This window comes from Cebus imitator, unplaced genomic scaffold (genome assembly GCF_001604975.1).
Source record: "Cebus imitator isolate Cc_AM_T3 unplaced genomic scaffold, Cebus_imitator-1.0 Scaffold84, whole genome shotgun sequence".
Taxonomy (NCBI): domain Eukaryota; kingdom Metazoa; phylum Chordata; class Mammalia; order Primates; family Cebidae; genus Cebus; species Cebus imitator.
This window is the reverse complement of record NW_016107399.1, coordinates 4660870-4786255: the sequence shown is the minus strand read 5'-3', so window position 1 is coordinate 4786255 and position 125386 is coordinate 4660870. Positions and strand designations below refer to the sequence as shown.

The window sequence follows — 125386 nt, the reverse complement described above, 5'->3', positions numbered from 1 at the left end:
AAAAAAAAAAAAAAAAAAAAAAAAAAAAAAAAAAGAGTTTTATAAACAGCCATTAGACATAAACTACCTGCCTTTATGTTGGAAAAATTTTTTTAGATAACTGTTGATTTCAAAATTAAAATGAAACCTCCCCAGGCATAGCCTGAGTCTTCCTCCTCTTTAAACTACTACTGGTTAGTATTTGAGTTAACCTCGGATGTTTATTCAAAGTTCCAGTGGCAGTAAAGTTGACTTCTCCTAAGAGTTGATATCTGTGGACCCCGATCCCCCCTAGTGGGAGTGGGACATCAACTTTTTAGGTAATTCAAGAAGTAGCTCCTGCATTGGCAGTCACTTTCACTGACTTTAGTATTATTACTTGCTCTTGGTGTTACCTTAAACAGTTCCTTCACGAGAATGTCTTCAACATTGTGGTTTCCTGATCAACTGCAGCTTAACTTTATAATAAAACACGCTTCAACCCTCCCTTCCTGCTGCTTCTGCCCTTGCCCCAAACCAAGAGTAGTGAAAACTATGCTATGTAATAACTACAGAATTTCTCTCTCAACCTCTTGGTCTCTTCTTTCACTTTGGATATACTAACTCAGGCCATGAAATCACTCACAATTCCCATTGCAAAGCTTTTATCTTGTTTCTATTAAAAACTTAATATTGTATCCACTTCTCTGCTACCAGATGCCTCAATTTTATTCTTTTGTAGCCTGTTTTAGTTTTTTGTTTGTTGAGACTAACCTCACACATTTGATTTTTTTAAATAATTATGCATTTGAGGTGAACAAGGAATAGCTTTAGATTGCAGTTGCCTCAGAAAGCTTATTTAATGTTTGATAGGGCAAACATTTCTTCTCTTTTTTTATTGACAGGTACAGTCACATGCACATGTGATACAGCATAGCAAGAATAGCTTAAAATTGCTTATAATAGTCACTAACATTTACTCAGCACTTACTCCATCTCTAGCACTCTGCTAAGCATTTGACATACATTCTCTTATTGGATTCTTCATTGTGTTACTGACAAAACTAAGAATTTGGGGAGGTTAAAGCACTTGTCCAGGGTTACACAGCTAACAAATGATTGATTAGGGATTTGAATCCAACTGATCTGACTCCAGTAGCCACCTACTTAACCACTCATGAGAGAGTGTGCTTGCAGGACTATGTATATGGGCAAAACTTGTCCAGCTAAGTCTCAAGGGCAGAGGAGAGAGATCTCTCCTAAAGGAAAGTCTTGGTAGGAAGGAGTTATAATACACCGGAAGTGTAACAGTTCATTGAAACTTCATGATTTATCTGAAAATTTGTGATGATTTTGCATTCTGCTTCATATTTATATTGCATTAATATAAAAGAAATATTTGGCTCTATTAAAAGACAAAAAAGACATAAATATTTATGAACCAGATGACAAACATTGTAAGGATGTCAGTTTTCCCCAAATTAGTCTACTATTCAATGCAATTCCAGTTAAAATTTCCATAGAGTTTTTGGAAGAAACTTTCTAATCAAATTTTTAAATTTATATGGCACAAAAATATTCACAGACAGCTAAAACAAGCTGGGAAAAGAAAAACCAAGAGTAAAGATTTGCCCTATCAAATACAGATATTGATCAACTTACCACCTATGCAACTTACGACCATTTGACTTTACAACCACAAATGCTAGCCATGACTGCTCCGCGTCTGGCAGCGCAAATGTTGTCCAGCTGGGCGTACGACAGTGCGGACCAGCTTCCGGCGGCACTACCATCTCCGCGTGCACCATTTCAACTGTACATATAGCCTACTCAACTTACGACCAAATCGTGTTACAACCGGTCCGCAGTCCCAACCGTGGTCGTAAGTCGAGCACTAGCTGTATTAAGACATAAGATAGAGCTGTGCTAATAAAAAACACAGTAGTGCTAATTTAGAGATTAACAACCAGAACAACAGAAAGCTCAGAATCATGTTTATAAATTATGCATATATATATACACACATACATATGTGTGTATGTATGTACGTATATAAACTATGATCAGATGAGAATAAGGTATATCATTCAGAATGTGTTGTTGGAAACTTTTGCTTATTTTACAGAGAAAAATAAAATAAGATTCCTACCTCACACCACATACAAAAATAGGCTTCTGATAAATTAAATGCAAGAGGAAGGAAAGAAGGGAAGGAGGAAGGGGGGAAGAAGAAAAGAAGGAGGAAAGGAGGGGAAAAGGGGAAAGAAGGAAGGAGGGAAGAAAGGAAGGAAGGTAGGAAGGAAGAAAAGAAGGAAGGAGGAAAGGAGGGGAAAGAAGGAACACATAGGAGAATATCTTTATTACACCTGGATGAGGGAAAGATTCCATAACTATATTCCCAAAATTTAACTCACAAAAAAAAATTTGATATGTTTTCCTATTTCAAAATTACAGATAAACACAGAGCTGCTGTCTGTCTCTTTGCCCTATTCATTTTCTTTATAGTGTTTATCGTGTTATGATACTGACTAGTTTACTCATTTGATTTGGGGTCTTGTGCTCATTTGAGATATGCTTCAGGAAGGCAGGTACTTTGCCTATTGTGTTTACCACTGTAGACACAGCCCCAGAACTATGTCTGGCATAATATGTGGGCAATAAATGGGTCCTTCATACATTGTCTTAAGGATTTTTAAAATATTCCTGAATTGTATAGATCCCATTGCTATCTGGGATTCCATTTTTTCTTTTTTTTACCATTTTGCAGGTTCTACTAAAACTTCCTCTAATACAAGTCCTAAAGGGTATCTACAAGACTGCTTCTTAGAGAAATTTCATTTTCTACCATGCCTAAAACTCTGATTTAATCCCTGTAGGCAACAGTAGGACTATTTTGACAATGTCTTTTGAATGCATCATGTAGGGTTGATCCATCTAGAGATAATACCTTTAGGATATAACTGAAACCAAAGAATTGAGAATAGAAGAAAGCATATTTCAGCATAACCCTATAAATTATTTTCTCCCATTGCAATTGTCCAGAAAGGAAACAGGTTGACTTGAGAATCAGTAAATTATGCGTCACTGAATGTGTTTGGACAGAGTCTGCAGGACCACTTACCAGAAAAGGAGAGAAAAGATGAGAAGAAATGCTCTTTAAGGTTCCTTCCATCCTCAAGCTCTAAGATCCTTAGCCAGTTTCTTCTTATACCCACTCCTCTCCACAATATTCTTCCCTTCCCCCACCAGGAATATTGAAGCAGCACAATGCCAAAGACAGCAATAAACACTATAAATAATCATTACTCTCAACACTTGATGAGTGACACCAAAAATTAAAAGGATGCCTGCACAGTAAAGCAAGCACCCTGCAGGGTATTTATTTTTGGCTCTGGAATACAAAGACACATAGTCAGAGCCATACATTCATCTTTCATTCTTAGTGCCCCATGCCCACCCGCACTGAGGGTGATGCTCACATGAACATCATGCAAATACTGCATGGTGTGGGCTGAAATTCAGACAGAGGTATCAGCACAGATTGTGCAGCTGCCATCTTTTGAAATTCCATGGAGATGCTTGGTCATGCACAACCGAACACATCAAGAGGTTTGCTCTAGTTTCACTCTATCTATAAGAGGGGTCCTACCCCATTTTGTTTTTTTTAAAAAAATAGGGATCCATGAAAGTGGCCTTGGAAGTAGAAGGCGAAAGTTCTGAGTGTGGGTACTGGATGCTCAGGAGTTGCATTCCCATACTGATAGCACCTAGAGAACTTGTGGGAAGCTGAGGCTGCATCTAGGGCCTCTCCATCTGGCAGGAGTCCCCCAACCCCATCCCTCTACTCCACACCTCCCACCCAGCCTCCCAATCCTAGCCCGAGAGCTCATTGCCAGGAATCCCCAAGAGGGCCTTAGGACCCTTTGATAGACAATACCACTCATCTCCCCACCCTGCCTTCTACCTTTCCACCCTAGCCAGTTCTCTGGCTTACACTATAGATCCTAGTGATGCTTACACTATAGAGCTCTCTGGCACTATGAGCATTTGCACATCCTTTGCCTTGTTTCATCCTTCCAAGAGCCTTGTAAGGGAAAACAGCAGGTCTGATTATGTCAATTTTATTCATGAAGAGACTGAGATGCAGACAGGATAAAGTGACTTACCTAAGTCATCCAACCATGTGGCAAAGCCAGGACATGAGGTAGGCCATCAGAACCCTCATCTCTTGCATTCACCTCCAAAATAGATCTCTCATCAGGTTGCCAGACAATGATGCCATTCGTATCAGACAGAGCAACTGTAAAAAGAATGGTCATCTATGACCCATTAGCTCTGGAAAGAAGGGCAGCATGGCAGAACTCTCTGAAATATGAAGAAGTAAGAACACGCTCCCACCAGAGAGCAATTCCCACCAGAACAGCTGTCCTTGAGATGTGTCACCTTCACATGTAAGCACACTGCCACCTGGGGAAATAACACACAACAGGTGCAGAGTGATACTGAGATGATTACTTTATCCCCCTCTGCTTTCCCTAGATTACAGGGTAGTGATTATATCAAAAGAGAAAGTCATTTTTCTCAATCTTTGCTGGTGGATTACATGTGAAAGCATAATCACAGCAACCACAGTTCCTGCACCTAACTCAGAAGTGGGTCAGGATACAGAGACATCTGAGAGAAGAAAGGGTGACTACTTAAAAGGAGCTCCTTAGAGGCAGCACAGGTGAAAGATGCCCTGGCCCAATATTAGGAGGCTTTACAAGGAAAAGATAAGACTAGCCATCCAGTTTTAGTGGCAGAGCCTCAGACTCCTGTGTTTGAATTAGGAAGCTGTCTTGATATCACTTGACTTGTATCGATGGCCTGAGGTCTGCACTATTCTGCCACTAATTAGCTGTGTAGTGATCAATATAGTAAAATCAAAAGGACACTGGATTAGGAGTTAGGAGGCCTGGGTGACTGTGACCCCTGGAAAAGTTGCTTCTCCTCTCTGGGCACTGATTTTTTCACCTATGAAGTAAGAAAGTTAAACACAATGATCTCCAACTTTCCATTAAGTTCTGAAATTCAAAGTCATTTTCTACACATGGAAAATTAGATGGCTAAGCATGTTTTCCAAAAAAAATTTTCAGTCCTAACATTTTAATGTTTCATAAATATATTTTCTGAGTCATTTCTTTCTTGGAATAAACATATGGTCCCTAGTATTTCAAATGATACCTCTGCAGTAAACACAAGCTCTGTGGATTGTACTGAATTAGGAAATTGTTGTGGTCAGTAAGATTACCCGCTAAATTATATACCATCATCATGCAAATTATAAAAAATCATCCCTTCTGGCCAGACAGCTTGGAAAAGTGCGTCTCTCTGTGCAGAAGGAGTCTCATAGAGGGCTAAAAGAGCAGTACTTAGGCTGAATTTCAGCTTCCTCCTCCTCAGCTGAATATCCTTATACAATGTAAAAGCTGCTCAACTAAACAGAGCAGCCCTAATGGAGTCGAAAATACTGAAGGCTTTTGTTTCAAGCCACACTCAAACTTTCTGAGAAAAATGCAGAAAAGTTAGAGCTGGCAGCATTCCATGCTCTCTGAGCTGGGCATAGACTGTGCTGAGGATTGAAGGGTTTCATGGTTGCAATGCTTATTTTACTATTGATGCCCTAAAGGATGAAGATAGCACCATCAATCATCATTCTGGCAAAAAGAGAAATCAGAATGCAATCTCCAACGGTCCACGATTAAAATATTAATCTGATTAACTTACAGAGAAAACAAATTATACACTAAACTTCCTTTCAAATAGATTTTAAGCTCCTTGGAAGAGTGGTTTCTTGTTCACTTTTATACCTCCAGAATAGACTACAGTGCCAGGCATGAACTAGGTGCTCAATAAACAATTACTGACTGAACTCACCATATGAAGTTGATTGATTCAAATGCCCCAAGAATGGATATTTGTGTCACACAAATAAAGCATGATGAAGTTAAAGTAGAATTAGGAAAAGCCAACCTAGAGCACCAGTTTTCAATCTTTGGATTGAGATGTTTGGATCCTGGGGGCAGATCCCTCATTGCTTGGTGCTGTCTTCATGATAGCGAATTCTGGTGAGATCTCGTTGTTTAAACATGTGTGGCATGTCCCCCCATAAGCGCTCTCTCTCTCTCTCTCTCTCTCTCTCTTTCGGTCTCTCTCTCTGCCACGTTATGTGCCTGCTCCCCCTTTGCCTTCTGCCATGATTGGAAGCTTCCTGAGGCCATGCTAGAAGTAGATGCCACTGTGCTTTCTGAACAGCTTGCCAATTAGATCTCTTTTCTTATAAATTTCCCAGCCCCAGGCATTTCTTTATAGCACTGCAAGAATAACCTAATACAGACATCAACTAGTGTTTATTGTTTTTATAAAAAATCTGTTACCTATGAGATTTTTTGTTATTTTCTAAGAAATTTTTCTTTTCTTTCTAGTAGCTTTTAGGAATTTTCCCTCTGTCTTGATGTTTTCCAGTTCTACTACAATATGTCTGGGTGTAGAAATTTTTTAATTCATTCTGCTTGCAGCTGAATGCATTTCTTCAATCTGAAAACTCATCTCTCACCAGTTTTGTTAAATTCTCAGCCATCACTCATATTTCTTCTCCTTTATTGCATCTGGTCTCTCTGTCTGGAGCTCCTAGTAGAAATAATATGTTGAACCTTCTCATTCTATCCTCCATCTTTCTTAACCTCTCTTCTATATTTTCCACATTTTCTTCTGTATTCTGTATTCTATCTAATTTCTTCAGAGCTAAACTCCTATTTGCTCATTTTCTTTTCAGAAGTGTCTAGTTAACGTTTAAACTGTCTGTTGAGGTTTCTTTAAATTATTATTTTCAATATGTTTGTTTAGATTTATTTTATTATTTCTTTTCCTTCCTAATGATTTATATCCATTTATTTATTTATTTATTTTGAGATGGAGTCTTTCTCTGCCATCCAGGCTGGGGTGCATTGGTGCAATCTTAGCTCACTGCAACATCTTCCTCCCAGGCTCAAGAGATTCGTCTGCTTCGGCCTCCTGAGTAGTTGGGACTACGGGGCATACTGTCATGCCCAGCTAATTTTTTTTGTATTTTTAGTAGAGACATGGTGTCACCATGTTAGCCAGGCTGGTCTCGGACTCCTGACTTCAGGTGATAATGCCGGCCTCATTCTCCCAAAGTGCTGGGATTACAGGCATGAGCCACCATGCCCAGCCCGTTCATTTTAATGTTTTAACTATTGCTATTTTTAAAATAACTCCCTGGAAACTTCTCTATTTTCTGTATTTCGTTGCGTTTTGTTTTTCTCATTTGCTGTGTTTTTCGTCTCTTTCTCTCTCTCTGTTTCTCTCTCCCTATTGGTAATGAGGTTCCATCTATCCTTTGCAATTAAGTGAACCTTCTGACAAGTGCTTTCTTCTGAAGGAGCACCCTCTCTTGCTGTCTGTGGTGAAGAGGTCCTCATGGGACAGTGTTGCATTGGCCTTTGCTGGTATCCCACTAGTTTCACTATTTTTTTATTTGTGGAGATTCTTTGTTGTTGTTACTGTTGGTTTCCTTGCTTAGATTTTCAGCACCATACAGGTAATATAAATTAGGGCCATATGCCTTCTCCCAACAGAGGTTTAATATTCTGATTTTTCTTACATCACTCTTTTTTAATGCACTTCCCAAAATACGTGACCCACTGTCATGCTTGCTCTTGACTGCCAGACAGATATTTTCCAGTCTGTTTCATGGATGGGGCATTTGCTATACATGGCCTTGTGCAAGGAAGTCATTTTCAACTTCTCACTTTATAGAAGGATGAGAACTCCTGCTGTCTCTCCACCAAGAAAATCACAGCCCCCACCCCACTTGTAAGTCCCCACCCTGCTTCTCTGTGCGCTGTGCCCTATTCAGCTCCAACTCCTGCTCACTGTTCAGTCTTCAAGTTCACTCTCAGTTCTAGCACCTCCAGATTTCCTTTCTCTGATTTTGAATCCAGAAATTAATTACTTCACATTATATGGTATTATCTTATATTTTACTCAGCACTTCCATGTGCTCGGAATGGAGGGTATCTTATACATCAGTTTAATCTGCTGTATTGACTGGAAATGATTATTTATACATATATTAAATGTGTAGATAATTGGTTTTATAGGTGCATTAAATTTATTTAATATGATAAATACTAAATTCAAATTTATTTGATATGATAAATATTAAATAAATTTAGTGCACATATGAAACCAATGATCATTGGTTCTTAAATTTAATGTATATATAAATCCTTAAGGATCATTAAGTATAAGGATTAAAATTTATTCTTATTATTTTTAAATGATCTTATAAAATGGATAGAATTAATAATGTTGTCCCATGTCTACAAAATAACTGTGAATATTGCCATGCTGTGTCTTTCGATTGGGGCATTTAGCCCATTTACATTTAAGGCATATTGTTATGTGTGAATTTGATCCTGCCATTTTGATGCTAGCTGGTTGTTTTGATCATTAGTTGATGCAGTTTCTTCATAGTGTCACCACTGGTCTTTACAATTTGGTATGTTTTTGCAGTGGCTGGTACTGGTTGTTCCTTTCCATGTTTAGTGCTTCCCTCAGGAGCTCTTGTAAGGCAGGCCTGATGGTGACGAAATATCTCAGCAGTTGCTTGTCCGTAAAGGATTTTATTTCTCCTTCACTTATGAAGCTTAGTTTGGCTGGATATGAAATTCTGGGTTGAAAGTTCTTTTCTTTAAGGATGTTGAATATTGGCCCCCACTCTCTTCTGGCTTGTAGGTTTTCTGTCAAGAGATCCGCTGTGAGTCTGATGGGCTTCCCTTGTGGGTAACCTGACCTTTCTCTCTGGCTGCCTGTAGCATTTTTTCCTTCATTTCAACCCTGGTGAATCTGACAATTATGTGCCTTGGGGTTGCTCTTCTTGAGGAATATCTTTGTGGTGTTCTCCGTATTTCCTGGACTTGAATATTGGCCCGCCTTGCTAGGTTAGGGGAGTTCTCCTGGATGATATCCTGGAAGAGTGTTTTCCAAGTTGGTTCCATTCTCCTCATCGCTTTAAGGTACACCGATCAAATGTAGATTAGGTCTTTTCACATAATCCCATATTTCTTGGAGGATTTGTTCATTTCTTTTCACTCTTTTTGCTTTATTGCACAGAGTGGACTTCAATCTCTGATATCCTTTCTTCCACTTGATCAATTCAGCTATTGAAACTTGTGCGTGCTTCATGAAGTTCTTGTGCTATTTTTCAGCTCCATGTTCTTCTCTGCGCTGGTTATTCTAGTTAGCATTTCATCTAACCTTTTTTCAAAATTCTTAGTTTCCTTGCATTTAGTTAGAACATGCTGCTTTAGCTCAGAGAAGTTTATTACCTACCTCCTGAAGCCTACTTCTGTCAATTCATCAAACTCATTCTCCATCCAGTTTTGTTCCCTTGCTGGTGAGGAGTTGTGATCCCTTGGAGGAGATGAGGCATTCTGGTTTTTGGCAATTTCAGCCTTTTTGTGCTGGTTTCTTCCCATCTTCATGGATTTATCTACCTTTGGTCTTTGAAGTTGGTAACTTTTGGATGGGGTCTCTGAGTGGATGTCCTTTCTGTTGATGTTGAAGCCATTTATTTCTGTTTGTTAATTTTCCTTCTACCAGTCAGGCCCCTCTGCTGCAGGTCTTCTGGAGTTTGCTGGAGGTCCACTCCAGACCCTGCTTGCCTGGGAATCACCTGTGGGGCCTGCAGAACAGCAAAGATTGCTGTCTGTTCCTCCTGCTGGTAGCTTCGACCAGATGGCAGCCAGAGCTTTCCTGTATGAGGTATCTCCCAGTCAGGATACACAGGGATCAGGGAGCCACTTGAGGAAGCAGTCTGTCCCTTATCAGAGCTCAAGCACAGTGCTGGGAGATCTGTTGCTCCATTCAGAGAGCTGCCAGGCAGGGACATTTAAGTCTGTTGAAGCAGAACCCACAACCACCCGTTTTCCCAGGTGCTCTGTCCCAGGAAGATGGGGGCTTTATTTGTAAGTCCTGATGGGCTGCTGCCTTTTCTCAGAGCTTATGATGTGGGTCTTCTCTCTGATTATCAGATTAGAGTTACCTGCTCTTTTAAGTTATTAACTGATAAGGTTCTTTTCATACTTTGTTTCTTGTGAAATCTCTTCAGAATCTAAGAACTTAAAGATCCAGACTCAGAGTATTTTTTAGTTCCAAACATGTTCTTGATGTTAGAGTTAGCTTATGACATATGTAAAATGTGATTCAATTTATATGATATGTAAAATTAAATTTGCATATAGGCTTCTCTCATAAGTAGAGAGTACCTTGATTTGTTGAAGGCTACTGACTCTGGTTTTAAGGGACTGGACCTTGGCTTGCATACAGATTCACTGCTACACACATACTTACAAGGTTTTCTGTGATCAATAAGTTCCTTGAGTCCTGGAGTCTGAAGGGATGAAACACCCAGTGTTTGTCTAGCACATATAAGCACTGACAGTACCAACTGGTCCACAATTTCAGTGCAACAGTTAGCAAGCAAAAGGAGTTGGCAGAGAAGGTAGACAAGCCTAATCAAGCTGTTGTGAAGTAGCTAAACTGTATTCTACAGGACAAGAGGCTTTGCAGTTCTTTATGATAACCACATCACTTTCCTCCTGCAACCTTGTGGTCATAAGGGACTCCTCTTTCCCTCTGACTTCCAGGTTTAGGTTAAAGCCTCAAATTCCACAGCCCTTGTAAAGCCAGAACTCTCCCCATAGTTTCTGCAAATTCCTAGAGACCCTTACTTTCTTGTCACAGTTTCTGCCTCCATCTACTACCTCTAAACCTACTATTTCTGTTTCAACTCCACATCAGTGCTGACAAGACACACTCAGTTCCTCGGATTTCTGCAAAAACAAAGTGATTCCCATCAAGAACTTGGAAAATCAGTAACTTTTCTGATTTTCAGGGAAGCAGGGGATGAAGGGATGGTGTTGCATCATGTAGCCCACGGTCTTCCATCAAGTCACTCCTGGTCTCTTTTTCTCTCTTGGCACCCCTCCCTTTCAAAGAAAAATGCATTCTACTCTTTATCTCACCCTTACAAGTTAGAAGAGCAAACGTCATTGCTTGCACATGCCCTGGAGTCTCACAACTCAAACTCAATCCACTTATCAAAGTATTTCTTCCAAACAAATAAATATAGTCTTGTCTCTAAAAGGAATCAGTCCAAATATTTTTCTTCACCTCATTGTATCCATAATTGGGATCAATACTGGGACAGAGTCTAAGTGCACATTGGAAGAGTTCTCAATGGAGAATGAAGAACTCAACCACATGCACTCAGCTTCATGTAAATTTGCTTTAACTTCCATCTACTTTCCCTTTTCAGGTATTAGCATGAAAGAGAAAACAAAAAAAAAAGGGGGGAGATTTTTCCATGTCATTTGGTATGGCAAATTAGGAAGCAGAATATTTTGTGAAGGAACATGTTTCTTGTAGGTAAATATGCTGGACTTGAGCAATGTGGTTTTCAGCCCTCCTGCACACGAAGCGAGGAGGCATCCTGCATCATTCGTCCAGCCCCCTTAAATAAAAGCTCTGCCCATAGAAAGCCCTAAAAAGTCACAGAAGAGAATGAGGGGGAGGCAGGAAAGAAGTAGTGACATTTGCAAGGGGCCTAGAGGCTGGGACAACTATAGATTATAATAGAAGAGTTGGGTGGGGTGAGAGGAAAACCCACCACAGTGATGGTAGAGTATTATTGTTCTTTTCCCCCCATGATGACATATACTAATATACACAAGTACCCTTTCACTTGGTAACACCCACAACTGCCTGCAAAGAAAACCACAATCTTTCTCTGCAGCTCCCAACTGCCTACTGAAGGACGATCTCAACAGTGAGTAAAGAGTAGGAGGAGCTGTGACCTGTGCCCCGTGCTCATGTGAGGCATGTGAAGGGGAGGAGCTGCATGGGAGGGTAGGTGCAGGAGGGCAGGGGGCACCTGCAAGGTCTCACACATGTGAGGCTAATTTCTGTCTCTAAAGGCTCATCCTGTACTTTTTCCAAGGATATTCATGTCTCCCAGCCTCAAGGCTTCATGTGTAATCACCAAGCCTATTTTGTCCAAGAAGCAGAGAATAAAAGTGAGCAGCCACAGGAAGTTGCGCCTTTAAAGTGTATTCCTGCACCTACACTTTCAGTCTGAAGGTTCTGAATTCATTTCACAGGTCAGCTCAGATATTACATGTACTGAGATAATGAGCTGATGAGAAAACTAAAGCCTGAAGAGTAAGCAGAATGATTTAAAAGGAAGGGAAATTCCCTAATCCCAGAAATTACTGAAGATCATTTTCTTTTTCTCTAGTACATTTTCCATTCATTATGTCTTCCATGATTTTCAAAACAACTCTGTAAGATAAAGAGTCCTTGAAAAAAGGGAGAGGTGGTCCATTCACTTTTGGCTGTATGGCCAGTGACAGATTAAAATACTTTTCTACTTAAAAATAAAGTGTCAAGAGTATACAATTCTACCAAGTTAGATGGAGAGTGGAGAAGGACAGGTCATACCCTAAAGGATAGAGATTAACACTTGGTTTAAAGGCAGGTAATTAAGACAGTGTGCTCTTAGGAAGGAATAGGCAAAATGACCCAGGGAGCAGAAAAAGAGTGTGGACACACACCCACATAATCTGTAACTGACCAAGCATTGTAGATCAGTGGAGAAACAACAGACAATTAAATAAGTGCTTCTGGATCTACTGTGCAACCACATAGAGGGAAATGCAACCACATAGAGGGAAATGAAATATTGCACAGCAATAAATACTTAAATGTGGGGAAAAAATAAAAGACTTGTAGAAAAAAAAAAATAGAAGATTTTTATGACTAAGAACAAACACACAAAAACTGAAACCCCAAAGAAAAAGATTGATAAATTTAATGACATTCAAATTAACAACTTCTGTTTATGTAAAGATGTATAAAAAGGGAAAATATAAGACACTATTAGAAAGGAATATTTGCTACACATACAAAAACAAGATTTATATCCAGAAAAATATACTTCCTACAATTAGTATAAAAAGAAGACCAAAAAATGTTGGAAATGGGCAAAACCTATGAACAGGTGTTTTATAGAAGAGGAAACACAAAGAAGCCATAAATTAAATGAAAACATGCTCAACCTTAACATCATTAGTAGTTAGGAGAAAATTAAAACTGAATGAAATGCCAAGTCTCTCCTTCCAGATTACTAAAAATAAGAAAGTAAAACCATAACAAGTGTTGACAAATATGTGGAGGAAGAGAATTCTCATTTCCTGCTTCTAGGTTTATAAATTTGTATAAACACTCTGGAAAGCAGTTTGGCAAATCCTTGGAAACCTAAACATGCACATACCCAGTAACTCAGAATTAGTCTCCCACGTTTATACCTAGAGAAACTCTTGAACATGTGTTCTAGGATAGTTCAAGAATGCTCATAATGAACACAAATTATTTATATAATATTCATAATAAAAAAGAAAAATAATACATTTTTCACTTCCATCAAAGGGAGAGCAAATTTTTGTAACTAGTGTTATTATCTGCAAATGTTTTTCTTAATAACAATAAAACTAATACCAATGCCTTTTCATAGCTGTATGTGATCTGTATTCAAATAGGCCTATTAAAGGCTAAACTCTTTTCACATGAATCATCACAATGACCCTGAATGAGGACTGAGAACTGTTGGATTATAAATAGAAAAAATGAGACCCAACCAGTAAAATTTGGTCATAAGTTTAAGAAGAATTAGAAGTAGCTATGAGGAAAAAAAAAAAATCAAGACCCCAAACTTTCTTGGAATGAAAGTAGAGATTTCCACTGATGACAGTGGTAATTTTATCATCAGTGAAGACTGACATGCATTTAACCACACATAAGAATTATTTCCTTCTGGTTTTTAAAAACTCCTTCCTTAAGCCAAAAAGGTATAAGTGGATGGCACAACATGAATGTGTATATGTTGTTTTACTCCTACACTGGATGGATACATGAGTTGCTCTTTAAGAGCAGTGTGTCCTGAAGAATAGGTAAATCTTCCACCAAGATGAAAACTTTTCTAGTAGGAAGGCTTTAGCAGCACCAAGTGAGAAAAATACAGAATTAGACATATCCAGGTTGATTCTTCACCTCTCTAAGTCTTAACATTTTTCCATAAATGAAATGGAGCTAAGAGAGGAAGGGGATAGAAGTGCCTAGAATATGCCATGCACAGTACCAGGCACATGGTAGGGATTCAGCAGAACCTAGCTCTCTTCTGTCAGGCTCTTATGCCCACTTGTGACTGGCCCATTCCACTCACTGAATGGGAGTCTGGCCCATCCAACATCTGACCATGCCCACAATTCTGAACCCAGATGTGAGCCCACCCAAAAAGGATGTAGCAAAAAGTCATGAGGCTTAATAAGCTTCAGGCTTTTTCTTGCATAAGCCCATTTAATGGGCCAAGTGTTTTTGCTGAGAGTTGTAGAATATTCTATGTGGAGATGGGAAGGCAGATTACAAGTAGAAAGAATTTCTAGAGAAGACCCATGGTAAATTCCCTGAAAAACTGCCTCAGAGGAAAGAGGCCCCCATAATCTGTTGTGATTTATTTTCTCATTCTACATAGATATTTACTTTCACATATTTTTAAAAGAATATTCATAGAAGCCTTTGTAATAGCAAACATTGAATATAACCTATATGTCCATCAAAAGTAGAATAGACTAATACATTGTGGTACATCCACGCAATGGAATATCGTGCAATAATGAAAAATAGACTCTAGTCGCACAGATGGATTTTCACAAACTTCAATTAATATTGGAAGAAATGTACATCCACGAAATATATCCAGTATAATTCCACTCACATAAAGCTCAAAATATGCAAAATATCAACAGTATATTGTGTAGAAATATATATGTAAGTAATAACACTATAAATCAAAAGAGTGATTAACACAAAATTCAGAAAAGTGGTTATCTCAGGGGTGAAGAATAGTAAGACTGGGGAGACAGACACAGAGCATTTTACTTGCTGTAATCTCTTTGCTAACCTACGTGGTTTTGCTATTCTTTAAATTGTACTCTTATTGTTAAAGGTTTTTTTTAATGATCAATAACAAAGATGAGACTCTACAATTCATAAGCTAGTTCCCAAGCTGGCCAACAACAGCACGATGCTGCCTATTCTCACTGTTACTCTGTCAAATTCTTCTCACCCCAAAATATAAATTTTTAATGGATGACCCTTTTAAACTTGGGTCCCAGCTTAGACGGATATTAAAAGCAGGTGGGAAATGAGCACATGCATATTCATGATATCTTTATCTGAGATTCTCACGAGTTTAGTCTCCAGATTTCCATCACAAGAGTCAGATGGCAAATAAGAATAGGAGCAGAAATTTTTATTTTGACTCCATGGATCTAACAGTTAATCTGAGTTTTGACTTTCAGATTTTTCAAATAGTTGACCTATGTCAAGTTTGGTCAACCCTTTCTCTACAATAAATTAAAACCTCAAAAAACACTTTAATCACTCTCACAAATATTGAGAAACTATTATCTCTAATAATTGAAAAAAGGATGTTATCACCCTCTTTGCACAAAGAAGAGAAGTTTAATGATACATTAAAATAAAGCCTCACAAAATAAGGTTAATAATAGTTGCATGTATACTCTGTAGTACCCAGAGGTCTACTGAATTAAATATTATGTTAACAACCCCCATTCATAATATAAAGGCAAACCAGTGTTATCAACTAGTAACCCACCCCAACAAGCTTGTTTTAATGGGTAAATATAATATTGATACCAAGAATTTTGAACCTGTGTTTTCTTAGATCATGGATTACCAGCTCAGCCAGCTGACTTCCAAATGCACAGTGTCAGCCTTAATAGATTCAGGAGAGAATGTGTGGGCCTATCAAAATCTTTATCACGCTTGTAAAAACTCAAAGAAAACATCTTACCTCAGTGAATTTAGAATGCTATAACTTTTGAAATATATAAGGAGTTTTTTTTCTGATAGTAAAACAAAAAATATGCATGAGGAAAATTTTGGAAAAGGTAGAAAAAAATAGACTATTTAAATTTCCCATAGTTCTACCATCTAGAAATTACCACTATTCATGTTTTGGAGCATTTTCTTCCATGGTTTTTCTTCCCAAGAACACATTCATATGTTTACATATTTGAGACTCTACAGTTGGTTACCTCTTTTCATATTTTTCTGTTAGCATCATATCATAAATACTTTCTAATGCCATTAAGTGTTATTTATTGATCATTCTTATGGTTATATAATATTCTCCATATAGGTATTATGTAATTTAAATAAAAATTTTTCTGTTTGAGGACATTTTGGTTGTCACCTTTTTATATCAAAAAGAACTTTCACTTGTTCCAGTGATAAATGCACTTTACTACAATGCAATATCAATGCAGCAAAATTGCACTTGTACCCTATGAATATATACAAATAAAATAAATAAATAAGTGTGCCAAATTATTCTTGAAATAGCTGGAAAACAAAAAGTCTTTGTAGTTTTTTTTTTCTTTTTTTTTTGTATTTTATGTGCATCTCTCATGCTACACAATGGATACCAACTTTTGGACATCAGGAAATTTTTGAAAAATGTGCCATTGATCTCATTTTGTAAGGCTAGAAATCTATTTGTACATTCTTTCATTTAACAAATATTTATCATGTGCCTATTACATGCCATGAACTGTTTTAGGTGCTAGGGATAAAGCCTAAAACAAAATAGATAAAGTTCCTGTCTTCGTGAGTTTATCTTATAGCAGAAGAAACAGAAAGAATATGTCAATGGGGTGTTAATTATAGCAGAGAAAAATAAAGTGGGAGAAGGGGGAACAGAGAGTGTTTGTGAGGAGGTTATGGTAGTAGTGGTTTTATTGCACATAAACAGGGCTGTCCGGAAAGGTGACAAGCTGAAACTTTAACAGAGACATGATGACGTGAGACATAGGGAAACCCAGAAGAGAATTTCAGAAGAGGGAACAGAAAATGCAAAGACACTGAGGTGAAACAGGAACATTCCTGGTGTGCTTGAAGAAGAAAGAGGCCGGTATGGCTAGAGTTGAGAAGGTGAGGAGTATTGGGCAGAGAGGTGGATGACCAGGCCAGGTCAGGGAGAGCCTCAAGAATCATCCTGGCTGTTGTGTAACCAACGGACTCTAGGTAGAGGGAGGGGCAAGGTGGAGGCAGAAAGACCAATAAGCAGGTGATCAAACAAAGTAGGTAAAATATGACAGTAGCCTGGAGTACAGGGATATTGGAGACGATGAAGAAATATAATGCTATTGTGGATATATTTTGAATTTAAAGATGTCATATTTGCTGATGAATTATATGGGGGTGTGAGAGAAAGAGAGGGGGCAAGGATGGTTCCAGGCCTTGGGCCCAAGGAAGTAAAACAAAGGAGTTGTCCTTTACTGAGCTATAAGTGACCATATAATAATATATTGCTTAAATCAGAACATTTTTCAGAGTAAAGAAAGAAGCTCTTGATGATTAAAACATGACAGGACCACATGCGTAAGCCAGAAATGATCTGAATAGCGTAAAACAAATCGCCACCCTACTCATCGTGACCTTGACAAAAGCAGGCTGGATTTCTGTTTTGTTTTAGTTTTTGAGTGACGAAAGAAAAAGAAACTTAAAAAAAACAGGTGGGGGGGGGAAGAAACTTGACTGTAATGTGTTCAAGGGAAAAGGTGAGAAAAGGAAGTGGAGACAGTTCATAAAGATAACCCTTTTGAGGAGTTCAGCTTATGGCTCAAAAGGGGGCTAGAGAAATGGGCTAATAGATCAAGGAACATGTACATTTAAGATAGATTTAATTCTAGATGGGAGAACATTGTGCATTTACATGCCGATTGGAAAATCCAGGGGTGGGAGAGACACCGGAGGGCAGAAACAAAGCTGGAGTGATACTTTTGACTGGGCAAGTAGACATGGGGTCCTGGGCCGTGGAGGAAGGCTTGGCTTGGGTAGGAACAGAGATGTTTCATTCATCGGAGGAAAAGCAGATTGAGAGTCATGGGGACAGAAGCATGTGGAAGTTCTCTTCTGATTGTTTGTATTCTCTTGATGACTCTAGGAGGCCAAATCAAAGATCCAGCCAAATAGAAGGCAGACTTCTTTAACACAGGCTCAGAACAAGACAAGCTGAGTCCTTGTTTCCACTCTGACTTTTTTGACTCCTTTGGGACAAGTGCTCACATCTCCCCATAACACCAAGAGAGTCACTGGTAATGAGGTTCTCTGACCATCACGCCAGGGACGCAGGGGTGGCAGGGAGGGGACTCCCCACCGCAGTCCCTCCCATCAGGGCATAGTGGAGCAGTGGGAGGCATTGGGGTAGAATGTGCAGCGGCCACTGAAGAAGACAAACTTTGTGGAAAAGGGATCATTTATCTGCCACGAAAAAAGAAGAAACAAGAGGTATCCTTGATGAGGCAAGAGGGGGATGGGCAAAGTGCTCTAGAGGGAGACTTCTTTATTCAAAAGAGAATTCTCCAGCACGCTGTGCCATTATGCCCTGGAGATTCTGAGTGAGACACAGGCCCTTGCCTTCAGGAGACCACGGGCAATGAGGGAAATAGAAAGCAAGGAAACAGTACATTGTTTGACGTTTTTGTTTGTTTGATTGATTTGTAAATCGGTAGGATTTGGTTACATGATGTGCTAGGAGGAGGACTTTATAAGCAAAGGAAGCACCTGGACAAACGTCAGGTTTCTGAGGCGAACAAATCTGTATGCAGCCCTCCCTAGCATCAGGGAGTGGGCTCCACGGCACCCCTCTCTCCCCGTACATTACAGACATCAGATTGGCCTCCTCGCTGCACACGCTGCGGTCAGTCCCTCTCTAAACTCTCATATGCACGACAGGAAGTGGCAGTTTCCCCCAAGTACACTTCTTAGTGACTTTGAAGTCCCTTAGCATTCGGCAGCACTTTTATTTTTAGCGTCAGTAAGTGCAGCACCCGCTGCTTGCAACAGCTATCACAAAATGCATCTGTTCCTGGCTGAGGCCAGATCCACCTCAGCAGTCCAGCCTGTCGAAGCCAGCACTCCACCTTGGGCTAAGTGGACACTGCTGGCATGCAAAACGTCATGGGCTTTCGATGGCACCTCAAAGCCCGAGGCAGCACGTGAACTTTGGAGCCCTTATCCAACACCTTAACTCCTGTGTCAGTGATCTTTAATTTCTTCCTTGACATTTAACCTTTCATGGCACTTGCCCTCCCTTCCTTTCTCCCTTCCAGGTACTAAGACCCCTGAAGCTTTTGGACATAAGAGATGACTGCTAAATGATGCTGAAACATCAAAGGGCCTGTGTGTACATTAGTAAAATGCCGGTCCATCAGGTGACATCAGCAAACAGCAGGGGAGCCCTTGGATGGATCATTGGAAACTTAATCCCAGAAATCTGCCACTCTGCCAGTGGAGAAGCTGACAGGAGGCAATTTTTAACAGAAGTAACAACCAGAAGACAGATTGAACCTGAGGATAAGTGACGTGACGTTTAGCAGGTGTCTACGATACAGTGGGAGGATTTCTCACACTTTTCCAAATTTCTTAAACTACACCCGAGAAGTTCCCTGAAAACAAACAGTGCCACAGTTTCCCATGGCAGGTATAGAAGCCGAGTCTTATCAAAAACTTGCTGACCTAATAGGCCATTTCCATTTCTTAGTAATGTCTCTGATGTTCAACCACATTAAAACTTTCCATGGCCTGTCCTGAGTTCTGGACCCATGGGGTAGTTAAGAGAGTGGACAGTCTACCTGGGTTCACATCTTGGATCTACCATTTGCTGGCTTTGTAACTCTCGGCAAATGTCCTCACCTCTCTGTGCCTCCCTTTCCTCATCTGTAAAGTGGAGTGAAAGCAGAATGTCATCCACACAGGGGTTGAAGGGTCACACGAGGTAACGTGTATGCCCTGGGCTTGGTGCTGGGGCAGCACAGAATACATGTTCAGCAATATGATTATTGCTAATATGTACAAAGGTTTATTTCACTTATCTACCTCACACTCAGTGTGCTCAAAACTCACCTTGGGTTTGCCGTTAGCCCCAATAAATTCACAGCTTAGTAAGTTGGCTTTACTTGGAATTATGTTTAAGTATTCTCTCATGAAATTAAAAACCTTTAAGTTAATAGAGTTCCTGATATCAGCTGAATGATGAGACAGAGTTATTATTAGGAAGGAGAGCCTTTGACCAGGTCCTTAAAATTACACTGAGTCTAATGTAGTAGCGAAGAGCTGCCCTTTCAACTCCAAGTCACGGAACATAGACACCAGTTCCAACTCTGCTGCTAGCGTCTCACTGTGATGCTTTCCCTGGGTCCCAGCAATAGCTTCCAAAACTATTTTTAAATACTTGAGAAAACCATAACTAAGAGCTCAGGTTTGGGATCACCTAAGACACAAGATTAAATCCTAGATTTCCTGTAGCACAGCAAATTTAAATTTCCTAATCTCCTAAGGCTCACTTTCCTTGGCTGGAGACAATACCAGAATCCATTTCATAGGATGCTATAGGGATGCTATGAAGTAGACATGATCAAAGACCTGCTTCCAGCTAATCTCCCTAACTGCCTTGTAGACAGGGCAACTGCATCTCTCTGGGTCTGTTTCTGCATCTATAAAATAAAGGACTTGGATTCACTGATTTAAATTTCCTCTAGCCTTAATAAGCTTGATGCCATGATTACCAGATCCTAGAATATTCAACATCTGTGATTTTACTAATATTGTTCCCTCCTTCTTGAATGCTTTCTTTCCAATCCTTTCATCGATTTCTGATTGTCAATATTCTCTCACAGTATAAGACAAAAAAAGAATTCTCAATCTTCAAGATCTGTCTCAAAAGGAATGAGAAATCGGTGTACTAGGAAAAAACTTGACACCACCACTCCAGGCAAATCTCAGACCACCTCCGATCCTTGATTTCCCCTCTGTGAAAAGAAATAATACTGTCCACCCTTCATTCCCCACAGTCAAATTGTAAGGACTGATGGATCATTTCATTCATTGTCTTTGCAACTGGTCATTATAAACAGGGCATTACTAGTTCCCATTTTCTCCGTGAGCCCCTTTGCTCCTCTCCTATGGCTGATTCTGTGCTGTGCCTTGTGTCGTTGACTGCATGACTCTACCACAGCCCTGCAAGCCACGCGGTGAGGAGGGTCTGTCACCAACTCCTCGTGCCACCTCCTCGAAGCAGTCACCTCAGAGCTGGCACACAGCTGGTGCTCAGTGAACATTTATTTCATGTATTCATTCATTCATTCAACAAAAAGTTATTAAACCATGCTGGGTTTTGAAGTACCATGATGCATGAGACACACACTTCCTGCATTTGTGGAACATAATGGTCTAGAGGAGTGAAAGACATTAAACAGATGAATGTAGAATTCACACAGCAACAAGTGCTAAGAAGGAAAATCACAGCTGTAAATAGTGTGGATACGTCTGTGATACTTAATTTAATGTGAGAGGTCAGGGAAAGTCCCTTGAAGAAGTAACAGTAAAGCTGGAATCTAAATAATCATATGACTGTGTTCATCAGAACTAAAGTCTAGGGCAAAAGTCAATATATTTAACTCTACCCCTGGAGGGAGCTCCAGGTCAGATGAGTATATTCAGTTGGTTACTTCAGTCAATCCCGCACGTGCGGTTCCTCCATAATCTCACCGTGCATCAGACACTTCAACAAATAATAACAGGTTAAAATGTGCTCCTCACCCAGCTCACACCACATCATCCAGCCCAGCTTCCTCCTCTCTTCCCACCACCCAGCACCACTGAAAAGAGATGGAAAGTCACCTTCCTGCCCAGCAAATCACCTCTTACCCCCAGATAACACTCCTCCTTCTGTTCTGCCAGCCCAGACCTCTGACCTTCCAATTCCTCAGACTCAGCCCCAGCCCCCACACTTCACACATCACCTTCTTGACAGTGAGTTTGGACCTTCAACCAGTCTACTTTTTAGCCACCCACAACACGCCTCAGTCCCATTCTCAACCCTATGCAGACGCCTCATGAGAGAACTGATCTTTCATTCCATTGCAGTGGTTTCTCCCTCTGGGCTCTTTCGGGGGATGTGTATTTCCAGAGCACCCCTACCCCAGTTCCGTTTCATTACAGACTGTGGAAATGTGTCTCTTTCTCCCTCAGCAGGATGGAAGGCGGAAGTGGGAACCAGGACTTAGCAGGCCACATGAGGTCACACAGCAGGCCCTGCCATCCAGCCCAGCTCTCTCATAAACTCTGCAGAGACCACACAGCTCTCTGATGTTTGAGCGGCTCTGAAAGGAGTTGAGGTATTTACCTTTATTCTGACCATAATGACACCCAAGATGTGGACTTTCCCCTGTTGGTGACTCAACTCCACTACACACTGTTTGTGGGGACATTGGGCTATTTTAAGCATTCAAGTCAGCTTGTTCTGGGTTCTGAGCAATGTAAAATGAATGAGATTGTCCTTCAAAGATCAAATAAAAGGTTGGGGCTAAGCATCATTTAGCAGAAATAGCATTTAAATTATACTCACCCAAGACATTATGTCCCTGATTAGATCAGATATAAAGTAGGAATGAAAATAGCATGAAAACTTCAATATTAGGCAGAATATAATGATTTACAGCAACTAATATGTGGTCACAAAAATGTAACGGATTCTCAACAGGTTTCTACTAATTGGTGACTTAAAAGGAAGTTTCCATGGAAAACAATACCATGCAGGAGCACTTCTCTGAGGAAGAGAGATCGAGGAAAATGGCAATTGTCTGACTTGAGAGTCTTCAGACATACGTCTGTCCACCTGAGACCATAGGCACACACATCTTCAAATGGCTCTGCTAGCATACAGCCCAGAGGAAGGAAGATTCCAGAGTAAGGGGTCCGTGTGGGCTCTCTCTAAGTGGAGGCAAGAAAGAAGGCAAAGGGGAAGTGACTACTGAGACCCAGCCTTGGGAATAAAGATAGATGGCAGAATTCCAGAAGGGCCACCAGTTAACACATCAGAGAGGAGTAAGCAATCATTGACAAGAATTTAGTGAGATTCATGAAGTAACTCACTCCAGTCATGAAAGTACATGGTCTGTACAAGGTGATCAGTTTCTTTAAAGAATAAAACAAAATGGCCCGGGGATGAAACAGACTGAAGCATGTACAGCTTGACTGACCATTTTTTCACAACTGAGACATAAACATAGATCAGAAACCAGCTCTACCCTAAGACTCCTCTCAATGCTACATATGTAGCATGTGCAGGAAGGTATTATCTGAACATCTGGCATCAGAATCTCCTTAGAGATTGAGCCATCTTTAGGGAATCCCCGGGGGATGGGGGTGAAGGTGAAACCCCAAGTGTAGATCAACAAGCCAAAAATTAATCAGGAAGGAGAAGGAGAGAATGGCTGAGTAACAGAGCAGACTGTCCAAAGGTCCTTTAATAACAAAAGCATTTCATAATAAATTTGAAATTTTTAAGTTGCTTCAAGTAAATGCCACATTTCTTTGCTTTTTCTTCCAAGCTTCAGTCCTTTGATAAACTCTGCTAGGCCCACAACGATGTGTGTGTGTGTGTGTGTGTGTGTGTGTGTGTGTGTGTGTGTGATCAAACAACAGGGCTGAGTTTTCTAGCCACACTGACCAGTGGAGAACAACAACTACACGCACACACACAAAAAGTGGTCTAGAAGCCAAACTGTTCAATGGCCGCAGAGGCTCAGAACTAAAGATAATTATGAAGCATAAGCCCCTTTGTGAAACTGCAAAAATCTTAGAAAAGCATTGAGCACCCACGTAAAATGATTTTCAGGTGAGTCAAATCTGAACCTTAAAAGGCAAACAGTCATAGCAAACATCTGGGTTGCATATATGAGCACACTGAGAAGCCATGTATTCCTAAGCTCTGGGAGCAACCCACTGGCCAATTTCTTTAGGGCAGCCACCTGAAAATTCCTTTGTATCTCTTAAGATTTAAGGAGCAAACAATAGCTGTGATATCATCATGAGATGTGTTTTCTCATCTAGCATTATAAGAAGACTGCATCCCCTCAGACCCTTTAGCCCCGTGGTCCCCAAAGCCAATGTAAACAGTGCTGTTTGAGTCATCTACGGGTGCCTGTAAGAGACCACATAAGAGCTCTAGTGACATAGGAACCTGTTACAAATGAGCCCTAACATCCCTCCACTTAGTTCCTTCTAGTGCTACCCATCTGTGACAGTGCCAGGGTGGCCTAGTTGTCACACTTCCTTCTTGGAGGAAACATAGACAAGATTTCCTGGAGTTGCCTAGGGAAGGAATTCGGGGTGCACAAATCGGGGCCACATACATAGCTTTCCTCTCCAGTAACTTCTGTGCCCTAAAATAAGGCCGGCAATTGCTAGTTCCTTCACCACATATCCAAGTGTGGCAACGACTTCTTTTAAGGGAGGGAGAGAGAGGATGTCCAAGTAACAGAGCAGACCAACAGTAACAGAGCAGCCATTTGACCCTAAGAGTGGAGGAAATTTTTAGCCACAAATGACTCTAGGGCCTCATGGCCTGTATGTCTATTCCAGCCTACTCATATGCTGTCTTATTTCTGTTTTACAGGAAGTTGTTATTGCACATAGACTAATTTTCACATGGACAATTACCCATGAACTAATTCATCTCCACTGACTAACTGCCAGAGTCTTTAGAAAAGAGATTCAGTATTGCTAATACAGCAGAGCACACTGCCCAAGAGCACAGCTTTGGAGTCCGATTAGATGTCTGAATTCACTTTTTAACACTTTGGCCTCCCCAAGAACTAGGAACCAAGAGAGACTAGGCAGCAGGAAAAAGAACCACCCAGACCTCTGGCTTCTCTGCCTGGAATAAGTTGCCAACATTGAACTGTCCGCCTGGGAAGCCTGTTGTTGTAGGGCCACCTGCTCAGGCAAGACTCTGGAAGTCCAAGCTGGCAGAGCCCTAACTTCACCTGCTCAGTTTGCTGAAACAAATGTGAGTGATCAAAGGCAAGAATGGCAACAACTCAGGCTTTCCAACCACCCACCAACACACCAAGCCTTCATCTGTACCTGAGTCCAGACTCAGCCTCTTCCCTGAGCCAGAGCTGCTCAGTGTAAACAAAGAATCACAGGGCTTTGCAGCCGGAAAGGATCACAGAATTAATCTCATTCAATCCTTTTGTTTTGCAGATTAGGGAACTGAGGTGAAGCCCTCTTAGGTTATGAGTCCAAGATTATAGTCTAATAATGGAATCAGAACTAATACCTGGCTGGGTCTTTGCATTCAAGTCTAATGATGGTCGTTTCATAACATCACACTGCAGCAAACTAGCAATGCAGGGAAAGCTCTCCAAAATCCCAAATAACATATTTAACCAAAAAAAAAAATGTATTTCAAATGAACCTTCCTCAGGAAAGAAGAAAATGCTTTCAGTTGTCACTGTTACCTCTGGTAGGAATAAGCAACTAGCAATGATGAGCACTTTTCCAATGTGCCAGGTATTGTACTGGGCACTTTATCAGCACTACTTCATTTACCCTTCCTAATAATCTAATTACATAGGCACCATTATCACCCACATTGTGCTGAAAAGAAATTCAAGACACAAAACGTTATTTGTCCACACCCGCATAGCTACATAGGCGGAAGAGACAATTTAAATCCAGATCATCCATTTCATGACCCATTGCTTAGTCACTCTTTTATACTGACAATAGACTAACAAAAACCATAGCAAAAACTTCACCAAGATGCGCAAAAATGGCTCATGAGCCTTTTCTTTATTCATGATTTGCTTGGTTTCCTGGGACGCTCAATATCTAAAATTTCAGCCCTCTAAACTGAGTCGGAGTCACTGTGCAAGGTAGTTCTGCAATCCTGTCAAGGGTCCAGCTCAAGATTCTGATGAGGTTTAGGAGATTGCAGTCTTGAAACCTCTGTCCCAGTGTGCTTCTGGGCTAATTCTGTTTGGGATTCAGGGCATGCCAAGGAGCAGGATGAAGTTAGCATCCCACTCTCTCTCCTACATTCTGCCACTGGGAGCTTTAAGGACAAAGATGTGAGCAATCCTAACTGCTCTGTTAGAGTACACAGGAGAGATCAGAAAGAAAAAGAGAGAGAAACACAAACCAGGCCTTTGTAAGACTTGATGATGGGATGGGGTCAGAGATATAGAGGAAATGTTGGTGGGTACATTGCTTGGTTTAAAGGGCATTCATTTACTTTAGTGTCTGATAAAGATGTGATTACCAAACTGTCATGTTTGATAATCTAGGGAGATCTATTTTAGCCAATAAGACACTAGTTCTTGCAGGGTCCCTCTTCAGATCTGCCTTGTGTCCCAGAAGAAGTAATTACTTTGTGACCCACATGTATTTAGTAATGCCAGAGCTAAACTCCAAAAGCAGAGAAAGTCTGTAAGTACACAATTAGAAAGATGAAAAGGCTCAAACTACTGAGGTCAGCTCCTTTCCAGAGACAAAATTTGTTTGGAGAAGGGAAGAGAGGAAGAAGAGAGAGTGAAGGCAATGGGCTCTTGAAGCCGGAGTAGGGGTGAGGACACAAAACCCTCAGAAGAGACATGAGACTCCTGTAGCAAACTTCATGGATAATTCAGTATTGCTTAGGATTTTCCCATGGTACAGGACAGATAGAGGACTTTGGGTTAGCAGAGGTGGGAGTTAGTGGGAGGGAAAGTGGATATACACTGTAGGTAACATGGTGTTATTTTCATTTCAGGTACCAAAAAATAAAATACTTTCATTCCCTGCTTTCTGCCAGGTTCTTCCCGTGCACAGTGTCATTTAGCCTTCACGCCAGTCCTGGGAGAGAGGCCCTTTAAGAGCTGCCTTGAATGATTTTTACAGAATGTACCAGCCAAGGGAGCAAGTAGCTAAAATTCAACTCACACTCAGCTTGCCACACCAAGAGTCCACAGGCCACAAGAGATTCCCTTTTCTAATTCACACAAAGACACTATTTGGGGTACCAGCAGCAGCTCTGGACATTATCATCCCATTTTGCAAGACTCAGAGACGGTGAACCACGTGCCCATGGTCACAACAATAAGTAAACCGAAGGACGAGTATCCAAACCCAGCCTGCCTAGTACAAACTTCACTTTTTGTTTCACTCTGCTAGACTAACTTGGTATTTACAGGGTGGGCAAAGGTCAAAGAAATCCCATTAGGACCAATGAAGTAAACAATCTCAATGTAAGGGCCTAATGAGGAATCTGTGAGATACACAGTAGAAAGTCCTGGGACCATAATAATACATAAAAAGGTAGAAAGACAGGCAGGCAGGCACATTCAATTCAACAGTCATTTATTAGACATCAGCCAAATCCCAGGCAAGGGTCTAGGCACTCAACAAAGAAAGGAATAAGGTTAACAGCCATAGCTCTCATGGAAGTCACTGTTAGAGAGAGGAGGCTATGCATGTGTGGGGCAGGGACTGTATGGAATATCTCTGTACCTTCCTCTCAATTTTGCTGTGACTCTAAAACTGCTCTTAAAAAATTTTTTAAAAAAAGAGAGCATTAAAAATAATAAAAGCATGTATTCACTGAAAAAAAATACTTAAGGTGAAAAATCAAAAATCAAGCAGAACTAAGGGGAATTAATTAAAGAGACTGGCCACTGTTTGTGTTGCAGAGGACAAGAAAACTCCATAGACCCAGCTTGGAACTTGAATTTGACCTTGAGGGTTAAGAAAAGTCCATTGGCAGCCATTCCTTAAGTAGTAAAACCTGTAGAAGTAAACTACAAGGGCCTTGTAACCTCCAGTCACGCTGTTGAGCAGTACAGTCTAAGTGTGGGTGTAAATGACTGTGTCCTGCCTTGGTCTCTGCTGTGCTTCCCAGAGGCAAAAGCCCGTGTCACAGGTCTCCTGCCCACAACCTCTCTGCTGCAAAGGCTAAAGGTGTCACAGAAGAACAGAAAGAAAAATGGCCCTGAAGGAGTAGAAAAGACTTGTATATTGTGACCTGACATATCTGGATTTTCTAGGTACTGAAGCTCACTTTTTTGAAAGTATTAGTTTAAAAAAAAAAATCAAGCCAGTCTTTCTCGACAGTGACTTGGGCACAGCTGTGGTGAGGCGATAAGGAGCCAGAGCCAGCTTCTGGCTGAGTGACATCTCAAAAGGTCATTTCTGCACAAGCAACCCAACTGCACTCCCAAAGCTTGGCATGGCTTTTAAAGAGCACATATCAGCCTCTCAAAGTCCTTCCATGACCCTGTTCTAGGGAGAAGAGGAAAACGGAAGTGAGTGGAGAGCATATTGCTCCACACATTTTCTCCTTCTGTCTTTGTGGCATCATATTGAGGAAGGGTTTTTTTTCCCCCCTTTATTTATTTTATTGCATTTTAGGTTTGGGGGTACATGTGAAGAACATGCAAGATTGTTGCATAGGTACACACGTGTGATTTGCTGCCTTCCTCCCCATCACCTACATCTGGCATCACTCCCCTTGCTATCTCTCCCCAGCTCCCCACCCCCCACAGTCCCTCCCCTATTTCCCCCCAACTGACCTCAATGTGTAGTGCTCCCCAAGGAAGGGTTTTCTTATCCTGTTTAAAGGATAATGAACTGAGACAATTTCTACAACATGACTGAGGTCACATATGTCTTATGGAACAAAGCCAGAAACTTAAGCCAACTTTCAAAGCTGAAATTCTTTTTATTTAATCTAGGCAGTTTAGTGAATACACACTCGGGCATCTACTTACCAGGGTTTGAAGCTCAGATCTGCTACAAACTAGCTGGAGACTCCGGAAAATTCATTAAACATCTCTTTGCTTCAGCTTTCTCATACATACAATGAGGGTAATAATAGTGAGGATGGTGTGTGTTATAGACACAACGCTCATAGAATTGTATCTGGAACATAGGAATGGCTGTTTAACCAAGATGACGTTTCCATGTAGGAGAAGAAGTAAAAAGGCATTCTGAAAACTGGGAAAGGAAGAAAGGAATAGGAAAGACTGGAGGGAGAGGGGATATTAGGAAAGAGAGGAGAAGGGAGAAGGAAGCAACATTAGAAAAATCGTTTTGCATTTTAGCCACGCCCAGAATCTTCAACCTTACCTATACTTCCTTCCCCACTATAGAAAACAGGCCACAGCCACAATCAGCCTTTAAGGGTGATGAAAGCTTGTTAACAGATGAAAGATAGATAGACACACAGACAGGTAGATTAGATGAATAGATTGGATACATAGATGGTAAACATATAGATAGATAGCTTGCCAATAGCAAATGCTCTTATCATAAATGGAGATTACAACAAAAAAGGACACTAAAATTGAGGATTTGTGACTCCTTGATCAACTCAACCTCATGGGTGAACAGAGGTAGCTCCAGTTTGCACCTTCAAAGTCTGCACAACTGTTTTTACCTGTCATACAATAGACCTCCTGATCAGGGGCTGCTAATCCCATACTGACAGCATCAATGAGCAAAGCCCAGAGGAGGAGGACCTCTTAGTAACCACCAGGAACAGGTGTCATGGTTGCCAAAGGAACATTTAGCTCAGATCCAGCTACTCAAAAAATTTGAAAGATATAATGACAATTATGATGTGAAATTGGCCTTTCTGTAGGGGATCTATCATGGTGCAGTGGAAAGAGACTGAGACTTGGGATCAGACATCAAGGACTGGTATTCTGGCCCCATTATTATTCAGCCTTGTGACACTGAACAAGTCACTCTGCCTTCTTCAGTGCCATCTGAAAATGAGGGTAATAATTTTCTTTCCTGCTATTATATAACAAAGAATATGCCTGGTCTTTGTCCCAGATTGCTGGAAAAATGTGTTCTATACCTCTTCAATTTCCCAAGTGACAAGTGTGTTTTTGTTATTCATGGTGCACCCTTGGACCACACCTTAGTTTACACTAGCGAGATGACTTAGGATGGGGGCTGGTCATGCCAGAAAGGCCAACCATGTGATTAGAGGGTTAAGGGTTTGAGCCAGATGTTATCAACCAAAACTCATGAACCCTGGAGAGGGGAGGGAACTAGAGATTGAACTTAATTATGTGGCCAATGAGTTAACCAATCATGCCTACCTAAAGAAACCCCAATAAAAACTCAGAACAGTGAGGTTCAGGGGAGCTTCCTGGTTGGGAAAACACATCATTGTATCTAGAAAGATGCACCCTGACAAGACGGAAAGGGTTAATGGAAGTTCTACATTTGGAACCTTACCGGACCTCACCATGTTAGTATCTTCACTTGACCAGTTCTTGTTTCTATCCTTTATAAACTTAACTGCAATTATAATACTTCCATGAGTTCTGTAAGTCATTCTAGCAAATCTCAAACCTGAGAGGATCATGGAAATCTCCAAATTCATAGCCAGTTCATCATAGCAGGTGGCCTGGGGACCCCTCAATTTGTGCCTTGCATCTAAAATGAGGAGAGTCTTGCAGGGGATTGCATCCTTAAGTTGTGGAGTCTGCATTAACTCCAGGTGATTAATGTCATCATTATATTTCAGTACAAGCATACCTCATTTTACTGAGCTCCACTTTATTACACTTCACAGATATTGCACTTTTTTCAAATTGAAGGTTTGTGGTATGCCTGTGTTGAGCAAGCCTATCAGCACCATTTTTCCAATAGTGTGCTCACTTCATGTCTCTGTGTCACATTTTGGTAATTCTCACAATATTTCAAACTTTTTCATTATTATTCTGTTATGATTGTCTCTGATCAGTGATCTTTGATATTACTATTATAATTGTTTTGCAGTGTCATGAGTCATGCCCATACGAGAGGGCAAATCTGATAAACATTGTATGTGTTCTGACTGCTCCAACTGACCATCCCCCCATCTCCTTCCCTCTCCTTGAGCCTCCCTATTCCCTGAGACACAACAATTTTTAAATTATGCCAATTAATAACCCTGCAATGGCTTCTAAGTGTTCAAGTGAAAGGAATATTTGCACATCTCTCACTTTAAAATGCTAGAAATAATTAAGCTTAGTGAGGAAAGTATGTCAAAAGCTGAGATAGGCTGAAAGTGAGGCCTTCTGTGCCAGTTAACCAATTGTAAATGCAAAGAAAAAATTATTGAAGGAAATGAAAAGTACTACACCAGTGAACATATGAATGATCATAAAAAAAAACATATTTATTGCTAATGTGGAGAAAGTTTGAGTGGTCTGGATAGAAGATTAAATCAGCCACATTTCCTTAAGCCAAAGCCTAATCCAGAGCAAGACCCTAACTCTCTTCAAATTTATGAAGGCTGAGAGAGGTGAGGAAGATGCAAAAGAATAGTTTAAAGCTAACAGAAGTTGGTTTATGATATTTAAGCAACAAATCTATCGCCATAACATAAAAGTACAGGATGGAGCAGCGAGTGCTGGTGTAGAAGCTGCAGCAAGTTATCCAGAAGATCTAGCTAAAACAATGAATATGATTACACTAAATAACAAATTTTCAATATAAATGCAATAGTCATCTGTTGGAAGCAGATGTCATCTAAGACTTTTGTAGCCAGAGAGGAGAAGTCAATACCTGGCTTCAAAGCTTCAAAAGACAGGCAGACTCTTGTTAGGGGCTAATGCAGCTGGAGACTATAAGTGGAAGCCAATGCTCACTTACCATTCTGAAAATCTCAAGACCCTTAAAAATTATACTAAATTTACTCTGCCCGTACTCTATAAATGAAACAGCAAAGCCTTACAACAGAACATGTTTACAGGATAGTTTACTGAATATTTTAAGCCCACCATTGAAACCTACTGTACATTAAAAAAAAAGATTCCTTTCAAAATATTACTGATCATTGACAATGCACGTAGTCACCCAATACATGTAGTCTATTGCTGATAGAGATATACAAAGAGATTTATGTTATTTTCATGCCTGCTAACACATTCATTCTACAGCCCATGAATTAAGGAATCAATTCAACTTTCAAGTCTTATTATTTGAGAAACACACTTTTCAAAGCTATCACTGGCATAGACAGTGATTCCTCTGATGGAGCCGGGAAAAGTTAGTTGAAACCCTTCTGGAAATGATTCACTATTCCAGATGCCATTAAGAACATTTGTAATTCATGGGAGGAGGTGAAAATATCAACATTTACAGGAGTTTAGAAGAAGTTGATTCCAACCCTAATGTATGACTTTGAGGGATGTAAGACATCAGCGAAGAAAGTAACGGCAGAACTAGATCTAGAAGTGGAGCCTGAAGATATGACTGAATTGCTGCAATTTCTTGATAAGACTTGAATGGATTAGGCATTTCTTCTTATAAATGAACAAGAAAAGTTTCTTGATATAGTATCTACTCCTGGCAAAGATACTGTGAACATTGTTGAAACGACAGCAAAGAATTTGGACTATTCTATAAACTTAGTTGATAAAGTGGCAGCAGGATTTGAGAGAATTGCCTCCAATTTTGAAAGAAGTTCTACTGTTGGTAAAATCCTATCAAACAGCATTACATGCTACAGAAAAATCTTTCATGAAAGGAAGAGTCGATCAATGTGACAAACTTCACTGTTAACTTATTTTAAGAAATTGCCACAGGTGCCCCAACCTTCAGCCGCCCTGATCAGTCAGCAGCCATCAACACTGAAGCAAGACACTTCACTAGCAAAAAAAGATTACAGCTTGTTGAAGGCTCAGATGATCACTAACTTCTTTTAGCAATAAAGTTTTTTTTAATTAAGGTATGTACACTATTTTTTAGACATAATGCTATAATCATACACTTAATAGGCTAAAGTATCACATAAACATAACTTTCATATGCACTGGGAAACCAAAACATTCTGTGACTCATTTCATAGAAATATTGGCTTTATTGACCAAATAGTGGTCAAATGAGAGAGAGGGCAGGCTAAAAACTTCTACTATAGTACCATTCCCACAAACATAGCATTTCTCACTTAAAGAAACCATTTTTAATTCAAGTCAATGACAATTTAATGTCCTGCCCTTCAGACTGAAGAAGATGCCTCCAGCTTCTCATCTGGGAGATATTTACTCCAGAAGCAACAGCACAGGGAGCAACAGCACAAAAGCATGAAGGCCCTGAGGAAGCTTGAGGGGGCTGCCCATGGGAGAAGTCTGTGGGTATCCAGCTACCTGCACATTGTAAATTCTTGGTGTAAAGCCAGCTACAGAGCCCACAATATTGGCCTCATTAACACCAGCCAGCTATAGAGTTAGATGATGCCTGCAAGAAGATGCAGTGCCTGCACAATGTCAACTAAAAATAGCAGCAGGACTGTTCAATGGAAAACATAAGTGTATTTTCCTGAAACAGCTGAATCATGTGACAAGTGAAATCAAACACCATATTCATCTGAAGCCAAAGAAAGAAAGCTTGAGCAGTTTGCTAAGAGAAACTCAAATGAACCCACCCCCTGTCTAATAGTGTACCTCTACTGGCTTTTATCTTCTGACAGTCTCTCTACAACACTTGACAAAATTCATCAATCCTACAGCATTGTAAATTTCCTCTAGTCTGATTTCTTTCAGCCTGTGAAGGACGTTTACCTTCTATACCAGCTCCCAATTTACCAGTTTAAGACTTGAAGACAAATAGGAAATGCTGCTCTGGTTTCACTGAGGCGCTAGATTTAATGGTTTCTGGGTTTTATCAACTATCAAAATGACTTGAATTTTTTAAATTCGATAAATAAATGCAAATTTAGTATTTATCCATAACTGTATGAAAATGCAGGAAAGATCCAGTCTTTGAACCCATATTAAAGTACAGTGGCATGACCCCAGAATACAAAGAATCACTGAGTTGCCCACCTCATCTTAGGAGAAATAATGTGCTGGCCCGCATGGTGAGTCTTGCACCCTGGGGGGTTGGAGAGTATCCTTCTGAAGGGTGTCAATTCCACCTCCTTGCTCTCAGCTGACATGAGCTCTTCCATCTTTCCCTCCAAACCACTACTTGCTTTCTAGGTCGTTTTCCTTAGATCCTCTCTAAACCATATGGACAGACTGATTACCCAATATATATTGCTGAGGTTATAGGTAGCTATTTAACCAAGTATCTATTCCTGCCTCACCTCAGTCCCTGCTTAGGCAGCCTAGAGGGCAAGTTAAGAATGTTCCTGGCTGTGCACAGTGGCTCACATCTCTAACCCCAGCACTTTGAGGCTGAGGTGGGCAGATCACAAGGTCAATAGATTGAGATCATCCTGACCCAACATCGTGAAACCCCATCTCTACTAAAAACACAAAAAATTAGCTGGACATGCCTGCAGTCCCAGCTACTCTGGAGGCTGAGGCAGAAGAATCCCTTGAACCTGAGAGGCAGAGGTTGCAGTGAGCCAAGATTGCACCACTGCACTCAAGCCTGGGCAACAGAGACTCCATCTCAAAAAAAAAAAAAAAAAAACTTGAATCTTTTGTTTTCGTATAATAACCCCAGCACACGCACTGGGTATCTAGCTAACTGCATACTGTAAGTACTCAAAAGAATTTATGTGTTTAAAAAATTATATTATATATCAGATAATGCAATTAATATTATGCCCACCAAACTTCAATAACACAGAACTCTTCAATACTATATTCTTCTAGTGAGATTGATAGGCATAATGAAGGTGAAATGCCAAGATGCTCTTGTCTAATTACCTGCCTGCAAACCCAAGCAAAGTTAGTTGAAGACCACATGTGTCTTGGGAGCAGGCTCTGAGACAACCAGTGGTTGTGGGGAGGGCAGGGACCATATTAGGAATTCCTATTTCACACCAGCAAAATGGAAATTCAAAATTAATTAGATTAAGAATGGATTAGAGATATAAAGATGCAATGTGCTCACAATTGTGTAGCTAGTTAGTAGATGAACAGGAACAGTACCCATGTGCCTAACCCCCACCTCAATGAAGTGTCCTTGCTCTAATAGGGATTAGTATTTCTGACAAAAACTTGCTTGAAAGAGAGAGACTAAAAGAAGTGTTTTCCAGATTTAATTATATCAGCAGTATAAAGTCATAGCAGCTGGATATAAAAGCTTTGGCTGTTGACAATATTCCTTTGCAGTTCAGTCGTTCTCTCTGGAAGGAATCTTCCCAGTGTCCTTAAGAGACGACCCTCCAGCCCCTGTCTGGTGTACACAGCCATGAGACACTCACCTTTTCCCAAAGATGCAGGCTAATTTCAATGTGGGAAAACTCTTCTGAAAATTTAGGAAGTTAAGCTAAGCAATTTTCTTAATTGAATACAAAGGCATACACCATGGTGAAATCACATTCTTTTATAATATAAAAGAACTTGCCTTTAAAAGTCTGTATTTATCCATTTTGGATATGTCTTTTCTGAAAACAGAATTCATATTTAGTGCTTTGGGTAAAGCAAAATTAAGTTCAACGTTTTAAGTTCTTTATATTCCTGAGAAAGGTAGTTTCAGAGGCATCAGAGAAACAATGAGTCCAGATTATATCATTTATTTAACATTTCCAAGTGATATATTTTCAACTAAAATTTCATTGACCATGTATTGAATGTAAATTCTTCTTTTTATTAAAGTATCTACTATTATGCTGATAATTTGCTAATTGCAAATCATGTCTATTAAAGCAATTTCTCTAAGGACTATTAGATTACATGCTTTCAACCTCATATATTATTCTAGATGTATGTGAAAATAATGAAACTGTATTTCTTTAACAACATATTTTGTCATTCAGACTTTTTACTTACCAGGTGAGTCTTCTCCTGGTTTAGTGCATAAGGAGAGATTAGATTATGAGAATATTTTTGTTCATGAAACTCACACGCTAAATCATTTCAGTTTCTGTGCTTTCCAGAAGAAGTCAAACATTTACTGGAAAAAGTCAGCATCCTCGATGGTTCCCGTGTACTTTTGGCATTCCTGTAGACGTGGGGAAAATAAACATGGTTCATATCTCTCTCTGGCTTCTGCATAATTTTATACCAAATACCATATGCTTGGTTGGTGACAGTTTTCTTCCCTCATTGTGTCTTTTAACTCCAAATGTTCACATTTTAATAATTTGCTTGAGAAGAATAAAAAAAGAAAATTGTCACCAATGGAGTGTATGGTATTTGGTATAAAATTATGCAGAAGCCCGAGAGAGATTTGAACCATGTTTCTTTTCCCTACATCCACAGAAATGCTAAAAGTCCACTGGAGCCATTGAGAATGTTGATTTTTTCCTGTAAATGTTTAGCTTCTTCTGGAAAGCACAGAAACTAAAGTGATTTAGTGTGTGTCTTTCATGAACAGAAATATTCTCCATAATCTAATCTCCCCTTATGCACTAAACCAGGAAGAGACCCACCTGGTGAGTAAAAAATCTGAATGACAAATATATTGTTAAAGAAATACACTTTCACTACTTTCACATACATCTAGAATAATTGATGAGGTTGAAGACATGTAATCCATTAGTCCTTAGAGAAATTGCTTTAATAGAGATGATTTGCAATTAGCAAATTGTTAACAGCATAAGAGTTTGAGAATATATTTTTCTCTTAAAATATATCATTATTCCAAATTTTGTTCCCTCTCCTAATTTTTAAATTATGTAATAAGTTTTAAAAATGTATGACTCCTGCTTAAAAGGCCTAAAATGTATTAATAATATATGAATGTTACATGATTATAAATTTATTTAGAAAATAACAGTTGCACAAATGTGTAATAACTGCTCTTTTCTCCCCACCAAAAAATGATTTTCTAATGACTACAGACCCTGTCACTGATTTAAAAATAAAAGTTCTCATTTTTAGCCAGAGACATACTTAAAAATACTTGGAGACACACTTAAATATATTAATATCATTATTACATTTTTAAATCTCTTTCTCCTGTTCTTCATATCTACACTGAGAAAATAAAAAGCAGGAGTATGCAAACTAGTTGACTTCATTTCATCGAGACACGTGGTCAAATGGAGAACATTCTAGCCCATTAAATTAGATCAAAGAGAGAAAATGATTCACATAAAAAATATCTGAAACCATCTACTCTAGTAGTGTATAAAACAGGTAGTAACATATTTCTCCCAATTATTTAGGATATTTTTGAACCCATTGAAATAATTTAATACCATGGGAATTTCAAAATTTACAGCTCCAAACCTAAATTTTCCACAATCACTGGCCAAGGGCTTCCTATGACTTTTCAGCACTAAATATAGAAATAAAATCTATATTGCCAATTGGCTTATTTTTCAATTTGTCATTTGTAATAAATTTTAAAACCACTCTAAATTTCACTTAATTTTTTATGAGTAGCATTTAGTGTCTCAGAGTATGGTCTTAGATATTTATATAGCTGACCTGACCTATATTCTAGCATAGCTTATTAAGAATATTCTCCCAAACAGCCATCTTGAGTGTTGTTTTAGACTTTTCTGCTTCCATAGGTGTCATAATGATAGTTCATTTTCAGGATAATTTTGTTATCAAAAGAATGGAATAATATTAAGAAGAATAAATCCTCATCTTTGCAAAGACCCTTCATCCTTCATTTTCACAGTAGTTTTTATTGGTAAGCACACAGTAGAAATAATTGGGAATTTGAAAGATGAATGAGGATTTAAAAAAAAAGAAGAAGAAGAAGTGTGTTTGGAGAGTGAATCTGGAAACCTGTTGGGTTAAATAAAAAAGAAGCATACAAGTATATGGCTCCTCCACTGTGGTGAGTTTAAGACCTTAAATCATGCAATTTAAGCCCAAAAATAATGTTATTGTTGTTTGGTTTTTGTTTTTTAAAGGGAGAAAAAGGTAGAGGCAAGCCTTTTTAAAGGGAAAGCCAGGCACTGAAATGGAAGAGAACAAGTAGCATTAGTCAGTATTCCATGAAGAAAATAACAACCACTCTAGGTATTCAAGAAGATGAAATAGAATGAAAATCTTACATAGTCACTGGACTGACTGGAGGGGCACCATATGCACTGGTGTTCCACAAATGACTCTCAGGGTACTGAACAGATTATCTGGGGTAACTGTGACCTTAAGATCATGGAAAGGCTGCATTCAATAGCAGGCGGGTGAGGAGGTTGGGGGGAGATAGCATGGGCAGAAATGCCAGATGTAGGTGATGGGGAGATGGAGGCAGAAAACCACATTGCCATATGTGTACCTATGCAACAATCCTGCATGATCTGCACATGCACCCCAGAACCTAAAGTACAATTTAAAAAAAATAAAGAAAAAAAAATAAGAGAGAGGAAAAAAAAAAAAGAACTCATCCCAATGGCTGTGATTCAGGAATAGGGATGCCAGGCTCTTGAAGCCAGCCCAGCAACAGCCCCTCGGATCCTAAAAGCTGGCAAATAGGTCTTGGTGAGTCTTGCTGCTGCTTCCTCTGAGCACTCTCTCCAAGGAGGCTGCCCACCAGAATGATGCTGCATAAAAACTTCAAGACGTACTGGAGGGGGTAAAAATTGATACACACAGACGAGGTAGGAGGCTTTTGCAATGGTTCATAGGACAGATGATGGCATCTTAGTGTTGGTGATAGAAATATAAAAAAGACACAAGTTCTTGTCTCAATGAGACTTTGAAGGCAAAAACTATAGGATCATTTTAATAGGAAAAGTCAAGAACTGCTACCCTTGCAAATGGCCACTGTGACGCAGGACTAACTGACAACTGAGGTATCTTCTACACCTAAGAACTCCAAATAAGAACCTAGAAACTTGAGACTCATGTGTCTTCCTTCCACACCTGGCCAGCTGAAGAAAATGTGAGGGCAGCTTTATCAAACTCTTAAATGAGAACAATTGACTGAAGTCAAGATCCATAGCTTCACATCCACTTTGTCTCCTACTCACTCCAGGACATTCTCTGGCTCACTGTTTAAACTAGCCTCCCTTGCCCCTCTTTATCCTCTCCCTAATCCTTACCCCTCACCCTATTCTATTTCTCTCTCAACACTTATCACTATCTAGTATTATATATTTGTGTGTTTTTCTTTGTTTTTATTTTCTGCCACCACTTCTAAAAGGTAAGCTCCATGAGGGTACGGATTTTCTTCTTCATAAGGAATCCTAGTACCTAGAACAGGTGTAGAGGTAACAGAGGTTATAGCAAGAGAGTCAGTATAAGAGCTGAGAAATGGAGCAGCCCATGTGAACTGAGCACCCATCCAGTGCTTTGCATCAGGCACCCACTAGGCCCTTGACAAGCACCATTCCCCGCATCCAACAATACCATAAGCCTGCAAGGTATTCCCGCCACCCTTTTAAAGGTGAGGGAGGTAAGGTGTTAGCATTACAAAGCTAGTAAATGTCGAAGCAAGGTTCCAATTCAGGTCTGGCTTGCTGCAATGTTCATAATCTTTCCACTAAGCATTATGCACTGTAAACAGCTATTCAGATATACGCATTATCTATTATTATTATTTCATGCTTAAATTCTACAAAACTATTTGAAAGGAGAGTTATCAGAATTAAGTAGAGCCTACAAAGCCACTTGATTTAAAGCCTCAATGACTTTCATAATTGTACCACTGGGATATTTTTAACAAATTGATATGGGATAGGAGGCCATGTGTAAGGAACTAGCCTTAGAAATGGGATGCAAATGCTAGGGATACACAAATGTTTCTGAGGTGGAAGAACTGCAAAGTGCTTATTTGTGGGAGATCAGTGCCAGGGAACGTGCTAGTTAAACTTTTCGTATGTACTAAGAGGGAGTACATGATGAAATTCCTAGTTGCGAGTAACACTAAGTACTCCTCATAGCAAAATGTTAAACCTGCAGTCAACAGAAACTGCAGAGCATTCTATTCTGCCTATGTAAAGAAGCAGAAAAACAGACAATAGGAACATAAATCAGACTATATTGACAGATTAATAGGTCTAATTCAAGAAAGGATTCTACAGCTTAGGCAAACAGATTCTAGACATTGGAAGTTCATGCAACTGAAGCCAAAGTTCCACCAAGCTGCTGGGCATTGCTGGAGAGATTAATATACACATCAGCAAAATCAGAGGTTTTATAAAAATGACCAGGCAGCCACACCAGAAACCTTCACTCCTGTGAAAAACAAGAGAGGTCCAGAAAGCTGAATGCTAAATAAGTGTAGAGCTGGAATCAGAGGAAAGCATGACAATATAATGACTCTTCAAACCAAAAAAAAATGAAAAACTAAAGAAAAGACTATCTTAAAAATCGTTAAAATCATAAACACAGCGTAATCTTCAAGTATGAAAAAACATTACACAGACTGCCCTGAACTCCTGATTTGCAAATCCCGTCGGTGCTGTGCTGCAGAAAACCTCAATTAAAATGCAAAAATTAGGCAGTCTCTCCTTCCTTCATTCAACAGTCATTAAATGAGCACATGCCATATCAGGGCACTGATCTTGGCATAAGGGATATATTAGTAAACGAACACACAAACTCTTACCCTCCCACAGCCTGTATTCTAGTGGGGAGAAACATGATGGAAAATAAGCCTATAAGAAAATTGTGCAGTATGTTCTAAGTTGAAAAGGGATGTGGGTAGTGTGGGGAGCATCGAGTGTCCAGGGAAGTCCTGATTTTAAATAGAGTGGACACTGAAAGGTGATATTTGAGCAAAAACTTGAAGAAGGACAGGGTATAGCCATGGAGATATCTGGAGAAAATATTTCCAGGTAGAGTAAAAAGTCAGAGCAAAAGCTTTGAGGTGGGTGCATAACCTTGTACTTGAGGAATCTACCCCAGGGTGAGGTGGGGAGTAGACTGGCGTAAAATCAGAGAAGTACCGCAGGCGTGGGTGGTAGTGGGGAGGCGAGGTGTGGGGAGACAATGCAGGACTTTGTGTAATAGATGATTGTAAAAACGTTGGCTTTCAGTCAGAAAGGTTTGGCAATAGAGAAGCGATGTATTTTAACACATGTTAATAAAGGTCACTGCTAAGTTTCTAGAAGGCTACAAGGGGACCAGGAAAGAAACCAAGAGGATATTGCAGTAATCTAGGTTAAAGATGATGGTGAACCAGATTGACAGCAAATGCAAGTGATAAGAAGTGGTCAGATTTTGGACAAATTTTGAAAATGGAGCTGACAGCCTTTCCTAATGGATTAAATGCAGAATGTGAGAGAAAAAGAGATGACCCTAACATTTCTTAATCTGCCACTGGAAGGAGAGGGTTGTTGTTAACAGAGAGGATCATTTGATAAATGTGGCACAGGAATAGGCATATTACAGGACCAGGGAGTTTCACAACCATCGAGAATTTCTTGCCTGTTCTGCAGAAAGAAGAGACTTAAAACTCTTTGGAGGTGAGCCTGGTAAGTGAATAATGGGAGACCCCCAAGAAAATTCTTCCCTCAATTGGATCTATGGTATTTCCAGCACTAGCTTCTCCTGAAATAAAGCCAATGGTTAAAGGAATTAACTTTAATGTCAAACATATCTATATGAATCTTAGGTGTGCCACTTACATACAAACTCTGCTATTTTATGCAAATTACTTAACTTCTCTGAATGTTAGTTTCCTTGTCTGTGAAATGAGGATATCACTTACCTGACAGTGTCTTATGAAGATTAAGTAAAATAGTGCATGTAAAGTGCTTAGCACCATACTTGAGACAATGTAATAATCAAATATTTTAGTTGTTAGTAGATAACATTGGTACTAACATTTATAGTATTATAATTACTATAGCTCCCAATCCAGGAAGTAATTAAGATACAGATGAAGATTTGAGAATATAGGAAATCAGCTAGGTAAAAATAATGCTGCCATGATAGTCAGAATTCTTGAGCTGAAACCTAAGCCAGTCTCCAGAGAACTTAAGACATTTCTTTAAGTCACAAGATACTTTACAGTAAGAATAGGACTAGAGCCAGAAAATGGCCTAGAGTTCATAAAATGTCCTTGAAGCATTAAAAAGGTAAATTAAACATGAATAAAAAAACATGAAAACAGATCACATCGAAAATATATCATGGTGTTGTATAAAGGATAAAAATGTGAAGAGGCTAAGAAGGATAACTGCAAACTCATAACTGACAGACACATAATGAGAAAATCAAGGAAACTAGAGGGTTGCTGAACCTACATGCATTTACCTTCAGGGTTTGTCATCAGGGACAATATAGCTAGCCCACAAACATAATAGCTCAGCTCCAGTATAGTTTGCTTAGTCTAATACACATGTGCCTGTATTCTGAAGCCCTGAGCCCCTGGGTGTCGAGAAGATGCCCGCTATAGGGACAAGGTTAGCTGGGGACAATCCAGGAATCCAGGAAGGCATGTTGAAGGCATGGGATATAAGCTTGGGTTTGGAAGTACCTGCACATGCTTTAATGGAGAGAGGGAGGCCATTTCAGGTTGTCTTTGGAAGTGATTTGGGCTCTGTGGGGACACAGTGGTCAGGTATAGTGATCTAAATCCAGAAACACTGTGACTCCATGGCCAAGTCACTTAAGTCTCATTTAATAGATGGAGCAGGCAGCCCCAGCCCAGTGAGGGGCATGAAGAGGTCTAGCAAGAGTCAAATCAACTGAATTATTTTCAACACATTTATTGGCTCTCTACCCTGCTAGCTGTTGAGAATTCTACAGTGAAAAAGACAGACGTGGCGCTTCTCCTCACCTAACTTATAACCTGTCTGGAAGGGGACCCAGAGACCCAGACAAACAAGTACCTTCAGTACTGCAAGGTAAGTATCGTCTTAAAGAGGAAAAGTCATAACTAGTAAAATGTGTATGGATACCTTTTGCTGCAAGAGAGACAGAGACTGTGATAAACAAAGAGATGAGTAGATACAGCAGTGGGAAAGAGCCATAGAAGAAGACTGCTGTGGAGCATTTAAGCGAGCACTTAGCTCTGTGTCAGAGAAGTGGAAAAACCTCCTGGAGGAGAGTACAGTAAAGCTGAGATTTGAACACACAGTAGGGTTTGTTGTCAGGACACTTTGCTGGAGTCTCCATTATAGGTTGGTAAATTTTACTGGCTATCAGGAATTGTTGCCAAAGGTTACAAGAGATTGAGAAAATAAAATGTAGTAGAGTAAAGGAATGCAAGAAAGAAACCCCATCCAATCTGATTTTTAGTCTTGCCATAGATACTGACTTGACAAATAGCGCAAGCCCACCATTCAACTAGCTCCCCAAACACAATTTCCAGATTACATTTAGATCACTAATACAATGAAGAATTTTAAGCAAGGTTGTACAGAAAAAGGAAATCATATATCCATGTATATATATGATATACACCATATATATCAAATATACTGGGCAATTTACAAGTAATAGAGAAAATGAATTCCATAAAATAGTATGCAAAGATGTGTTGCATTGCAATCCTTCAGAACTAAGTGAAATATCAAGAAAAAAATAGATATGAAATCTGACTTCCCCAGGGAATGATCTGTAATTTTAACGTTGATGACATTTCATCAAGAAAGAAATCAACACTCTCTATGTCTCTAATTTCCACCAAAATGAAGAATTTTTATATTCAGGGGTCCAGTCTGCATTCATTGGTGGCTAGGAGCATTTCCCCAAATAGGTGTTTGCTCTGAAACCTTATACCTTCTGAATTATTTCTTATCCTAGACATTAGATTAATTGTAGCAAAACAAGAAGTCATCGTTTGTTATATTACATTTTAAATTATTTCATTTCCGGTTAATAATCAAATTTCCCAAATTGCATTCATTATTGCTTCAACATTCTACATATGTGATAAGGGAATGTTAATTTATCACTATTGGGACATTTATTCCAACAATGTATTGGAACTACAGTAAACTTCCATTAGCTGAATCTTTTGAGGGTATGATCTCTTCGCTAATGGAGCTTTCTGATTAACTGAGAAGTGGCCAAAACACTTTTTAAAGCTTCTGTTCTATGTAACATGAGCATTCTGTGAGATATAAACAAATGTTCCACCAGAAGAGAAAGAGAAGAGGGACAAGAAAGAGAAGGAAAGGGAGAAAGAGGGAAAAAATGTTGAGTTGAGGGATATTTTCCATGCTCAAATAAATTTGAGAAGGATGTTTAAATTGCAGAACTTCTTTAACATGCTTCTCTAATACATTATGGGCATTGTGCATCTCCAACAAAAAAAAAAGTGTTCAACATTTCTTAACCTTATATAGCCAAGAATATTGTTTCCTCAATACCCTTCATATGATAGATTATTATATTTTGTAGGGTAAACTGTAGGAAATGCTATTCTACAGTATTTCTTGAAATAGTGGGTTTCTCTATGTCCCATTGCCTTCATACATATTTTATTGCACTGTAATTATATTCTTACAGGAGGTCTCTCCTATTAAACCCTACTCTGTTTGAGAATTGTTATCCGTTCCCACTACGTTTTGGAGTGCCTGTCAAAGAGGAGGTAATCAGTAATGTTTGCTTGACACATAGCAGGTGTGTTATGAATATGTGTTGAACTAATGAATAAACACTTTGTACATGATAATATATATAGATTAGAGACAAGGTGTTGCTCTGTCACCCAGGCCCTAAGCTGAAGTGCAGGGGCACAGTTGTAGCCCACTGCAGCCTCAAACTCCTGGGCTCAAGCGATCTTCCCACCTCAGCCTCCCAAGTAGATAGTACTACAGGTGCGTACTACCACACCCAGTCAATTTGTTAAAAATTTTTTTGTACATGTAAGCCCTCACTATGTTGCCCAGGCTAGCCTCAAACTCCTGGCCTCAAGTGATTCTCCCACCTCAGCCTCCAAAGTGTTTAAATTATGGGAGTGACCCACCGCACCCAGCCTATCAAGTATATTTCAGTGAGGGCCTCTTGTGAGCCCTGGTTTCCTCCTCTGTGAAGGAGAGTGGTTTGTCTAATAATCTCTAAGGTTCCGTGCAGCTGTCATCTTCTTGATTTCAGTGGTTCAGGACTGTCATGCCAAATAGCTTCATCCTACAGAATTACAAGAGGACTTTTGAAGATTATTGAAGAGGACTAATAATAATAATTAGCCTTCCACAGTTAAAGAATTTGTCCTAGAAATGTCTTCTCAAAATAAATATTTGATATCAATTTGTTCTTTTGCCTCTTCTTCTCAGAAACCAAACATAGAAGTACTCTAGGTTCCCAAGGGTTATGCCTTCTTTCATGTTAAGACATGAGTTTTTGCTATGAAATGTACTCCAATTTGGTCATAAGGGTCTGGAGGTTTTCTCATATTGATTTTAGGTTTCCATCATAACAAGAGTGCTGTGGACATCATTGAAAAGTTTGCTTGATGTTTAATTACTTACAATAATTTTCTACTAGGAATGATCAACTGAATAGCTTTCCTGGGCTTTTTTTTCTAGTAAAATCTTTCTCTCCAAGCCACTAGAAGAATTTCATATATTTTGTCAATCGTATTGTTATATCACTTAATGAGGATTCTTTTTGGTTCTTAAAACAAACAACAACATAATTTCTGAGTATGAAAAAATGTCCATCCAATGTAATCCTAACTGTGCAACAGATCTAATTTGCAAAATGGAAAATAATTATATGAATATTTTGTATCCAGGCAACACACCCCCAAAAGGTCTCATGATTTATAAGATTTCCTATTATTGCCTTCAATAGAGCATCTCCTCTAAAGCAGCCAAAGTACTTGATGAACACCCTCTTCCTTACTCACATACCCTAAGGAAAGAAACGGGTTAAACACATCATTGCCCTAATTTCACAAAGGTAGAGAAAGTAGCAGAAGCAAAGTGACTTTTTCAAGGTTACCCAAGGCTTCACTGTGTTCATGGTTTGGAAAGAAAGAGAGGTCTGGCTTCCAGCCAGCCTGGGAATCTGTGCTCTCCAATTCATTGTTTTATTCAAACTACAAGAGAGCAAGCAATTTAATATTTGGCGTCACCAATGCATTAGTCCTGCAAGAGCTGGTACAACACCACTAATATGCAAACAGCTGAATATAAAGTATCTTTTCTTACCAAGCAGAGGGCTTACAACTCCTTAGGAAAATCAGCATCTACTGTACATAAAAAGTGAATAAAATCGCAAAGGATAGCAGGTTAATCATTAATTCATTTTCATTAAAATATGAGGGAGAAAATGTAGCTATATTGCACTCTTAGGAATAACACTTAAAGTTCAGGAAGATGCAAGAAGAGACCAAACATTTCTGTAGACATATTGTGCTAGTACAGTGTCTCCAAATACTGTGTCTCCACAAGGATTTAAGGTTCTTGGGCAAATGCCAGATAAATGGCTAAAAGGTGATTCCACAATACCTCAGCAATTAACTCTGCATTTTTTCTTCCCTCTTGCACTGAAAGCATTATTAGAAATCGAGCATGTTGCTCTCTAACATTTAAGTAGGGGTGTCTTAGTAAAATGTAAAATGCATATGTGAAATCTGTCTCCAACAAGCTCTTATGTTATTTTTAGTGGCCCTTCTCATCCCTTGTGGTGTTTTGTTGTGCCTTCCCTCAACCCATTTCCATTGCTCCCATCCAGACTTTGACCAACACCACTCTCTGATATGCTCGCTGCCTGAGTGTCTCACCATGTCTACCTTGCCCATGTGTCTCCCTGTCCCCATCCACAGGGGTAATGCCATCTTCCAGAGAGCAAACACTCTGAGAAGGCCTGATGGACTCATCTGCCTGAGACTGGTCATTATGACTGGCACCATAACCCACTCTGAGTGTCCATGGAGTAAAATAGAGATGACAGTTTGCCTTATGAAATGTTAAGAAATAACATTAATATCATGATTCTTGCAGCATTATGAGTATTGGCAAGGTAGTCCTGCATAGCTCAAAGGTGTGCATTCAATTTATACAATCCCTCCCTATCCATCCAGAAGAAATTTTCTCTTCCATCTAAATTGTTTACAATCCTCCCTCAATTTTGACCCCTCCTCTAACGACAACTATTATACACATAATCAAGTGAACTCAGCTGGCCATTCGTGCTTCACTTCTAGTCTAGAAATGTTTATATTTTTTTCTTCAGGGTTCTTGGCATCTTTTGACAGTACCTGACAATGACTACTGAACATTTTTCAGATGGATGTGAGTATCCTCCAAGTCATGACATCAGAGGTATTTCTTGGATCTACTGAATGGTTTCGCCTAAGTGGATCCGACAAATATGGAAGTTATATAAATCTTATGTGTCACCCAGGGGAAAGAATGTGAAACATTTTAAGGCAAAAACAAGTTCTGGTTATTATCAGGGAACCCTGGAAATGTGAGATGACAAACCAATGTCATGTTGCCCAACTCTGGAGAACAAGGGAAGAGAAACATTTTCAGAACAATCTCATTTCTCATTCCAGACTCAAGCTGCTTAGACAGGAATCCAAATGAGTGCCCTCCCCAGCTCCAAATAAAGCATTTTACACAAAAACAATTAAAAACTCCATATACGACACCTTTCTTCTAGGATTTGCATATCAACATAAGAGTCTTAGAGGAAATTCCCAGATGTTACAATTCCAGACATAAAAAATAGTCCAAAAGGCCTTTCTTTACATACCTGACACCATACCACTGTTATATCAGCCACAGTTCTGAATTGGGAACAACAGAATCCACTGTATCTATATTCACTCTGCATGGTTCAGGGAAAAATGATGGTGGGGAGGTTTTTGTTGTTTGTTTTTTTTTTTTTTTTTTTTTTGAGACAGAGTTTCACTCTTGTTACCCAGGCTGGAGTGCAATGGCGCGATCTCGGCTCACCGCAACCTCCGCCTCCTGGGTTCAGGCAATTCTCCTGCCTCAGCCTCCTGAGTAGCTAGGATTACAGGCACGTGCCACCGTGCCCAGCTCATTTTTTGTAGTTTTAGTAGAGACGGGGTTTCACCATGTTGACCAGGATGGTCTCGATCTGTTGACCTCGTGATCCACCCGCCTCGGCCTCCCAAAGTGCTGGGATTACAGGCGTGAGCCACCGCGCCCAGCCGGGAGGTTTTTAAAAGATACTTTTGCCCACAGAAGTATTGAACTATCTGGAAAAACGGATTAGAACTGAAGCTTTCAGGAATAATGCCCAAAATCACACAGAACTAATTCAATGGAGAAACAATATATAAATCCCTGGAACTTGACTATTTTGTAGCCATTCCTCCCACCAGATCAATTCCATTTTGATCTTGTGACTAAGGTAAATGTTGGATGTCTGTACAGATCCACAGAGTCAGTTGCTGTCTCATATTGCTCATAGTTGAATTGAAGTTTCATGTTTATGTCTGATTGGCAGAGCCTTGCCCTATCCTCAGCTCTTTGAAGCATTAACTCATTTAAGCCTAAAAACAAACCCTAAAAAGGTTGGTATTACTAATATCCCTTTTTCTAGCTGAGGGAACTGAGGCACATAAAATCATGTAATTAGGCTAAGACCACACAGACAATCAGTGGCAAAGTTGGGATTTGAATTCAGATAGTCTGGCTTCAAAGCCTGAGGTTTCTTAACACTTCTTGTGTTCTGTTTTGTTGAAATGTTCCATTCATATGTTTGCATCCTAACTGCAAGGAGGTAGAACATTAATTCACTTACTCAAATCTAAAAATGTTATTCAAAATGATGGGTAAGCATGAATATGACAGATGTCTACCACAAATTTATAAAATAGGTAGGGCCATTTCTTCACATTTCTGTATCCCCTTAAAATTGTTTAGTGTAGGTCTGTCTCTATGCATATTTACTATCCACAGTGGTGGTCTCTAAAGACAGCTCCACATTGCTCCACTCACAGCCCCCCATGCATGTATGTTGCTCCTCCCATAAAAAGGAGGAGGTTTATTTCTCCACCCCTCTTGAATCTGGGCTGACCTTGTGACCTTGGAACTCTTCATGACATTCAGTGAAATGCAGCAGAATGAAGCTATGGCTGGCCTTTAAGGGTTGGTAGCTTCTACTCTTGCACTGGGGAAACCAGTTGCCATGTAAGAAATCCATCTACCCTCAGCCTGCCATGCAGTGGCGAAGCCCAAGCTAGCCACAAGGACAGACCACATGGAGAAGAATACAGTCACAGATGGAGAGAATTAAATCCCTGCACATGTGTTTCTCACAGACCCATTCCAGTCAGCCCCTAATCCTTCAGACCATCCTGGCCAAGGCTCCAGACATCCTTACCCTGCCTTGTCCAAAATCATGACCCACACAATAATGAGCAAACAAAATGGTAGGTGTCTTAAAATGCCAAATTCCAAGGTAGTTTCTTACACAGCAACAGATAACTTAGACACAAATTAACACTATATTCTCACCTAATTATAATAATAAATTGTATCTCCTTAAATATCCTTTTATAGCAATAGTGAGCAAACTTTTCTTAAAGGGCTATATAGTGTTTTAAGTTTTGCAGACTACAAAGCAAAATTGAGGCTATTATGTAAGCTCTTAGATAATCATTTAAAATGTCAAATATTCCTAGCTCAAGGGTCATTAAAAAAATCAGGCAGCTACCAGATTTGGCCTATGAGCCACAGTTGGCTGATTTCCACTCTACAGCCTCACTTTGATGTTTGCTTTGCACCTCCTGATAGGAACTCTCTGTAACTCATTTAAATCAAGACCCTATTCTTGAGCATTTACTTCGTAATTTTTTCACTATCTCAAAAACTGTCACAGTAAGCCTTGTGGTTATTTCCTTAAGGGGTGGTTTAAAACAACTGTTTGTATTTCACATTGCTATTTGAGTGTGAGCAGAATGAGTTCTTTCTCCTCAGTCAAGGATAATCTTTTTCTCCTTTAGCTTCCTTAGAACTCCCTAGTTCAGAGTCAGACTATTACTGAAGCCCAACTCATTGCTTTTCTAAAAGAGATTAGCAATCCCAGGCCCTAGGGAGCATGCCAGGAGAAAGGCTGCTGGCAGGGGCTGGCCTCAGCTCCTCCTTAGCACAAGCACCCCATTCTCACTTCCTCCCTTTCCCTCTCAACAAGAGGTGGCCAACACCAAGCTTTGCTTCCAACCTTGACAAACTTCCAGCTAGGAGGTGGCCTACCCTTCCGCAGCTGAGCCAGCCTCCGGCTTCCCCCAGCTCCCTCTCCTGGCACTTGATTCTTCCCCTTCAATTCTCAGCCTGCAACAGGCCCCACAGCAGAGCACAGCAGGACAGAGAACAGGATGAGCCCTGTTGATGTGGCGTCCCAGACACACGGTCGCCTATTGGAACAGGCTCTATGTAAGCCTGCATGCTCTAATCCTGTAACCCAACTATCTAGTGGAAATCTATTGCTGCTGACACTGTCCTCTAGATATTTTTAAACTGTGATAACTGCACTTACATGGAGTACATGGAAAACAGAAGTTTGGCAGCACTGCTGCCCCATAGGCTCCTCTCCATCTCCTCCCCCTAGATGCCCCCGTTTCCTCCTTGCCCAGCCAGATCCCATGCATGCCTCAAGACACAGTTCTCACGTCTCCTCTTTAGGAAGCCCAGCCTCACCTTTCCTGATCCATTCAATTCCTTGGTCCACCCAGTCTTAGAGTTTGTACATCACTTTCTCCACACCTTGTTCTATTCTGGCTTGTCACTTCCACCGTTGTTCCACAGATGCCAGCATTGTCAGTGCAGCTAGATTGCCTTCTCAATGAGAGCATGAAATGTAATTTTACATCTGTGGCCCTTCACGCAACTACTGGCAGTGCTGGGCACACAGCGAGGAGCTCGTTAATTATGTTGATCAATCAGAGGTCATTTTAGGATTCAACTTAGGAAAATTTCAAACTACCCACTCAGAAGCGTCCAGTCCATATTGAGCATTTTGCAACTAGTTAGATTTTGTTTGTTTTGTTTGTTTGTTTTTTCTTCAACTTTTAAGTTCAGGGGTACATGTGCAGGATGTGCAGCTTCCTTACATAGGTAAACATGTGCCATGGTGGTTTGTTGCACAGACCATCCCATCACCTAGGTATTAAACCCAGCATCCATTTACTATTATTCCTGATGCTCTCCCTCCCTAACAGGCCCCAGAATGTGTAGTTCCCACCCATGTGTCCATGTGTTCTCATTATTCAGCTCCCACTTATAAGTGAGAACATGTAGTGTTTGTTTTTCTGTTCCTGCATTGGTTTCCTGAGGATAATGGCTTCCAGCTCCATTCATGTTCCTGCAAAGGACATGATCTCGCTCCTTTTTATGACTGCATAGTATTCCATGGTGTATACGTACCACATTTTTTCAATTTAGTGTATCATTGATGGACATTTGGGTTGATTCCATGTCTCTGCTATTGTGAATAGTGCTGGAACGAACATACACATGCACATATCTTTATAACAGAATGATTTATATTCCTTTGGGTATATACCCAGTAATGGGATTGCTGGGTCAAATCGTGTTTCTGCCTCTAGGTCTTTGAAGAAGAGAAGAGTTAATGGATGCTGGGCTTAATACTTAGGTGATGGGATGGTCTGTGCAACAAACCACTATGGTACATGTTTATCTGTGTAACAGACCTGCACATCCTGCACATGTCTTCAACAATGGTTGGCCTAATTCGCACTCCCACCAACAGTGTAAACATGTTCCCCTTTCTCCACAACCTCATCAGCATCTGTTGTTTTTTGACTTTTTATTCATAACCATTCTGACTGGTGTGAGAGGATACCTTATTGAGGTTTTGATTTGCATTCCTCTAATGATCAGTGATGTTGAGCTTTTTCTTATGTTTCTTGGCTTCATGTATGTCTTCTTTTGATACATGTCTGCTCATGTCTTTTGTCTACTTTTTAATGGGGTTGTTTTTCTCTTGTAAATTTGCTTAAGTTCCTTATAGACTCTGGATATTGACCTTTGTCAGATAGATAGGTTGCAAAAAATTTCTCTCATTCTGTAAGGTTGTCTGTTTACTCTGTTGATAGTTTCTTTTGCTGTGCAGAAGCTCTTTGGTTTAATTAGATCCCATTTGTCAATTTTTGCTTTTGTTGCCATTCCTTTCGATGTCTTCATCATGAAATCTTTGCCCATGCCTATGTCCTGAATGGTATTGCCTAGATTTTCTTCTAGGGTTTTTTATAGTTTTGGGCTTTATATTCAAGTTTTCAATCCATCTTGAGTTAATTTTTGTATATGGTGTAATAAAGGGGTCTAGTTTCAACTCTCTGCATATGGCTAGCCAGTTCTCCCAGCACCACTTATTAAATAAGGAATCCTTTCCCTATTGCTCATTTTTGTCAGGTTTGTGAAAGATCAGATGGTTGTAGGTATCTGGTAGTATTTCTGAGTTCTCTATTCTGTTCCATTTGTCTGTGTGCCTGTTCTTGTACAAGTATCATGCTTTTTCATTACTGTAGCCTTATAGTATAGTTTGAAGTTGGGTAGTATGATGCCTCCTGCTTTGTTCTTTTTGCTTAGGATTTTCTTGGCTATTCAGGCTTTTTTTGTTGTGGTGGTTCCATATGAATTTTAAAATAGTTTGTTTAATGTTCTAATTCTGTGAAGAATGTCAATGGTAGTTTAATGGGAAGTTTAACATTGAATATATAAATTACTTAATTTATATATTGAATCAATGTTGTGGAAATGGCAGTATGGCCATTTTCACAATATTAATTCTTCCTATCCATGAGCATGGAATGTTTTTGCGTTTATTTGTGTCCTCTCTGATTTCTTGGAGCAGTGGTTTGTAGTTCTCCTTGAAGAGGTCCTTCACTTTCCTTGTTAGCTGTATTCCTAGTTATTTTATTCTTTTTGTAATTGTAGCAATTATGAATGGGAATTCATTTATGAATTGACTCTCTGCTTGCCTATTGTTGGTATGTTTGTTTTTACAGAGTCTCATTAGGTTGTCCAGGCCAGCCTCCAACTCCTGGGCGCAAGTGCCTCAGCCTTTCAAGGAGCTGAGACTACAGACATTGCCACCACACCCAGCTTGAACACCGAGTTTTGCTAGCCCTGGAGTCAAATGAAAGAGTCAGTGAAAAGGTTAGGAAGCAAAAGACCTGAAATCTAATCTGGTTCTCTCACTTAAGACATATGAATTTGAGCCTCATCTGTGAAGACAGAAGAATATAATACCTTATAGTTCTGTAAAGCTTTTAATGAGACTCAAATAAAAGCAGCCTGCTTTATATATATATATATATATATATATATATATATATATATATATTACTTACACAACCTGCAAACACATCTGAAAGGTGAGCACTATAGTCCCCATTTTATAGATAAAATTATAGAAGCCTCAAAGTGAAGAAACCTATCAAATGTCACAAACTTAGCAAGTAAGAATTTTAACTCAAGTCCCTCTGATGAAAAAAGAAAAAGAGAGAGAGAGAGAATGAGAAAAGAAGGAAAAAAGAGAGAATGAGAAAAATAAATGTTTTACCTTTCAATAGTTGATAATTTTAGTGTCTGTCCTAAATAAGCTCATTTGTATCATCTTCATTTTTAAGAGAGGGAAAAATCTAAAAGAGAATAAACAGAGAGTACAAAAATGACATGCAGGAATGAGGAAACAGATGAGGACGCCAAGAGTTAAGGAAATTAGTTCAGTCTAGCAAACTTTACTAACTACTTCCTGTAGCCCAGGAACTGAGAACCATGCAGGGCAAACATTATAAGAAGATGGTCTTTGCCTGTGATGGTGGCGGAAGTGATACACATAGAGAGGCTTGTTAGGAGAGGGGAAAAGGTTGCGAGAAGAGAGAAGACAGTTTTGCACTCAATCTAGGAGGAGACTGGGAGAAGAAAATGAGGTTGCAAATATAAGTAAGGCTAGATCTTGGAGATCTCACTATGTCAAACCCAGTAAACAACATAGTGATTCAAACAGAGGTGCTATGCATTCAGATAGAAATGTAAATGTGTTTGATTATTCACTCATATATTCATTCATTTATTTAGAATACCTATACATGGTGGGGAGGACTTCTTCACAAATTGACTAGAGAACATAGTTGGATGGACAGACTCTAATCACTTCCCATACCCTCACCACCACCCTGGTTCTTGCTACCACTGTCTCTCTCCTGGGCTACTGAAATTGATGCAAGGCAGGTTCTTGGCTCATCCAGGAAGAAAGACAAGAGCAAGCAAGCAAGTGGTAGAAGAAAACAACTTTACTTGGGCAGCCAGGCAGTGTTACTGCTTTGAGGCTGCTCCTGCAGGGCAGGGATACCCCATAAAAAATGGGTAAGAATAGCAGCTCCGGGGCAGGTCTGCATTTGCATTTATACCCACTTTTAATGATATGCTAATTAATGGATGAGTTATCCAGAACTAGCTAGAAAATGGGTGGTAACTTTCAGGTTTTGCCATGGCAAGGGGTTGTAGCTTCTAGATTGTTGCCATGGTAATGGTAAACTGTCATGGCACTGGTGGGCGTGTTTTATGGAGAGGTGCTTTTGGTGCCTCCTTCTTGTTTCAGCCAATCTCCTATCTGTCCTTGTCCCTCATAATCTAGTTGCAAAATAATAGCCTTTCAAAAGTGTAAGTCAGAGCATGGCAGTCCTTGGGTCAAAACTCTCCAGTGGCCCCACTCAGCGTAAAAGCTGAAGTTCTGACAGTAGTCTTCAAGGTTCCACACAATCTGCCAGCCCATCCCTATCCCTTCCCCATCTCTCTGACTTCCTTTCCTAGTACTCACCCCCTGGCTCATTCTGCTCCCTCCATAACAACTTCCTTGTTCCTACTCAACTCCAAGTTTCCTCTCACTGAAAGCATAATCCTGCCTGGGGTATTTGCACATCCTCTTAGCACTGCCTGGATCCCTTTTCTCTCACATGCACCTGCATGTTTGCTCCCTCACTCCTTCAGGCCTTCCCTCAAATGTCACCTTCCTAGAGCACCTTCCCTTACCACCCTATTTAAGATTGCAACACACCACCCCTGTTTCCATGAACTTCCCACACTGCTTCTCTGCTTTATTTGGGCCACTTCATTTATCATTGTCTGATATTTTTTATTATTTTTGGTGTTCCGCCATTACTGCTCTAAGGTTGAATATAAGAATATGGATCTTTTATCTCTTTTGTTCATTGTATTCATGCTTAGAATATCTTCGGTACACATTAGGTGTTGAAATATTTATGGAACGAATGAAGGGGAAAGACTGCTAATGCCCCCCTGAATCCACTTTTTCCTTCTTTCTGGGCACATGGTCACTCAGCTAGCAACTACATTTCCAACCTTTCTTGCAGGTAGATGTAGCTGTCTAACGGACTATAGGGAGAAGTTATGTGGATCTTGAAACTAAATCAGCAGCAGCATAAAACAGACCAGGAAAACCATGAAGGCCCCCAAGAACACATGTTCTCATACACCACTTCAAATGTGACCAAGGGGGATAAAAAGACAAAGAAGAGCCTCCTTTCTGCAGTCAAAGCTAAGAACAAGAAGGACCAAGGATTTACTTTTTTTGTTTGTTTTTTGAGACAGTCTCACTCTTCCACCGCTTCCTCCTCACCCTTCCCAGCCAAAAGTAACATCTGGGGATTGGCTTCCTGCAGGATCCACAGGCACTTTTGATGCTTGTCAGCCTTGGGATTCTGTAAGCCCCTAAGTCTCATTTTAAATCAATTTGTATTATATGACTTATTACTATCTTGAGGAGGAAGCTCCACAGTTTAATAACAAACTAAGACAGAAATGACTTCTTAAAACACTGGGTCTCCTGCCATTTAGTGTCCCAGAAAGTTTGTTCCAAGTGCCATCAGTTTCAGGGGTTTCTCTTCTCAACAAAATGAGACTTTCTAATAGCAGCTTATTATAAAAGAGACTCTCTGCCTCCATCCAGGTTGAATGCTCACACTAATTATATGAAAGGAGAAATATACATTTAAGCCAACTTGGTTTTACAGCGGGAAATAGAAATACTCTTTTCCCTAGCTTATTTGACTTGCCCAAGGCTAATCCAACACAAAGCAAGAACTGAAGGTCATGGTCATGAATCTGATTTTTATTCTGCATGTGTCACTATTCAAATTATTTGCTCTAACAAAGAGCTTTCCATCTTCCCAGAAAAAAAAAAAAACATATAAAGTATTTGTTTACTTATTACATATAAAATTATTTGTGTCTATACTTGTAACCCCTCAACCATTCCATTGTAATATGTTGGTCAATAATCAAGGTCAACCAGGTCATCTGTTACTCTATAGCCACCAACATAGCCTCTGCCCTACCCCCCACCTTCTACTTGCAGCTCAAAGCATTGCTGATGGGCAGGGGTCCCTGTCAACACAGAGTCAAGTCAGCACTATTTTCTCCATCCCATCCCTTCTCATAAATTTCTAACTATATCTCATCTCTTCTTTGTCACTTCTGTTCCAGAGAAGACTAAAGTAAAATAATACCTTTGGAAATTCCTGACCTATAAAGCTGAGAAGCTGAGGAGAGAGCAGGCCTAAACCCAGCTCCTCTCCTTATTCTTTAGCAGACACTCTACTGAAGTACCAAGCCTGGTAATAGACAGTCCACAGTTCTACTTCAGCCTCTAATTCTTATATTTATTCACAAAATACGTATTAAGCTTCTATTACTATAGAGGCCTAGCACAGGTGCTGTGCTAGGTGCTAATGAGTTTGTTTTTTTGCTTGGTTTTGTTTTGTTTTTGGTGGTGAGAAGACTAGTTAGACATCTCCTTATGTCCTCTCCCAGCCCAGTTAACCCTCCTCTTTCTGCCTGAAAGATGCCATCATCATGGTCTAGTCTGAAAGAAGATCTGTTATTTAATGTTTCTAAAGGTAGTTCTGCACTATGAGAACCTTGGACCTGAAATTAACAGGAAATGTCTTGGCCAGGTGCATGGGCACAATTCTAGGACATGACTCCAGTTAATGACTTAATTCAGTATGTCTAATATTTGTAGACTCTTCCTGCTCAGAAAGATGATCTCTTGTGCTTCTCTTAACATTTTGATCCTTAGCCAGTAGGTAAGATCAGATTAATCTCCTTCATCCTTCTTTTCAGAACACGCTATCCTTTCAAATTTAGCCAAGACAGAGGATTACATTCCAGACATTCTTTCCATGAATGGCATTCAGTTAGGAATGTTGGTATGCTTCCATCTTTTTTCACTTAATAAAGGCTTCAGCCAATCTAAGTTACAAATAAGCCTGACTCCATTGAGTTATAAGATATGTTTTCTGTAGCTGGTTTAAGAGAACTTGAATCTGAATCTTTGACCTTTGCTAAGACTACAAGATTGAGTTGGATGACCTTTGAAAAAGTTTCTGGGAAGAAGCTAGACCAAGAAGCATGGGTCCTTCCCCTTCCTGCCTGGAAAAGTACACAGCATGTATAGGTTACTCCCTGGACAGAGCTAGTTCCAGGAAAATTCCTAATGCTGGAAAAGCTAGCTACTGCACTGCTAATACCCAATTTCTCTTTCCTAAAATTCCTCCTGCTCTTAGTAACTTCCCTATTTCCCAGATTCCATGTGACTAAATTTTGTTGCAACCATACAATGGAATACTATGCAACCATTAAAAACCATATTGTGGAAAAATATTTAGCAGCATGCAAGTCATTCAGGTATTCCCCCAGGCCTCCAATTCTCAATCAGAGCATAAAATCTGTCAAATATTTTACTCTGGTCATTGTTTCCTGAGCATGTAAAACCACACCATTTCCTGCACCAAGTCAAGGTTTATGGTCTTTGTTCCAAGAACTAGTATATAAGTAATTAACCAGACTATTTCCGGTTAGACTAGCAATAATATAATTGTTCTTTTCTTTTAGAAGCAGTGAAATGGATGTTTATCCATCCTAACACTCTCAAAGATGCAAACTTCTCACTGGAGCTTAAAAGACATTCTTTTTGAGTAACCATTAGCTAATAATGTTGTTTTTTGAATAATATTGCTTTTCGAATAAGATATAATATTGTTTTTTGAATAAGATATAAACCCTAGTCCATCATTTCATGGCAAGGGGATTTTGAACATGTATCTTAACCTCTCTAAGGCTCAGTTACTATATTGACAAAATGGAACTACAATAGTATTTATCTCTTATGTTCAGTTGAAAAAGTAAACAAAATAGTATGTAAAGAACTTGTATAGGTCCTAGCAGTCAGTAGGTTCTCAATAGACATCAGCTATTTTGCAAACTGCTGAACCTCAATTTTATCCTCTAGCCTGTATTTAAGAAGCGAGTTGAGAGAGGCTCATCTTCATGGATAAGAGCAGCGTACAGACTTCACCAGAGTTTCCAGTCTGTTTTATAAGGGAGTCAGGAATTAAAGACCAGCTTTGTATGATCTTCTGCTTTGTTTTGACCCAGTCTCTCTCCACTGTGAAAAGCAGCAAGAGAGAGTTTCACCTGTGAGACATAGCAGGGAAGCAGGACCTTGCCCTGGAACCAGTCTTAGGAAACTGTTAAGTTTAAAGATTACCAAGAGACAAAGAAAGAGAGAATGGCTAAAAGAAGGGAGAAGCCAGCTGAGACCAAAGGGCCTTGGCAGTGGCAAAATATAAGGGCAATTTGGGAAGACAAAGGTGGACCTAAGAAATTGTCTTGGGAATGAGCAATAGGAGGCCTAGGTAGGATTCCTGTTATACAAGAACTCTTTCCCATCAGGAAGCCAAAACTACTCTTGGACTTAGTAATTCCCCTGTCCATATGGCACCTTAGCCAAAAGGGCAAATTTAATTCCAGTAAAGGAAAATATTGAGAGGGCCCTCACAGTGGGGAAAGCTGCCTGCAGGCACTGGCAGAAATGTCGATGAGTGAGAAACTCCAATATGTTTGTGTTGAGAGAAAGAGAGAGACACCCACAACCACTCTAAGTCAGAATGTGACCCCTGTGCTTGCAGAGGTACAAAGTGCTGTGGGGCATGGGGAAGGTAGCTCCAGCATACTTACTAAGAAATGTGAGCATGTGCAAGAGTGGGAGGTGGCATGGGAGGGGGCGAGAATCAACACAAGATTTACAACAAGAACATCTCCTTTCCAGGATGGCTGACATATCCTGGGCTTTCTGCCAGCTCCGACCATCACCTATTTAAAAACCAGAATGAAAAGCAGTTCCCCTTCCTCAGATTCATGTTGACTTGCTCTTACTTCCCATTAGAGTTTGCCTCCCTTTGTACTTTTTAAGAAATTATAACCCTGAGCTCAAGTGAAAATGAGGATCATCTGATTTCAGCTTGTTAAAGAATATTGGAGAGTCTGAATGGTGATAACCATCCATGGCCGGTTGATGTATAGCGTGTGCCTTTCTTCCCTGCCTTGTTTTCTGGTCTGAGATTTTGCACCCTCTGTGAATGGCTAGAGAATTAATTTACCTCCTAACTGCTTTCAGGCTCACCCTTTCCCTCAAAAATCCTACATTCTCACTCTTGAGGTCAGACTTCTTTGGGGCCACAAGGTAAAGACACTGGCCTTGTTTTCCTAGTTCCTCTCCGTGTGATAATCTGAGATCTAACTTTTTGAAGTAGGCATTTAGCACTATAAACTTTCCTCTTAACGCTGCTTTTGCTGAATCCCAGAGATTTTGGTATATGCTTTGTCTGTTTTCATTTATTACCAAGAATTTTTTTCTGCATTAATTTTGTTGTTTACCCAAAAGTCATTAAGGAACAAGTTATTTAATTTTCATGTAATTGTATGGTTTGAGAGATCTTCTTGGTATTGATTTTTACCTTTATTCCACTGTGGTCTGAGAGTACGTTTGGTATAATTTTGATTTTTCTTAATTTATTGAGACTTGCTTTATGGCCAAGCATGTGGTTGATCTTGGAATATGTTGTTCCACGTCTGTGTGAGGATGAGAAGGATGCATATTCTGTGGTTGATAGATGAAGCATTCTGTAGATGTCTATTACATCCAATTGGTCAAGTGTCAAATTTAATCCCAGAATTTCTTTGTTAGTTTTCTGCCCCCACTGTCAGTGGGGTGTTGAAGGCCCCCACTATTATTGTACAGCTTTCTAAGTCTTTTCATAGGTCAAGAAGTAGCTGTTTTATGAGTTTGGGTGCTCCAATGTTGGATGTGTATATATTTAGGATAGTTAAGTCTTCTTGTTGAATTGGAATCTTTATCCTTATGTAATGCCCGTTTTTGTCCTTTTTCGCCGTTATTAGTTTAAAGTCTGTTTTATCAGATATAAGACTAGCAACCCCTGCTCTTTACTGTTTTTCATTTGCATGAGAGATCTTTTTCTAACCTTTTACTTTGAGCCTATGGGTGTCATTACATGAAAAGTCAAAAAACAACTGATGCTGGCAAGGCCGTGGAGAGAAGGTGATGCTTATATACTGTTGGTAGGAAGGTAAACTAGTTCAAGCACTGTAGAAAGCAGTTTAGAGATTCCTCAAATAACAACCATTCAACCCAGCAATTCCATTACTGGGTATACATCTAAAAGAAAATACAAAGTCCTACCAAAAGGACACATGCACTCATATGTTCCATGCAGCACTAAATGTACCGTGTCTTTTGCAGCAACATGGAAATGGCTGGAGGCCATTATCTTAAGTGAATTAACTCAGGAATGGAAAACCAAATACCGCATGTTCTCGCTTATATGTGGGAGCTAAGCATTGGGCACACATGGACATAAAGATGGGCACAATAGACACTGGAAACTAGAGCAGGGAGGGAAGGGGAATAAAGTTTGAAAAGCTAGCTCCTGGGTTCTGGCTCACTTGCCTAGATTAATCATACCTCAAACCTCAGCATCACACACTATGCCTGGTATGGTTTAGCTGTGTCCCCACCCAAATCTCATCTTGAATTGTATTTCCCACCATCCCCACATGTTATGGGAGGGACTTGGTGGGAGGTAATTGAATCATGGGGGCCGTTACTTCCATGCTGTTTTCATGATAGTGAGTAATTCTCACGAGATCTGATGGTTTTATAAGGGGCTTTTCCCCACTTTGCTCAGCACTTTTCCTTGCTGCTGCCATGTGAAGAATGTGTTTGCTTCCCTTTCCACCATGATTGTAAGTTTCCTGAGGTCTCCCTAGTCATGCTGAACTGTGAGTCAATTAAGCTTCTTTCCTTTATAAATTACCCAGTCTCAGGTATGTCTGTATTATCAGCATGAGAACGGACTAATATGATACCTGTATAACAAATCTGCACATGGAACCAATGAGTGTAAAATAAAATTTTAAAATATTAGAAAAAGAAAAGACACTGGCTCATTGTGACCAAATTGTGCAATTGTTCTGAGAAAGGAGGCTGAGGAAGGCTCTGCAGGTGCTAGCTGAATTCTATGCCAACTCTCACACTGGACACCAGAGAAGACGGTGCTAGTGAAATGGGAAATGAACTAGGTTTCAGGAGATGGGGAAAAAGGTAAATGAGTGCCATGTTATACATGTTATACATGTATACATGGCAGGATTCATTCACTCCTTTAAAATTTAACAAATATCACTAGCGTGTCCAGCACATGCATAAGACAAGAAAAAGGCACAGTTCCTCCACCCAACAAGACCATGGCCTACTGAGAAGGAAAGGTAACCAAAAGATAATTATACTACAGTGTGATCATTGCTACAGTGGGAGAAAGTCAACATGGAATAAAGTAATACAGGAGAAGGAACTAACTCTAAGTTGTGCAGTTGAAAGAAGGCTCCCGGAAAGAAAGCAGAGGCAGACTTGAAAAGAGCATGGCATACATGGGGGTCCCCTGGGCTGGATGGCAGAGGAGGGAGTGGAGGGGTGCAAATCAGTACCTGAGGCAGTCAGGGTGTATTTGACACACTATAAGAGCACCCCATCTCTCATTCTTTCCTCCTCTATTCCCTGCCTTTCTTTTGATGGATCTTCTCCCATCAGATTTGTACACCAAAGAAATAAGCAATATAGACCACAACAAAAATGGATCCAAGCAGCTTTTTAAAAAGGCAACCTCACTTAATTAACATGTTCAGTCTCCATGATCCTGAAGAAATTCACTGGAAGTGCCCGTTTTCCCAGTAGCCCAGCACCCAAGAGGGAAACTAGATATAACCACACCTATGTTGCTTTCCCCCTGTTTCCCTCTTTCTCTTCTTTCTCCTTCCTTATCCTTGACCCTGAGAGAGAAGAGCAAGAAAACTGAGTATAAAGAGGTAAAAGAAAGGATGTGGGATGAAAATACAAGAAAAAAGAGTGGCAGGACGTGAGGAATGCTGGACTACCTCCTACATATGGGCTATCTAAAGTGATCCTCAGGAGATCTTTTTTAACAAGAATTTTCTGCCATTTCTCCTGGATAAGAGGATGGTAAAGGAAGGAGAAGGCAAAACACTTGGCTCAGGAACACAGCAAAGGTGCTGGTGGTCTGGTGAGAAGGTGGCAGAGGCCATCTCTTTACTGCACTCTGTCTCCCCTGAGCCCCTCTTTCTCCTCCCCTGCCCTTGGGCAGTTGTCTCAGAGACCTGAGGCTCTCTGAACACTTTCACCCCTTTCTCTGACTCTCTTCTGTTCTCTACTACTAAGCATGATGCTTACAACAGGCCTGAGTGGCTCTCCTCCTACTCTTACAAAGGTGGATCTCATGAACTCCCAGAGGGGACATACATGAGTACTGGACATAGCTTATTTCTCAAGGACAGCAGGATCCAAGCTCTCCATTAGCAACAGTAGCATTGTATGAGATGGAGCAATGAATGAAGATTCACATGGTCTACTTCCTCTTAACAATATCAATGACAACACAACAATCTTCTGTGGAGCCTTTCCCAACAACTTTTCACCTCCCTCTGATTCTGATTTTTCTTTGTGCTGTTGGTCAGCATTTCACAGATAGACTTGCAAGATCATCTGTTTTTTAATAATGATAATGTCTAGTAGGAATCAAACACTTACATAGACCAATGGCACTACAAAGAAACTGAATCAACTAGTGTGCAAAACAACCAAATAGCATCATGATGACAAGATCAAATTCACATATAACAATACTAACCTTAAATGTAAATGGGCTAAATGCCCCAATTAAAAGACACAGACTGGCAAATTGGATAAGGAGTCAAGACACAGCATCAGTATGCTGTGTGCAGGAGACCCATGTTATGTGCAAAGACACACACAGGCTCAAAATAAAGGGATAAAGGAAAATTTACCAAGCAAATGTAAAGCAAAAAAAAAAAAAAAACAGGAGTTGTAATGTTAGTCTCCACCAAAACAGAATTTAAACCAATAAAGATCAAAAAACACAAAGAAGGGCATTACATAAAGGTAAAGTGAACAATTCAGCAAGAAAACTAACTATTCTGAATATATATACACTCAATAAAGGAGCACATAGATTCATAAAACAAGTTCTTAGAGACCTGCAAAGAGGCTTAGACTCCCACACAATAATAGGGGGAGACTTTAACACCCTACTGTCAGTATGAGACAAATCAACAAGACAGAAAATTAACAAGGATATTCATGACTTGAACTCAGCTCTGGATCAAGTGGATCTAGTTAACATCTATAGAACTCTACCCCAAATCAACAGAATATACATTCTTCTCAGTGCTACATGGCACTTATTCTAAAATTGACCACATAATTGGAAATAAAACACTCCTGAGCAAATGCAAAAGAACTGAAATCATAACAGTCTTTCAGACAACAGTGCAATAGAATTAGAATTCAGAATTAAGAAACTCATTCAAAACCACAGAATTTCATGGAAATTGAATAACCTGCTCCTGCATAACTCCTGGGTAAATAATGAAATCAAGGCAGAAATCAAGAAGTTCTTTAAAACCAATGAGAACAAAGAGACAATATACCAGAATCATTGGGACACAGCTAAACAGTGTTAAGAGGGAAATTTATAGCACTAAATGCTTACATCATAAAGCTAGAAAGATCTCAAATTGACACACTAACATCACAATTAAAAGAGCTAGAGAGGCAAGAGCAAACTAATCCAAAAGCTATCAGAAGACAAGAAATAACTATAATCAGAGAAGAATTAAAGAAAATAAAGACATGAAAACCCCTATTAAAAAATCAATGAATCCCAAGAGCTGTTTTTTTAAAAAAAAAAATTAACAAAATAGGTAAACTGCTAGCTAGACTAATAAGAAAAGAGAGAAGAGTCAAATAGATACAATACAAAATGATAAAGAGGATATCACCACTGACCCCACAGAAATACAAACTATCAGAGAATACTAAAAACATCTCTATGCAAATAAACTAGAAAATCTAGAAGAAACTGATAAATTCCTGGATGCATACACCCTACCAAGACTAAACCAGGAAGAAGTTGAATCCCTGAATAGACCAATAACAAGCTCTGAAATTGAGGAAGTAATTAATAACCTACCAAGCAAAAAAAGCCCAGGACCAGTCAGATTCTACCAGCTGATTTCTACCAGAAATACAAAGAGGAGCTGATAACATTCCTCCTGAAACTATTCCAAACAATTGAAAAGGAGGGACTCCTCCCTAACTTATTTTATGAAGCCAGCATCATCCTCATACCAAAATCAGGAAGAGACACACACAAAAAAGAGAAAACTTCAGGCCAATATCCCTGATGAACATCAGTGTGAAAATCCTCATTAAGCTACTGGCAAACAGAATCCAGCAGCACATCAAAAAACTTATCCACCAGAATCAAGTTGGTTTCATCCCTGGGATGCAAGGCTGGTTCAACATATGCAAATCAATAAATGTAACCCATAACATAAACAGAACCAAAGACAAAAAAAACATATGATTATCTCAATAGATGCAGAAAAGGCTTTTGATAAAATTCAACATCACTTCATGTTAAAAACTCTCAATAAACTAGGTAGTGATGGAACATATCTCAAGATAATAAGAGCTATTTATGACAAACCCACAGCCAATATCATATCGAATGGGCAAAAGCTGGAAGCATTCCCTTTAAAAACCAGCACAAGACAAGGATGTCCTCTCTAACCACTCCTATTCAACATAGTACTAGAAGTTCTGGCTAGGGAAATCAGGCAAGAGAAAGAAATAAAGGGTATTCAAAAAGGAAGAGAGGAAGTCAAGTCATCTCTGTTTGCAGATGATATGATTTTATACTTCGAAAACCCCATCATCTCAGCCCAAAACCTCTTTAAGCTGGTAAGTCCAAAACTTCTTGAACTAATAAGCAACTTCAGCAAAGTCTCAGGATACGAAATCAATGTGTGAAAATCACAAGCTTTCCTTTACACCAATAGGCAAGCAGAGAGCCAATCACAGATGAACTCCCGCTCATAATTGCTACAAAGAGAATAAACTAGGAATACAGCTAACAAGGGATATGAAGGACCTCTTCAAGGAGAACTACAAACCACTGCTCAAGGAAATAAGAGAGGACACAAACAAATGGAAAAACATTCTAACCTCATGGATAGGAAGAATCAATATTGTGAAATTGGCCATACTGCCCAAAGTAATGTATAGATTCAATGTTATTTCCATCAAACTACAATTGACATTCTTCACAGAATTAGAAAGATAACTATTTTAAATTTCAAATGTAATCAAAGAAGACCCATAATGCCAAGACAATCCTAAGCAAAAAGAACAAAGCTGGAGGCATCACGTTACCTGACTTCAAACTACACTGCAAGGCTACAGTGGGCAAAACAGCATGGTACTGGTACCAAACAGACATATAGACCAATGGAACTAAACAGAGACCTCAGAAATAACACCATATACCTACAATCATTTGATCTTTGACAGACCTGACTAAAAGAAGCAATGGGGAAATGATCTCCTATTCAGTAAACAGTGCCAGGAAAACTGGCTAACCATATGCAGAAAACTGAAACTGGACCCCTTCCTTACACCTTATACAAAAATCAACTCAAGATGGATTAAAGACTTAAATGCAAAAACCATAAAAACCCTAGGAGAAAACCTAGTACCATTCAGGACACAGGCATGGGCAAAGGCTTCATGACAAAAATGCCAAAAGAGGTTACAACAAAAGCCAAAATTGGCAAATGGGATCTAATTAAACTAAAGAGCTTCTGCACAGAAAAAGATATTATCATCAGAGTGAACAGACAACCTACAGAATGGGAGAAAATTTTTGCTATCTACCCATCTGACAAATGTCTAATATCCAGAATCTATTAGGAATTTAAACATATTTACAAGAAAAAAAACAACCTCATCAAAAAGTGGACAAAGGATCTAAACAGACATTTCTCAAAAGAAGACATTTACGTGTCCAATAAACATATGAAGAAAAGTTCAACATGACTGACCATTACAGAAATGAAAATCAAAACCACAATGAGATACCATCTTATGCCAGTCAGAATGATGATTAATAAAAAGTCAAGAAACAATAAATGCTGGTGAGGCTGCAGAAAAATAGGAACACTTTTACACTGTTGGTGGGAATATAAATTAGTTCATTTTTCATTTAATTCATTCATTTAAATACTAAGGTAAATTAGTATTTTCATACTGTCTTCATTGTGGAAGACAGTATGGCAATTCCTCAAAGATCTATAACCAGAAATACCATTTGACTCAGCAATCCCATTACTGGTCATATACCCAAAGGAATGTCAATTATTCTACTATAAAGACACATGCACACGTATGTTTACTGCAGCACGATTTACAAATAGTAAACACATGGAACCAACCCAAATGCCCATCAATTATAGACTGGATAAAGAAAATGTGGTACATGTACACCATGGAATACTATGCAGCCATAAAAATGAATGAGATCACGTCCTTTGCAGGAACATGGATGAAGCTGGAAGCCATCATCCTCAGCAAACTAACACAGGAACAGAAAAGCAAACACCACATGTTCTCATTCATAAGTGGGAGTTGAACATTGAGAACACATGGACACAGAGAGGGGAATAACACACACCAGGGCCTGTTGGGGGGTGGTGATGAAGGGAGGGAACTTAGAGGATGGGTCAATAGGTGCAGCAAACCACCATGGCACACGTGTATCTATGTAACAAACCTGCACATCTGCACATGTATCCCATTTTTTAGAAGAAAGAAAGAAAAAGAAAGCAAAGGAAAGGAAGGAATTTTTATTGTTTTTAAGCCAAAAAAAAAAAAGAAAAGCAACTGTGGCACCTACTCCATATCTTTGAATCCTTTGAAGTGCTCAGTTGTGCCCTGAATATAGGCTTGATTTCAAACATTTCTGTAGCTAATGAAAATGAAATTTGGTTGTAGAGGGTGATATACTAAAGGCATTAACCAAGACGCACACAGCTGCTTTCTTATCTGCAAAGCCAGCCTTTTCTCCCAAATGCACATAGTCATTAGTAAGAAGCTAAATTTAAAGCCATGATAAAATAGCTAGCCAGTTGCTAAACAAAGGCATCTTTGATAAATCTTCATTTGTTTGTATTCTACACTGAAAAATCATCAAACATCCCCAAATAGATGGTGAGGAAGAGCAGGTATTAAGCCAGAGCTGTGTTTCCTAAACCTATCCAGGCAGTGACATGCCTGTGACTTTGCAAGGACAAGAAAGTCACCAATATATGCCACATGTCTTACAGACTGTCCACATGCAAAAAGCAGTCCTCATGCTGATGGCAAGAGATGGAATTTGAAAAGAGAGATACTTCTTGTGTATTTCAAAGTCTCTCCAGTGATTTGATTAGAAAAACGTCAAAAATAAAGATGAAGATCTAGCAAACTAGTAGAACACAGAAAAGGAGGGATAATTCCCTGTATCCTAATGCTGGCTGGCTTCCCCTGTAATATCACTTTGTATAAAGACATCAGTGAGGAATACCTGACTGCGTACAATAGCTGGCTTTGGCCTTGACACCAGCCCTGACCCCCTGGGTCCTCCCTGTACACTGGTCCCCTGCCCTCCTTGTCTTGAGCCACCATCCTTTGGCTCAAACATTCCCGTAGTTGCCTTGATGGAACACTACCCAGCAGTTTCCCACTCTGATTCTTAATAACTTCAGAATCCTTCAAAGGGCAGAAGAGAGAATGACCCACAGCCAGAGAGTATATGAACCTCTGAGTCAGCTAACGCAGCAACAGTTAATGCCTTCTAGAGAGGGAGTCCACACCAGGCCAAGGGGAGGTGTCATCCAGCCTCAATATCTATAACAGAGACTTATTTCTCTTACTTAGGAGGACTCAAGCTTAAAATTGTGAGTGAGACTTTCTTTAGGCATTGTCCAAAAGATGAAATTGTTGCCCTTTTCCAGCCGGAGAGATAAGCCACGTGTTCATTGACTTGCAGAGTTCAACCAAGTGGAATGATCTTGGAGTAAGGCAGTAACAGAAAAATCAGCCTTTGTGTCTGGCCTACTTTTTAATATTCTCATTGAGCTCTCAATCTGTTAAAAATCTCATGACATATTTGGTCTAATCTCTTAGGTACCTATCTCCTCTCAGAAGATACCCCAACAAGTAAAGGCAAATGTGCCTTTCAATGGAGTGTAAGAAGGAAAGGTTGACAAGAGAAAGAGCCGGGGAAAAGGGGGCTCAGCTCTTTCATGGCCATCTTGACTGGCTATCACTGGCGCTATTGCAGGGATGGCACAGCAATGCTCCACTTACCAAGTGCCCCCTGCACAAGGCACCTCTGGCTCCTGCACATGAGACTAAGGCCTCTCCCTTAGGGACCATTTTGCTACACCTTCCCCACAGTGTGTCTCAGAAACTCTCTGCCATTCTCCATATTCAAATCACAACTTGAGTCAATTTTATTTGCCCTTTTCATGACATGTTTAAATTTCTGTGTTGACATCTTGTCTTGACATGAGCTTTAAGGTAATATGCAGTAATATCTCTGTGATGAGAATTCCTGAGTTACGATTTTAAATTTTGTTGTTATAATAATTACTTATATGAACCTTTCCCGTTTTGAATGCTGCCCGATTCGGAGAAACTTCTAATATTCCAAGGGGATTTTCTCCTTGTGATTATTTATATCATTGCCTCTAAAGTTTTTTGATTATCCACCCCTGTGAGTAAAAAATTTTGAGCATGTGCCCCCAAAATATATTTACTTATAAATTTTATATGTAAGTCACTGTCAACCCATATAGTATAAATTTTTAGAGCTCTATCTCTTTTTTATTTTAGACATAAATAAATAGAAATAGAAACTCTAATATTTTACTCCTGTGCTGCAGTAAATTGTCATACAGAAGGAACGCTCATACCCCATGTTGGAGGCTATTACATAAAAAGAGAGGAGATGTGTGGAGATTGCCATCATTCCTGCAATGATAGAAACAACTTCTTCTCCCACCTCGATGGACTGTTGTTCTGATAGACACACAGACAAGGCCCTCTGAGCTAATTTAAAAAGGGAATTCTTCAGCCTAATTTAATGGGAAGCACTGTGCCATAAATAATCTCAAATCATTATCCTGGTCATTAATGTCAGCCTCTCCCTCTTGTTGCACATGGTTTTTGGAATGACCAACTTGCAGCAAAATTGGCTCATTTGCTGTCCACCTCCCTTCCTTAGTTTATCCCTTTCTGGAAGTGATAATCACAGTGAAATGGTCAAGTTGAAGGAGGGAGAAAGGAGGATGTCCACAAACTGGGAAACTGTCCAAATTATCACAAGGTGCCACAGAGTCACTGTCACCATCAGACCACCTAGGGAGCCAACTGTTGCCATCACTTATCCATGTCACTTGCAGATCTGTCTGTTCATAAAGAGAGAAAGCAGATGAAAAGTTCTGTTTATATTATAAAAGGGAAAGAGCTTAGTTTCCACGTGCCTGTGATTTATCCTCTTTCTGTAAGTTGTAGATGTTGAAAGAAAATAGACATGGCCTGTGTGCTTTCAAGCAGCACTCTCCCTGCCAGTTCTCAATAAACATTAAATAAAAAATATTCTATAGAGATCCACCAAGCTGTTCTGATTTAAATGCAATGCATTAGACACAACACAAAGTGAATGGAGCAAGTCAAGAGGCAGAAGGAACGTCCTCACAGGCTGAGGCCTAGGTACTGCAATGTCTGCTACCAAAATATGACACTCCCTATTAAAACTGAAAGTCATCACCATGCCAATATCAGCCAAGTTTATCATTTGCTGTAGACCAACCAAACTACATGAGGTTGGCAGTGGGGGGGCTCAGGAGATTGAAATTGGTACGTGGGGCTACAAAGATGGGCAAGACCCAGACCTGCCCTCAAGGTGCTCACTGTCTATAAAGCAGCTAAACTTAAGAAGAAGGAACATGTTAAAGGGTTCGTGGGCAGGCCATACTCCCACAGCTGGGTATTTCCCTGTAGCCTCTGAAGTAGCCTCTGAGTAGTGGGGAGGGCAGCATCCATATGAACCTTATGGAAGTTATACAAACTGAACACTTTAAATGTCACCTGAGGGGCAGGGGGACTCCCTGTACTAATTATTAGGATATGGAAGAGATAATACAAAGGCTTATATTATAATGCCCTTCTTGTCTGAGTGGGGAGAGAAGCAGCATCCCAAGACACTCAGAAAATTGGATTGTACAATCCCCTGTGGTAATCCCATTCTAGACTAATCAGCCTCCCTTGGTGGAAAGGCTGCAGGCAAATACCAACTATTGCACAGCTCTAAGGGATCATGTGAAAGTTGCCATTTAAATCTTCCTTTCAGCAAGAACTCCACAGGGTCTTTGGGATCAAAGGAAACAGAGAAAGTTGGCAGGTACAGGAAATACTGAGTCTCCTTGCCTGCAGAAGCTCTTGAAAACCTGTATTCCATTTCTTATGCCTGCACGGGCCTGCTTGGATCAGGCCAAGTAAATAATATTTAACCTTTCAACAAATATTTATTAAATGCTGTTTGTCACTGTTCTGTGCCCTGAGAATACAGAAGTAAACAAAGCAGATGCAAACCTCTGTCTGCATAGAGCTTTTACTAGCATACATAAGTTATATAAATGGCAGGGGCCATAAGTGCCATGGAGAATCAGAAAGCAGGGCAGCTGGATGGGGAGGCTCCATTGCCATACCCTGCAGAGACCTTTATGGGAATTAGAGTCTAAGGCTGAGGAGGATCTGAGAATCCCAGAATTCTTGTGGTAACTCATGCAAAATGGGATCGAGAACCAGATGAGGTCAGGCCTTGTGGTCTGGTGGTCATGGAGAGGCTGTGTATGTTGAGGAAGAAGGGACAGGAGCACACAGAGTTTCAGGCCCCTGTCCACTTTTCCTGTAAATAGTGTGGATGTTCTGGGATGGGGTGGTCTTACCTAGATCACCTGGAAGTCTTAGCTCCTTCTTTCTTCATTCCTGTAAAAAGATGTGGAAGCAGGGAGGAACATTAGTGTTATCGAAACAATAAAGGTTGTGTAAATTACTCATAATTTTCATTATCTTCTATCTTAAGATAATTATTTTTCATGATTTCAGCAAGCAATAAGTTTTTACCCTGAAGCATAGGCTTTCTTAGTCTAAATAAATTTGTGGTTTTTCTCAATCCCTCCCGTCCCCAGGCTTGCTGTGGACAGTAACCAAGCTGTCCTGGGCTAAATGCACCATCTAGTGGTCAAAAATGTTTTTAACTCTGGAGTAGATTTGCTAACTCCCACCACCTTGAGTGAGGCAGTACCATACTTGGAGTTCATCAAAGAAGACAACAGAACACAAAGTGCCCAGAATGATATTTTCACACAAGCTGTAAGTATGGCACAATTGCCAGCAGTGAGTATCCCTGTTGCACTGTCAAACCAAGTGTTGCCAGTAGAACTGCAGTCTATTGGATGTGCATTTTGTGACCAGCAGCTTCTTCCAGTAACCAAATGGTTCAACAAGCAAGTACAGTTTCCTGTTATTCAACTTCAAGAACTCATGGATATTGTTCGTCAATCCCTGAAAATGAAAATTTACTCTCTGTCTCTCTAAAACAGTAAACATATCTTGCAAATTAAAATGACTTCTACAGGTTCTATACTCTAGAAAGTCAAATGGTCTTGCTCATTTCTTGTAATTAGGTTTCTTGTCAATACCATCATTCCATGGAATCACTTTTTTTAATTCCTGTGATAATTAATAATAAATAATGTATCAGCATTTATTAAGCAAAAAAAAAAAATTAGAATCCCAAGTTAATTTTTTCCATAACTTATCCTTTACACAGCAAAGGAGAAAAATACAACACCAATAGCAAAAGCAGCAAGGAGGAAGGTATATGATTCAAATAAACTGTTAGTTCCATTTAGAGTGGCATTCAGAAGAAAAGCTGCTAATTATGACACTTCCAGACAGTTGTACCCTTGGAGTCAAGCCATTCTGGTTTTCAGGAACTAGACAGAAAGACTGCAAGATGCTGAGGACTCATACGATGAGTGACACCCCATCAAATCTCATGTGCAGCTGGTGCTATACTGACCTCACCCCTAGACCAGCAATGCAGTCAACAAAATGGTTAGCTGGAAAACAGCAAAAACTTAGTCTTGCCAGTTAGTTCTTTATTATTCACTTTGGTTTAAAAAAGCCCTCCTTTCCATTGTAAAAGCTTTCTGCAGGTCTATTTTTGGTTTTTCTGAGTGCATCCCCTTCCTGTACCGCCCACCTAAGATGATATGTGGCCGTATGTGGGAGATTATGGTGATGGGTGGCAAGGCCTCCAATCTGCATGTGGGTCTTGGTGCCTCTCTTCACATTCTCATGGGCCCCCTGAAGGTGGCTCTTGTCCACCTGGTCAGTTCTCTTCTTGCCAATGCCCACAGTCGAAGTCAGCAGCGAGTCAGACTCGTAGTTGACCTCTTCTTATTTGCTGAGAGCCTAGTGGCCCTGCTGGCTGACTTGGCCCCACATCAGCTCTCACTGGCACTGCATGGCCTCTGGGGCCCTCTGGGATCTGGGGTCTAGAAGGTCATCTGATCCCTAGTGCAGCTGGTCTGCCAAACAGCCCTCACTACAGGGTCGCTGGCCCACCGCGTAATCGGCTGCTTTTCATGTCACTCAGTGGGGTAGGAAGAAATATCTGGATTCTTCTCATTCCACCTGAGAGCTGGAGAAGACCTCTAGAAGCTGAGTTCAAGTTCTCCCTCTGCCAAACCATAGCTCCCTATTTGCTTTGCTCTAACATGACTGTTCCATATGACACAAGGAATATCTTCCAAGGCAGTTTCCTCCCAGAGTCCCAAAAGGAAAATAGGAAAATGAAAATGTCCTCTGCTTCTGGCTTTCCCACATCTACCAGGCAGAATCATGATGCAAGATTCTCCTCAGCCCATGTCTCCTCTCCTTCCCAAATTTCATCAGGGCCCAAGGCAGAGATTTTCATTTCTTTTCCTCTCTGGAATGCACTTTCTGCAACTTGTCTTTCTTCTTCTCAGGGCAACAAAACTTTATGCTTAGGTTAATTGCAGAAAACAGTGTCCCGCTATGCTACCGAAGAATTTCTAAGACCTAGTTCAACTAAGCCGGCCTTTAATACACTAAAAAGTCAAAGAAGTTTTGAAAAGCCCTTTCTAATTTACAAGGCCTGGTATCACAAAACTATTAATTTTTTTTTAAAAAAAAAAAACAATTTGTTTAAATAATTCCTACTCTGGGCATCAAAAAGCTACATAGTTTTCCTTTTGTATTCCGGTTATAGAAGCCCTAATCCTCTTTGAGGCAAATGGATGCTTCTGGCAGCATGGGAAGGGAGACACCTGAAAAAAATGCATGAGGAAAACGCTCCAACAAATTGCAAAGAATAAATCCCCAGCACGGTGCTCTTAACACTCTTTTCTTGAGTATCCAGTATGTGCCAGGCTCTAAGCAGAAGCTACCTGGCCAGTGTGGCCCACTCGGGTGTGAGTAGTGTGGGCACAGACATGTAGCTGGTGCAGAAGGGTTCAGTTGGTAATCAGCTCTGCCCATGATTTAAGAGAATTGGCTCAGTAGTATGAATGAAGTTGGACAGAGAGTCAAGGGAAGGAAGGAAGTCCAGGCAAAGGGAGTGTCATGTGCAAAGGCACAGAGATGTGAAATATCTGCCCCATTCAGAGGACTTCAAATAGGCTAACATGGACTCAATTTCATATTAGGCTATTTGAAGTCCTCTCAATGAGGCAAATATTTCATATTGACTCAAGGCAGCCTGACTTCATTCACATTCTGGCTCTGCTCTTTGCTGGCTGTATGATGCCTGCAGAGCTCAGGCTTTTGCAGCAATCCAGGTCAGAATAATGGTGACCAAGGATTGTGGCAGGCAGAATAAAGCCTCGCCTACCAAAGATGTCCACTCCCTAATTCCCAGTTCTTATGACTGCATTAGGCTACATGGCAAAATGGGATTAAGGTTGCAGATGGAAACTTTTAACTCACCTTAAAATAAGGAGACTGTTCTGGAATATCTGGGTGGCCCAAAGTAATCACAAAGGTCCTTAAGAATGGAAAGGGAGGCAGAAAAAAAGGATCAGAGAAAGAAATGGAAAATCCTGGAATGTAGTTCCAGGAGGATATGAAAGGAGATGAAATGAACTCAAAAGACTCCGTTTCCTTCTCTGAATCTAAAGTCACTTATCTATTGATATACTATGTTTTGATTCCTTCAAAGTATAGCCTTATCCATTTATTCCATACTTTTCTGCCTTTTTTATTTGAATTCCCTCATTCAGTCTTTCTATTTGTATCAACAGCCTCACCAGCAATTCTCTGTATTTTTTCTTTCTATTTTCTCAACCCATGATTACCCGATTCAGACCTTTAGTGAACCAAAAAAGTATCACATGATCCTCATCTCCTTCAACCTCCTTCTGGTACATTTTCCGGTTTTCTCTTCCTATGTTCTCTCAAGAAATAATTCCAATACACTCTTTGATTAGATTTTTGCCTTATAAGACACAGACATCCCCCCAGGGAGCTTCCTCTATTGGGGAGCCCAGAAAATCAATACCAACAATAAAGTGTGACATGGTAGAAACACCTAACCTAGTATAAGGAGAGGAGGGCTTCAGGGAAAGCCACACAATTCTGCATGAATGTCTTTAGAAAGTAATTTCCCAACATACTTCTCTTAGCTTTTCCATCTTTAGATTCCTTAGTAGAGAAATGTCTGCCTAAAAAGCTAAGAACGAGGCTCAGGCAGACTTGACAGAAAAAGCGCTTGCACTTGTACAACGTCAGACTCACAGCCACCTAAGGTGACCCAGGCCCTACCATTTACTTGTCCCATCCAAGGAGAAAACATAAAGGGAGGAGATATCCTGGCTTTCTGATGTTTAAATTTGCTTTACAGAGGAAATAAAAGAGTTTGTTTAATGGAAATAAACATTCAACTTAAAGTCACAAATATATTCTAGGGAAAAAAAGTTACCATCTGTTCCTGCTACTTTGATGTAAGTTTGTTTTCTACATACAGAATGACTGCACTATTCAAAAAGTATATGTTGAGCTGAGTGCTGTGACAAAGACATCAGTGACATTGTCCCTGACCTCTAGGGCTTATAATCTGCTTGAAAATAAAACAAAGCATACAACCTTGAAGCACCGTAATAATAATGATAGTTACAATACTTTTTTAGCTCTTTTATGTATGTTTTCATCTACAGTTAAATTATAAAAGCAGTGCAGAACAAGTCTGCAGAATTTCAGAGAAAGGAGCTGGAAGGAGGTCACAGTTCTGGAAGGCTGGAGGGAGAATGTGACCTGGAAGATGGCCTAGAGAAACACCAGAAAATCTGAAACACACAAAACCAGAGAAGTAGAATATTTATGAGAAGGTTGAGGGGACAGTAACTAGACCAGTTTGGCCAAAGCAAAGTTTAGAAGGGGAGGGTATTGCCAGATCATGGAGGACTCCCACACTTTTCAAAAGGTTACTTGATGGGAGCATCAGAAACCACACACAACCATGGTTTCCTTACATGTTCATTTTCTCTGAAGCTTTGGAAAGTTCAGTCTGTAAACTTGTTTTACACATTATTTTCATTGACATGCAAATGTTGGTATCTTTCTAAGTGAAAAATACAAATTTGCATGAATGTTTAAGATAAAAACATTTCAAAGAATGTTGTCCCTTGCGGCAGGACCGCAAACCCTGAGTGTTCGTTCACCTTCCCAGACTCTTTCTGCTCCCTCACCACCAACCCCAAACAGTGTATAAGCTCAGTCAAGTGCCACTCTCCTCATTTCCCGTTTGAGTCCTCTCCCACCGACTGACTCTGCCCCCAGCTCAGGTTCTCATCACTCGGGTTATTGCAGTTGAATCCTACCTGGACCTGCCGCCTCCCCATCATCCCTTCTCCCTCTCCTTTCTCTACGCTACAACCAGTGTTGTCTTTCTGGAAAGAAAACGGAATCATACCACCGACAGCTGAAACCCTTCTAGTCTCATCTTCACCTTTCACCACCTGTGCTCCAGCTACACCAACTCACCCCACCAACAACCACCCTGACACGTTCCCTGGCTGGGCTTTGTTGCGCCACATCCGTCCTGCACGCATTGTCCTTGTCCACCTGACAAACACCTCATATGTTGAGAAAACATTTCCTGCAAACATTGCAACAATTTGCCTTCTTACACAACATGAGAAACCAGAACCTCAGTAAGTTCTCTTGAAGGGATTTTCTTCTCTTCTATCCCTAAGATAACTTATTATCCTCCATGTTTTTTAGCTCTATTTTCCAGCTTTCTTGAGAATCATCAGAAATCTGCCAGTATTTTATTATCTGAGAAATACTTCTGAGACAACAGAGACAGGATACAGTCCTTTGGATCTTGTATCTTCCACATAGCCAATCCCAAAGCACAAATCATTTAAAATGGCTCAATAAACACATATAACTGGCTTATTATGATGTGTTAGGAATTTTTTAGGTGCCGAGGATAAAGAGATGAGTGAGACACAACCCTGCACTAGAGAAATAAATAATTTTCTTTTCTTTTTTTTTTTTTTTTTTTTTTTGAGACAGACTCTCACTCTGTCACCCAGGCTGGAGTGCAGTGGTGTGATCTCAGCTCACTGCAACCTCTGCCTCCCAGGTTCAAGCAATTCTCCTGCCCCAGCCTCTCATCTAGCTGGGATTACTGGCATGCACCACCACATCTGTATTTTTAGTAGAGATGGGGTTTCACCTGATGGCCAGGCTGGTCTCAAGCTCCTGACCTCAGCGATCCACCCACCCTAGCCTCCCAAAGTGCTAAGATTACAGGCGTGAGGTGAGAAATTAACAATTTTCTAAGTGTTTCTATTTCCAGCCCATGCCCACAGCCAATTCTTAGCTATCACGGAATATGAGTCTCACTCGGTCACTGGTTGCACCAGGAAATAGGCTTAGGAGAGCCCCAAAGAGAAAGCTGCTCAGTGAGTCTAACCACACGGAAAGAATCCTACATCACCACCACAGACGTGGTGGTTTTGCTTTGAAATAGCAGAGTATTGGGCCTTGGCTTTCCCTTTATTCTTCTGCGGTGATCTGCTTCTCAGGGTCTCTTTCAATACAGAACAGGTACAGCCAGGTACTCCCAGTTCAAAAACAACTTTATTTCCTCTGAATAGAGACCTTTGAATAGAAGAAACATAACTTGATGATTATAATTAAAGCCTCAGGATTCTCTCTAGCTTGGACTAGACAACATGGTTACCAGTCTTCTCTGGTTATCCCTGCCTCAACTCCAATTTTTCTGCTTGATCTATTCTTCCTTGTCCATAACCACCCACGTCCACCTCTATAATTATTCCGTTCCCATAGAACAGCTCCAGAGCAACCTTCTTCAGGTACAAGGTGGTAAGTTTCCTTCTGCTTGGCTGTCGTGGAAACTGCTTTCTCCATGGTTACTGGGACCGTGATTTGGCCTGTGTCTCAGATTCTGCCCCCAGAGTCTTCCTGAACTCAGCTGTTATTTTTCTGGCATTGTGCCAAAGGGTTTTGTCCAGGAATATCTTTATCTGATCTTACTCATCTCTTTGTCTTCCTCACCATTTTTAAGCTTCTAAAACCCCCAGCCAGCTGAACTCAGCCCCAGAACTCAGCCAGCCAGCTGAAGTGTATAGAGTCCCTGATAGGACTCAAACAGGTTAATAACTATGGGCAAAACAGAACTAGAATCAGGTCGATTGTATCAGTCACTACCTTAGCTAAACACCAGAGAAAGAGAGAAAAGGAGATACTGTAACCCAAATCCAGGAGCCCAAATGAGTGCCTGAGAAGCATACGAGACACTGAGCTCTGGGTCAGAGAGCTGGCACATTAGTGTCCCTGGAAAAATCAGCTCTAGCAGCCAAAAGACAAAGGTATTTCATCAGTCTCATGAGAGATTTTTCTCTGACAGCTGCCCAGGATTCTCTCTCATCCTTGAAACCAGAGGGTAGTTCTGGTCAGCTCCACCACAGATGTATGGTCAGTATCGTCACAGGAAAATTTAAGAGCTTTTAGGTCTTTGTCAATATCATCTGGCAAAAGGCCTATGGATTCCTCGCTAACACAAATGTGGATCCACTAAAGACTGAATGGGATGGTCATGAGCCCTCTTCAACCCCTTATGAACCTCATTCTCGTCCTACTTTGCTAATAGTGCCTAAGTTGATGAATTGGTCAGGTAAATCCAACCAGACAAATTCTCAAAGGATAAAAATATGTTTAATTATCTTTCTGTGTTTTCCCCAACAATTAGGGTTATTCTAGGCACACAGTGGCCTGAGACTCATAGCAGGTCACCTGATGCTATCCTGTTGATGGTACCCACGGCTGCCACTCCCTGACCTTACAAGTGCTCATTCTGACCCCCCACCTTCTCAAAAACTCCCTCTGCAGGCTCAATATTTGCTTAAACATGAGCAAATCTACACACTTCAGCTGACTCGGGATTACAGATTGATAGGGATTTATTCTGGACTCATCACAAATGCTTGTATTATAAATATGATTTAGCACTTAATCATGAATTATCCTGTATTGTTCTCAAATTGTGTGCACTTCTTGAACAGAATTGCATGATGGTAAAGAGCTCTGACTCTGAACTGACATGGTTCAAATTCTAACTTCCCAACTTACAGTAGAATAAACTAAAATACCTATAATATTTTATAGTGTTACTGTGGGATGACATAAACTAGCACACACAGAATGCTATGTCTGGCACAGAGTAAGGATCTCTAAGTGCCAGTCATAATAATCCCCAAGTGGGGTAAGAAACATCTTCTACTCCTCATTTTCCCCTTATAAACTAAGCATACAATAAATACTAGGCACAAGATAGGTGTTTAATACATGCTGACTGACTGACTGAATAACTTCCCCAACAGGCTGCATTCTTCCAAGGCTGACAAAAACATTTCTGCCCGAGAATTCTCCGAAAATCATTACAGCTGCTATTTAGGCTCACACTTTGACTCGTCATCCCATTGCCCTCCTCTCCATCACATATTCCTTTAAAGTAAGAAAGAATTCCCTGTGCTGTTCCAGTTGCTAAAAGTCTCATGGCTGCAGCAGTGAGTCAGCAGCTCATCCTGCAGCTGGCAGCTCAGACCCAGCCATGGCCCACTGTGCTCAGTATGTCCTGCAGCAGCCACAGGTATGCCCAAGGACACTGCAGCATCCCACCTGGGGCACTGTAGTTCTCTTGGATCCATGCCTCACTGCGGCTTGAAGCCTGATGCTGATGAGTGTGCAGAAAAGCTGCTTCACTTCAGCTGCCTTTAAGCCCCTGGGCACGTCTGGTCCCCAAAGCCTACAGTTAAGGAATCAGAGCACGTTCCTGCCAAACAGAATCCTCAACAGGGTGGCCTGGCGACCATCTGCATAGCAGGCAAAGCACACGCAAAGCTGCATCCCCTGCTGTCATCCCCTGTTGTCTGAAAAGCAACCTTTTTATTACTGACTGTGTCTAGCCAAACCTCGAGCAAGTGAGTAGGAAGATTGGGGAGGGCATCCCTTGAGAAGGGCACTTCTGTGAGCCCCTTAAAGCCTAAATGTGCTTCTTCAGGAAAAGAAGACTCTTATCTTTTTCTGATAGAAAACAGACTCTATCTAATTTCTCTTCATGAGACAGGGAGCTCCTTGAGAGCAAAGACTGTGTGGGGTTCCAGAGGTATTCCCAGTGCCTCGCCTGCACACAGAAGGTGCTCAGTACATGTTTGACGGCTGATGATGGCTGCTGAATGGCCAAGCCCCTCAAGCAGGAGTGCAACATTGCAGTTTCCTCCTACATCCCTGGAATACCACCACCTGTTCCCCACCATAATTCCTCCCCCCTCACCTCTACCACATGCTTCCAGTGCCAGTGGAGCAAAGGAAGAGCTACCTCTCTCTCCACGTTGGGACCTGGTTTGTTGAAGTTGCCCCCTCACCTCAGAAGCCAGAAGAGAGGCTTTGATGGAGGGCACACAGCTGTTCTAGCAACTGAATGGAGATCACAGGTACGTATATACACTGATGGTGATACTTCTGAGGGATCTATCTCAGTTCCCAGAAGAGGAAAATGGCATGACTTTTTGACTGGGTGTGGTCACTATGAGCTTCAATGATTGAAATGGAAATTAAAGTGAAAGGGTTTCCTCAGTCCCCAATCATGTATGTTTCTGTCTTGCCTTATACAAATTTTCCCCCAAAAGCTATTCTGTTTGATCGGCTGCCTCTCTTCTCTCTCTCTCTCCTCATTCTCTCTCTCTCTTTATCAATATTTCCTGAGCACACCCTGTCAGTGCTCCCTTTGTTAATAAGCTTCCAGTTCTTTCAGAGCAAAGGTTGGCCTGCAGCTTTCTCTCTCACACACACATACACACACACACACTATGTAATGTGCTAGAAGAGACATTAACCAATAACTACTGAATCAACAGTAGTAATTTTCTCACTTTGATGTTCAGTAGTAATCAATAACTACTGAAAATCAAAGTGAGCCTGAGGACCAGAGGTAGGTGCCCTGCCCAAGTCTCACAGCCAGTGAGTGACCTTACTAGACTCATGAATTCCAATCCAGTGATCTTTTCATTATGGAAATGTTTCATTTTGGTTTCTTGTTGTTGTTGTTTTGTTTTCTTTTTGCTTTTCTTTAATAGGTCTTCAAAGGAGATCTAATGTCAGGTTTTTTCTTACTGAGAAGTTGTGACACCTCCCAGGTAAAAGCCAGGTCCTCCAGGTAAGACATTCTCCCAGATTCTGCCTTTTTTTTTTTTTTTTTTTTTTTTGCATTCCCCAAGATACTGTTTCACCTAAAATGGCAGGGAGGACCCTGGACCTCTCACCTTCCCACGTAATAAGTGATAAGTATACTTATCACACACTGAGATGGAATGACTCTTCCCCGTCACAATCTAAAGCCCAGACAGGTACAGTCATCATGTGTGAAAATGAAGATTTTCCTTTGCAAATGCAGCCACTTAACGGTAAAATTGTGGAAAGGAGGCTGTGTGTGTTCACCTTGGTCAGTGCTGCAGCCCAAGCCCAGGTGGCGCCTCCAGGGGGCATTCAAGTGAGGGAACAGTTACACCTGGCAGGCAGTCCTGACCAGCCCTTTTTGCCCTGGTCTCCTTGGATGCCTTCAGACTGCAGAGATCTTACTCAGTTTGCATCCCCCGCACAGTCTGCAAGCCAAGCTGCAGACATCAACGTGTTTCAGGAGAAAGAGCGCCACCTGCTGTCTCTGGACTGCAGGACCACGTTTCTTTGAAAACCTCAGCGATGCTCTCTCCAAGCTGCCCAGTGCCTGGAATTCCGCTCTCCACAGCGAAGGGAGAAAACTGCAACTAAGAAATTCGCACTGATGCTCCATGTCACACTGTGAACCAGCGACTCTCCCAGGAAAACCCTGCACGAGCCCTGTAGCACACATCTTTCTCCTTTCTTGCGGTTTCATTTCTCCCCTCCAGCTGAGAACAGACGGAAGCCTTGGAGGCTTGTCGTTCCGCTGAGGATCTGAATGCAAAGAGACATGCCCAAGGTCACACAGCGGCCCCGCTCTATCCCAACACAGACTTCTCCCACACCACGTAAAGGCTGGATCGAATTTAGGCATTTCAGATTTCTTGCTCTTTGCCTGCAGCAGAAATGTTGCAACAGAATTCTCTTCACTGCGGCTTTGCTGATCTCACCAGTGCTGACCCCAGCTCCACATGATGCTTTGTAGTATAGCTGTTTATGTTCAAATGTTGTCTCCGCTATTAGAGCCCAAGGAAGCCAACACCTGATTAATCTCTGCAGTCTTTTGCAGGACTTCCTCACTGTTAAGTGTCTGGGGACTTAGCTTCCCACCCCTATTTCTTCTCAGGAGCCTCAGAAATCAAATCCATTCTCCTGGTCTTTTTTTTTTTTTTTTTTTTTTTTTTTTTTTGAGTCGGAGTTTCGCTCCTCTTGTTACCCAGGCTGGAGTGCAATGGCGCGATCTCTGCTCACCGCAACCTCCGCCTCCTGGGTTCAGGCAATTCTCCTGCCTCAGCCTCCTGAGTACCTGGGATTACAGGCACGCGCCACCATGCCCAGCTAATTTTTTGTATTTTTAGTGGAGACGGGGTTTCACCATGTTGACCAGGATGGTCTCGATCTCTTGACCTCGTGATCCACCCGCCTCGGCCTCCCAAAGTGCTGGGATTACAGGCGTGAGCCACCGCGCCCGGCCTCTCCTGGTCTTTTTAAAGCTGTCATCTTCTACTGCTCTGTTAGCAGGTCCTGCTTCCCCGAGACTGAGTGAAAAGGACACAAGCTCTCTGGCTTCTCACTTAGTATCTTCTTTCCTGTCTACCACCCCAAAAAAATTACATCAGCCCTTAATATTTTAAAACTTTCATTTCTAATCCCTATCAGCAAACAGATGAGATAACAAATACAACAGTTTTTGCAATTGACCAATTTCCTGAGATTTTTTTCTGAATTATCTCCTGAAACAAAAGAGAATACTCAATTGTGAACTCTACTTATCTTTGCTCTCATCCCACCCCCAAAAAAAGAACTTTGAGAGTGAAGCCACAACTTCACAGCCTGAGGACAGGAAAACCAGGGCGCCATGATTTCCACCAAAGGAGGCTCCGCAGGCACAGGGCATCACATAGCCACCCTGCCTCATCCTTCTCGTCTGTAAAATGGCCAGAATAAAAGTGTTTACTCATAGGAAAATCCTCATCTGAGGATTAAATGAGGTCATTTAGACCCTATCGTGGTATATGGCAAAAACTAAGTTCACGGTCAATAGTTATTTAATTAATTAGGTGATTTATTTTATGAAACAAACTTGATGACAAGGGAAGAGAACATAAAGGACAAAAATCCTTCAGGCGGTGGCAAGGGCTCAGTTAAAGTATAAGGAGTAATAATTTGGGGGATGTGCCAGTGAGTACCAGAAGGAAGCGAGAGAGAGAAGAGTCCAGAGATCTCGTCATTTCACTTCAGACAAAGGTGGTCAAACAGCAAAACTCAGCCTTCAGTTCTGCTTCCACATCCCAACCAAGGAGCTTCAGCCACAGGCATCTGGGCCTCTCCTCTCACTAGACAACAGGGCCAGTGCTGCTGCTGTCCTGACTGACTTCAGCTCCATTAATCCACCCCCTTGCCTTCCATTCTCCTTGGAGGCCGCGTGTGCTGAAGGCCTCTTGAACTCCTTTGCTATCCCAACCTGCAGTATCACCTGAGGTTGGAAATCCAGCATGTAGCAGAGGCTTTCTGTGGCAGGTCCTAGGTTGGTTGCCTGAGGACAGCACCGCCCTCCCCAACCCCTAGCTCTGAGATGCCCTGTGGGAAGTTCTCACCTGCCATGGTGGCTGTCCTACCAACAGCATCTCCCTTCAGGGTTCATCTTATTTTCTTCTGATGAGCAAGCAAAGGCAACCAGACTCTCCGTAGGTGTAAGCTGGCACGCACATTTGGCAGGGAGGGCGGATTTCTTGGGGACATTCTATTACTCACTCTCATGCCCAGCCCACCCTGTGCTGAGGCAGCAAAACCTTCTCCCCAACCAGGTACTGGGGATGTCCATTTTCCAGGCAGCTGGTGGTGAGCAGGGAGGTGAAAAGGGGAGTCTTTCAGAGAAGCAGGCTAGCAGGTGAGCCACCTGGAGACACTTAGGGGAGGTAGGTCTATTTTTCTCCACCCAACATCACTGAAGAACCCATTCCCACCCTAAATGGACTAAGAAAGCCATGGGGTGACATGCTGCTGCCAACTAGACTGGCATCTTGGACAAGCCCGAGAATGAAGCTCAGGGAACGAAGCAATGTGTTTTTAAGCAGGACTCTCAGCTCCTGCAGCCTAAGCCTACACTCTTGATCTCAATTTTGCTAGAGTTGTGACAACCATGAAATGCCCTCATGTGCAACTCACAAGTAGCCTATCAACTGCCCGTCAGCCTTGAAATAAAGATGAAGCTCCTTGTTATGAAGGTTATGGCTACTTTGGAAATACATTTTATAAGTAACCACAAATTTTTATGTCTGTATTTTGATTGTTTTCATACAACTATAACCCTCTTAGGGTAATTTTTACAAATCCCAGGGGTTCCTTCTGTGGTCATCTGTGCCTGGCCCATGTTGAACGCTGAGTATAGCTCAGCAGCTGTGTCCCCAGTGATTCAGGCTGCAGCCTTGTCTCCTTCCTCATGCATCAGGAGTGTGATACCTGGTCAGCTTATTCAGGAGCATAAATGTTGGCTGCAACTGTGAAGGTCACTGCTACAGAACCACACCATAGTTGTCGAGTGTTTGGCAGTTATCTTAATTACTTAGAGCATTTGTTAAAATTAGAGATGCGCGTCCTGTACTACTGAATTTGAATCTATGATGATGAGTAGTTTCAAGAGGTTCCCAGGGGTTTCTGATGCACGCAGAGTTTGACAGCTGCACTCTAGCACCTGGCTACTCACAATGTGGTCCGTGGACCAGTTGTCATCCATACCTACAAGCATGTTAGAAACGCACACTCTCTGGCCCCACCCCAGACCTCCTGAATCAGAATCTATATTTTAATAAGATCCCAGGCAATTCATTTGCATGTTGAAGTTTGAGAAGCACTGCCCTAGGACAAAGGCTATAACATCCTGGGAATCTGAGGTAAGTAAATAGAATTTCCTCCTCATTTTCAGGATGAATGACTGCTGCCTGTGTAGTGACTGCTTGCCCTGCCTGCTGGATGACAGAACCCAGGGACATGCAGGTGCAGCAGCTGGTCCATCAGAACCTTCTAAGAAACCTTCAAATTCTCCTGTCCTATCCACTCTTGCACCTTGCCCCTAATCGATGACATTAGAGCTCCAGAGATGGTAAAGGGGATACACCCAGGCAACGTGGCAGACTGAAGTCTATCCAAATCTCAGCTCTAGGGCAGCCATGAAAAAAATCACACTACCCTTCCAACGTTTAGTTTCTGTACATGTAGAGGACATCTGAAAGGTTTGCAAAGGTCATTCCAGCTCTTCATGTAACACATCCTTCCCGTCCATTTCACACATATGAAAAGTCACAGCTGGAAGGGACCTTCCATCACCTGATCCTAAATCCTTCCTTGCTGTCCCCAACTCATACATGGGGAACCTGGGCCAGCCAGACAGCCCATGAAAGGGCAGAGCCCTGACTAGAACCTAGAGCTTCCCAGGCCGAGTTCAGCATGCTTTGCACCATCTAGTACCTGGGACATCATTCTTGGGTTGGGTAGTCCAGGAAACATATTGTGAGACAGAATATGCAGGAAGTGTACTGGGGAGTGCTCTCAGAAATAACATCTTTAAGAGCGTAAGGGGAGTAAGATTGGGCAGAAGGAGAAGATGAATCCCACAGGAAGCCCAGGAGCTGGGATGTCCTACAAAGCTGTCCCTAATTAAGACAAAGGAACCGGGCCTTTGTATTCCACACCAACCAATCTGGGTAATTCTTAGAGAGGGACTCCGAAGGGAGCCAATGGCCATCAGTACTCCCAGCAGTCAGGGGACAAGTAGCTCGGTTCTGGGTGGGAAATCTGAGCAGCACACTGCAGCACCTGGGACAGCACACCCTTGGCACCACCAGCTCACTTACTTCATAGTGTAAGTGTGCCCTTTCTGGGAGCAACTTCACTGTTATTCTGGCTGCTCTCTTTGCCTGGGGAAATTCTCAGTGGGAGATTAGTGGGAAAAACCACATTACTGCTCTGGTCTTGAGGCTGCCACTGAATCTTATTCTGTCCCTCCTCTTCTATCCATTCCAGATTCCTCTAACCCTTGGTCCACGCCTCTGCTGGCCTCCATGCCTGTTGGAGTGGCTTGAGCCCTCATCACTGAGGACACTGAGCCCCTGGTCACCACACTCTTCTCTGGCTGTGGCGGCTGCACTTGTCCATTTACCTCAAATTGGGCAGGGGAGACACCCTAATGTATCCCCTGAATGCCAAAACAGATCATCTCCCACCCTCTTTAAATAACAGCAGCACTACTTCCTCCTGATATCAGGGCCAATGGCTCCTGCCAGTGTGGAGACTCCTTTCCCTGCCTGCTGATATCTTAGTACAAGGAGCTAGAAGAGACAGTTGGCAATGACAGCTTAAGTATAATGGGCCCTTATCATATACCTCGATGGATGCCTTCTCCCCCTAGGAACCAGCACCTCTAGACCCACAGAGTCTCCTGCTGTGGGGATGGAGAGCACAGGTTCCACTGTGAGTCACCAGGAGGGATGGTAGACAGGGCCACTCCCACGTTCACCCCTCAATTCCAGGATCCATGAATTCCACCCTTTGCAGCGCAGCCCCCTGCAGTGGTAGTTGATTTAGAGTATACCATATTGCCACCTGAATCCTTAATACCATGGCTGTTCTAATCTCATACCCATTGCTCAGACACTAGAATGACTGAAGACTGAGGCTGGCTGATGTCAATGGGCAGTCATTCTGTCCACGCGGCTGTCTGGTGCCTCTTCCAAGGTAGCTGCTATCAGGTAGCATTAACATCAATACATAGACTCCAGTGCTTTGTGCCCACTCCCATTGCCCATCCCCATGCCCCTCCCCAGCCCCTGACATTGGCCATTTGATCTTTTTCTTTCCAGGTCCCTGACCAACCAGTCAATCCATTCACTACTCCTCATGAGCCAAAATATATTTGTACTTTAATCCACTTCTCTTTCCACACAGAAGAATGACTAGCTCTACCTCCCAAAGCTCTGCCTATTGAGAGAATTTCCTCTCATCTCTCTCTTTCAGGGACACCCCCAAGTGGAACTTTAGTTCACAGCAGTCCATTTTCAAACTGGAGCCCACATACAAAGCCAACCCATCTGTGACCCCTCTTGACCTTTTTTCTCCTCTCTAAGCCGTTCTTCAGGGAGCCTCCACAGCAGCCATAGCCATGGGCACTTGCTGAGGGAGAGGAAACAATAGTGGTGATGTGGGAGTCAAAGCCACTTGCTCACGTAGCTCCTGGTGATCTCTGGCCCTGCTTGTACTTGATACTGAATGAACCACTTGCGTCTTAAGAGGCTCACCTGAAAGACCGCAGCTCATGATGGGTGGCTCTCTTCAGCCACAGGCAGTGTTTGAAGAGCGGCTCAGCTGAGTCCTCAGCAGCCAACACTGGCAGCTGGGGGAGTGAGTACCTCATCCTTGAAGGGGAAATTAAGCAAGTGCATTACAGAGCCCACATCAGCATCAAATCTCCAACACAAACCTGTGAAGAAGCGAGAGATGGCGTTAATACCTCCATCGTGCAGATAAAGAATCCAAAGTATCACAAGGTTGAACAACTTCTTCAGTTCATGGAACATCAATCCAGCCTCAGAACAAGTGTCTGAACCAGAACTCTCTGATAGGAATACAATGTGAGCCACATATACAATGCTAAATTTTCTAGTAACAATATTACGAATAATAAAAAGAAACAGGAGATATTCATTTCAATACTAAATCATATTTAACCCAATATATCCAAACGGTTATCAAATCAACATGTAATCAATATTTGTAAATTAATAAGACACTTTACATTGTTCTTGTCATACAAAGTCTTTGACATCTGGTGTTTCATGTTCACAGCGCATCCCAGTGTGAACTAATCACAACGCAAGTGTCAGTGGCCACAATGCAAGTGTCCAGTGGCCAGTGACAACTCTATTGGAACCCACAGCTCCAGACTGTCCAGTTGTTCTCTGTGCTATCCTCTCAAGGTGTTCCTCCCTCAGAAGGAGCCTAGACCTGGAGGGAGATGTTTGAGCAACAATCCTGCCTCGGGTGAAAATCTAAGTCCCTGCGGCTTACCAAGCTTCCAGAACACCCACTCCTTTAGCACAGCACAATCTGCTGCTGCCAATTAGCTTCACAGGTGTTTCGCCACTTGCCAGGAAGGTTCAATTTGAAAAGAAAAGAAAAAAGCAGTAGTAGACAAATGTTTGAGTCCATCTCTGTGAGTACCCTGTAATTTAATGCTAAATTCATCTCCATTTGGTTTCTGTGGCAACCCAAAGAACCAGCTCTCCATAGCTCATATCATGACTCCTTGTCAGGTTTCTAAATACAGGGTCCCTGGAAAACAGTCGATATCCCAAATGTCTGAGCTCTGATACTCTCAGAAGCCCCTGATTCTGAGCTTGACCCACAGGTACAAGGATGCAGTATGGGAAACGTCTTAATAAAGTCTTTGGCCAACACAGGAAATGCAGGAAAGACAGGATTCAGGAGCGTTCATTCCTAGAAATCGTTTGAAATGGGGCTGATCTGTCTATGGTCCAATAAGACTTAGGAAAACAACTTCATGGAGATGAAAAGAAGGCTTGGACCTGATGCAGACATTGCCAACCCATGGCAGATTAGGCAGTGAACATGTTCAGCACAGATGGGCCCGTGTGGCAGTCATGAGCCCTCAAAAGCAAGTTTGGGCCGAGCATGGTGGCTCACGTCTGTAATTCCAGCACTTTGGGAGGCCAAAGCAGGCAGATAGCTTGAAGCTAGGAGTTCAAGACTAGCCTGGCCAACATGGTGAAACCCCGTCTCTACTAAAAATACAAAAATTAGTCAGGTGTGGTGGTGCATGCCTGTAATCCCAACTACTTGGGAGACTGAGGCAGGAGAATTGCTTGAACCCGGGAGGCAGAGGCTGCAGTGAGCTGAGATCACACCACTACACTTCAGCCTGGGTGACAGAGCAAGACACTGTCTCCAAAAAAATAAAAAGCAAATTTGCCTACTTTTGTCTTCTTCCCTTTTTTGCAGGTAGCATGCATGGGATTTGGGAGATGTGGATTTAAAACCTGGCTCCAGCATTGACTTAGATGCTTGACGTGCTTACTTGTCTCTGAGCCCAGAAATGTGAAATCATCCTAGAAAACCTTCAGCCACCCATGGCCAAGGCCCCAGGACTGCAGCGAATGATTCAGTGATCACATGATAAATGTTAGTCCCTCCCCATTCAGTGCTGAGTTCCTTCCTGTTGGCTTAGAACCCCAGAACAGACCCATTTCCTTAGAAGTCTCTGGAGCAGTGACTTCCAGATTTCTTTTGACTGCAACCCATAGTACAAAATGCAAGTAACATCTTCACCAACACCTTGGTCTACCCACATTCGTGATGAGTTCGTCCAATCCATTCTGTACACTCACTCTATCCAGAGTGGTCTTTTCAAAACACACGTTTTCACCATGTAAACCTTCCTGGTGACCTCCCATTGATCTCAGAATAAAAGCAAAACCCCATTAGCTTGGCTCAAAAAGCCCAGACCACAGGCTCCATGTGCCTCTCCAGCCTCATCTGTGCTCAGCCCTTCCACTCTCCAGCCTCCCTCCCACCGCAGGTGTGCACAGGCTCCTCCCTGTGCCTGAAGTGCCCCTCCACCCACAGCCCCCAACCTGGTTAACTCCTACTTATCCTTCGGATCTCAGCTCAGCTATTCCTTCTTCCTGAATTTCCCCAGCCAGGTGAAATCTACTAGTTAAGAGCACTCTGTTTCCCCTTAACACATACTTGTCACTGTTGCAATTTTACATGTGTTGGTACATTTGAGCTCTCCCACTGAACTTGATGCTCTGAAGAGCAGGAATACTCTCTGATTTTACCCAGAATTTTATCACAGTGCCTACTGCAGTATTTGACATCAAGTAAAAGCTCAGTAAATATTTGTCACACGATTGAATGAATAAATAAATTTCAAGTGACAGCTCCTGACAAATGGTAATACTTTCAGAGAATTCTCTGTTGAAAAGACTTCTAATGCCAAGGAGACTGGGCTCAGATTCAGTGTCATAGCTCACTGGCAATGGCTCCACAGCTCATGGTTGAGAGCAGTGGCCCGAGTCCTGATTGTTCACCACCATATTCTGGAATCTGATTTTCGTGAATAGGCCCAGACCCTAAGCAGTTTTTTTAGGTTGGTTAAGTGCTAGAATAGAAACCCAAAACCCATCCAAATCCTTATGGAGTACCCTGGAACTCCTCTGACCCCATCAGATTTTATGTTCCAAAGCAGAAGTATCCTCAGATTTGAGGCCACCAATCCTCCCTCCCAAGGACATCGAGGCAAAAGGATCCAATCTTTATAAAATATGCCCCTGACAGCTGCAGAAAGGCTGAGGAGGCTGCAGTTCTCAGGACTAACCAAGGTGAGGCCAACCCAGACCCTAGATGGAAACACCACCCAGAGCAAAGGATAGGACCAACCCCATGGCCCATCCACGCCTCCCTCCCCACCCCCCAGGTACCCAGGGCTGAATTGGAGGTAACAGCCCCCATTTTCATATTGACAGACTGTCTATCTGCTGCAGCCACAGAATCGGACGCGTCCATTATTTTGCTTGGGATTGGCAAAAGGGGAACCGAGGGTTGGAGGGAAAAGTCCGCTATTTCATGGTAGGATAGCATTTAGCTGGAGGGGTTTCTTCTTTCTTTCTTTTTTTTTTTTCCTTTCTTTTCTCACTGCTCCTCTCTACCACCCCACTTGGCTCAGCCTTTGGGCTTCTGTGCAGCCCTGCCAATGCCAGGCAAGTGGACTGAGAAGATGCCCTGCTGGGAACGATGGTGGCGTAGCAGTCAAGTGCTGTGTGGCCCTCCCTGCCGCCCACACTGCTCTGAGTGGCTGGCGTCGACTGCAGACCTTCCTCTCTCTCCGCAGGGCCGGAGGAGGTCACTCTCTCGGTCACTGTCCTCAGCTGGGGCTATCCTTGTAGCCAGCAGCTTCCTGAGAACAGTTTTATGGCTTCGGCAGACAACTGTCAGGCCTTTCTTTCATCCTCTGCCAACAATGTAGTTTGGAGTCTATTTTCAGGGCGAATTTAGCAAATTACACTTCGGGGGAAAAAAAATCTACCCCTCACCCACAGCAGTGCTAGGTGTCAAATGTTACCTGGCATGGGTGCAGCACTTTACAGAGCTCTCTCACTGTAGGATTTTATCTTACTCCCTCAAAACCCTGGGAAGGCGATGGTAAAACTAACCCAGTTTTCAGGCTTGGATGGTTCAGTGACCAGCCGGGAAAGGGAAGAATTAGAACAAGGACCCAGGACTAAATTGCCCCCCGTTACCCTTCACCACCTGTCTCACCTGGCTGCAATGGTCCTTCCCTGAGGAAAGTATCTCATCCCAGGGAATGAGGAGAGGTCTCATTCCGAGCCAGGGAAGTGACCCAGTGCTGGCTGTGGTGGGGCAAAAGTGTTTGCACTCTGCACAGAGGAGCAGACTGGCAGGGGTGCTTTCAACTCAACCTTGGCCTCTCCCTCCCTCTACCTGTGATGCTGTAGTCAGCCACTTGCTATATTTCTACCAGGGTTGTGTGTCCTTACTCCAAAGTGATATCTGAAAGTTCTTAGGGGAAATGCTGCCTACTCAGCAGTTCTTAGGGGTGTGCTGCCTAATTCTGTAGGACACAGCACATCATTGTCAAAGGAACATCAAGTTTTAAGGCCAGGAAGACCTAGGTTTGAATCTTGGTCCTTCTCATGTCACCTTGGGTTGCCTTCCACAGCACACAGCCCTGCGACTACAAACTGTGGTTAATATTACTTGCCCTTATCAGGTTACAATAAAGATGAGTGAGGTACAGTGATTAGTACAAGGCCTGGCAAAAAACAAACAAACAAAAAAAAATCTTAAAGAAACACTAGCTCTTATTTGCTTTTATCAGTCCTTCTCAGTCTGTTTAATTCAGCATAAGATGCTTCGGCCCTAGAGGTGCTGCCATCTTTTGCTGCACTAAAAGAGGTATAGAATTTCTCTGCCAAGATGTCATAGTCCCTCATGGACTCTACAATATAGACCACATCTGGGGTTGTATATCTGTTTTGAGTTTCAGAGATTCTAATCTATAAAGTGTCAGAGTTGCTCTCTCATTCAGATTATAAAGTCTTCGGGGCAGGATTCTTCTTCTAAATAGCTATGTATACTTACTTCACTGTCCCTAGCACAGCGCAGGGCACAGGATGGGCATTTCATAAACAGCTGCTCAGGGATTCCTGTGAGGATGGCTCTGTCCCCTCTATGGTGAAGGCTATAAAGCATCCTCAGCTGGTCAGTTTTCACCTGGGTCCAGTGACATTAGGCATATTGCTGGTGCCATCTTAGGTGGGACAGCCATTAATTACAAAATTACACAAATTCTACAGGTGCCAGGTCTAAAGCATGGCCCCAGGGGAAGAGGACTAACATTTTCTGAGAATCTTCTATAGATCAAGAACACTAAAAGTATTGTTGTTTATTACTAGTTAGCCTTCGTAGCTATCTTAGGAGATATCCTGATGTTCCAGACAAGGAAATTTTGAGACCTACATGGGTTAAGTAGCTAGTCCAAAATCATACATCTAAGAGGCAGAGCTAGCATTCAAACTAAGTTGATCTCATTTAAAAAAAAAAAAAAATGTTCTTCTAACTTCATACTGCCTCCCATGGTTCAAAAAGGCATGAGGCTTCAACGCTACAAGAAAACACAGAGAGTTGAGTTTACGCTAGTGAACTGAGCCCCTGAGGAGTGCCCAGAGACCTCAGGGAGCAGATGGGTGGAAGTGCCTGTTCCCAGGGAAGGGGTCCTTTCGTTCTGCCTCCTGCCCTTTTCTCCCCTCTGCAAAGCCCCACTGTGCTCCAGGACACTTGGCTGCAGTTGCCCTCACTCTTCGCCTGCAGAGAAGCATTTGTCTCTGGCAGATCTTGGCTGTCCAGCTCCCCACACTGCAGGCTGAAATGATTCCTCAAGAAGGTGCCCAGCTTGTGCCTTGGGACCTGTCAGGATGAAGGATTCCAGTGGGGCTGCCTCTCGCCATTTGTACACTGACTTGGTTCCCTACAATTTATTTTTATGCTCATCACCTTTTCCATAGTGTCTCTCCCTCTCCACTTTTCATTTTTCTGACAGCAATGTATTTGGCCTCTCTTGCATTCCCAAAATAATTCTGGACTAGGGCTTTTTTCTTTGCAATTGCAGAGCTGCCTGGGCTCAGCGTTCTATCCACAGAACATAACCCTGTTTACTGAGTAAGATGTTTTTTGGAGTAAGTTGTCCTAAAGGGTTAATATCCTGAGGAGGCAACAGAATGAGCATTTGCTGAAGGGATTATTTCTTAAAAAAAAAAAAAAAAAAAAAAACTTTAGACATAGGTGATGAAGGGGAGAGGGGATAGATGATGTCCTTTCAGAATATCTAAGCCAACGTGGAGCGGAAACTAAAATGCCTCTCACAGTCTTTAAAAGGTGATCAACTAAGCTCCCTCCAAAAACAGATAGATACATGATAGACAGATAGACAGATAGATATAGACATACTCGATTTTGTGCCAAGCAGTATTATAGGATTTAATTATCTATGATGGCAAAGAAAATAAATATAAGATGCATATGAATGATATAGAGATGGTATATATAAGATGACAAAAGAATAAATAAATTAATTTGGAGATAAAATATACCCAGATCTAGTCCTCATGATGAAATCTCCCACTGGTTTTGTAACAACTCGGCTAACCTTCTAGAGCTGCCACCCAGGGCAGCAGGCATTTCTTTTTCAGAAGCTTTGCTTCTGGAATCAGGAATGTCCTCCTGAGCTGCCTACCCAGTTCTCCATTAAAAAAAAATACTCTATAATGTCAGAGAGTCTCAGGACACAATATATGCATAGACTAGGCAAAAAGCACATCATTGCACATTCCACAATGCCCCCTGGTACTGGTTGACATATAAATGGAGTTTCTGCAACTAGTTCCAGTTCCCTAGTTTAAATTAAATCTCTCTTGTTCAGCATTTCTGCATATTCAAAAGTAAACAAACAAACAGAGGCTTCCCCAAGGGAAGCCACCCTCTCTGTCACCAGCCACATCAGACTAGGCCTCACCTATCTCTTTGGCTTCATTTCTCCTGGGATCCCAGGCCCCAGATCCAGTCCCGAAATGCTTCCTGCTCAAAATATTATCTTTGATCATTACACCTTCTAAAAATAATTATCGTATGGCCTGGCACTCACCCCAGTGTTCCTTTCCAGGACTTCCATTTCCATCTGAGTCCTGGCCGTCCTCCCAGTTGATTCTCAAGTCTCGTCCCATTTCAGGGTCAGCACTAGCGGGACGTTAGTGGACTGAAAACCCAATCACAATGTTACTATCCTAGCCCCACCAGCCAATACATGCACACCATGTATTGAGCACACTGTGTATCTGAGCACATTACTTGTGCCAGAAAAGATTTGGGCCTAGAGTCAGTTGAGGGGAAACAAGAATGACATATACTAGGAAATCAAGCTAGTGATTTAATTGTTTCATGGAATCATAGGTTCTCAGACTTGAAAATAGCTTTAGAGGTCATCTAGGCCAACCTCTAACCTAAGGCGAAATGCAAATTGTCCCCTTCGATATTTGGAAGATGGCCATCTGAGCTCCCCGTTGTGCAAGATGAAATTATCAGTACCCTCCCAAATACATCTAAGGATGTCCAGAAGTGTTTATGTTGTCCAAAATGTCCCTTATGCCTCTTCCAGATATCACCTCTCTGTCCTTCATCCCTGGCCAACTCATAACAGCTTCTCCTGGCTGCCCAAGCTGTTCATCCTGTTCTCTATAGAGCCAAGCGTGGACACTGGCATCCCTTTGCTTCTTTGCTTCCCAAGACATTGCTAACTAAGGACTAGCATGTGACAAACTCTACCAGGGCCAAAAGGCAGCACGTGGGGCAGGGGTTCTTCCTGACCATCTTTCTTCTTAGCATTTGCCTACTACCTTGTGCTCAGAACCTGCCCTGCTCTCCTGAATGGGATGTTCCTTCCAACATCCCCTCTCCTGGGGCCCAGGCTCCTAGCTTTAGTCTCTGGGTTTGTCAGCAGAAGCCAAAATCGGTCACCATTTTTGTCAGCTCAAATTAGGTTCACCTGTGAGTGACTGAAAACCCAAAATAAAGTAGCTTAACCAAGATCGTAGTTATTTCTTCCTCCCATAAAATTGCCTGCAAGGCTGGTCCATGATTTCAGGGAAGAAGACTCCTCCTCTCTTGCTGACCTGTTCTGCAGAGGCCTTGTTAATGACTGGATGGGGCTCCAACCATCCAGCCACATCCAAGAATTGGAATGGGGATTGCGGGGAGAAGGAACAGAGAGCACACAGAAACTATCCCATTGCATCCTGTTAGCCAAAACTTGATACCTAGAGCCCCCTCGCTGCAAGCAGGCTAGAAAAAAATGTGATCTTTATCCTGAGTAACCATGTACTTGGCTATTATTTCCATAACTAAAGAAGAGGGTGAAAGAAAATATTGAGGATAGGGGATAAACATTGTCTCTACTGAGTAAATATGTCTGTTGATTTCAATTCATTGTCAACTTCCCCCTTTCCTTTCTATGTCCTTCCCTCACAATTGCCATCTCCTTTTTTTCAATCCCATTGTTCCTATTCTCACTCATTCTTGTTCATGGATTCTCACCTAGGATTTTGACACAGCCCCCCCAACAGGCCTCCCTGCACCCCAACTCACCCCTCTACCTCTCCCCTGGGCGACCTTGCTGAGCAGAGCTGTTACCTCGGACCTCTCTGGGCCAGACCCCCTCAATGACTCTCCACTACCTGCAAAATGAAGCCCAACTGCACTGCCAGACATTCCCTACTCCAAGTTGGCTGTAGGGTTGGGCTTTATTTTGCAATTGGTGGGAATTCATTGAAGGTGTGTGGCCTGTAGAGTCGAGGGTAACAGCTCTGCTCAGCAAACATACCCAAACAAACCTTGTGTTTGCCATTGGCTTCCCCACTTCCCCTGCATCTCTGCTTGTCAAACTCCCACCCATGTTTCAAGATCCAACGTGACTGTCGTCTACTCTATGGGCATTTTCCAGTTCCAGGCTTTGTCCTAGCTCTGCCAGTCTCACCAATAAATACACACACACACACACACACACACACACACACACTCTCTCTCTCTCTCTCTCTCTCTCTCTGTCTCTCTCTCTCTCTCCATCACCTCCTTCACCTTCTCTGCTTCTGTGTTACTGTTTCGTTTCATTTTGTTTTACCTGTATCTGTATTGTAGAGATGGTCACTTTGTATCTGTGAATCCATCTATCCCCAGCACTCTGGTAACATGGACGATACCTTGTTCATCTGTCTCGCACCCAGCAACTTGGACAAAGTGCTCAGCTGACATGCATTAAACTGGTCATCGGCACCAAGAAAGTACAAATAGATGAATAAAAACCTGGAAACAATCTTTCTCAGCAACCATTCCAGAATCGTACACTTTCTCTAGCTTGAACATAAGATCTAAACGCAATTCCAGTGGAATTAAATGTACGGGTTGTTTTCTGTCTATAGCATGACTCCTTCCTGTCTGAGAACTTTCTGGAACCTAAATTGCCAGTGCAGCTGGAATCAGGCTGTCTGACAAGAGGCAGCTGTCACTTCACATTTTGCAAAATATTTCCACAAAATTGCCCCAAAATGCAAAAATCTTTCATTAGGAAAAGCTGATTCATGGAATTTATAATAGGAATCCTATATGGCTGCACAATTCAGTTGAGGAAAATAGAAAAGAATAAACAAGTACTGGTCTTTCCAGGCCATTCCTTTTGAGGCCAAGTCAGGGCATAGAGCACTATAGACACTGCATGACCAGCCTGGTTGAAGGGAATGTTGGAGATAAACTTTCCCACACAAAAGCCCTTCTCGGTCCTGAGTCTCTGCAAACATCCACAGTTCTTGCATGTTCATAGAGACATCTCCTCCCCAGACAGAGGAGTCAACGTGGAAGGTAAAGCCAAAGCACACTAGCCCTTCAGAGACCAAAAACCCTGTGACACTCTCAGAATTCCTGTGTGCTGACATATACTCAGCAAAATACTTTGTGACGGTGTCACCATAACCTCTTTGGAACACATGGCTGTGGGTCCCATTCTTCCTGCCTTCCTATGTACATTTCCTACGGAATCTTTCTCCCTCTAGTACATTCAACCTCATTCTAACAACTGGTTTCTTCCAGTTCATTTTTTTTTTCAAATAGAAATGAGGTATTGCTATGTTGCCCAGACTAGTCTCAAACTCCTAGCCTCAAGCGATCCTCCCACCTCTGCCTCCCAAAGTGCTGGCATTATAGGTGTGAGCCACTGAGCCCGGCCTCTCCAGTTGACTTTTAATGCCTAAACTCTTCACTTGAGAAAAATTCGCTTCCCTCAGGCTTCCTTTTGCTGACTCCTCACCATCTCCCTGTCCTTTACTTGTTAAGATTCTTCTGGATCAGTCATCAGAACTTAATAATTCTCCCTCCACGCTATCTGGAAAGTTGTACACATACCCACAGCTTCCATAAACACCATTTCTCACATGACTCATAGTTTTCCTTGTCAAATCCAGATGCCTCCCAGCCCCATGCCCATCAGCTCAGCTGCCTACTTATCATCTCTGTTAGACATCTCAAAGGCATCTCAAATTAACCAGGTCCAAAACCAAACTCTCATTTCCATCTCCCAATCCTTCAGACAAAAAGAAAAGACTCTTCTCCTAGTGTTTCCTAACTTCCTGAATGATACCCACCAGGTAGATAAGCAGAAACCAGAACCCATCATGGGCATCACCTTCTCCCTGGTATTTCCCATAGCCAGGCTAGCACCAAATCATATTTATTTATCTGTATATCCTTCAGCTCTTCAAACGTTTCCCATCACAGGCCTTTAATGTGATGTTCCATGGCCTAGAAAGTTCCCCTTCCCTCTCCTGGCTACCTGGTCGATGATAAGGTAAATGATAACAGGCTACAGAAGCTTTTCATAATAAACGCAAAGAAACCAGAACACCACTTCAGCATGGATTAACGACTGTGGAGATCTATCTTCCGAAATCATACTGAAAAGATCATATGTTTTTTAGGAAAACGTTTCCAAGCTCTTAATTCACTGAAAACCAATTCTTAAGAGAGGTAATTCCACACACTCACTTTTAAGCAAGTTGACTTGCTTCCATGTTTCTCCAAGTGTGATCCTGATCCCTGGGTCATCTATATTACAACGTTTATTAGAAACACAAGCCATCCCAGACCTGTAGACTCAGAAGCCTGAATCTTAACTAGCCCAGGTGATTCAGATGCAAGCTAAAATTTGAAATCAAGACCGCAGTTCTAGAGAGTAGACTGCCATGCTTTGCAACTCTCTTGAGCCAGCCTTCCCCTGTCTCCTAGCAACACTTGAACAATGACAAGTACCTGCCAAAGGCTGTTGTGAAAACCTCTTTCCTGGGAAAACAAAGGTATTTTGCTTTCTAAATTCTATAGGAATAAAAGTGCTTTAGAAAAGGATAATTTGGCCACCAAAGAAGTTGGGAGAAATAGTTTTCTCTTTGGAGCTGAGCTGAGGGTGTTTATAAGACCCTCTGGCCAGTGGGCTAGATCCAGGACTGGCCTTGGGAAGTAGGGCCAGCAGGAGGCAGAGCTTTGAAAGGTTTTGGCATCTGGGAGTTAGAGAGAGGCTTCAGCCATGGATAGCCTTGTGACTTTGAACTGCAGTACCTCCATATGGACCAAGAGGTTTAGGAGATGGACAGGGATCAGGGGAGAAATGCTTTGCTTGAAATGCGACAGAAAACCCCTATCCTGCAATAAGTTTCTATGTCTCCTGTATTTATTTCACTTTAGGTCATGATATTTTGAGCACAATCAAGTGTGGGATGCATTCATCAATAGAGCTGGAAGCACCAACCACCATAGGAGGTAAACTATTATAATAATAAAAAGATAGATACATAGACAGATAGATAGATAGACAGATAGATAGATAGTGTGGTTACTATACACCTAGAGCTCTGTGTTCACTGGCTAACATCTCTTCAACATCTATGAAAAGTAGATGAAAGTATTAGCACAACACAGAAGAAAAAACAAAACTAAAGTATGAAATGTATAGTAATTTTCCCAAGGTCATGCAGCTAGAAGAGTGGAGCTGGGATCTGGACCCAGATCTGTGCTTTCCACCAAGACTTGATAGGTAGGAGTTAAACCTATGTGGGGTATTGATGAGTCCATTCCATCCTAGTGCAAAGCCACCTCCTCCACTGGGATCCCCCAATTTTATCTTTGGCCACCAAGGAAGTTGGGAGAAATGGTTTTCTCTTTGGAGCTGAGTTAAGGGTGTTTATAAGATCCTCTGGCTAGTGGGCTAGATCCAGGACTGTCCTACCTACATGCACTTTACTTTCTGCTTCTGTAAATTTGATTCATTTAGATTCGCCATGTAAATGAGTTTTTCATCCTGTCTGCATCACCCCAAACCCACTACCACTAATCATCTTCCTGTCATTCAAGCACCTGTGAATGCTCACTAAGATGTACCAAAAGGAAGACCACAACTTCAAGTCTTCAACCAGTCCCTGAAAACATATGAGTCATTTACTGTTGTGAATAATTCATCTTTTTAAGTTTGCATATTGAATTAGCTTAAAGTATGTTCCTAGCCTGGCTTACTGAAGAATTTCAGATCTGCTGACTAGTAAACAGCAGAACAAGGTTGGCCCCTTAGTGGACAGCAATGAGATAAAATGGAGTTCCCTGGTTAGAGGCATATCAGGATCTTGCTTGAATAAATCAGCTTTGAAAGACGTTTAGAAACCACTGAAAATTTTCAGTATAGACTAAGGGTCAGCTGATGCTGAGAAATTATTACTAATTTTGTTAGACTAAAGTGGTACTGTAGTTATAGGAAAATATGTTCATTTTTACAGGCACATGTTAAGCATTTCAAATTAAAATAAAGTTATGTCTGTAATTTATTTCAAATTCTTCAGAAAAATATTGAAAAGAGATTAAGCAAAGATAGTAAAATGTTAACAATTGTTAAATCTAGGTAATAAATAAGTTGTGTTCATCTTACTAGTCTCTATTTTTCAAAAAATTCAACATGTTCATAATAAGTGGTTTTTTCAGAGAGTTTTGCTACCAAGGCAAGGCAAAGTAATCTAATCTTTATGTGCTAGGCACTTTACAAACCTTATCTTATTTTGTTGTAACACTAATAAGTAAAATATTAATTTTACTAACGTACGAAATGTACTAAAGTATGAAATGTATAGTGATTTTCCCAAGGTCATACAGCTAGAAGAGTAGCATATATCTATTTTATAGATAAGAATTACAAATCTGAAAGAAATTCATAAAATAAAAGATGGAGATTTAGGCTTTAATCAAATGAATCTCAACCTTTGGCTATCCGGTCATCTCTAGATCTAGGGGGAAATAATTTCTACACAAAAGCTGCCTTTTGTTAGGCTCCACTTCCTGGAACTAAATTTAATTATGGTGAGATGGGAAGGTTCCAAAGGCATTTTGTCCATTTTTCCTCCTGAATTGTTATGTCTCTGAGTATGTTTCCCAGGATATAATAGGAAGATTCTGATTATTTCCGCATTTCAAAGCTAAAGAGGCCTTTATATAATCAAGAAGCTCTGAGACAAGCTTCTTTCACGCAGACTTTGAACGGCTTTTCTGTTGAATCAGACACCTTTTCAGCAACTAGAAAGGGAAGAGGCACAAAGATATCTAGTCATCACTCCAGACAGTGAAATCATGAAGATCAAATACATTCAGGCTTCTATCCTCAGCTATCATTGCTTGTGTTAACTTACAGGGTGCGCCCTCTTCAGACAGTGAATGATGTAATGAGAGCCATTAAAGTTGGAGTTTTCATTCTACGTGATTGACAGCAACAGTTCTGCAGGCTAGAGACCAACAGGAAAGCCAGCCTCCCAGCCCCACCCCACCCCCTAGCAACCCAAATATTGGCCAGTTCTAATAGTATCAACACTCATAAGATGTTACGCCAGTTCCTCTGAAAATAAGGCAGGCAGATAAAAATCTAGGAACCCTGAAAACAGGAGCCAGTACATGTTGACTCACACTAAGAAGTATACCATCATTAGCAACACAAGTGGGTAACTTTAGAGCTAGAAAATTTCTTTGCAAGTTATCTTTCTCTGGAATTGGGCTTTAATTTTAATTAAGTGCATTTTTCGTCTTGAGTTCTTATCAAGGTTGACATTGTAAAAGAGTGAGTAAGCAATTATCTGGGTGGGGTGATATCCAAGGTACTGAAAAGGATTTCAGGAAATAACTTTCTTCATCCCCTCACTCATCTCTGAAATTCCTTTAAGGCATGATTCCTTTGGTTTAAGTCTTGGGCCTCTGGAAAAACAAAACATAAAGCAGAAAAGAAAAAAAAAACCTCCTGAAGTTGTTGTCAGACATTCATATTACAGCGTGAATAAGTTGCAAATAGTGAGAAAAGGTTTTAGCAGAAGGGTTACAGCAAGGAGATATTGATACCTAATTGTGATGGGTGAGGAGGGAATATAGAGGAAGACAGAAGAACAACTGAGAATGTATTCTGCATCCACTTAACTGTTTCTCGAGTCTGCTCTAGGTCTTGCAGTACCCTTCAAAGACATTCTTACACCAAGAACAAACATCTTTCCATGTTTAATAAGGACCTGAAGCTCAGGCTTTCACCTAAAGACACACAGTAAAAATAATACATACTTTTAAAGTCTGTTTTCTCCACTAGCCCAGATCCCTTTGGTATAGTAAATACGATTTTATGATACTGAACTTTGTCTTGGGCTGAATTGTGTCCCCCCCAAAATTCCTATGTTGAAGTCCTAACCCCCAGTATTTGGAAATAAGGTCTTTAAAGAGGTAACTAAGGTAAATGAAGTTATCAAGGTGGGCCCTCATGACTGATATCCTTATAACAGCAGATTAAGACACAGATACACATAGAGGGAAGGCCACGTGAAGACAAGTCCATAGGTGGTGAAGATGGCCACCTATCAGCCAAGGAGAAAGGCCTCCAAGGAAACCACGCTTGCCAACACCTTGATTCAGCTCTCTTTCAGCCTTCAGAATTATGAGAGAATACATTTCTGTTGTTTAATTCACCTTGTCTGTGGTACTTTATTATGTCAGCCCTAGCAAACTAATAAAAATTCCAAAATGCATAATGCTTTTCACCTTGAATTGTTATTATTTTTAACTAAGAATAATAGTATGTGTTTATTCATATGGGGCACTTAGTCCTGCCCCACTGTGTTGTTCAAGAAGCCCCTCTGGGGCATTAGTCATCAGAATTTCTCAAAAGCTAGTCAAATGAAATGCAAAGAAACCAGACTAAAGTCATCAAAAGAATGTATTGCAGCCAGTTGCCCATAGAATTTGGCCAATATGAACTGTTTCTCAGAAAAAAAAAAAAAAATCCAGGTATCATTCAAGAGTTTTCAGGCCAGATGGTCACCCAAGTTTCTTTTGATGCTGTTTTACTTCTAGAGACATCCAGGTCACTCTTTCTTGTCCACATTTTGCATTTTGTGTCCTCTACATAACATTCAGAGGCCAGCAAGAATTTCTATTGATGATGGTTTCTCATGCACTGCTTGTGGGAAAGTATAATCAAATGGTGCAGCTCCTTTGGAAAACTGACTAGTGGCTCCTCAAAGGTTTAAACATAAAGTCACCAGATGACCTAGATATTCCACACCTAGATACAGGGCCAAGAGAAATGAAAGTGTATGTGCACACAAAAATTTGCATACAATTATTCATAGCAGCATCATTCATAAAAGCCAGAAGTGTGAACAACCCCAATGCCCATCAACTGATAACTTGTTAAACAAAATGTGATCTATCCATGCAATGGAATATTACTCAGTGATAGAAAGGAATGAAGTTCTGATGCATGCTACAACATGGATGAACTCTGAAAACGTTATACCAAGTGAAAGAAGCCTGACAGAAAATGCCACATATAGTATGATTCCATTTACGTAAAATGTCTAGAATAGATCAATCTATAGAGACAGAAAGTAGATGAGTGGCTGCCAGGAACTGGGGGTGAGAGGGATTAGAAGATGACTGCTAATGGGTAGAGGATTTCCTTTTGGAGTGATGAAATGTTCCCAAATCAATTGTGATGGTTGCATAACTCTTTAAGTATGTTAAAATCTACTGAACCATATTCTTTAAATGGGCCAGATGTTATGTGACTTACATCTCCAGAAAGCTATTCTACTGTATATTTACATATGCTTTCTCATCTCCCATTTTCCTTTGCCTGTACTCTTCTTCCCAATCCCAGTGTATACACCACAGGTTTCCCTTTAACAGAAGTCATAAAAAGAGGAACTCAGGATAGGGATCACAGTAGACAGGTATTAAGGCCTTTTGCAAATCTCAAGAATTTAAAATGTCTATTGGTCACCTACTGTAATACTTTCCCATTGCTGTAATAATAAATCACTGCAAACCAGGTGGCATAAAATGATGCAGATTTATTATTTCACAGTTCTAGAGATCAGAAGTCTGAACTGGATTTCATGGGGCTAAAATTGAGGTGTCAGCAGGGCTACGTTCCTTCTGGAGGCTCTACGGGGAATCTGCTCCCTGGCCTTTTCCAGCTTCCAGATGTTGCCCCCATCCTTGACTCATGGTTCCTTCCTCCATCCTCAAATCTTTTTTAAACTCTTTTAAGAACCTATGTAATTGTATTGAACCCACCCAGATAATCCAGGATAATCTCCTCATCTCAAATCTTTAATATAATCATATATGCAAAGTCCTTTTGCCCTGTGAGACCACATGTTCACAGGTTCCAGGGATTAGAACATGCAAATGTTTCGGAAGTGTTATTCTGTCTTCCATCCTTCCAGACAAAGCCTTCCTTCCAGACAAAACCATTCTGCCTTCCTTCCAGACAGAACCATCAGTTCACAGACGTGATACAATTAAAAAAAAAACCAGAGACTGAAATGGGAAACATCCAAAATGACACAGCAGATTAGAGATGAGAGTAGAGGTGCACCTATGTGCCTGAAGATGCAAGAAAGCATCAGCAGAAAACACAGTGGTGCTGAAGGAAGAGCAGAGGCATGATGAAAGGGTGAACTCTTAGGGGAGCTAAGAAAGGACGAGATCAAAAGTGCAGGGACAAGCCTTAATGCCAGGTGAAAGGAACAACTTAGCAAATTAGCACACAATCCCACAATAAAATTTGATACAGTCATTAAAGCAAGGTTCTCGAAAAATAGTTAATAGCATGGAAAATACTCTCTGTATAATATTAATTTTTAAGTGCCACTCAAATTAGTGTACAATAGAATCATAATTTTATTATTTTAAAAAATGTGCCTAGAAAAAAAAATAAGACCTCAAAATGTTAACAGCACTTTCTCTGTGTGGTGGGATTATGAGTGATATTATTTTCTTCTTTTACAGCTCACATTTTCCAAATTTTCTGCAATAAATATGTATTACTTTTACAATCAGGAAGATAATTCCAGAGTACAGGTGGAAGAGTTGGCACTTAGGAAGAAAACTATCTTTTTATCTCAGACAAAAGAGAAGAATGAACAAAAGTGCGTAGAAACAAACACTTGGAAAAAGAAAGGAAAGTAGGGTCAGTGAGGAAACTCATGACAGACAAATGTCTCAGTCAAATCAGGAAGTCAATATTCCTTAGAAAGCATTTCTGCACAGAGGCAATTTTCCCCTTGAGTAAAGAAGACACTTTTGATTTTTGTTCATTTTAGAATTTTAGCACCTTTTAAATGAGAAATGTCAGGAAGAAACATGGTGAAATTAATCTGCAGTCCAACTGTTCTCCAAACTTAACAAAAATCATTAAGAGCCATGAGTCTCTGCAGGCACCTGCTAACTTTAGTAAAGCAAAGTAGGGCAGCCCTCTTCACTTACTGGCAATGATTCCTGGCTACCATCACGTCAGCTGCCACTCATCTGCCATCCATTGATATTGCATTTGCCCTGCAAACTAAGTAATCAGCAATAACTAATAGTCCATGGCCAGCCAATGGCCAAATTAGCCTCGGCTCTCTCATCTGAAAAAGGAAGACATGCTTTCAACATCTGAGGAGAAGGTAGCAATATTCAAACGATTTGAGCATAGGAAATAGGGCCATGCTTCGCAGCTATCCCCAATGAATTCAACAGTCTATCTCTGACACCCATCCTTGACTCATGGTCAAAGGTTTCTGGCTAGAGCCTAATGGTTTTCTCTGTTCTCAACATCCTAACTTTCCATTAAAATGGTCTCTTAAGAGAACTGTAGATTCAATGCCCTCATTTTACAGAGAAGAAAACTGGGCCAGGCGTGGTGGCTCACACCTGTAATCCCAACATGTTGGGAGGCCAAGGTGGGCAGATCACGAGGTCAGGAGTTTGAGACCAGCCTGATCAACATGGTGAAACCTCATCTCTACTAAAAATACAAAAATTAGCTGGGTGTGCACACCTGTATATCCCAGCTATTCAGGAGGCTAAGGCAGGAGAATTGCTTGAACCAAGGCGGCAGAGGTTGCAGTGAGCCGAGATCATGCCATTGCACTGCAGCCTGGGGGAACAGACCAAGACTCTGTCTCAAAAAAAAAAAAAAAGAAAGAAAGAAAGAAAACTGAAGCCCAGAGAAATTAATTGACTTCCCCAAAGTCTCATAGCTCGTTGACAGTAGAGTTGAGAAGAGAAACCAGGTTTGCCGACATCAGGCACCTCTTCACTCTCCCTCACCAACCCCCCCATCCACGCTTGGTAGAAATGAGTACCAGAATGGTGGGATGGGTGGCACCACACATTGTCCGGTACAACTGATGAAGATATGTTCACAAGAGAAGCAGAACCAAAGAAGAGGTGATAGCCACAGGATTCTTAGTCCCCATATTTATAGTAAAACCTCTTGTATACATTTACCTAAATACTTTCTTTTATTTACTTATTTATTTTTTTGAGACAGGGTCACTCAACATATCACCCACGCTGGAGTGCAGTAGCATGATCTCGGCTCACTGCAACCTCTGCCTCCTGGGCTCGAGCAATTCTCCTGACTCAGCCTCCCAAATAGCTAGAATTATAGGCGCCCACCATCACACCCAACTAATTTTTGGTTTTGGAGGGTTGTTTTTTTTTTTTGTTTTGTTTTGTTTTTTGTGGAGATGGAATTTCATCACATTGGCCAGGCTGGTCTCAAACTTCTGACCTCAAGTGATCCACCCACCTCAGCCTCCCAAAGTGATGGGATTACAGGTGTGAGCCACTGGGCCCAGCCTGCCTAAATACTTTCTAAAACCCACTTTTACTTTGAGCCTATACCATCTCAAGATTTATCAAATGCTATATATTTACCACCAATTTTACAAAATGACACAGTATCATTTTGTATTTTTAGTAGTGACCTGATATCCTCATCTACCTAGAGTATAAGCTAAAAAACAAAAAGGTCCCGTCCCAGAACAACCAATAGCAATGGACTGCAGCCAGCCCATACTCAGATGCTCAGATACTGGGGTCATAGCTGAGACTGCATTTGGAACAAATATGAGGGAAGAGACTGAAGGCCTACAAATGTAGACACGAGGGCTCAGAAGGCAGAGTTGCAGTGTTAGGTAAGCAGAGTATCAAATGAAGGATGTTGTAATGAAATTAGGTAAAGACATGACTTCTTAGTGGAATCTCAGTTTCCTTTACAGCAAAATAGGGATAAATACTTCTTTCCTTGCAAATTGCTTTTAAAATAAAAAAGAGATTAAACACATAAAGCACTTAGCAAAATAATATATTAATTATTCAATAAAGGATAACTACTATTATAATTAGTGAGAGTAATATTTAATTGTGACATTAAGAAGGCAGAGAAACTGTTAATTTTGTTTAATTTCCTATGACTTTATTCCTTCCAGAGGAAACTTTTAGTTACAAGCACATAAGTAAATAAAATCAAACTCAACTGGAATGGCATTCCTGAGGATGGAGATAGATTTTTTGTTGTTGTTGACCCATTTAAACTTGAACATCAAGTGATAATCAGTGTTCAGTCAGAAAGTCCCAGGTTAGCAAATCTGAACACACCTTCTGTCTCCTGCTCTCCTTCTTCTGCAGACAGAAGGAAGAGGGTTTTACAGAGGCATTTGATTTGCATATTGCCCCAGTCCATACAGAAGATAGGGAGGTACAGGTACCACTACTCCACTAGCAAGATGCTTTTCTAAATGGCACCAAAGAGGCCCAAGGAGAAAAGTGATTGACTTGTTCTTTGGGAGTTGATTAGTATAATCAGGCTCACAATATAAAAGACAATGATGTTCCTGAAGCCCTTTCTAGGCCAAATGTATTATTATGCAAAACAGAAACTTCACAAAGCCAGCTTCGGGGAGTCTAAGAGGCTTCCTCAGCAAGACAGTGCCTGCAGACTCACTGCAGCAAAACTCTGCATTGCACCTTTCAGCACAGACATGGAAAGGTCTTTGGAGAACTGCCTATTTTTCACAGCCAGAGACAGTAATGCTACTGGAAATTCAAAGACTACTTAAGTCTGTGGTAGATGATAAAATGGAGGCTAGAATTAAGATATTTCTTATAAAATATGGACCAAAATATCCTGAAATATTTTGTTACGGATTAACAATCAATTGTTAATCTCCCCAACCTTCACTTCTAGCCTTTAGCATGATGGTCATAGAACCAAAGTGACAAAGTTGTCAAAACAGCACATGCCGTGTGCTGAAAACCACGACAGGAATTATCTCACTTAATTTTCACTAAAACCTTGCCAGGTAGGAACTATTATAACCATTTTAAAATTAGGAAACAGAGGCTCAAAGAGTAATTTGTCCAAGGCCCACAACTAACAGCTAGTAAAACTAGGATTTGAACCCAGGCGTGTCAAGCTCACAGTTTCTCACAGTGCTAACCACATCTAGCCACGGCATCACTGTTGGTTTACCCAAACCCACCAGCACTCACCGCACACAAGCTGTGTACTAGGCATTGTGTAAGGAGCTCTGCAAACATAGATGGGAGAAAGATGGATTTTTCCAAGGCTTCTCTCGCGGTGAATAGATGAAAATTGATTTCCTATTGATAAAATGTTGTGTTTTGTGTTCTATTTTTTAATTTGGACCTCCTTCCCTTTTATGCTGCTGTTTGATGCCCTTTTGCCTGTGTGTGCAGAATGGAAACTAGGATTGTTCGTGCTGCTGTTGCCCCACCCCTTCCCATTTTGAGGACCCTGAATTCTGGCTCAACTTTTCTAATCCTCTATTTCCCATCATGCCCTCAGGAGCTACCAGGCACCTCCTGCACCCTGAATGCCCCAGAACCATTCTTCACAGGTTGTCTGTGGACATCATCACCCTTTCACCTTTAGATTCTGGCTCAAAGAAATTGTGGGAGATGAGTCACCTAACTCTGTGACTCATACCTGGGCTCAATAAAGGTTTTTTATGGGTTGGAAAAAAAGAGGCATGTGTATAGATAAGACTAGAAGGAAAACTTTTAATGAAAATAATTCTGCAAAAGTAGTGAGATTAGAGATCTCTGTGTGTGGTTGGAAATTTTATTTAATGCGTAAATGACTATAAAATAAAAATGGATAAATGGCTATAAAATAAAAATTCATCATTGCTAACTTTATTCTGATCAAGATCGGGGTAGAATTTTTTGAGACAAAGTTCAAAATCTTTCTGCCTCTAGATTTCTTTTCCAAGGTCCAGTTTCCTCCACTTTGCTACTTTCTTTCTCTTGCAATCCCTTTCTTTCCTCATAGTTGAGGTCATCCCTGGAGAACGGAAGAGAGCTGTGAGGTGGGATTATTAGGGATATTCTTGCTATTCACTCTTCCTGGAATGCTTTTCCTCCCACTACCTTGAGGTATTTGCCCAAATGTCAACTTCTCAGTCAGGTCTTCCTTGACCACCCCATTAAAATTTACAAACCACCTCTCAACCCCTAGTACTTTCTATCACCTTCTCAGCTTGATGTTTCTTCATAGCTTTCCTTGTGAAAGCCAAGATTTTTCTGTTTTATCTACTACTCTTCCCCAATACCTAGAACAGTTCCTGAAACATTCTTAGGTTTATTCAATGTGTTCTTCAACTCTTTTAAATTCTTACTGATATTTGTCTGATTGTTCTATCAATTACTGACAGATGTGTAGTAAAATCATCCACTATGATTGTCAATTTCTCTACTTATTTCTGAAGTTTTGATAATTTTTACTTTATGTATTTTGGGATTATCTTACTTGGGGTAAAGAAATTTAGAAGTGATTTATAACCTGAGAAATTGTCCTTTGTCATTGTCTGTAGACTGTTTACTTCTAATAGTGCTTTTTTTCTCCTGTCTCCTCCCCTCTTTTCAGTCTTGCCATCCTGTTGGCTCACCACACTGGATAGATTCTCCTAATAATATTCAATTTATTAATTTTCTTTTCAACTATATCTAATTTTCTGTTAATTCCATCTGGATTCTTTACTTTGCTTACTGTGCATTCTAGTTCTAGGATTTCTATTTGATACTCTTTTTAAGTCTATTCTGCCACTTTTTAAAATTTCTGTGTTTTGCTAAATTTTCAAGTATTTATTTCTTGGAGAGAGCAAACAGTTGTTTTATAGTCTTTGTCTGATAATTCCAATACCTATATCACTTATGTACCTACACTGTCTTTGTTTCTGTTGGTTGGTTCTTATTCATCGTGTCTTACTGCATTATCTTTGATGGTATAGTACCTATTTATTTAAAAGAAAATTATTTGCTGAAATAATATGAGACCTAACATAGTGTTATTTTCTTGGGACATTTTTGTTGGCTTCTGCCAAGCACCAGAGACATTAGCAGTAAAAGACCACTTTAATCTAGACTGAAGGCCTTTGGATTTCTGGGACACATATGACACAAAGAAACTGGGCTCTTGTGCAAGGAAATAAACTCCTGGTTTATCTACACTTCAAAAGTACAGCCCCTTGGGGCCACAGCATAAAGCAGAGGTGATTCACCAGGGTCCACCAATTAGCACTTTTTCTGTTACTGTTGGGAGCCACCAGAAAGTACAAATCAGTCTCTTTGCTCTTCTTTGAACTGAAAAGTACCCCAGGACAAAAGCGGCTTAGTGTTACTCATCTCTCTGGGTTATAGCCTGATATGTCTCACTATCTTGCCAGCTCTTTGATGATTCTAAGGAGAGGTGTTGTTTTTTATTTTTTTCCCCAGCTTTTTAGCTGCCTTTAGAGCAGTGGCTGGCCCAGATTGCCTCATCTGTTATTACCAGAGCTGGAAGGTTTCTAGATTGCCCAGATCCATGGAGTTTGTTTATATGAGAAAGCAAGATAAACATCTAACTTAAGCCATACTGTTACTTTAGGTTTTCTGTCACCTGCAGCCAAATCTAATTTTAACTGCAGCATTCTTACCACACCAAACAGGGGAAATGTATTCTAGCTCCTTATTCATATTCCCTCTCTCACTTTCTTTGTTTGACTATCTCCATATCCCAATAGCCACCAGCAATCAGATGCCCCAGTGGTTTTATAAGTAGCTCTCATGCAACATTTACCCATGATTTTGGAGGAGGCAAAAAGGAGGAAGAAGAACATCCCTTATCACAAACACTGCGTTCCTATAAAAGATAGCCTTTTCCCCTCTCTTCAGTCCTCCTCTTTAGGTACAGTCCTCTGAAGACTGGCCTCAGCAACTCGCAATGGCACTCTGAACCTAGAATATATGTTCTTTGCACCTTCTTTTCTCAGCTTTGAACTTCAATCACAATTCTAAAAGGAAAAAATTACACTCTGTAGTGTAGCTAATGCTATCCTGCTACACTCCAAGACATAGGTAATATATTCTCAATGAACAATAAAAATATACATGAAGATATAACAGTTTTGAAGGGCAGTCATACATACTTTTTTCATGTATTATTTTAAAGTTGTCATTATTAGCATTAGCCATCTTCATTCTTTAATCTGTTTTTTACTTTAATGTTTCTACCCATCCCAAAAAAAAATAATTGCTTTTAGATGTTTTGAAATTACTTTGTTTTTCAAATATTTGCTCATGTCATAAAATTAACTTTTCGTCTTCTAATGGCAGCAAAGCTTACAATGGTCTTAATTGGATCTCCCAGTTTCTGGCAGCCTTGCCATGCTCATGAACTTATTCTCCTCCCTTAATCTTTTAGCTAGAGGGCAACTCATAGGGAGTCTTAGCACGCCTAATTTGGGGAAAAGGAAGAAGGGAAGTAAAAGGGAAAACTCCAAATTGATACAGAGAATTAAGGGAAATGGTGTTTAGGTTTTTTTTTAAGTTTTATTCAAATAACAAATGGCTGCCCTTTATGGAGTCATTCTTTGATTTGTTAACTCAATAGATGCATCATTTTCTCAGACTGAGGATAGTAATTGGGGGTGGAGTGGGGGACGAATCCAATGGAGAAGGCAGTGGATCCTGAGAATCAGTGGTTGGGAGGAGTCAGAGGAGAAAAGGCCAGAGTGGGAATAACACATAAAGTTAAGGCTGGAGATGACACAACAAAATACTGTCATCTACCCTATTTGTCCCAGTTCACCTGTCTCCCATTATCTCACAGCAACACTTTTACCAGATCCTTAAAACCCCAACCAAAACCCCATCCTTAAAACCCAATCCACTCTCTGGAGGATCTCATATCCTACATGACAACAAAAACAGAGATTATCAGATAGTAATGCCTCCAACTCCTGGTCTCCCCACTACAGATTCATCTGCTCTAGGCGGACCCTTGCTCCCTCCTTTATGTCATAGGGGAAGCTTCTTTTTCCCTGTCTGGGGAAGGAGATAAGGAAGCTGTGCTCTAAATCCATGCGCTTTCTCCTCTCCGCTTTGCCACCATCTCAGGATTGTATATTTAAAAGTGCTCAAGGCTCTACCCTCTTTAACAAGAAAAGCCTCTCTTCCTATAAATTCTTTTTATACATTTAATATAAGTCCCCTTTATCTACCACCACACCTCTGTGTTTTCTTTTATTGTCCAACACCCACTTCTCTTCTCCTTCCATGCTCCCTCCCTGGGCTGTTTGCTTCTACTGCACCAATGTTCACTTACAGCCATGGTCTGATGTGTGTGCACCCCCAAACCCATGTGTCAAAGGTGAGTCACTAATGTGATGTATTTGGAGGTGGAGATTTTGGGGGGTGATTAGGTCATGAGGGTGGAGCCACCCATGAATGGGATTAGTGCCCCTATAAAAGAGGCCTGAGAGAGCTGCCTTGTCTCTTCTACCACATGAGGACACAGGAGCAGGAGCCATCTGTGAACCAGAAGGTGGGCCCTCACCAGACACCAGATCTGCTGACACCTTGATCTTGGGCTTTCCAGCCACCAGAACTGTGAGAAATAAATTTCTGTTGTTTATAAACTACCCAGTTTATGGTATTTTGTTAAGTCACTCAAACAGACAAAGACATTTACACATAAATGACTCTGCCCTGTGCTTGAGACTCAAACATCCCACCACTTACTGATCATCTCCTTTTGCATTTCTCAGAGATACTTTAAACTCAAAATGTCCTACAGGATATTTTTCACCACTCTCTAAATCTAGATCTCCTTCTTTTCCTTTTCTCAGTAAATGGTCCCCAAATTTATCCAGTCATATAAAGCAGAAACTGAGGTTCTTTCTTGTTACCTATTTCTCCTTCGACCCCATATCTGATCCGTCTCTATATCCTATCGTCTAACCATCTAGACATCCCTCAATTCTGTCACTGTTTATCTCCTGTGCCACCACCCACTAACTGCTGACTGATCTGCCTGCATGTTGCTTGCCCCATCCAATCTATTCTCTGCAGTAGACAGCAAGATCTTTATAAAAATGCAAATCTGAATCTGTCACTCCCTTGCTAAAAATGCTTCAGTGACTTCCCAATGATCCTAGGGAGAAGCACCCAAAATCCTTAAAATAGCGTAGTAACAGAGATCCTATTTTGAAACATAGACACACCCCACACACTTTTCTCTTATGCCAATCCAAAAAAGTAAATGCATCCCCTAGGTGGCCAGAGCCATCCGTCTGCTCTGGGAAAGATGAAAACTGTAAAGGAAAAATGCAAAGAAGCTGGGAGGAAGAGTTCATATTCCCATTTTTTACTTTAAAATGGAATTTTGCAGCAAACCAACAGCTATGCAAGAAAAGGTTTCCTGAATTCCTTTATCCTCTCTTTTAACTTAATCTAGAATCAAATCTGGCTGCCCAGATCATGGGTTCCCCACAGAACACAGAAGGTCCCCCTTGCTGTTCTATAGTAGCAATCAAAACATGTAGTTTATACTTCTCATCCTGCACATATTCCCATATACAGCAAGCTCCTAACTGAGAGCCCACAACCTACCAAGACTTATAGGAGCAGAAGTCAGAAGACTTTACTCCACACACTTCAGGTGGACACATGGACAAAGTCATCTGAGAACATGACAAAAATACAGCAAGAGCTGAGACAAGATCAGATCATCCTGGGGGCAGATGCTGGGCTCTGACTAATTTGAGAGAGAAAAGGAAAAAAAAAAAAAAACAACCCAGCTACAAGATGCACAAGTAGCAGACCACAGCCACCAACATCAGCAGAGCAACTAGAGGCCAGGAAGACAAGGACACTTCTGAAGAGACTGAAAAAAGCAGAAGATAGTCCAGGTCACTGCAAGGCTCCAAGGTCTCCTTTGTCATTTCCGTTACAAGCACCAAGTAAGCCAAAATCCAGCCCACTCTTCAAAACCATCTTGAGGAATTGGAGGCCAGGGTTGCTGCATCTGAGTATGTTTACTCACAAGATTACAGATGCTCCTCAACTTACAATGGGATTACATCCTGATAAATGTCTCATAAGCTGAAAATATCTCATAAGTCAAAACTGCATTTACTACAACCTAACCCACTGAACACTGTAACCTATCTTAAAACATGATCAGGACATTTCCATCAGCCTACATTTGGGCAAAACCACCTAACATGAAGCCTATTTTGCAATAAAGTATTGAATAGCTGACATAATTTATTGAATACTGTACATTACATAGAATTTGTGACAGTTTCACACCATCATTTTGTCGAAAATTTTTAAGTCGAGCCACCGTAACTCAGGGACCGTCTGTATTTATATTTTTACTTCACACTAAGCTTTGAAACTGAAATTTTTGCTCTTCAGCAGATGGGGTTTCTGGGAAAGACCAAATTAGTTACAGAGCACCAGCTCCCAAAAAAAAAAAAGAGGCGAGAGGAGGAAGGCAACATGGGGCAGAGGAAGGAGAGAAACAGGAAGAAACCATTATTGCATTATTACTCCCTCATCTGAACTGCGCTGCGAGTCAGCTGGGGCCTCCACCACGGTGTCCTGGAAGCCATGCTTGATCTGCCCATTTCTGGACTCTCCAGCCACACTGGCCCCCTTTCCCTTTCTCAGACCTGCTGTGGTTCCTGCCACTTCACGATAATTTCCGAACAGTCTATTTCCTCTGCCTGGAATGCTCCCAACCCCACCCTGCCCAGCTAGCTCCATTCTTTGGCGCCTGCATCACTTTCCCAAGGAAGCCATTCCTGGACTTCCCTGACCCCTGCCTCGCATATTCACTGGCCCAGAGTCCCCTACGATATGGTCTCATCGCCCCCGGCACTGCTGCCTCCCAGGACTCTTCCCCATTGGTTACTACAGTCCTGCTGGATTGTTCAGTTAATTTTGCCTCTCTTGAAGACCACAAGCCATGATAGCAATGCCTTGCTCACCATTGCACCTCCATTGTCTAAAAACCATAAGCATGTCAATTCATTTTTGTGGAGTAAATAAGTGCACAAATAAATTAACATTCAAATTTGTTCAAAAACAAAGGAGTTTACTTGTGAGAAGCGGCTGCTCATTCTGGAGGATTTGGGTGCAGTGAGATGACAGTGATGACCATTGGAGATGCTTTCGAAGTGATGCCTGCACTAGACAAATGGCTGGAGTGTGTACCCTTTAAGGACTCATCCATCTCAGAAGTCATGTGTGTTTCTGTATGTGTAAATGCACAGAGAGACTGGAAGGATATGCATTCAGCTTCCTTTCAGGCTGTGAAGGTCCCTGCAATCAGAAGAGCTTTCTTCAGGAAAGGATGAAGGGAACAAGCAACTGTCTGTGACTGGTGGTTTTCAAGTCTGGTCATCTCAAGGTGGAGCGACACCATAATGGGACGGGTGGAGCACCAGTGAGGAAGCTCTCATAGACCTGAGCCAACTGAATTAATTAAGGCCAAGAGCAGTAAAGGGACCCAGAGGGCAAACTCTGAGAGGCAGTCATACCCAGCACCCTCTCCCTAAACTGAATTACTCATTCCCACAGAAGTGTGCGTCTGCTTGCCTTTAATCTATTCTGACCATAAGCCATTTTGAGGTGGACATCCCAATCCTAACAATGGCTACCATGTTCCACATAGAGTAGATGCTTCACATACATCCAATAAATAAAAATGAGCGAACCAACCTTTATCACTGGGGATTTGTTGTTTCCCCACTGGTTGCTCCTGCTGCTCAAGGGTGTGTGTGTATGTGTGTGTGTGTGTGTGTGTGTGTGTGTGTGTACATATGTGAATGGAATACCCATGCATGGGGGGTGAAATACAGAATTGAGGCACCAATAAGTATCCAATATGAATGTTTTTAAAGTCAGTATTAGCAGCAAAGAAGGTACTGCACATACTATGTGCAGGGGAAAACCTTCTCACCAGACCACAGCCCACCACCCAAGCCCCACTGCCTAAATCTGTATTTGAAAAGCTAATTAAATATTTTTTTGAGGGAGGGTCTTGAAATACTTTGCCTTTGAAAGCTCTTTGTTAAAATGAAAATGGCTTTGGAAGAGGGAATGGTTTAAACTTCTATCACTTTGAATTTTAGAGGGGATTATGATGAATATTTAAGAAGAGCCTGGAAAATCAGACCCCAGATTATGAGTGAGGAAAGGTGGGGCAAGAGGACAAGAAAACCCAACAGAGAGAGCTGCGTCAAAAGGAGCTTTGTCACCTGTAAATATCATTTCCACAAATTTGCTTGGGGAGGCCCAAGGTTTAACTGCCTCTCCTCAAAGGAATGCTCTGCAGATCTCTAAGACAAATGGACAAGCTTAGGTTAGATTCGATGAGAAGAAAAGGTGCTACTCTCATGCAAGGTTTTTGTGATTAAAGGCAACAAGCAGCTTCTTGGAGCTCTGTAGCAACAAGACTTTTGCAGCCTGGCCATTCATCCCCTGGTTGCTAGAATGAGGAGCAGCAGCAGATCAAGCCACATAGACAGTGGTGGGATGAGGTCTTAATGCCTACTCCAGAGAGCTCAGGATCCAGTAGGAGCATCCAGGGAAGTGGGTGTGGAGAAAGATGTGAAGGATGGAGAGTGGGAAACAATGAGAAGAGAAAGAGGAGGGCGGGTTAAGCATCTGGAAAATTACTGCAGTCTCATGGCTTTGGCTGCTTCAAAGCCTGGATGAGTCATCAGCTGGTTGCCTAGGCAATGACTATTTTCCTCCTGCTGCTGATCAATTTCATCTGCACAAATGTCCCATGAAACTGTGAGCTGTGAAGATAATATACCCGAGTCACAGAAAGTCTTATCAGATGAGGTCTGCATTTCAAGTGTTCTGAAAAAGACCTTATATATACCAAACCATCCACCTTCCCATCCCACCCCAGGCCACACACACACACACACACACACACACCCCTACCCTATGGGCAGTGATGGGCCAGGACAGGGGTACATGCAGGAGGAGATCGTCACCTCTGCCTTATCCCGCTTATGATCCTAGGATCTTAACTGACCAAGCTCACTGCCTCCAAATAGAGACAGAGAGGATATGTGGTCATTCTCTCATGTCTTAAAACATGCTTGTATTTTTTTAAAAATGCAGGCACAGAGTGTGACAGCCAAGTGCAATGCCCTTTAAGCTGTGACCTGCACTCTGTCCTCCTGGGTTCAGAACAGGGCAGAGTGGCTACTGTCTCCACCCTTCGTCCTCCCAGAGACAATGCTGTGCCTTTCCCCTACCTTACTTTTCTTCCTAGCTCTAGTTACTACATACTACATACTAAATATGTACTTTTTTGTATCTTCCCTACTAGAGCATCTGCTTCTTTAGCAGAGGAATTTTATTTATCTTACTCACCACTGCATCCTTATCTCCTAGCCTAGCTCATCCTACACACTGAGTGCTCAGTAAAAGTTTGTTGAATGAATGAAAGAAAATGTTCTTGGATCATCTCCAAGACAACACTAAAAAATGTTTAAGAAATATGACCAAACTCTTTCCAAGGTGACAACACCTACACTATGTCTAATCTGGAAATTGTCACAATTTTTGTGATTTCCCTCCTTCTACCTCCCCTATGTAGGACATAAAGAACTTTGGAAAGGTCTTGTGCAAAAAAATAAACCCAAGTGTCACATACATGAAGTCAGCCCATAGCGCAAAGCTGGAAGAGGTGTCACGTCCATTTATATGTTGCTAATATTCACTAAGAGTTTACAACATGGCAAGCACATTACATATATTTTCTTATTTCATTTTCACAGCAACCCAGGTAGTAAATATTTGATAATTCCCATTGTTCAGGTGATAAAACTGAGACTAAAAGAGGTTAAGTAATATGCTCATGATATGCATGTTATGTGTGGTAGCATCAGGATTCAACCTCAGGTCTGAGCTCTTAGCCACCATTCCATATTGGCTCTCTGTTTGCCACACCCTTCTGCTTATCAGGATAGCCCTGTTGGTGGCATTTCCAACACACTTTCCTCCTTCAAGCAGCCCAGAATCTCTATTTTTTCCTGGAGTGGTTTGTATTTGTACTAAGCTTTCTTGCTTTCCACGTGTTTTCATATACATTCTATAATTTGCTCTTCAAAACAACGTGTTTTGATAAGCAGGACAGATAACATAATCTGCACATTTCAGACATAGAAAATAAGAAACAAAAAGGTTAAGTGCCTTGCCTGAAACCATTCATTAGTCAGAGCTAGGACTTGCACACTGGTGCTCAGATGCTACCACTCCTCCTGCCCAGATGCTCTCTAGAGAAGAGCATCCCGGCTGCTCACAGTATGAATGGCCCCATGCCTTGAACCACACCCTAAGTTAGCTCTGGGCCCCCACCCCTTCTCAGAGCAGTCCCTGGGAAGCCTCAAGTTGGCAAATCACTGATCTGCATTGTCAACTAATTGTAGGCAGATCCTGCCCTTGGGAACCTCGGGAATCTTTTCCCAGAATCTTCAATAAGAGGAAAACCTTCCAAGATTTCAGAGACAACTTGTATATCTAAGAAAGAGTCCAAATGTTACACTTAATTCAGAAGATGGTGACAAATATTTAGACCTATTTTACTCTCACTCTCCTTGCCCTGATCCCCTCAGTCTCCATCCACTCTCCACCTACCCCTTTCCACTCCACAAAGAAATAACATTAGATCATATTCCATAGAATGAAGAGGCTCTAAATTATAGCTTTACGAACATGATTCTGAGAAACCAGTTTATGAAAGATCCTTATCAGCTATTCAGGCTAAGTGGGGATGAGTAATTGGAAGAAACAGGATTATAAATTTTAATCTACTCCTTTTTAGAAACTCTTGTGAGATGTCACGGCTGACTAGCAACCAACAAGCATATAAACTGAGCATAGTGATGATCACCGAAAATGAAGAATTTTGCCTTACATGGTTTCTGTGAAATAGTCCACTTGCCTGCCTGAGCCATTCTTTTTCTTTAGCTTGTCTTCATTTCCCCATGACCCCTGGGACAATCTTCATGCCCACATGAAAGCTATATTTGTCCTTCTGTGCCTGAGCCCATGTGTTTTGCACATGTATCTGCTTGTTTGCATTTGTAGGAGCTGGGCTGAGTGAGGACCTACCAAGTTGCAGGCACTATGATAGGAGTTTTCCATACATAAACTCACTACGCCTCCAGTGGACCTATGATGTGGGTGTGATTGCTAGTATTGTTCTCCTTTTACAGGTGAAGACACTGCTCAAAGAAGTTAGAAGATTTGCCTAAGAACACATAACAACTACTAAAAGTTATCCTAGTGATATACCTAGAATAGTAACTGGGTATCAGCACTAAAATACATCCACACATTCTTTCAACACTGATTTTTTCAATGAATCTGATTGAGTGCTAACATTAAGCAACCAGGGAGAGAAAACTATGTGGAATCTTTAATGACTTTCTCTTTCTCCACTTAAGAGATCCATAATGACAATGTTCATCTTAATTTCATTTTGGCTAAATGTATTTCATGTAATTTATACATGGTTTATAGATTAGCCCCTCATTATGTTATGGGACAAAATTATTTACAAAACAAGTCAGAGATCTTTTAGATTTTTTTTAAACCACCCATCCACTCAATTATGAGGGCAGGATGATAGCTATTTATCATTTCTCCAGGAATAAGTCACCACATCAATTCTAATAATGATACATGAAGCCATGTCAGAGTATATGAATAATTTGCTTCTTTCAATCATTGTACCATTGCTTGATTGAGCTTAAGAAAAATTTTTTGATGGATTAAGTGAAAATTAAGTCTGATCTTAATGCAGCCTTGCATATGAACACATATCTGAAGATAATAAGCTAGACCACAAATAATAAACCTGCCAACATCTCCTTTAATTATTTATATATCTGACCCACAATTTGGAAAACACTGTCCGTTACACTCTTGTTCTAATTAGATGCATCATTGTCCAGTCCGTGAATAGTGGAAGAATGGTGGCCAGTGGCTTTAGGAGGAGCAAAATATTCTCAAATTATTTTATTTTTTCCAATTTTAAAATCTATTAATAAATTTGTTTACTTCCTTAAAGCTATGCACTTTTCCTTACTTTATAATTGTGCTTAGAAATTCAGTATAAATCACATTTTTATAACATAAAACACATTCTCCCACTTATTTTTGTATGTGTGCTCCCATTCATTTATGTGATTAACTTATATGGGCATTTTCATAAAGGAACTATAAGTTTTATTAAATATAAATGGCCTAAGTTTGTTACCATCAAAATATTAGGACTTTAAAGATAGTGGCTACAAGAAGATCTGGGAAAGATCAAAGACAGTAAAGCAAGTTAGGATAAAAAAGAAGCCCAAAAAAATTTTTAGAAGCTCAGGTCTTGGCTGGGTAGTACTATCAGAGCAAGAATGTATGTGGCCTAGGAAAGAAAAATGATGCTAGAGAGGTAAGCAAAACACTTTACCAAGGAGCACATCAAGAAAAATTCACTGGAGGAGAAAGACATATCAATTTGGAAATTGGATTTGAGAAAAATGCCTCAGTCTGCAGTATGGAAGAAGTAATGGAGGGTGGAAAATACTGATGCCAGGAAGAATGGTAACCTGGGTTACTATATGGTACCTACATATAGTGAAGCAATAAAGGACTAATCCAAGGCAACATCAGTGAGGATGGAGATGCGTTGATTGATACAGGAGAATTTAAGGAGGCTATGGAAGGTAGTGACTGGTTTGCTGAGCAAGAGATGATACACAAGTGAGTGAAAGTTGTTCATACTTAAAATGAACAACTAAGGGGCCTGTGATTACACTTACAGGAATAAGAAATATAGCAGAAGGTGCATGTTTCACCAAGGATTTAGCATACTGAACTTGAAATGCCTATGTGCATCCTAGTAGAACTATCTAGTAGAGACACAGTTCTGTGCAACACCAGAGAGAAGCCTAGAGATAATTGGTACTCATCTGAGGAAGCTGAAATTGACTTTAAATAAGGTCACTCACCATTAGGGTATGGCGTAAAAAGAGAAACACTGACGTTTAAGAGGGGAAAGAAGAAGATTCCATGAAGGAGGTAGGGCTAGGAAGGAACCAGAAGATAGTGATGCCTCAGAAGCCAAAAGAAAAGAGAATTGCTAGAAGAAAAGGTCCACACAGGGCCAAGCACAGTGGCTCTTGCCTGCAATTCCAGCACTTTGGGAGGCAGAAGTGGGAGTATCACTTAGGCCCAGGAGTTCAAGACCATCCTGGATAACATAGGGAGATCCCCATATCTACATAATTTTAAAAATTAGCCAGATGTGTGGTGCACACCTGTGGTCTGAGATACTCGAGATGCTGGGGGGGAGGATCACATCACTTAAGTCCAAGAGTTCAAGGCTACAGTGAGCCATGATTACGCCACTGCACTCCAGCCTAGGTGACAGAGCAAGACCCTGTGTCGGAAGGAAGGAAGGAAGGAAGGAAGGAAGGAAGGAAGGAAGGAAGGAGGGAGGGAGGGAGGGAGGGAGGGAGGAAGGAGGGAAAGAAAATGGTTCACAGAGAGAATGCAGAGACTAAAAAGCGTTCTTCATTTTACAAAGTTCTTGGTGACTTCATTTCAGTGCAATAGGGAGGGTAGAAGCCAAATATAACAAGTTTGAGTTGGAATAGATCATAACTCAGAACTCCAAATCTCAATGCAGTTTGAAAACTACATCAAATCCAATATCCCAATTTTACAAATGAGCAAACCGAGGCACAAAAAGCAAACATGATATCCAAAGTCACACGGCTAGTGGCAAAACCAGGACCTCCTAACTTCCAGCACTCTCTCCAGCGTCATTTTGGACCTGTCCATGATACCTTTACAGTTTACATACAGTTTACTGCTGGGATGTGATACCTCTTGGACACCATCAAGTCATTCTGACCCTGTGTCTGAGATACATGTGTCACCTTGACCCTGAAGAACAGAACAGTTGCCTTGTCCATCTTCTCTGCCCACTTCTGATTAAAAGCCTAGAATTTAGGATTCAAATTTTAAATAGTTCAGATGAGCAATCATTAATAAACAGTGCAGTTCAATTGCATTGGATCCTCATACAGTCCCTCCTGAATGTGTACATAAAGAACCTCTGATTCCTTTATCACTGGAAACAGAGAGAGCTGTCAGAGGAGTGTGCAGGGCTCTGAGGTGAGCAAACGTGAGTTCTAGTGGGGACTCCTTAGGTAACATTTTAAGGTGAGCATCTATTGAGCAGCTACTGAGTGCCATGCCTTGTGCCTTGCATAGGGAATGCAAAAACTGTTATTCTCCAACCCTGGCTCTTGAGGGATCTGTTTTGCTTTGACTGTGGCTGGATAGACTTAGATAAAGTGGAATCTCTTAGGCAGTCAAGCTAGACCCCTCCAGAATCTTTAACTCAACCAATCTTAGGAGCCCTGCGATCATCTCTATGCCTCCAAACTAAAGTAGTGTCAGTGGCATGGGGAGAAGCAAATCTGTAAATTTAGTGGTTATGAAGTAAGCAGGGCCAGTCCTGGCCAGAATTTAGCTACTCCTTTACCTTTCATTCCTCCTTTTCTCTCCCCTCCAGGGACACCTACTCAACATTCCATACCTAACATCTACCTCTCTCCAGCTCTTGCTCTCACTCTCGCCCTAGTTCTCAGACTCTGACCACAGTGCTCTCAATGATGCATGCTGTGTGTTTCTTAACTTCTCTCAATTCTCATGTCTGCAGGCATAATAATACTCACCTCATAGGACTGTGAGAACAATTAAATGAGGCAATAAATAGAAGGTGCCCATCACAGTGCTTAGTGACACTAAACAGTTCTCCATAAATATTTGGTGTCACATTATTATTATTATTTCTGGTACCAATTGTTATCCCTTCCCTTAACATATACTATCTTTCTTTGGGGTATTTGCATTCAGTGGAAGACAAAGAGCATTTAAATACAAACAATTAGGTTCCTAACAGCAGGGATCAGACCAAGAGAAATGTCATGGGCACCTACTTGGGACTCACAGAAGCTGCTATCTGTGCCTGAGCCTCCTTCCCGATGCAGTCAGGTCTGCCACTCCATGTGGAGGGCCTATGTGGCTCTGCTGCTCAGGAACGAAGCTGATCACCATTAGGCAAGACGTGCCTTGAGCTCCTGCCAGGACAGGTGCAATGAGCCAGTGTTCAGGTGCAGCTGCTATCAACCAGAGCAGGGCCTCTCTTGCTGGAGGCTGACTTAGTTTTGTGGGCTCTACCTGACAGCCCAGGATGGCCCAATGTCAAACGACCCAAGGCCTCATGGGAAATTTATAATGAAGCCAGCAGAGCTGACTGTGCAGCAGCAGCAAATGTCAGCATAAAACTGCCTTCGGCTCCAAGGGTAGCAACACGACTCAGCATTTTAGCCAACCTCCTAAATGTCTCTCATTTTTATCCCTGAGCTTCATCCCTACAGCTGCTGCCTTAGCTGGGGCTCTTATAATTGTTCCCCAGGTGAATCATAAACAATTAATGTCTACTAAGTGCTTATTATGAGCCAGGTAATATATACTTAGAGTTTTGCGTGCCATTTCTCATCAAAATCTCAACGCTATGAGGTAGGAATTATTTTTTTCCATTTTATAGACTAAAGGATGCTCAGAGAAATTAACTGGCCCAGAGCATGCCCTCCTATCCTCCTCCCACCATGGCCACCTATCCTCCCCACCCAACCTGCTGCCCTCTTGCCTTGCCTGTCTATACCAACTATTAACCAGGGTCTGCCGCGAGTCTCTCTCCTCCAACCCAGCTAAGTCTACTTACAAGAATTCCTTCCAACATGAATCTGACCATGTCACTCACATACTGAAAATCCTTCAGACTCCCTTTTAGGTCCAGATAAAATCGAAGCTCACTAAAGTAGCGTTCCCTTTTTTAAAACTTGCTCCAATCCCCCTTCTGGTTCTACCCTCTGCTCCCTCCCACGTTCTGGCCACACAAAGCCACTCAGCATTCCTCAAAGGCTCTCTGCTTTTGCACCTCCATCTTTAACAGTAACGCCATCCTTCTCTGTGGACCATGGTTTCTCCAGTTCTCTGTCTGGCAAACATCTATTCGTGCATGAAGGTCTAGATCAAGTGTTACTTCCTCTGTGAAACCTCCCTCAGATCCTTCTGTGTGCTTCTCATTCTAGTCACTGACCTGATACTACATCAAATGGCAGGCAATTACTTGTTGGGAGACAGCTATCCTAATGAGGCTGGGAGCCCTCCCAGGACAGGGACTGGGACTTATTTGTCAACTTTTAGATACAATACCTGCCTTAGGTCCTGGAGCAGGGTAATTTATTGAATACGTATTTCAGAGATGGATGGAGAAATCATTGTTTATTCATGCACACGTTCATTCATTCAGTTACTTAGCTAATTACCTACTATGTGCCAAGCGACGCACTAGGGCACTGAGGAGGCAAAGACGATAAGAGTTAGAACTCCCTGAGGAGTCCTTGCTTTTGTCTAATGCTTATATAATCAAGGGCTTTTATTGCTTTTTTTCTTGACTCCCTTCCCAGAAAACAAACTGAACTGCAGAGCCGGCAAAATACCACCTAATGCCATCCTATTTAATATGGAACCAACTGCCATCCATTTAACTGCCACACTGCTTACAAGAACCTCAATCATCAGGTCAAAATCACAGCTTGTGCAAATAACCAATGTTAGATAGCTTGCAACTCCATTGGGTCCTAAATCCATCATGATGTTAGTTTGTTAAATTCTGTGAATTCAATTAACTCTCCTGATTAATCATGGATTAATTAACCAAATTGTGCTGACATGAAAGTATTGAGGCTTACTGTTGTTATTTTTTTTTAGAGACGAGAGCTCATAATATTTGGCTGTGTCATTTCATTAGATCTAAATTGAAATCTTGCTGTCTGCCTGCTCTGTATTGTCTCATCATTTGATTATATGCTACTTGGTTCTCTAATTTTTTTTTTCTGTATAAATAGGCCTATTTCATCAATATAATAAGGATACTGGAATCACCTTCTGGGCAAGGACTTCACCCTTTTCTTTCACTGTTAAGTAAATTTTATTGTGTAAAAAGGCCCAGAAAAAAAAAAAACTAGTTTTTTTTAAATATTTAAGATATATAACAGGGCTGGGCGTGGTGGCTCACGCCTATAATCCCAGCACTTTGGAAGGCCAAGGCAGGCAGATCACCTAAGATCAGAAATTCCAGACCAGCCTAGCCAACATGGCAAAACCTGTCTCTACTAAAATACAAAAATTAGCTGGGCCTGGTGGTGGGTGCCTGTAATCCCAGCTACTTGGGAGGCTGAGGCAGGAGAATCGCTTGAACCCGGCTGGCGGAGTCTGCAGTGAGCTGAGATCGCACACTGCACTCCAGCGTGGGCAACAAAGCAAGACTCCATCTCAAAAAAAAAAAAAAGATACATAACATGATGTTATGGAATACACATAGATTGTAAAAAGGTTACTATAAGTAAAGCATATTAACATATTCACCATCTCAGTTATCTATTTTTGGGGGGCAGGTAAAATCTACTCAGCACGAATTCTATTTACAATAAAATTTTATTGCCTTTAATCCTCATGTTGTACATTATCTCTTTAGACTTGTTCATCCTAAATATCTGATGCTTTGAATCCTCTGACCTACTTCACCATTTCCTCCCCTGACCCCATCCCCCGTAACCACTGTTTTTCTCTAT

At 41.1% G+C, this 125386-nt stretch overlaps 1 long non-coding RNA gene across 1 annotated transcript; it reads right to left on the bottom strand.

Moving 5' to 3' along the window:
* Positions 1-3910: 3910 nt before the first annotated feature.
* LOC119472077 lies at positions 3911-88038 on the bottom strand. The gene is made up of 3 exons (XR_005201189.1): positions 87897-88038; positions 87128-87309; positions 3911-4258 (listed from the first exon to the last, which is right to left on the bottom strand). It is a non-coding gene; the product is annotated as an uncharacterized LOC119472077 (long non-coding RNA).
* Between the last annotated feature and the right edge of the window lie 37348 nt (positions 88039-125386).